Below are 140,568 nucleotides of genomic sequence, written 5' to 3'. Positions count from 1 at the left end.
AAAAAAAAAAAAAAAAAAGCATATCACAGAGGCAGAATGCCTCTGGGTTCAATCCCCAGTACCACTAAAAATAAATATATAAAAAATGTAGGCAAAGGACCTCAACAACTTAGTGAGGACCTCAGCAACTGAGCTATACCCTGTTTCAAAATAAAAAATAAAAGCTGGGCATGGTGGCCCAGTACTATGCCGGAGGCTGAGACAGGAGGATTGCAGGTTTGAGGACAGCCTCATTAAGTAGTGAGACTCTGATCAACCGAGTGAGATCCCGTTTCCAAATAAGAAATAAAATCGGGCTGGGCATATAGCTTGAAGAAGATAGAATGTCTCTAGTTCAATCCCCACTACTATAAAAAATAAAAAAATAAAAAGGTCTTTGGGTATAGCTTGGAGGTAGAATTCCCCTAGGTTCAATACCTATTACAAATAAATAAATAAATAAATAAATACATTAAATAAATGAATGCAAAAGAAAACCAGGCACCAATAATCCTGGGAGGCTGAGACAGGAGAATTGCAGGTTCAAAGCCAGCCACAGCAATTTAGAGAGGTTCTCAGAAAATTATGGAAACCTTTTTTCCAAATAAAATATAAAATAGGAAGCCAGACATGATGGCACACACCTCTAATCCTAGTACTTGGAAGGTTGAGACGGGAGGATCCCAGGTTCAAGCCAGCTCCTGCAACTTAGGCTCTTAGCAACCTAAGGAGACCTTGTTTCCACATAAGAAATTTAAAAATTGGGCTGGGGATGTAGCTTGGAGGTAGAATGCCTCTGAGTCGAATATCCTGTACAGCACGCATGCGCGCACACACACACAGCACATGTGTGTAGCTCAACTGTAGAATGCCTGGGTTTAATCTACAGCACTCACAAAGGAGCCATGGTGTATACACCTGTAATCCCAGTACTTGAGAGGCTGATTGAAGGCTACTCTCAGCAATTTATTTATTTATTTTTGTGATACTGGGGGGGAACCCAGGGGCTTTTTTTTTTTTTTACCTCCAGGCTATACTCCTAGACCTATTTTATATTTTTATTTGGAAACAGAGCCTCACTAAGTAGCTGAGGCCGGCTTTGAACCTGTGTGATCCTCCTGTCTCAGCCTCCCAAGTGCTGGGATGAGAAGCGTGCGTCAGCACACCCGGCTAGTCTTAGCAATTTAGCAAAGCCCTCAACAATTTAGAAAGACCCTGTTTCCAAATAAAATAGGGCTGAGGATGTAACTCAGAGATAGAATGCCCCTGGGTTCAATCCCCAATACCCCCCCACAAGGTAAAATAAGACATTTCTCCAATGGTATACAAGTGGCCAGCAAGCACAGGAGAAGTTACTCAACATGGTTGGCTATCAGGGAAATGCAAATTAAAACGACAATGAGGAGCCAAGGGGGCTGGAGCATGTTTGTAATCCCAGCACTCCGGAGGCTGAGACAGGAAGGAGGATCTGGGTTCCTGGACAGCCTCAGCTACTTAGTGAGGCCTCTGCAACTCGGTGAGACTCCGTTTCAAAATAAAGAATAAAGATAAGGGCTGGGGGTATAGCTTGGAGGTAGAATGCCCCTGGGTGTTCCATACACACACACACACACACACACACACACACACACACACACCTCTACAATGAAGCTGGGGTGTAAATCACTAGTAAAGCGTATTCCTAGCACTTCCAAAGCTCTGCATTCAACCCTCAACATAAAAAAATTAAAAAATAGGGGCCGGGGTGTGGTTCAGTGGTAAAGTGCTTGCTGGGGTTTAATCCCCAGCACCAAAAAAAATCCCCCAAAGGTTAAACAGGTTCCCCCAACAGTGAGATATAATAATAATAATAATAATAATAATAATAATAATAATAATAAAGATAGTAAGAAGGGTTAGTGAGAATGTGGAGAAATTGGAGCTTCACATACTGAAGATAGGAATATCAAATTGTACAGCCTCTGTGGTTAAACAGTGTTACCATATGACCTGGCAATTCCACTCTGAGGTGTGTCTAGCACCCAATGTGAAAACAAATGTCCACACCAAAGCTTGCACACAAATTCTCACCAGTCACATTTTAACTAAAACGGTGGAAACAGCAGGTGAGGTGGTGCACATACGTCGTCCCAGTACCCGAGAGGCTGAGAGAAGAGGATCCCAGGTTTGAGGCCAGATTCAGCAATTTAGTGAGACCTTGTTTCTAAATAAAAAGTAAAATAGGCCAGGGAGTGTAGTCTGAGGTGAAATGCCTCTGGGCTCAATCCCCAGTAACACACACACACACACACACACACACACACACACCCCAAACCAAAAGGTGGGAACACTCAGATATCAACTGAATGCATTAATAAAATGTGGTATTGTGGTGGTTGGCCCACGCTTGTAATCTCAGTGCTTGGGAGGCTGAGACAGGAGGATCACACAGGGTCAAAGCCAGCCTCAGCTACTTAGTGAAGCTCTCAGCAACTTAGTAAAACCCTGTTTCCAAATAAAATATAAAATGGGTCTGGGCGTGTAGCCCAGGGGTAGAAAGCCCCAGGGTTCCATCCCCATTACCACATACACACACACAAAAAAAGTGGTACACTTCTCCACAGAATACTATTTAAAAAAAGAAAAAGAAAGCCAGGCATGGTGGCTCACGCTTATAATCCCAGCATTCAGGAGGCTGAGAACGGAGGATCGCGGTTCACGGACAGCCTCAGCTACTATTTAGTGAGGCCCTCTGCAACTTAGTGTGACCCTGCTTCAAAATAAAGAATAAAAGCCAGGCGTGGTGGCGCACGCTTGTAATCCCCGCGCTTGGGAGGCGGAGACAGGATTGTGCAGGTTCGAAGTCAGCCGCGCTGGTTTAAGAGACCCTGTTTTCTAAATAAAAATATAAAAATAGATCTGGGAGTGTAGCCCGGAGGTAGAAGGGCTTCCAGGAACCCCAATACCACACACACACACACACACAAAAAAAAAAAAAAAAAATTAAAAGAATAAAAAAGAGGGCAGGAGGTGTAGCTCGGAGGTTGAATGCCCCTGGGTTCCATCCCCAGACCCGCAAAAGAAAAAAAGAAAAGAAACTAAAAAGTACTAATAAAGCCGGGCGTGGTGGCACATGCTTGTAATGCCCGCGCTTGGGAGGCTGAGACAGGAGGATCGCACAGATTCAAAGCCAGCCTCAGCTACTTAGTGAGGCTCTCAGCAACTTAGTGAAACCCTGTCTCCAAATAAATAGGTCTTGGAGTATAGCCCAGAGGTAGAAAAGCCCTCAAGTTCCACCTCCACTACCACAATAAATAAATAAATAATACTAATAGATGGAACAACAGAGATGAACCTTGAAAGCACTTTTTCTTTTCTTTGGTACGGAGCTTGAACCACCCAGGGGCACCCCAGCCCCCACTTTTTTTTTTTAAACAGGGTCTTGCTAGGTTGCCAAGAATCTTGCTGAGTTGCTGAGGGTGGCCTCAAACCTGCGATCCTCCTGTCTCAGCCTCCCAAGTGCTGAGATTACAGGCGTGCACCACCACACCTGGCAACCTTAAAGCTTCCTGAGAACCCAGTCTCAAAGTGCCATGTCTGTATCTGAGGCTTCTGTGTTGTGAATTCAACCAAACTCAGATGGGATATATTTTTTAAAAAAGTTTCCTCTGTACTGAACACACACAGTCCTTATCTCCTTGTCATTACTCTCCAAGCAATGCCATTTAACAAGAATTTATATAGCGTTTACATTGTATTAGGTTTTAGAAGTAATCTAGAAGTGGCACGCGCTTGTAATCCTAGAATTTGGGAGGCTGAGATAGGAGGATCACTGGTTCCTTGGCCAGCCTCCACAACTTAAAGAGACACTGTTTCAAAACAGACCAGTAAAACAGGGCTGGCAGCATAGCTTGGAGGTAGAATGTCCCTGGGTTCCATCCTCAGTACCACAATAAATAAATGAAGTAATCTGGCAATGATTTTAAGTATATGGGAGAATGCATGAAGGCTAAATGCAAATAGTACTTTTTTTTTTTTTTCCTGGTGCTGGGGATTGAACCCAGGGCATTCTACCTCTGAGCTATAGCCCCAGTCCTATCTTACTTTTTATTTTTAAACAGGGTCTTAACTGAATTGTGGAGACTTGATAAATTGCTAAGCCTCATCTCAAATCTGTAATCCTCCTGTCTCAGCCTCCCAAGTACTGGGATTATAAGTATGCATCACCAGTCCCAGCGCTGGATTTTCTGTCCATCCTTTTCTTTATTCATTTTTTTTTTTTTTTTTTTTGGGTGGTGGTACTGGGCATTGCATCCAGAGGCATTCTATTTCTAAGATACACCTCCGGCCCTATTTTATTTATTTTGAAGTGGGATCTCACTAGATTGCTGAGAGTTTCATTAAATTGCTGAAGCTGGCCTCGAACCTAACTCAGCCTCCCAAGTACTGGTATTAAGGGCATAAACCACTACACCCTTCTTTGGTATTTCTTTGTGTGTGTGGGTTTGGGGATGAAACCCAGGAGCATTTGACCTCTGAGCTACACCCCCTGCCCTATTTTTTATTCTTTTTATTTTGAAACAGGGTCTAAGTTGCAGAGGGCCTCACTAAGTAGCTGAGCCTGTCCGCGAACTGCGATCCTTGTCTCAGCCTCCCGAATGCTGGGATTACAAGCGTGCACCACCACGCCCGACTGGTATTTCTTTTGAGGTAATGAAAATATTTTAAAACATGTGGAGTGATATCTGTGCAGCTGTGAGTACACTAAATACCGCTGCAGTTTTTTGTTTCTGTTTGGTTGCTCAGGATTAAACCCTGGGTGTTCTACTTCCGAACTACACCCCCAATACTTTTTACTTTAAAATAGGGTTTTGCCAACTTACTGTGGCTGGCCTTGAACCTGCAATCCTCCTGTTGTTGCCTCCCCCATTACACAATTTTTTTGGTACTGGGACTGAACCCAGGGGCATCCTACCTCTAAGCTATACCCCTAGCTCTTCCAATTCTTTTTCAATCAGTCTTACTAAATTACTAAGGTTCTTCCTAAATTGCAGAGGCTTGCCTCAAACCTGTGATTCTTCTGCCTGATCCTCCTAAATTCTAGGATTATAGGTGTGTGCTACCATTGCACCCTTTGGGCTTTTGTTTTTGTGGTACTGGGGGATTGAACCCAGGAGCATTCTACTTCTGAGTTATACTCCCAGTCCTTTTTTTTTTTTTTGGTGGTACTGGGGATGGAACCCAGGGGCCTTCTACCTCTGGTTTACACTCCCAGACCTATTTTATATTTTATTTGGAGACAGGGTCTCTTAAGCCAGCTGAGGCTGGCTTCAAACTAGCATGATCCTCCTGTCTCAGCCTCCCACGGGGATTACAAGCATGCACCACCACGCCCGGCTCTCCCAGTCCTGTTTTATTTTGAAACAGGGTCTCACTAGGTTAAGAGTCTCACTACTTGCTAAGGGTGTCCTTGGACCTGTGATCCTGTTTCAGTTTCTCAAGTACTGGGATTACAGGTATGCACCACCACACCCAGATTAAGGTTGCACTCTTTGATGGGTGAATTGCTTGGTGTGTGAATTATATACTAATGAAGCTGTTACCAAGTACATAAAACAGGTTGTTTTAACCATCTGGTCTGGGGCAACTGTGTGTGTGTATGGTACTGGGGATTGACTCAGGGGTGTATTACCTCTGAACTATACCCCCAGACATTTTCTTTTATTTTGAAACAGGGTCTCATTAAGTTGCCGAGGGCCAAAGTTGCTAAGGCTGGCCTCAACCTACGTTCCTGTCTCAGCCTCCCGAGCACTGTGATTACAGGCCTGTGACACCATGCTCAGCCGGGGCAACCCTTAAGTGTGTGCAAGGGGAAACACTAGGAATTCAATGCAGGGCAATCTACCTCTGAGCTACACCTTCAACCCTTCATGTTTTTATTTTAAACAGGGTCTTGCTAATTTACCCAGTGCTGGCATTGAACCTGGGGCCCTCCTTTCAGCCTCTCAAGTCTTGTGATTACAGGTGCAAGCTATGGAGCCCAGCCTGGGGCAATTTTATTGAGCCTGTGTTGCCAATAGGGCAACTGGAACTTCATAAAATTGGGGAAGCACCTTCCTATCCTAGAGACTCATGGCCTAATTCTGGCTCAGTTGCTGACCCAAGGTTTATCCTGGGGCTCCTGGCTTTCCCAGAGCCTAAAGTTTGCTCATCTGCGGCATGGGGATAACCCACACACTTGAAAGAGGTGGGCCATGGTGGTGTGTTCATAATCCCAGTACTTGGGAGGCTGAGACAGTAGGATCACAGGTTCAAGGATAGGCTCAGAAAATAGTGAGCAAGCCAGGCATGGTGGCACACGCTTGTAATCCCAGCATTCGGGAGGCTGAGACAGGAGGATCGCAGTTCAGGGACAGCCTCAGCTACTTAATGAGGCCCTTTGCAACTCAGTGAGACTGGTTCAAACTAAAGAATAAAAGATAGGGCTGGGGGTGAGGTGTAACTCAAAGGTAGAATGCCCCTGGGTTCTATCCCCAGTGCTGCAAAAAAAAAAAAAAAAAAAAAAAAATAGTGACTTTCATTCATCAACCTAGCAAGACCCTGTTTCAAAAAAAAAATAAAAATAACTTGATAGGGCTGGGGTTTAATCCCCAGCAACACCAAAAAAAAGAAAAAAAAGACCTTGGCTTTTTCCTTTTCTTTGGCGGTGGTACTAGGAATGGAACCCAAGTGGGGTTCTACTTCTGGCCTACACCTCCTTTTTTTTTTTTTTTTTTTGAAATAGAGCCTCACTAAACTGCCAAGGGCCTTACTGAATAGCTGAGGCTTGCCTTGAACCAGTGATCCTCTGGTCTCAGCCTCCCAAGTACTGGGATCACAGGCCTGCGCACACATGCCTGGTGACCTTAGCTTCTGAATTAGCAGCTCCTGGTTGAGGCCTAGCTGGACCACTCACTAGTCGTATGACCTGCAGCAGGTCACATTCTTTCCAAAGTCTCAGTTCTGCCATCTGTGAAGTGGAAGGAATCCCTGCAGCCTGACAAGGGTGGAGGCACGGAGCAGCAGGGCCAGGCATGGGCCCCGACTGCATTGCCCCCAGCACCGGGAGGCGAGCTAACAACAGTGGGGGGGGGGGGTGCTGGGACACCACATGTCACCTCTGACTCTCATCAAGCACTTTGTACTGCACTGTGAGCCTACCGGACCAGTCTCTGGAGATCTTCACAGGCTCCAGTGGAGAGGGCTGTTGTTATCAAAGTCTGGCAACAGCAGGATCTCCCCAGGGAGCTCTGCATGGCTGCCCCTGGCCTCCTGGACAGCCCTATCATACAGTTCAGTAGGCCCACTTCACAGATGCAAAGCTGAGGCTCAGGTTAGAATGGACCACTGGGCTGTGTCTAGCACCATACCACCAACTCCCTGGACGTCAGCGACCATTCTCCTGGGACAGGCAAGGCTGGTCACACAAAGGTGTGGATTTCAGCTCAGGATGCGAGGTTTCCGTGGGAAGCATCTCCCACCCTGAATTCCTCCCTCTGCTCTAGTCCCCTAAAGAAGAGCAGGGTTGTGGCATAAGTGTGCACTGACCCTGCCCTGGCCCAGGCCAGGGCGGCACTCCTTTGCCTGGTCTACCCGCCGATGATCACAGGAAAGCAATCCGAGACTGAGCAGATTCCCATCTCAGGTCCCTCAGCTCGGGAGAGACTTTAGCAAAGCCCAAACCCCCATCCGGGCCTCTGGGGGGCCCAAGCCCAGTGCCAGGGTACAGCCGAGTCTCCTGAGCGCTGACGATGGGCCCACGTTCATGGATGGCTCATGGCCTGCCCACTGGAGCCACAGACCCCGCGGCTCACCTTGACTGCTCAGGATGCTGGAGATCAAGATCGTCACCCCATTCCAGTCTAGGAAGACTCAGAGAGCACCGAGTCTGGCGGGGCCCACGCAGGGCTGGAGTGGGAAGCTGGTTTGCCTTCCGAGTCTTTCAGACCCGAGACTCTGCCTCCTCAATCCTGGGGTGCCACCTCACCCCCCCGAGGCAGAACTGACTGTGTCTATCCCAACACAGCATTGAAGCCTTCACCTCCAGGGGACCCTGCCTGCCCCCACGTGGCCCAGCTCCAGGCTGGTGAATGTCCCTTGGGCTCAGGGCACCCCCCCCTCCCTGCAAAGACAGGTGGGAGGGAGAAGGATCCCGAGCCCGCGGCCCGCCCCTCCAGCTGACCTGCGAGAGCAGCTTAAGGTTTCCATATAAAGGAGACATAGGGCTTAAGGTGCTTCAACTTCGTGTCAAAGTCACTGCCTAATCTGGGGCCAAGAAGCCCCGCCCTCGGGCACCAGCCTCTCCCCCCACATGAACACATCTTCACTCTCTGACACCAAGGAAGGTCCCCTTACTCCTGAATGACCACTGGGGTCTGGACAGCAGGCTGGAGAACAAAGACCCGACTAGAAGGGGTGCGGGGCAGACTGCACAACAGGAAGCTCAGAACCAGGCAGGAAGACAGGCCATTGAGGAGCCCCGAGAAAGACAGAACTGCAGAGGGAACAGGGATTAAAGGGTTGGGGGGACCCAGAAAAGGAGACCCAGAGAGAGGATGAGCCCAGAGAAGGGGACAGAGACCCAGAAAGAAACAGAAACTTAGAAACGAGATCCAGAGAGGGACAGAAACCCAGAAGATGCAGAGGACCGAGGAGATAGGCAGACTAACAGCCATTTGGGAAGAGGAATGGAGATCGTGTCTCAAGAAGCAGACAGAGATGGGGACAGAGCTGCAGAGACGGGGACGGAAGGGACAGGAGAGGGCAGGAAGTCAACATGGGTAGAGCTGGAGGTCCTGGCCCCAGGGACAGGGTTCTCCTAGGGCTGCAGGAGCAGGGAAGGGGTTGGGCTCTCAGCCCCGCAAGGAGGCACATACCTGGTGGGGCAGCCCACCCCCATGCTCTGCTGCTGGGGGCTGCTCTGCTTGGGCTGGGGGCGGCCTCTGTGGTGCTAGGAGGGGCTGCGGTGTGTCCTCGGCCCCTGGGGCCTCCAGCCGGCACCCGACCTCTGAGTCCACAGCGGATCAGAGCCTGGGTGGAGGGAGCGGGGGTGGGGCCGGCTCAGAGCCGCAGAGGGGGAGCCAGGGAGGCCGGCCAGGCAGGGCGGCTGGGCAGCAGCCCAGGCAGGCTGGAGAGACTGTGGCAGAGACCAGGCCGGGGGCAGGGAGGCAGCATTTGGGCAGGAGATGTGGAAAGAGTAATGACAGTTTGAAGGACAGAGAGAAATAGTGACATTATGAGAGAGACTTGGGGGCGCCCTGCCCCCAAGACCAATCTGTAATAGGTCAGAAGGCACAAGATGAGATTCCCCTTCCCTTTAATAATCCAGAGTGAGCTCCAGACAGAGTAAAATCTAGGGACCTCCAGTGGCCTCAGTGCTACTGCTCTAACTCCCGGCCTCCCCACTGGCTTCTGGTGTCAACAGGGACGAAGCTGGAAGGACCAGTTCCACACTTCAGGCCTCATTCTGGTCCTTTACTGCCTCCCGGCCCCCCATCCCTCAGAAATCCTGGCCAAACCCAGCTGGCTGGAAGACAGGGCAGAACCGCATTCCGCTGAAGGAACCCCCATTCTAACCTTGGTCTAGCCATAGTAAAGCCCTCCAAGTCCCCCGGGAAAACCGGCAGCCAAAACTGGGTCCCAGGGCAGGCCCAAGGGAAGACAGGCGTCTGAGCTGACAAAAGTCTGAGCCGAAAGCGGCTCCTGACCAGCACCAGGTGGGGCCTTTGCAGGAATCAAGTCTTTGGTGTGTGTGGCTTTATGGAGCTGCAGGTCACCCCGAGCTCTGCAGAACAGACTCATTTCTGCTTCCCAAGGGCCAAGCTGAGCCTGTCTTTGGGGCCATTCAACAGAACTGCATGTATGAGCCCTCCAGGGGGACCGGCTCCCCCTCAGACGCTGATGGTGCGGAAGATGGTGAAGCCCGACAGGGCGGTGCTGACCAGGACCCCAGGGCACTGCGGGTGCCAGTGCAGCTCCTTCAGGTCGGTCTCGCCCTGGTGCACAAACAGCAGCTGCTGGGGCAGAGCCGCCAGCCCAGGGTCGGCCTCCACGTCGCCTGCCTCCGGGTCCCGCTCCACTGCCAGGTCCCACTGTGTGATCTGGTTGTCTGCACCTGAGGCTGCAAAGACCCCGCTGTCCTGGGGGTGCCACTCCACGGAGGTCACAGGGGCCACATGCTGCTTGAAGGTGGCCACTGGTGAGCCAGACTGTGGGAGAGGAAGTGAGTCAGGGCCAAAGGCTTCAGCCTGGATACTGGGGACTCAGCCTTGGGGTTCAAACAGGCCTTCTGCCCTCATGTCCCCGAGGATCTAAGACTAAGGTACCAAGGACAGCTGCTGTCCTGGGGCTGCTGGAATGGTGGTTTCATCTGCAAAGGCCATCCCAGCTCTTGGTCGCAGAAGCCCTACCCCTGCTCATTGCTGGGCCTGCCTTGATTTCCCTTTTTTTTTTTTTTGCGGTACTGGGGATGGAATCCAAGGGTGTTCTACCTCTGAGCTGCCCTATTTTTTATTCTTTATTTTGATTTATTTATTTATTTATTTATTTTTTGGTGGTACTAGGGGTGGAACCCAGAGGCTTTCTACCTCCGGGCTATACTCCCAGACCTTTTTATACTTTATTTGGAAACAGGGTCTCACTAAATTGCTGAGAGCCTCACTAAGTAGCTGAGGCTGGCTTCAAACCTGTGCGATCCTCCTGTCTCAGCCTCCCAAGCGCAGGGATTACAAGTGTGCGCCACGCCCGGCTTATTCTTTATTTTGAAACAGGGTTCTCACTGAGTTGCAAAGGGCCTCACTAAGTAGCTGAGGCTGTCCGCAAACTGGGATCCTTCTATCTCAGCCTCCCAAATGCTGGGAGTACAAGCATGCACCATACGTCTTGCTTGGTTTCCCTTCCTATAATGGAATGGGACGGTTCTCCCAGTGCTGTTCTGGCTGATCAAGGCTGAGAGGCCTTGGGAGTAGAAGGGCCCAGCTGGAAGCTCCAGGGAGCTGGCCCCAAAGACGGCAGCACTTTATACTAGACAAAGGTACTGCTGGGAACTGATGTCTCTCTGAATATGGCCAATCGATGGGCCTGGGACTTGCTGGTTTGGAACCCACCTCTAAAAGTTTTCCCAGGGGCTCATTTTACAGAATTACTTAAACAGGGGGGAGGAAAAAAGGTTACAATGTGGAGGTGCACGAAGGCACAGAGCTAGCTTTATCCAGAGGTTTATCAGAAGCTGCAGACTCTTCTACCTGGGGCACCTCTCAGCTCTGCAAAGTTAGCTCTTAGCCATAATGTCACCCCTGACCCAGTCCTTTCTGTGCTTCACTTTCCTTTCCTGCAAGGAGCATGCTGGGCTCAAATTCTCAGCCGATGGTATAAAATCCACTAAAACACAAGCTACAACTCACAGAAGTCCAAGCTCGTGGGGCACTCAGCCAGCAGCAGCTCTGCCCCACGAGCGGGTGGGAGTCGTAGTCTCTGCTGCTCTCGGCCTCTTCCTTCGCTTGTCAACTATTTTCAGGGTAGAGCAAGTGACCCCACACACCAGCCACCTCGCCTGTACCAGCAAACGGCTGGACTCTGATTCCAAGCACCTTCCCAGTTCTGGCTGGCTACGACTACTCAAGGAGGGAAAACCGACAGATCTCTGCATGTCCCACTGGGAAAATACCTTGAACTGCCGCAGGTCCCAGACCTTGAGGGCCCCGTCATCCCCGCCACTAAGCAGGAACGGCTCCTTGCGGCTCCAGCTGATGACATTGACGTCTCCATCGTGGGCAGTGGCTGTGGTGAGCATGCAGGCCTTGCCAGGGGCTGCCCGGGTGTCCCATATGCGAATGGAGGCATCAGCTGAGCAGGAGGCAAATACCTGGGCAAGTGGAATAAAGTGTTTCATGAACCCTGTCCCGCCCCGCAGACCACGACCTACAGTAGGCTGCTCTCTGTGACCTTTAAGTGTCCCACTGACTAGGACACAGCCTGTGAACCAAACACGTCAGGCCACTAGTTCAGCCCCTCCTCCCTCTAGACCCACGACTCCAGGTCTCTTAACAACGCTGCCCATCAGACGCAGGCGGCACCTGAACCCCCAGCCCTCCCTCACCGTATCCTCGGTTGGTGACCACTGCAGGTCTTCCACGGACCGTGTGTGGCCCACAAATGGCCGCTGGTCCACTTGCCAGGAACCGCCGTCTGTAGGTGTCCAGAGGTGGATGTTCTTTTGACAGTCGCCAGTCAGCAAGCGACCTGAGGAAGGGGGTCAGGAAACCACCTCACCCCAGCTGGCCACAGCTCACCGCCCTTCCTGGAGGACCCTGCTCCCTCCCACCTCCTTGAGCCATGTGTAAGCCCCAGGGACTCACCGGTTACCCGGGGTGACCAGTCAAGGGCAAACCCCTCGCCCATGTGGCCCCCAAAGGTGAAGATAGGTTTCACTCGGGCCTGCTCATCCCGGAGAAAGACTGCCATGGCATGGGGGTCGTCCACCACCTGCAGAAGCCGCCGCAGCGCAAACACCTCCACCTGGCCCTTTTCTGACCATACCCCAGCCACAGGCTCCTCACCCAGCCATGAGACCTGCAGGAGAGGGGTAAGTGAACTAGAGGGACAGGCAGCTCAGGATGGTGACCACAAGCTCCCAGCATCCCTGAGATCCAGAAGAGCAGTTTCTCAAATGCCTTAAGCCTGGGGCTAAAGCTCCCCAAAACTTTTATGAGAAAGGACACACAACTTGCAAAAGCAGCAACTGAGGCAACTCCCCACACTGGAGTGCAGGTAGGTAGTGGAAGAGTTAGGACAAAACTCCCAACATGCAAGCCAGGTATGGTGGCACAGATCTATAATTCCAGTACTTGGGAGGCTGAGACAGGAGGATCGCAGGTTCAAGGACAGCCTCAGCAAGTAGAGTCTCATCAACCTAGTGACAGAGTCTGTTTCAAAATAAAAATAAACTGGGTATGGTGGCACACACTTATAATCCTAGTACTTGGGAGGCTGAGACAAGAGGATCGTAGGTTTGCAGCCAGCCTCAGTACTTAGTGAGACCCTCCGCAACTTAGTGAGAATTTGTTTCAAAATAAAGAATAAAAAATGGGGCTGAGGATGTAGCTCAGAGGTAGAATGCCACTGGGTTTAATCCCCTGGTATGGGAAAAAAAAAAAAAAAAAAAAAAGCCAGGCATGGTGTCATACACTTGTGCACTTAGATGGCTAAGACAGAGGATCAAAAGTTCAAAGCCAGTCTCAGCAACTTAGCAAGGTTCTTGGCAAACTAGTGAGACGCTGTTTCAAAATAAAATCAGGCTAGGGGTGTAGCTTGGAGGTAGAATATCTCTGGGCTCAATCCCCAGCACCAAAAATAAAAATAAAATAGGGCTTGCCAGGTGTGGTGGCACAGGCTTGTAATCCCAGTACTTGGAAGGCTGAGGCAGGAGGATCGTACAGGTGCGAAGCCAGCCTCAGCTACTTAGTGAGGCTCTCAGCAACTTGGTGAGACCCTGTTTCCAAATAAAATATAAAACAGGCCCGGGAGTGTAGATCAGAGGAAGAAAGTCTCTGGATTCCATCCCCAGTACAAAAAAAAAAAAAAGGGCTTGAAAATACCATCAGGTTCAAACAAAGACTCCAAGATGCAGTCAGGCACGGTAGCACACATGCTACTGGAAATATATGTACCCGAACTCGGTTGATGCCACCGTAGTGGGGTACCATGGCCAGTTCCAGCTGAGGCTTCCGCTCTTCTTCATCCTCCTCATCCTCCTCATCCTCCTCTTCATCACTACCCTCAGAAGGTGGGGACCTTGTCCCGTGCATGTTGTGCATCCGAAGTACCATCAGCCTGGAGAAAAGTATAGGGTGAGTTAAGTGATGGATGCCGAGATGTTTAGGAAGGCTCTTGGGTCTGGGTAAGGCAGAAGCTGGAAACCGTAATTCCTGGGTCCTGGGGGAAGGAGATAGAGTCTGGTGGCTCGGGCTTTTGGTCCTGGGAAGCCTGAGTCTCACTCACCTGTTGCTCTGCGCTCTCTCCGCCTGGGTCCCCGCACACAGGTAAAGGGTAAGAGGAAGCTCTGTGCGGTTGTCTCCCAGGTGATCCCGGACTATATCGAAGCTGAGACAGGGGGCCCCTGGGGGTGGAAGGAGGGATTGAGAGTTAGGATGGGGCGGAGAGATGTCTCCGGTTCCCTCGGGGACGAAAGGTCTCCAGTGTGACATCGCCTCTCTCAGACCCTATCCTTCTCTGGCTGGGGATCTCTTTAAGTTAAGGGCTCAGGACCAGTCCCTTCCTTCCTCAGCACCCAGGAATCCCTCAGCCCTACCGGTCTGTGCACGGTGGTACAGCACATAGGCCTCCTCATCCATGACCAGCTCCTCCCCTTCACGCAGCGGTGGCCCCCGGCCGGGCAGGTAAACCTGGGCCGGGCCCTCGGAACCTGCGTCTTCGGTCTCCGCCTCCATGGGCTCTCCAGTTTCACACGTGCGCCGCCGACCCTTGCGCGCCGCCATCTTCCGCCCCTCTCATCGCCGGCGCGCCGCAAGAGCGTCACTTCCGGCCGTCGGTTCCCGACTTCTGAGACCCGCCCTTCTGCGCGGTTACCTTGGAAACCCCCTGGACCACTTATCAAAGGGGGTGAACGGAGAACAAAGATAACGTGGTCCAGGCCCAGCGAGAGGAGCCTGCGGCGACGGAGAAAGTGCAGCCTCCACGTGACCTTCGGGCGCCCTTCGGTGGGGCGGTGGCAAAGACTCCTGGGAGTTGTAGTTTTACAGGAACACCTCCCCCATCAGCTGAAGTTCGCCTCAGCCCATCTCTGTCTTCCACCTTTGATTCCCTGGGTTGTCTTTCCACTTAATTAGCTATTCATGTATGCAAACCCGAGCGCTTACTGGCAGGGTGACTGGGTTTCTGCTCCCGGGGGACCCATAAAGCCGGCTTCTTCTCCTTTCCCTGTTATGATGGCTTTAATTTATTTCAAAGTGCTTGAGTGTAGACAGGCTGGATATTATGTGCGAGTTAGTCGGTCGAATCTACCCTCTAGGGGCAGTCAATTGCCTAACCAGGCGTTCACACTGCAGCTCTGGTCAGCGAGCACTTAATCAGAGAGTCCACCCTCTGGAGGGAGCTATTACAAGTGTGTCGGCTCTCTTCATCCCCGACACTGGCACCAGCGGTTTGGCTAATTGGCATAATGAAATGTTAGAAATAGATTCTCATTGGTAAGCTTAACGGCTGAGATGTGTTCAACCCGCTAGGAATCCAGCACGCCTTATTGCCAGAAGTTGTAGGAAATGGGACCCTAGATTCAATCCTAAAATTCTTTGCACCCCGTATCTTTCTCACCACTACTTTGGGGTCTCTCGGCCCTCCGCCCCCTCTCTTGGGCCTTTCCCCACCTCCTTCTCTTTAGTCTTTTTCTTCCCGGCACCCTTCAGTCTCTATTCTCTCTTTAATTCTGTCTCCTCTTCCCCTGTGGGACTTTTCTGGCTTTTGTTTCCTTCCGGGACGTTAAAAGGGAGCCGGGGCCGGGGGTGCTGGTGGGCTTAGAGACGGACACGGAGCTCAGGCTTGGACCGAGGAGGCATAAAAACATGGTTTATTCCAAACACTGCAATGTGGAAGGGGAGAGTGGGAAGGAAGGTCGGTGGTGAGGGGTGGGCTCCCCAGACCCTCCCCTCCACGACCCAGCCCCAGACCCGGCTGGAGATCTGGGAAGAGGAGGTTTTGTGTGTGTGGGGGGTCTGCTGGGTCATCACTGAAGGGTCACAAATAGGGGTTGGATCTGGAGGGGATGCGGTCGGTGGCACCTGGGGTGGGAGCGAGGTGGGCAGGGCGGGGGGGAAGTCTGTCCCGGCTTGAGGGAGGTGGGGATTGCCGCGGGGCCAGGGGAAGGCGGGGCTTCGGTTCGGGAGCTGGTCCTGGGTCAAAGTTAGGGAAAAGCCGGAGAAAGTGGAAGAGGACGGGGCGGGGAGTCTCGGTTTGACATCGAGGGTCACAGTCTGGTCGGGGCACAGTCTGGGGTCGGATGACCATTAACAGGTGTGTCGGAAGTCACAGTCTGGGGTCAGGGGGTTTTCTGTGTGGCGGGGCCAAGGTCTGGGGTCACAGTTTGGCGAACGCGTCTCACAGTTTTGAGTCCCGATGGATGAAAGGTTTAAAAACGGGCTTCCCCGGGGGGGCGCGCGGCCGGGGCCGGGGAGCTGCACAGTGACGTGGGGGCCGCGGGCGTGGGGCGCGGGCGTAGCGTGGGCCCCCCCCCCACACCTCCCGCCCCATCTGGTGACGTTAAAAAGCCCTTATCGGGTTTTTAAAAAAAAGGGTCGGGGCGTGGGCGGCCAGACCCGCGCGCCCCCCGCCCGCCCCCGGGCCGTGGCCGGCGCTGCCCGAGGGGGCGGCGGGCGGGCTGGGGCGCGTCATACCTCGGACTCGAGGCTGGAGAAGTGCGCGGAGCCGCGGCGCGTGCCCAGGTCCCCGGCGCGGTGCCTCCGGGGCGGCGCGGCGGGCGGCGGCCAGTGAGCGGCGTGCGGGCAGCGGCGCGCGTGGCGGGAGGGCCCGGTGAGCCTGCGCGCGGGCGCGGCGCGGGGGCACGAGCTGAGGTCCTCGAGCGAGCGCGAGGTGGGCGCGGGCGGCGGGAGGTCCCAGGCCCCCGCGGCGGCGGCGGCGGCGGCGCGGCGGTGGCGGTGGCGGTGCGGCGCGGCGGGCGCGCGGTGCGGGCGCGGGGGGCGCGGCGGGTGCGGGCGCGGGCAGCCGCAGCGCGCGCGGCGGCGGGGCGGGGGTCCCGCGGCCCAGGGCGGCGGCGGCGGCGGCGGCGGCGCCCACCAGCCGCCGTCCAGGCCGTCGTGCGAGCAGCTGAGGTGGCGCGGCGGCGGCAGCAGCTCCAGGCTGGCGCAGTGGCGGCAGTGCCAGGCGGCGCCGCCGCGCGCGGGCAGGTAGTCCCAGCTGCCGGCGCGCCAGCCGCCCAGCTTGTCCACCGACCAGTAGCGGCCGGGCGGCGGCCCCAGGCGCTCGGCGTACGGGTAGGCGAGGTCGGCGAACCACCAGGGCTCCAGGCCGCCCAGCGACGCGCCGCCCAGGCTCTCCGAGTCCTCCGAGTCCGACGGCGACGGCTCGAGGTCCAGGTAGGCGCAGGGCGGCGGCGCGGCGCGGCGCGGGTTCGGGGCCGGGGCGGCCCCCTTGGCGGCGGGGCCCAGCAGCGGCTGGCTCTCGGGGTCGGCGCGCGGCCAGCGCGCGGGCGGCGGCGGGCTCTCGTCCTCGTAGGCCAGGCGGCAGAGCGGCGGCCCGACGGCGGCGGCGGCGGCGGCGGCGGGGGGGGGCGCGGGCGGCGACGGGAAGCCCGGGAAGGCGGCGGCGGCGGCGGCGGCGGGCGGCTCGGCCGGCTCCTTGTCGCGCACGATGGCGAAGTAGGAGGGCGGCGGCTTCTGCGAGGGCTGCGCGGCCGGCGGGGACAGCGGGCGCCCGGCGGCGCGGCCCAGGCCCTGCGGCTCGATGGGGCCGTAGTAGCGGTGGAAGCCGTCGGCCAGCGCCGCGGCCCCCGGCGGCCCCGCGCCCTTCGCCCGGCGCCAGCGGTCGGCGGCGGCGCGCTCGCGGGGCACGAAGGGCGCGGGCCCGGGCGGCGGCCGCGCGGCGGGGTACGCGGGGCTGGGCAGCGGCTGCGGCGGCGGCGGCGGCGGCGGCGGGGGCTTGGCGGGCGGCGGCGCGGCCTCGGCGCTGCAGCAGCTGTACATGCCCTGCGGGCGGCGGGCGGCGGGTCAGCGGCGGCCCCGACGCCGGCTCGGCCGCCTCTCCTCCCCCTCCTCCCCTCGCCCCAGCTCTGCCCCGTCCCCACCCCTCTGTTCTCCTCCCTTGCCCCATCTTCCAGTCTCATGTAGGTGCGCAGGTGTGGCTGGGGGTTGAACCCAGGGGCCTTCTACCTCTTGAGCCACACCCTCCCCCCCTAGTCCTTTCTTAGTTTTTGTCTTAAAACAGAGGCTCGCAAGGTTGCTGAGCCCGACCTCCCAAGTACTGTGATTACCAGCGTGCACTACCATGCCTGACTCTGCCGGTCTCCCCCTGTCCCCTCCCTTTTCGCCCCCTTACCCTGGAGAAGGCCAGCAGGAAGTCCATGCGGTGCGTGGGACCCAGGCAGTGCCGCAGCCGCCAGTACACCAGATGCTCCCAGGCGAAGACCAGCAAGGAGAGGCCCATGGCCACCAGGAGCATGTAGAAGACACCTGCCATGTTGTCGATGTCCAGCTTGCTGCTCATCACCTCGATTTTGTCATTGTGGCAGATCCCAGAAAGCCACAGCCTCTCCAGCATCTCGATCTCATCTGGGGGAGGGGGTCAGAGGTCACCTGCTGTGAGCACCCTCTGAGGACCCTCTCCTCTGGTAGGGGAGTCTATACGCCCCCCCCCAGCCCCTTCATCTGGCATACCCAGGGGTTACACCCTCCCCTCTCCCATGTTGAAGTCCCTGGGGGTAGCCCCACCATCCCCCAGGAACTGCAGCAGCGCCAGGTCGATGGGTCGCTTCCAGCGGGAGCCCTTGTGCAGGGCAATGCCGTAGCCCGTGGTGGCGAAGACCTTTCCGGAGCCGATGGTGACTAGCTTGCAGCCCTCATCCTTGCGGGCCATATAGTTGAGCACCGCAGCATCGTAGATGAAGGCGTCCAGCTTCCTAAGGACAGGGGGCACAGAGGCAGGGTCAGTCCCACTGAGATGTCCTCATGGCCCAGCCGGGAACCTCCCTCACCCCTGACCACCAACTGCTCCATATACTAGCTAGCTGGGAACTCAAGCAAGCCACTGCACCTCTTGTGCCTCAGTTTCAACATCTATAAAATGAGCATAACTGCAATACATCCACTCCAGAGATTTTGCCAAGATCAATGCTTGAAGTAAAGGAGGTGCTGGAGAGACGTTAAGCTTTAGCTTTTAATGAAATAATTACTTTTTTTTTTTTTTTTTTTGGTGGTACTGGGGATGGAACCCTTCTACCTCCAGGCCACACTCCCAGACCTATTTTGTATTTTTTAAATTTGGAAACAGGGTCTCTTAAGCCAGAGAGGCTGTCTTCGAACCTGCCGGATCCTCCTGTCTCCGCCTCCCAAGCGCGCCCCGGCTGAAATAATTACTTTTAATCCTCATCATGGCCCTCCCAAGAAGGTTCTGTTTTTTAAAATAGAAAGTGTTAGGTCAGGCGTGGTGGCGCACGCTTGTCCACGCTTGGGAGGCAGAGACAGGAGGATTGCGCAGGTTCAAAGCCAGGCGCGCGCTGGCTTACGAGACCCTGTTTCCAAATAAAAATGTAAAAATAGGTCTGGGAGTGTAGCCCAGAGGTAGAAGGGCTTCCAGGAACCCCAGTACCACCAAAATAAATAAATAAATAAATAAATAAATAAATAAATAAATAAATAAAATAGAAAGCGTTGCTGGGCGTGGTGGCACACACTTGTAATCCCAGTACTTGGGAGGCTGAAACAGGATGATCACAGGTTCTCAGCCAGCCTCAGGCACTTAGGCCCTTCACAGCTTAACGAGACCTTGTTTCAAAATAAAATAATAAAAATATGGCTGGGAATAGAATGCCTGTGGGTTCAACCTCCAGTAACACACACACTCACTGCACATTGAGTAAATGATGAGTATACACCAAGAAATACCGTGACTATTCTGTAATAGCAAATAAATGTCTATAGCCAGGTGTGGTGGTGCAAGCTTTAATCCCAGTACTTGGGAGGCTAAGACAGAAGACTACAGGCTCAGGCTAGCCTCAGCAAGTAGTAAGACCCTGTTTCAAACTAAAAAATAAAAATAGGGCCGGGGGTGTAGCTCAGAGGCAGAATGCCCCTGAGTTCAATCCCCATTACCACACAAACAAAATGTTTATGAAGCCGGGGTGTGGTGGCGCACGCTTGTAATCTCAGCATTCGGAAGGCTGAGACTGGAGAATTGTGAGCCACGGACAGCCTCGGCTACTTAGTGAGGCCCTCCGCAACTTAGTGAGACAGACCCTGTTTCAAAATAAAGAATAAAAAATAGGGCAGGAGGTGTAGCTTGGAGGTCGAATGCCCCTGGGTTCCATCTCCAGATCCGCAAAAAAAAAAAAAAATGTTTATGATTTGCCCAGTGAAGATGGCTAGGGAATATTAATAAAAAAGCTAGTCCTAGAGTTCTATTTTGACTAAAACTCCATATTTATTTTTTAAAATGATTTGGTAAACCTAGGGCCATGCCTGGCACATGGCTGTAATCCTTGTACTTGGGAGGCCGAGATAGGAGGATCGCAAGTTGTAGGCCAGCAATTTAGCAAAACCCTCTTTTAAGCCGGGCATGGTGGCGCACGCTTGTTATCCCAGCATTTGGGAGGCTGAGACTGGAGGATCACAGTTCTTGGACAGCCTCAGCTACTTAATGAGGCCCTCTGCAACTCAGTGAGACCCAGTTTAAAAATAAAGAATAAAAAATAGGGGAAGGGGTGTAGCTCGGAGGTCAAATGCCCTTGGGTTCCATCCCCAGAACTGAAAAAACAAAACAAAAAAACCCTCTTATAAATAACAAAAAACTGCTGGGGTTGTAGCTCTGAGGTAGTATATCCCTGGGTTAAATCCCCAGTACATACCAAAAAAGGCACAGTAGTGTGGTGAAATTTTGGTCATGTTTCCTGCAGATACCAGACTAGTTCTGAGAGGAATGTCCTGTTTTTATCTAGTTTAATGTTTTCCAAGAGAACGTGGTCTGGGGATAAAACCCAGGGGCATTCAACCTCCAAGCTACACCCCTGCCTATTTATTTATTTATTTATTTATTTATTTATTTATTGCGGGTCTGGGGATGGAACCCAGGGGCATTCGACCTCTGAGCTATACCCCCTGCCCTATTTTTCTTTTTCCTTTTTCTTTTTCTTTCTTTTTTTTTTTTTTTTTTTTTTTTGCGGGTCTGGGGATGGAACCCGGAGGCATTCAACCTCCGAGCTACACCCCTTGCCCAGTTTTTTATTCTTTATTTTGAAACCGGGTCTCACTGAGTTGCAGAGGGCCTCACTAAGTAGCTGAGGCTGTCCGCGAACAGTGATCCTCCGGTCTCAGCCTCCCAAATGCTGGGATTACAAGCGTGCGCCACCACGCCTGGCTGTACATGCAGCTCTTGAGCACTTGAAATGTGACCAATGGGACAAGGGGATGGAATTTTCAAGTTTATCTAATTTAAACGAATAGTGAGCCAGGCAAGGATTACAGGTGCATTACACCTGTAATCCCAGTACTTGGGAGGCTGAGATAGGAGGATCGCAGGTTCTCAGCCAGCCTCAGATACTTAGGCCCTCCACAATTTAGTGAAACCCTGTTTCAAAATAGGGCTGGGGGTGTAGCTCAGAGGTAGAATGCTCTTGGGTCCAATCCCCAGTACCATACACACACACAAAAAAAGATGGATGGCTGAAACATTGGGTTGCAGTGAAAGGAAAGGGTCTTCCAGGAAAGAATACTTAGACTTGACTTTGAGGTGTTAGCCTGTTCTTTGTTTTGTTTGGGGGCAGGGTGATAGAGATCTAACCTAGGGCCTCTCACCTGCCAGGCAAGTTCTCTGCCACTGAGTTATACCTCCAACCCCAAACCTGTCTATTGTAAATCCTTCAGTGTCTCAAACCTGCAGAAAAACTGACTACACACTCACATGCTCACACGGAAATATCTTGTGTGTGTGTTGGAATGAAAAAGGAAAGAACTTAGTCCTTGTATCTCGGTTGTGGAGACAGGCAGGGAGTTGATTCCCCCAATTGAAAAGATGGAGCAGAAGCAGAGTTGGGAATTGCGCAGAGGATATAAAGCTGGCGAATTAGCAGAGTCCTGGGGAGGATGATCAGGGTCCCACAGCTGAAGAGCTAGTTAGATTTGGACGAGTTTTTCTTTTGTGGTACTGGGGATGGAACCCAGGGGCATTCTTCTGAGCTATGCCCCCCAGCCCTATTTTTTATTCTTTATTTTGAGAAGGTATCACTGAATTGCAAAGGACTCACTAAGTAGCTGAGGCTGGCTGTGAACCGCGAGCATACTCTCTCAGCCTCCCAGATGCTGGGATTGAAAGCCTGCACCACCACCAGCTCAGATGAGTTCTCTATAGATCTGAACAGGCAGGAATATTGCAGCTGAAAACTGGAAATGTACGTACACAGGCAAGAAAAGCCCTGCCAGCGCCTGCGGGCACTTCTGCCTTGTAGGCAAACTGTAATTCCCCTCTAGCTTTCTCTGTTTAGGAAAATGCCCTTGGGGGTGAAAGGTAAATTGCTCTTCAGGTTTAAGTGGCAAGAATTTGGAGCTTCCAGAGTCAGGCTTGAAGAGGAGGATGGAGGGGCTGGGGACTAGGATCAGATGGAAGGAGTTCTTCAAGGGTCCTTGGAGAAATGAGAGGGAGGAGACTGAAGAAGCATTTTAGAGAACACTATGAGTTGAGGCGTCAGGTGGAAATCATTAAGGGGGCTTCTGGAAGGTGGGAACAAAGTTCATGTGTGTGTGTGTGTGTGTGTGTGTGTGTGTGTGTGTGTGTGTGTACGTACGTGTGTGCTTGGTTTACTGGAGATGGAAGGTTCTACCTCTGAGCTACGCTTCCAGCGTTTGTTTGTTTTTTTTAATTTTATTTTGAGACAGGGTCTCACTAGTTTTCTGAGGGTCTACTAAATTGCTGAGGATGTCCTCCGACCTGCAGTCTTCCTGATTCACTTCCGCAAGCACAGGGTTTGTAGGTGCGCACCACCGTGTTCAGCTTGCCCTCCCTGGTCACTTTCTTTTTTTGCAAGTCCTCCTGTCCCAGCCTCCCAAGTACTGGGATTACAGGCCTGGGCCACCACATCCAGCGTGGAGGGTCTCTTGAGCCCAATAGTTCCAGGCCAGCCTGGGCAACATAGCAAGACCCTGCAGCTGAGAGGTTAGACTTCATTATATGGAAAAGAGCAAGAGGTGTCCTCCGCAGGGGAAAGCAAGAGGGAAACAGTGGGCAATCTTAATAAGGTAAATACAAAAGTGTGTGTGTGTGTGTGTGTGTGTGTGTGTGTGTGTGTGTGTGTACTTATGTAAAAAGGGCTGGGGATGTAGCTTGGAGGTAGAATGTCCCTGGGTTTAATCTCCAGTACAAAATGTGTGTGTGTACATATATATGTGGCATATATGTATACCACACACACACACACACACACACACACACACACACACACATATATATATATATATATATATATATATACAATCGCAGAAATGAAAAGCTTAGCAACACAGTGGAAGAAGAATTAAAATTTCTCAGGAAGTAGAACACAAAGTTAAAGAGAATAAGACGGGTGTGGTGGCACACACTTGTAATCCAGCATTTGGGAGGCCGAGACAGAAGAATTGTTTGTGGACAGCCTCAGCTACTTAGGCTCTCTGCAACTTAGTGAGACCCTGTTTCAAAATAAAGAACACAATATAGGGCTGGGAGTGTAGCTTGGAGGTAGAATGCCCTGGGTTTCATCTCCAGTACTGAAAAAAAAAGAAAGAAAAATAAAATAAATGGACAGCCTAGGAGGTTTAATATCAAATTAACATGAATTCCAGCCCCCCAAAAATAGGCAGATGAAGGAAAAGAGAAATTATAGATGAATGAAATCAAGAAAATTAATATTCTCAGAAACAATTGAAAGGCCCCACAATGACGAGATCAAGGAGTGTTGCTAATAAATGTCCGTATGCTGAGGAAAAGGAAAGGAAAGAGCAGGTCATATACAAAGTTTTTGGAATCAGAATGATCTTGGATTCCTCTACAATAGCACTGGAAACTGAAAAAAAGTAAAGTGATGTCTCCAAAATTTGAAAGAAAATCCTCAATGCCAGAATTCTATATCTAGCCGGACTGTCCACCAAGTTTGAAGATATTATAAAGACTTTTCAGATTTGAAGTATCTCCAAAAATATGCTTCCTATCTGTTCTTTGATTGGAAGCTCAAAAGAACAAGGAAGTGATATCCAGAAGAAAAGTAAGAATTTGTGTTTTGACAGAATCCAAACCAGGAAGGAGGTGAAGGGCTCTCAAGATGGCGGCTGTGTACCATCCCCGGTCAGGCCAGAAGGCCAAGTGAGAAACCTTTACAGTAAGGTGACATTATCACAGCATTCGGGAGGCTGAGACTGGAGGATCACCATTCGCGGACAGCCCCAGCTACTGAGGCCCTTGGCAACTCAGGAGACCCTGTTTCAAAAATAAAAGAAGACAAAAAAACAGGACTGGGAATGTAGCTCGAAGGTAGAATGCCCCTGGGTTCCATTCCCAGTACTGGAAAAAAAAAAAAAAAAAAGACATTATTAGAGCAACTGATGCTCTCACAGAACATAAGAAGAGATTCAGGTAGTTAACAGAGAATTTGGGTTTGACTTAGTTAAGCATGAAGAAAACTCAGCTACTACAGAAGCAACTGAATAATGATTAAAAGAAAAAAAGACAATTATTAAGTCCAAGAAAAACAAAGAAGTGTGTAGGAGAGGAATGTAATCATGGTTTACTACTATGGCAGCTGCGAGAGCATTTACATAGTCATAATATGTAAACACTGAATATTCATCTAGTCAGCATCACAATGTGGGAGGCAGGAGCTGATTTAAGAGAAGAGCATGAGTGTGTGCCTTCCGTAGTGAGAAGTGGATGGAAAATGCCTAAAACTGAAAAAACCTGGAGGGAGCCGTGCAAATACAGCATTTGGAAACAAGGAGACAAAAAATGTTAGCAATAAATAAGGTGAAAGCAGATTCTATTGGGGTGGGACAAGTAGAGGCTAGGCAGATGGGGGACCATCGTCTTTTAGTAAAAAGGAAAGTCTTGGCTGGGTGCCGTGGCACATTCCTGTAATCCAGTATTTGAGAGATTGAGACTGGAGGATCTCAGGTTGGAGGCCAACCTCAGCAACCTAGCGAGACACTGTTTCAAAATAAAAATAAAAAAGGGTTGGGGGTATAGCTCTGATGTAGAATGTCCCAGTATCAATCCTCAGTACAAAAAAAAAAAAAAAAGTCTTGTATTTCACTCTCTACACTGTGTGGATGAATAACTGATAAAAATAGAACTAAAAATTAGAAAACATATAAAAAGGGATACTGGGGAAGAAAGAACTCAGCAAAAGCAGGAGATCAGAGCCAGAGGTGACAATGAGAAACACAGGGGTGGCATCTGTGAACCCGAGAAGTATCTGGGGAGGGGGACAAGGGCCGGGGTTGTGTTCTCACAGTGCACCATGGCAGTACAGCGTAGAGGCTAGGAGCCCGGGCTCCAGGGCCACTGCCAGGGTTGCAGTCCCAGCCCTGCAGCTCAGCAGCTGCAGAAATCTCACTGTGCTTCAGTTTCTAATAATACTCACCTAAAATGGTGAGATTTTATGGATTGAATTGGGTCCCCTGTCAGAACTCACATATCAGCTAGGCGTGGTGGCACACACTTAAAATACCAGTACTTGGGAGGCTGAGACAGGAGTATCACAGGTTTGTGGCCAACCTCAGCTACTTAGTGAGGCCCTCTGACACTTAGCGAGACTCTGTTTTAAATTAAAGAATAATAATAAAAAAAATAGGGCTAAGGGTGTAGCTTAGAAGTAGAAGCCCCTAGGGTTCAATCTCCAGTACCATACCAAAAAAAAAAAAAAAAAATCACATATCAAAGTTATAGCCTCCAGCACGTAAGAATGTGACCTTATTTGTAGAAAGGGCCTCTATAGAGGTAATCAAGTTAAAATAAGGTCATACAGGGAGCAGTGGTTCACACCACTGAGACAGGAAAATTAAAGGTTCAAGGCCAGCCTCAGCAACTTGGTAAGCTTTCAGAAACAGCAAGATTCTGCTTCAAGATGAAAAATAAAATAGGGCTGGGGTGTAGCTTGGAGGCAGAAAGTACCCGGAGTCAATCACTAATACACACACACACACACACACACACACACACACACACACACACACACCATAGAGCCAAGCACAGTAATGCATGCCTGTAATCTCAGTACTTGGGAGGCTGAGACAGAAGTATCACAGGTTTGAAGCCAACCGCAGCAATTTAGTGAGGCCCTCCACAATTTATGAGACCCTGTTTCAAAAGAAAAAATAAAATGGGACTGGGGGCTTAGCTTGAATGACCCCAATACAACACAAAAAGAAAGACAGAAACTGAGGCCATAAACAAAGCCCTAATCCAGTAGACTGATAGCCTTATAGAAAGGGGAAGTGGGAAGGCAGAGTCGTAAAGGGAAGATGATCCTAAGAGACAGGAGACGGCCATCTACAAGCAGGGGGACAGCGGCTCGGCGGACTCTTCCCTCCAGCCCTCACAAGGAAGCAGGAGGACTTCCAGCCTCCAGAGCTACCGGACAAAAAAATTCTGTCATGGTAGCCATAACTGTGAGCTTAAATGAGTTAAGACAGACGATACATAATAAACACTATAGCAAATTAAAAAGACAATGGGAAGGAGACCAAGCCTTGGCAAGGATGTAGAGCAAGGGGAACTCTTGCACTGTTGATGAGAGTGCAAACTGGCACTTGGAACACGCCTGGCAGTGCCTAGCCCAGCGGAGCGTGCCTCTCGCTGTGACCTAGCCGCTGGCATACATGGGAAGATGCCCAAGAAAAATGAGGGTGGACGTCCCCCAGAGACTTATCTGAGAATTTTCACTGTAGACATTCACAAGGGCCAAACTCTGGAAGTAACCCAAGTGTTCACCAATGGTAGAAGGGAAGGGTGACGGGCATGGAAAGCGCACTCAAGGGTACAGACAGAAGTAAGCCCATAACCCAGTAATAATGTGACACAAAATATACCACACACAAGTCAAGGTACACCTTGTTTGGTTCTGTGTCATGATGTTTAAAACTAGTTACAGTGATATTCTAAGGTGACTGGAGGGGCACAGGGGACCTTTCCCAGGAGCTAGGAAGCTTTCCCTGCCTTAATGTGGGCATGGTCCCATGGATTTCTGTGCATGTATAAATAACCAATGGTTGGACATGGGGTGCCAGCTGTAATCCCAGCACTTGGGAGGCTGAGACAGGAGGATCTCAACTTTGATGCTAGCCCAGAGCAATTTAAAGAGACCTTGTTCCAAAATAAAACATAACAAGGGCTGGGATATAGCTCAGAGGTGAAGAATCCCTGAGTTCAAGCTCCAGTACCACAAAGCACAATGACCAGCATCATAAGTAGCCGAGGCTGGCTTCAAACCTGTGCGATCCTCCTGTCTCAGCCTCCCAAGCACTGGGATTACAAGCGTGCGCCACCACGCCTGGCTATGACCAGCATGATAATATCCATCAGTGGAGTGTACACTTTCTATACCTCACTGTTCCTCACAGTATGGTAAGTATGTTGTATTTCCAGAAAAAAAAAGAGGAACATCTATAAAAAACACATGGGATGTGGTTGACATTTGTATGGGAGAAATTATAGATCTTGGTTTTCCAAAGTCAGGAAAGGACAGATTTGGATTCATTTTGAAGGAGTCTATAAGGCTAGCCACATTCTCACTCTTTTTTTTTAACAGTACTGGGGATAGAACCTAGGGACATTCTACCTCCACGCTACACCACCAGTCCTGTTTTTTGTTCTTTATTTTGAAACAAAGTCTCACTAAATTGTGGAAGGCCTCACTAGGTAGCTGAGGTAGTCAGAGAACTGCAATCCATCACGTCTGCTTCACTCTTTATTTTTTTGTGGTACTGGGTATTAAGCCCAGGGATATTCTACTTCTGAGCTATACCTTCAGCCCTTTTTAAATTTTGAACAGGGTCTCACTAAGTTGCTGAGGCTGGTCTTCAACCTGTCTCAGCCTCCTAAGTACTGGGATTACAGGTGTGCACCTGGCAGTATCTATCCACTGCTTGGGTAAAAATTATCTTTTTTTCTATCACTCCAGTACTGGGGCCTGAACCCAGAGTCTCCTGCATGCTAGGCAAATGCTCTACCACTGAGCCACATCACCAGCCTACATTTTTTCCCCCCAGTACTAGAGATGGAACCCAGGGGCAGTCTACCTCAATACTAGAGATGGAACCCAGGGGCAGTCTACCTCTGAACTACACCCCTAGCCCTGTTTTTTTATTCTTTTTTTTTGAAACAGGGTCTCACTAAATAGCTGAGGCTGTCCACATACTGAGATCCTCCTGTCTCAGCCTCCCAAATGCTGGGATTACAAGTATGCGCCACCACGCCCGATCCCCAGCCCACATTCTTACTCTTGCTATCTGAAACTCAGGAACCAAATGGATCTGGGAAGTGGGACTCCCCCAGTGCCAGGCGCTCTGGACTGCCATGGAAGTAGCAGTTGGAGCCAGCTCTACTTGGAGCTGGAGGTGCTCCAAGCTAGCGAGGTCGGGGTGGTGGGCTGAGCTGGGAAAGCAGCTCGGGCTTCCAGAAAGGGAAGGTTTGGAGGCAGGCGTGGTGGTGTACACTTTTAATCCCAGCATTTGGGAGGCTGAGACAAGGAAGATCGTGGTTCACGGACAGCCTCAGCTACTACTTAGTGAGGCCCTTTGCAACTAAGTGAGACTCTGTTTAAAAATAAAGAATAAAAAACAGGGCTGGAGGTGTAGAATGCCCCTGGGTTCCATCCCCAGTACCGCAAGGTGGGGGAGGGAAGGTCTGGGATTCCCAGGGCCTTTCCTAGAGGGAGGGACGGGCAGGTGGGGGGAGCATGAGGAAGAAAGGGCAGAGATGAGTCAGTGCTAGCTGGGGAGAAGGGGGTAAGGAAGTGAAAAGGTCCCTAGGGGTGTGGGGGCGGCCAGGGCTCTTTGATGCCTTGTGTTCGTGATGAGCACCGAGGAGCTTGGTGCTTGGGTGCTGCAGACCTGGGCTGGCCAAGGCTGTGCCTCCGCCCCATGTTGGCTACTGAGCACTTGACACATGGCAGTCTGCACCCAAAGGTGCTGTGGCCAGGGAAAGCACTCTGCATCACAATGACTGCGTGGGAGAGACTTAGGTAAAAGGTCTCAACTATGTTTGCACTGATTACCTATCCAAGTAAGTAAAACTATTTGGGTTAAGTAAAACTATCATGGAAATTAATTCCATTGGGCTGCTTTTTTTTTCTCCTTTCTTTGGTACTAGGGACTGAACTCAGAGGAATTGTGCCTCAGGGATGCACCCCAGCCCCCCCCCTTTTTTTTAAAACAGGGTCTCGCTAAGATGCGGAGGGCCTTGCTACCTTGCTGAGGCTGGCCTGAAATCTGCGGTCCTCCTGTCTCCGCCTCCCAAGTACTGAGCTGACAGGCATGCGCCATCTCACCCGGCTTGGGTCTCACAGTTTGGAGAATTTCCCCACAGAGAGGGCCAAAGAGCTGTGTCCACCAGGATCCACACCCTGCTTCAGGATTACACTCTGGGAACTTGAGCAAGTATCTGCTCTCTAGTACCTAGAACCCGCAAGTATGTTCTTTACACCTAAGTTAGACACTGCAGACGTGAGGTGAAAGATTGCCGAGATGCAGAGGTGAATCTGTGTCACCCAGCGACCGAGGCAATCACCACCATCCTCATCCCAGGAAGAGACAAGGGTGAGCCTGAGAAGGAGAGGTCAGAGCAATGTGGCCATGAGCCGAAAGCTGTGGGCAGCTTGAAGAAGCTAGACTAGGCAAGCATCGGACCCCTTGGACAGACGGTGAGTCAGGTGTTCTCAAGGAGACCTAAGGGGAAGGAAAGAAGCCCCAGACTTTTTTTTTTTTTTTAACTAGGGACTAAATCTAGGAGCATTATACCTCTGAGCTATATCCCCAGACCCCCATTTTTGTGGTATTGGGGACTGAGCCCAGGGGAATTCTACCTCCGAGCTATACCCCTATTTTATTTTTATTTTCATTTGTTTTTGCAGTACTGGGGATGGAACCCAGGGGCATTCTACCTCCAACCTACATCCCCAGCCCTATTTTTTATTCTTTATTTTGAAACAGGGTCTCATTGAGTTGCAAAGGGCCTTACTAAGTAGCTAAGGCTGTCCTTGAATCCCAATCCTCCTGTCTCAGCCTCCCAAATGCTGGGATGACAAGTGTGTGCTACCACGCCCGGCTTTATTTTTATTTCAAAACAGATTCTTGCTAGGTTGATGAGAGTCCCATTACTTGCTGAGGCTGTCCTCGAACCTGAAATCTTCCTATCCCAGCCCCCCAAGTACTGGGACTACAGGTGTGAGCCAACATGCCTGGCTTGATTTTTCATTTTGAGACATGGTCCTGCTAAGTTGCTGAGGCTGGCCTGGAACCTGTGATTCTCCTGTCTCAGCCTCCCAGGTACTGGGATTACAGGCATGCACCACCACCTTCAGTGGCCCAGGCTTTTTAACTTGAATTTAGTAGCCTCTCCAATGATTGAGAAGGTATGTTTGCCAAGGCAGAAGGACTCAACATATGGAAAGGTTTGCTGGCTTGATTTATGAGGTTTAGAGAGTTACATGTGATATGTGAGCCTACAATGACATCTCACACCAGGCCCTGCAAAGGTTTGTGGTGTATCTGCCCAAAGCCTGGGTCTGTGACCCAAACTGTATCCTGTTAATAGTGCCTTTTGTTTGTACTGGGGATTGAATTCAGGGACATTCTACCCCCAGCCCTTTTTATTTTTTATTTTGAAACATGATCTCACCACATTGCTAAAGTTCTCACTAAGTTCCTGAGGCAGGCCTCAAAACTGGAATCCTTTTGTCCCAGCCTCTCAAGTACTGGGATTACAGGCATGCACCACCATGTGGGGCACTTAATATGCTTTAGGGAGGAGGGTCAAGGAGAAAGAGGCAATCCCATGAAGGGCCGAAGTGGGGCACAGAGCACAGCAGTTACTGCTGGTGAGATAAAGAAAAAGGAGACAGATAAGAGAGTGAAGTTCACAGTGTCAGAAACAATAGTCTTGCATGGAGAGGGCCACAAAGTTGGAAGACAAGAGCCCGTCTCATTCTGAGACGGGCTCTTGTCTCTTTGCCCCTCTCAGAATGAGAGGGAGAGAGAGAAGTAGAGAAAGAAAAAGTACAAAAGAGAACTTGCTGGGTGGCAAAATACAAACTGCACACAGAAAGGACTCTGGCGGGTAGCTTGGCTACCGGCTCCACTGATAAGCTCCTCCTTCAGCCTCTACAGCAGAGGCTGGACAGCTAATCTAATCAACTGCCCAGCTTCCCTGCAGCCACCAACTTCCCAGCTTCCCTTGCAGCTAAGAGTGGCCATCTGAGAGGTTCTGAGAAATAGCACTCTCTGTGAGGGGCTTACTTTCCCTTTCCCCAATTAAAAGGCCAAGCCTTGCCAGGAGAAAACCATTGCCTCTCTCTTTCACCCTTCCTCCTTTTTGACTCCCAGCCACACACACACACACACACACACACACACACACACACACACACACACACACATATATATGGGGGGTTTGCAGTACTGGGACGGAACCTAGGGGCATTTTACCTCCCCAGCTACACCTCCAACCCTATTTTGTGTGTGTGTGTGTGGTACTGGGGTTCCTGGAAACCCTTCTACCTCTGGGCTACACTCCCAGACCTATTTTATATTTTTATTTGGAAACAGGGTCTCTTAAGCCAGTGTGGCTGGCTTCGAACCTGCGCGATCCTCATGTCTTCACCTCCTAAACGCAGGGATTACAAGCGTGTGCCACCACAGCCTCCAGCCCTATTTTTAATTCTTTATTTTGAAACAGGGTCTCACTGAGTTGCAAAGGGCCTCACTAAGTAGCTGAGGCTGTTCATAAACCATGATCCTCCTGTCTTAGCCTCCCAAATGTTGGGATTACAAGCGGGTGCCACCACACCTGGCCCCAGCCATATTTTTATTTTTATTTCAAAACAGGGTCTCACTAGGTTGATGAGAGTCCCACTACTTGCTATGGCTGTCCTCAAACCTGCACTTCTCCTGTCTCAGTCTCACAAGTACTGGGATTCAAGCATGAACCACACCAACTACTCTTCCTCCTCTTTGCCTGGAACTAGGATGTGCCCCATGGAGAGGCAACAGCCTTATGATCGCGAGGCAACCCAAATGAGCAAGCAGACCTGTGCTGCAAGCTTGGTAGCACAAAAAATGAGGGACGAGTTCAGATCGCTCACGGTATCTGCGCTGTAGTGCCAGCCCTAGATTTCTGATGGTAAGAGATAAAGAACCCTCTGTCTAAGCATTCTCGACCAACCAGGGAAACTTACCTGTTTTGTTGTTGACTACTGTTATACAGGGTAGGAACTGTACCTGGCACACAGCTGGTGATCTTTAAAAAGTTTAAATAAGTAAATGATTTTCATGTCTCCATAATGCCTATCTTTACTTTCTGTAACTGCTTCTGAAGGACTTGCCTGTGTCCTTATGTTGACCCTCCCATTTTACTTAAGACACAGTGACTGGTTTCTTTTCTTCCTGTCAGTGGAACCCAGGGGTATTCTACCTCCAAGCTACACCCCAGAAGTCCTTTTTTTTTTTTTTTTTTGTGTGTGTGTGTGTGTGTGTGTTACTGAGGATGAAACCCATAGGCATTCAACCTCTGAGCTATACCCCCAGCCCTATTTTTTTACTCTTCATTTTGAAATAGGGTCTCACTGAGTTCCAAAGGGCCTAAGTAGCTGAGGCTGTCCACGAACTGCGATCCTCCTGTCTCAGCCTCCCAAATGCTGGGATTACAAATGTGTGCCACCATGACTGACTCACCACAGTTCTTTTTACGTTTTTATTTTGAAAAAGGGTCTTACTAGATTGCTGAAGGTCTTGTTAAATTTCCGAGGCTGGCCTCGAACCTGCAATCCTTTTCTGTCTCAGCCTCCCAAGTACTGGGATTACAAGCGTGCGCCACCACGCTCAGCTCGGCTTTATTGTATTTTTTTTTTGAAGATTTAAAGAAGTTTATTAAAATATAGAAATACAGAAAATAGAAATACAGCCCCATGCCAAAATGGCATGAGGGTGTGACTCGAAATGAATACACCCGGCTTTATTGTATTTTGAGACAGCATCTTCCCATGTTCCTCAGGCGGACCTCAAGCTTGCCATCCTCCTTCCTTAGCCTCTCAAGTGGCTGGGATCATAGGTTTGTGCTAACATGCTTGGTCTGCACCTAGTTTTACTGTAATTTTGAGCTGCACTTCTAAAACTGAATTTAACTTTATCCCAATCTATGATTCAGGCAGCTGATGTAAAAAAAAAAAATTAAAAACAACTTAATCCAAGCCAGGTGTGGTGGTGCACACTTGTAATCCCTATGTGGGAGGCTGAGACAGGAGGATTACAGGTTTGAGTACAACTTCAGCCAAATAGTGAGACTCTCAACTTAGTGAGAGCCTGTTTCAAAATAAAAGAACAAAATAGGGCTAGGGGTGTAGCTCAGTAGCTCAGAGGTAGAATGCTCTGGGCTCAATCCCCAGCCCATGCACACACACGCACGCACGCACACACGCGCGTGCACACACACACACACACACACACACACACATTGCTTCCAAGGATTTCAGATGGAATGATGATAGTAACAGTATCAGCTAACACCTGCAGTTGGGCTGGGCACTGTTTTGCATGGATTAACTAATGTAATTCTTATAATGACCATTGTAATAGGGATGATCCTGTTATCCGCATTTTACAGAAGAGACAGAGGCTCAGAGAGGTTAAGTAACTTGCCCATGGCCACAAAGCCAGGAAGGGAAGAGCCAGGGTTTGAGCACTGGCAATCTGGTCCCAGAATCTAACTACTCCTAGAATCCTACTCCTAGAAGGGGGAGTCCACCCGAACCCTCCAGGAGCTCCGCCCTCCAGGCTGCCCGCCTCAGGCTGCCAGCCTCTGAGGCTGACGAGTGACCCCTGGCCCAGGCCCTCTGAGCATTTCAGTGCCCCCCCCCCCCCACAGCCCGCGTCTGCGCTGACCCTGCCTTGAGCTGAGTGAGCGCCTCCTCTACGCGGGGCTGGTTGTAGCGCACCATGTAGCTGTGCATGTCCGGGTAGTTGCTGCGGATGTTCTTCTCTGTGGACCCGTTGGGCACCGTCCCAAACTTCAGGGGCGGGTACTGCTCCTGGGGCCGCTGGAACTGGGGCAGAATGCAGTTATTAGGGCTCCTCCCCCAGGAGCATTCCCGACCCACATGCCCCATTCTGGGGGACACCTGCCAACTGGCAGACACCTCAGTCTCAGAAGTGTTTCTCAAATTTGTTCACCCCAGTGGGAAACATGCTTCCACTCAGACCTAGCACACAGCCCTGCAAACAGGTGATCTGAGAGATCGCCAGCCATAGAGCTGGAGCCGGCCGCTCCCAGAGGCCTCAGTGTGCCAGGCTTAACCCCTAACCTGCTGCATCATGGCAGGGTCAGGGCCAGGGCTGGGATGGCAGGGGCTGAGGACAATAGCTATTTACCAACCCATTCAGAAATAGTACACTTGTGTGTGGGGGGGTAGGGGGTAGTGGAGATGGAACCCAGGGGCATTCTACCTCTGAGCTATACCCTCAGCCCTTTCTTTCTATTTGTTTGTTTTTTTTTTTTCATATAGGGTCTTGCTAAATTGAGAACTTCACTAAGTTACTAAACCTGGCTTTGAATCTGCAATCCTGTCTCAGCCTCCTACTTACTGGGATTACAGGTGTGCACCATCACGCCTGGTTAAAAGTTCTCTATTTTATTTATTTAATTTTTTATGATACTAGGGGTGGAACCCAGGGGTTTTTCTACCTCCGGGCTATACTCCCAGACCTATTTTATATTTTGTCTGGAAACAGGATCTCACTAAGTTGCTGAGAGCCTCACTAAGTAGCTGAGGCTGGCTTTGAACCTGTGTGATCCTCCTGTCTCAGCCTCCCAAGTACTGGGATTACAAGTGTGTGCCACCATGCCTGGCTACAGTTCGCTATTTTTAAACATATGTAGCCAGAGGGATGTATTTTGGCTCAATATAAGGTGTATTTATGACTAAAAGTGTCATAAACAATACTCCCCCTCACTATATAAGATATAGTTAATATTTTTTTTATGTTAGTCTACCCATCCCATGGGGGTGGAGATGCTTATTGCAACGCAGGGAGTTGATTTATGAACCCTCTAATAGGTCAGGACACAAAGTAACCACTTCAGTCCAAAGGTGTGGCCCCACTGACCACTGAGGGAATACTGAAGTAAGTGCAGAAATTAAGAGTGAGCACTGGAGTTACTTGACGGGATAATTTTTGTATGCTGAAGCTAACAAATAAAAATTGAGGTTGACTTTTGCATGTCTTTTTTTCTTTTCTTCTTTTTCTTTTCTTTTCTTTTTTTTTTGTACTAAGGATTGAACACAGGGGCATTAAACCTCTGAGCTATACTCCCAGCACCCCCCCCCCACACACACACACTTTAAAATTTGAAACAAGGTCTGGCTAAGTTGCTGAGGCTGGCCTTGAACCTGTAATCCTCCTGTCTCAACCTCTCAAGTACTGGGATTATAGGTATGTGCCACCATGCCCAATTTAGCTTCAAACCTTATTTTACTTTTCTTGTAATTGCTATTGTATCTTATGAAAGCATTGGCCTCCAATGTATTAGAAGCTTTAAAAACCAGACCTTTATTACAGTTTGAGAGATACTCTAATCTGGAATATCCTACCGGGTGCTGTTGCTCCTAGAACATTCCTCTTCCCCCAGGAATACTTACACAGTTCACTATGAAACAGTATCCTTTCTCCTTTCAGAACATTCCACTCATTCTACCATTCTGGAACTCTTTTTGGGAAAAGACCCCTCGGAATCTCTCTCCCCCCATCATAACAAACTCTGGGACCACCATCCCAGCCACCCCCTTCCTCTTCCACATACCTTGCGGTCACTGAGTCCAGACACCGTGTCCACATATTCCTCCTGGATCATAAAGGCGGCCAGGTTGGCTGTGTAGCTGGCGAGGAAGATGACGGCGAAGAAGGCCCACACCAGCACCATGATTTTGCTGGTGGTTCCCCGGGGGTTCTCCACCGGCACCGAGTTATTGAACACCAGGGCCCAAAGCAGCCAGATGGATTTCCCAATGGTGAAGGTTGAGCCACCAGGGCCTGCAGGGGGCCAGGACCAGGACATAGACCCCAAATCTCTTCTGCTCACTGAGGGAGCAGAAAGAACTACGATTCCCAGTGGCCCCTGGGGCCCTGGGAGCCCCCTGGAGGCTGTAGCTCTGCCCAGGGTCCTGCTGGGAAATGTAGTTCTGTAGTCAGGGCACCTGGAGATTGGGTCACAGAGGGAGGGGACTTACGCTTGCCCGTGGCCAGGCTGCGGTTGTAGCCAACCGGACTGAGGTACTCGAAGATGAAAACGGTGACGGCCACCACGGTGAGGCACATGACGAACATCATCACCCACACAGCGGGGCTGTAGGGCTCTGGGGATGAGGGAGATGTGGTCATGGCTCAGCCAGGCAAAGGATGTGGGGACGGAGGGGAGCAGGGCACAGACAGGTTAACAAGCTCTGACCTGTCCTGCTCTGTTCTTTCCCTAAGTCCTCATCTCAGCCCTACACCTGCACAGACCCTGGAATACGGGGGGGGGGGGGGGCAGTCTCTCTCAAAGAGAGTCAAAGCAGCCGGGCGTGGTGGCGCACACTTGTAAACTCAGCATTTGGGAGGCTAAGACAGAAGGATCACGGTTTCCGGGACAGCCTTAGCTACTTAGTGTGGTGCTTTGCAACTCAGTAAGACCCTGTTTCAAAATAAAGAATAGCTGGGTGTGGTGGCGCATGCTTGTAATCCCAGCATTGGAGAGGTTAAGACCAGAGGATCATGGTTCGCGGACAGCCTCAGCTACTTAACAAGGCCCTTTGCAACTCAGTGAGACCCTGTTTCAAAAAATAAAAAGACAGCCGGGCGTGGTGGCGCACGCTTGTAATCCCCGCGCTTGGGAGGCGGAGACAGGAGGATCGCGCAGGTTCGAAGCCAGCCGTGCTGGCGTAAGAGACCCTGTTTCAAAAATATAAAATAGGTCTGGGAGTGTAGCCCGGAGGTAGAAGGGCTTCCAGGAACCCCAGTACCACCAAAAATAAATAAATAAATAAATACAAAAATAAAAAAAAATAAAAAAATAAAAAGACAGCCGGGCGTGGTGGCGCACACTTGTAATCCCTGTGTTTGGGAGGCAGAGACAGGAGGATCACGCAGGTTCAAAGCCAGCCGCGTGCGCTGGCTTAGGAGACCCTGTTTCCAAATAAAAATGTAAAAATAGGTCTGGGAGTGTAGCCCGGAGGTAGAAGGGCTTCCAGGAACCCCAGTACCACCAAAAAAAAAAAAAAAAAAAAAGACTAAAATTAGGGCTTGGGGTGTAGCTCGGAGGTAGAATGCCCCTGGGTTTCATCTCCAGTACTGAAGAGAGAGAGATACACCCCACTCCTTTTTATTTTTATTTTGAAACAAGGGCTTGCCTAGCCTTGAACCTGCAATCCTATTGCAGCTTCCCAAGCAGTGGGGTTACAGACGTGCACCACCACTCCCAGCTCACCTCTCCTGAGCCCCAGACCCAAGTTTCCAACTACCCTGGCCATTCCTCCAAGCCATTGATCGTGCCCCGTGTGTCCCTCCCTCTCCATCAGCAACTGCCTGCCCGTGCCCTGCTCCATGCTCCTGGTCCTCTTACTACATGAGTCTGACTTCTCTGTTTTCATGGCCAGCACTACTCAGGCCTTGTCTCCTCCCTGGGAACATCTCAGCCTACTGGCCCTCAGTCTTCCAGTCCTGTTCCCCATACAGCCCAGAAACGATGCTGTCTGTCCCCTACTCACAGCCCCCAGGGTACCTAGCATCCCACGACAACATCCCCATCACTCAGCACTCTTCTACCCTCCTCTGTGCCCTGATCACTCTCAGTCACCCATCCTTTTTTTTTTTTTTTTTTTTTTTTTTTGTACTGGGGATTGAAATCAGTGGTATTCTACCTACAAGCTACACCCACCCCGGGGGGCCTATTTTATTTTTTATTTTGAAATAGGGTCTTGTTAATTTGCTAGGAGTCTTGCTAAGTTGCTGAGGCTGGCTTTGAACCTCTGATCCTCTTGTCTCGGACGCCCAAACACTGGGATTACAAGTGTGGGCCACCATGCCCAGCTGAGTGTTCATCCTTTACTCACCTCGTATGCACAGTCCCCCATTGAGCCACACCCTCCACCTTATCCCCTAGCTCCCTGCCAGAGGTGCCATCTCTCCATCAGAAAGCCTCTCATTCATGTGTCCCGTGTGTCGCCTCCAGGAGCTCACTGACAATAAGCCAGTGGGTACCAAGTGATTCCACCACCCCAGGCCAAGTGAGAAGGAGCTGCCAGGACTGTCCCTGTCACAGCAAGGTCACCACCCTGGACTGTCACTGCAGCATCTGGGGACATGCGTGTCGCTTCTGCTGGGTCTCTTGGAGGGGCCATAAATAGCACCTTGCAACTCCTTTGCTATGTGCTTCTTTAATGGCAGGACCCACACAGTGCTTGTCCTGTGCCCTTCAGAGGTCTTGGCGAAGGAAGGCTGCGGGGACACTGGTGTGGGTAAAAAATGGAAAACCAAGCACGGGGCAAGGGAGGTGACTTCTCCTGGCTCCTCCCTCTCCCAGGAGCTCTGCTCAGACTCCAGAGCCACTGTGAACTGATGTCAGCTGTTGCCTTCAGCCCCACGTATTCTCCTTCTGCTTTCCAGCCCAGGAACTGGGATTTCCATCCAATCTATCACAAAGCCCCCAGCTCACCAGGGTGGCAGCTTCCTAACCACACTGAGTCTGTCTATTCATCTCACCCTGCCATGATTTAGATATGAATTGTCCCCAAGGGCTCATGTGTTAAGGGCTTGGTCCCCAGTGGTGCAAGGTACAGAGGTGAGCTTTGGGAAGTGACTGGGTCATGAGGGCTCTCACCTCATCAGTGGGTGAATCCTTGGGTGGATTAATAATTTGACGATGCTATTAGGAAGTGGCGGGCACTTTAGGAAGTAAGGCCTGATTGGAGGAAGTAGGTCATGGGGTGAGCTTCAGAAGGGTGTTCTTCCTCTTGCTCCTCCTTCTCTTCCTCCTTCTCCTCCTCCTCCTACTTCTTTTTTTCAGAGTAGGAATTGAACCTAGGGGCATTCTTTTTTTTTTTTTTGGTGGTACTGGGGTCCCTGGAAGCCCTTCTACCTCCGGGCTACACTCCCAGACCTATTTTTACATTTTTATTTGGAAACAGGGTCTCCTAAGCCAGCGCGCACGGCTGGCTTCGAACCTGCGCGATCCTCCTGTCTCTGCCTCCCAAGCGCGGGGATTACAAGCGTGCACCACCACGCCCGGCGTGAACCTAGGGGCATTCTACCTCTAAATTATACTCTCATCCCTTTTCTAATTTTTTATTTTTTTGCGGTACTAGGGATGGAACCCAGGGGCATTCTACCTCTGATCTACACCCCTAGCCCTATTTTTTTATTCTTAATTTTAAAACAGCGTCTCACTGAGTTGCAAAGGGCCTCGTTAAGTAGCTGAGGCTGTCTGCTAACCGCGATCCTCCTGTCTCAGCCTCCCAAGTACTGGGATTACAAGCGTGCGCCACCATGCCTGGTTCCTTTCTGTTTTTTATTTGGGAACAGAGTCTCTCTAGGTTGCTGAAAGTCTCGCTAAGTTTCTGAGGCTGGCCTCGAACCTGCAATCCTATTGTCTCAGCCTCCTATACAAGTACAGGGATTAGAGGCATGTGCTCCTGCACCCAGTCCCTTCTACTTTTTTCTTCTCTGCTTCCCGGCTGCCCTAAGCTGAGCGGCTTCCCTCTGCCACGTCCTCCCACCAAGAGACTGCCACATTGGGCCAAAGAGTGGAGCCGCCGTCGGCCCAGATCAGCCTTCCCTCTGCTATGCTGCTCACGCCAGGTATTTTGGTCACAGTGGTGAGAAGCTGAACAATGCACAACCCCCTGCTACCTTCCTATGGCGTGCCTGTCTTTTCTTTGGCACATACCTTTCCAGTAGCTTCTTTTCTTTGGCATGGATGTTTCCAGCAACTTTACTGCAGCCCAGAGCAACAGCTGGCTCCCTTCCAGAGGTTAAACCTCGCCACTGCTCTAAAACTGTAACCCACATCTCCTACCACGGGCCCAGCCCCTGCGAGAGCTGCCCAGGCCCTCCACGCTCGTCTCCTCCCTCTTAGTGTCTCCCCGTCCAGTCACATAGGCCCCAGCAGATCCATGGTCACTGCACACCTGTTCCTGCTTTGCGACCTTTGCCCTCACTGTTCCCTCTGCCTGGCATGCTTTTCCAGCCAGATCTAGGCAGAGCTGGGTCAGGTCCTCCAAGGGGCCTCCCCTGTCCACCCACAAACCCCATTCCTCTCCAGCTCTTTGCCCTGGCTCAGCTTCTCATGGTATCTATCACTATGAGGTGCTCCTGTCTATGTACCCCTTTACTTTTTTTTGAGGGTCTGGGGATGGAACCCAGGGGCATTCGACCTCTGAGCTACACCCCCTGCCCTATTTTTTATCCTTTATTTGGAAACAGAGTTTCACTAAGTTGCGGAGGGCCTCACTAAGTAGCTGAGGCTGTCCGAACCTCCATCCTCTGGTCTCAGCCTTCTGAATGCTGGGATTACAAGCATAAGCCACCACGCCTGGCTCCCTTTACTTTTTTTTTTTTTTTTTTTGCTATCTCCCTCACAAGGCTACAAGCTCCCAGAGAGTCAAGATTTGTCTTAGTCACTGTGTTCCCAGCAAGCAGCCCAGAGCCTGACTTGGGAGTTTATCATGTGCCGAAACTGCTAATCTCTCCTCTTCATCTCATACCGAGATACAGGGGAAGACTGGCCTTTTTGCTTTTTTTTTCCCCCCTGAGTTCTGTCACCTAGGTTGGCCTTAAACTCCTGAGCTCCTGAGCTTGAGTGATCCTCCTCCCTCAGCCTCCCAAGTAGCTGGGGCTACAGGTACAGGTGCCACCATACCTGGAGAATCAGGTTTTGTGGAGCCTGAAGTATATACAATTTGGAGGTCTTTCTTTCCTTTTATTTCTTAATTAATTAATTAATTAATTTTATTTTTTGCGGTACTGGGGAATGAAACCCTGGGGGTTCTACCTCTGAGCAACATCCCCAGCCCTACTTTTTATTCTTTTTAAAATTATTATTATTATTATTATTATTATTATTATTATTAGTGGTGGTGGTACTGGGGTTCCTGGAAACCCTTCTACATCCAGGCTACCCTCTCAGACCTATTTTTTTTAAATATTTTTTTAAAATTGGAAACAGGGTCTCGCCCGGATTTATTCTTTATTTTGAAACAGGGTCTCACTGAGTTGCAAAGGACCCTTGCTAAGTAGCTGAGGCTGGCGGCAAACAGCCATCCTCCTGTTTCAGGCTCCCAAATGCTGGGATTACAAATGTGCACTATCACACCCACTTGGAGGTCTTTCTCCTCTCTTTCTTTCTTTCTTTCTTTCTTTTTTCAGTACTAGGGATGGAACCCAGGGGCTTTCCTACCTCTGGGCTATACTCCCAGACCTATTTTATATTTTTATTTGGAAACAGGGTCTCACTAAATTGCTGAGAGCCTCACTAAGTAGCTGGGGCTGGCTTCGAACCTGTGCTCAGCTTCCCAAGATCGGGGATTACAAGCTGCGCCAGCAAGCCCAGCTCTCGGGACCCAAGTTTTCTGACCCCAAGGCCCACATGTCTGGGGACAGTTGCTGCCGCCTTGCCTAAGTCTGGCTTCCAGTCCCGGGGCCTGGCTCACCGAGGAAGGCCGAAGGGGACACGGTGCCATTGCTACGCGCCACCATGACGCTGATGCCCGTCTCCACGAAGGGGACCGAGAAGTCCACGATCTCGGAGCGCTCCTCGTTGATGGTGAGGGAGCCGATGGCCATGTCCGCACGTTGGTAGAACACCTGAGGCGGTGGGGCGTGGAGTGGGGAAAGGCACCCAGCTCAGGAGGAAGGACTGACAGCAAAGACCTGCCCCTTGAGGACACAGAGGCTAGGTGGGAGGACGGAGTAGGTGAGAAGGGGACGCAGAGTGTGGCAGGGAGAGAGAACGGGAGCGCGAGGAGGGTAGACCCTCAGCCCAACCTGTGGTCCCCACCAAGTCCTTTGGAGTCTGTCCTCCTGGCCCCGCCCCTCCAACCCAAAGGCCCCGCCCCAACGGCCCTGGCCCCGCCCTTGCGGGTCTGGCTACAGGCTTTCGGCCACGCCCCTCCCAGGTCTTGGCCCCGCCCTCCCCAGCCCCACCCTGGCCGGCCGCCTCACCTCCCCGATCATGCCGTTCCAGACACCATCGATCTTCTTCCCGTGCTTGCCATTGGTGACCAGGTAGAGGTCATAGCTGAAGCCGATGGTGTGCGCCAGCCTCTTCAGAATGTCGATGCAAAAGCCCTTGCAGCACCGCTTTTCCGGGCGGGGAGCGTCCAGTGGAGGGCTATGAGGAGCAACCGGGCTCAGGTTGAGGACCCCCAGGCTGGGGACCTCGATTTAGGGTCCCATAAGGTGCAGGAGGAAGGGACAGGTGGCCTCTAAAATTATATAGTTAGTCCTTTCGCGGAAAACTGAGGCTCAAAGGAGCTGCCCAGCTGTTCCAGCGTCCTGAGGCTGGAGGGCTCCTTGGGCTGGGTGGGGGCTACTGGGCTTCCGTCCCGGGCTGTCACCTGTGGGTTCGGTTGAGCTGGCTTCTGCAGGGGACCGAGTCTCGGATGCAGGTGCCACTGATGGGGTCTGCAGGCTCCACAATGACAAAGGGTCTCTCCTCCAGTGTGGCCACAGTGAGGTGCTGCGTGTCATCCACTGGCTGCAAGAAGCGGCCATAGCGCGACCACAGCGGGTACTTGAGGCGGAGAGTCTGCTGCTCCCAGCTGCCCACCTGGGCCAAAGACATGGACAGTCAGGCTACTTGGGCTTTCCCAGGGTGTCCTGGCCTCCCTGCTCCTCAGACTTGGGGTGAGGACCCTATCTCCCTCCAGCCTAGCAGCCCCTTCCTCCGCCAGACCCAGGGTCCAGGCCCAGTCTCCTTTCTCAGACCCAGGGTCCAGGCCCAGCCCTCCTCCCTCAGACCCAGGGGTCCAGGCCCAGCCATCCTCCCTCAGTTCCAGGGGTCCAGGCCCCAGCCCTCCTCACTCAGACCCAGGGGTCCAGGCCCAGCCCTCCTCCCTCAGACCCAGGTGTTCAGGCCCTCTCCCACACCTGAGGTCTGGGCCACAACTCACCACCTCCCAAGTCCTGTCTCTGGTGAGGGAGATGACCACCAGGGAGGGGTTGACCAAGAAGCCGTCCTCATTGAAGGAGTAATCCCGGTTATCCCAGGTAATGTTCATGAAGTACCTGCCCAAGGGGAAGTGGGGTCCATGTGGGGAGCTGGTTCAGCCGAGTCTACTTCTGTTGACCAACTCCAGCTGGCTGGAATCCTTCCTCCTTTTCCCCCAGATCTTGAAAACACACCCTCCCCTTGGCTACTGGTGCACCCAGAACAAGGTCCCAGACCCTCATATTGGTGTTGGGGACTGAGAGTCCCTGTGTATCCTGGCCGTGCTTGTCTCTGAAGCCCCATCTCTGATTTCTTGCATCTGAAAGGCTCTCCTTTTTTTTTTTTTTTTTTTGGTGGTACTGGGGATTGAATCCAGGGGTATTCTACCTATCAGATATATACTCAATCCTATTTTATTTTCTATTTTGAAAGAGTCTCACTAAATTGCTGAGGTCCTCGCTAATTCAAGGCTGGTCTCAAATGCTTGGGTCTTAGACTCCCAGGTACTGAGATTACAGATGTGTGCCACCATGGCCGGCTGAAAGCTCTCTTTTAAATTTATCAACACTGAGTGCAAAGTATCAGGTGGTTTCCTGTCTCTGGGCCTTTGCAGGCCCTGTTCTCTGCCAGTGCCCCCCGCCCAACTCTCTTCACCTCCAACTAACTCTGACATGTAGTAAAAGACTCAGTTCAAATATCCATGGGAATATTTGCTGGGAAGAAGTCCCTCGTTCCCAGAGAGAGAGAGTTTCACTACTCTCTGAGGGCCTCTGGCATGGCCCATGTAGTCACTGGGCTAGCCTCCCAGCTGCGCCTCCTGCTCCTTCAGTCAGCCTTCCAACCCCATGGCTCTCCTGGACCCTCTGAGACTTCAGCCTCCTGCTGGCCTCCAGACTCCAATCTGCACCCCACTCGGCCCCAGGGGGGATTCTTCCGCATCACAAACTGACTTTACCCTCTTGTGCTCACTCACAGCATGCTCATGGTTTCCAAAACCCTGGAACAGAGTCCAAGACTCCCAACAGGGCACTCAAAGCTAGGACTAGGCCCTGTCTACCTCCCAGCTTCATCACCCCAACCCGATTCCTGTGTGTGTGTGTGTGTGTGTGTGTGTGTGTGTGTGTGTGTGTGTGTGGTGCTGGGGATTAAACCCGGGGGTATTCTACCTCTGAACTACACCTTCAGCCCTATGTATGTATGTATGTATATATGTATGATGCAAATACATTGATTTGTGGTGCTGGGAATTAAACCCAGGGGCATTCTACCTCCAAACTTCACCCTCAGCCTGATTTTTTATTTTGAAACAGGGTCTGCCTAGATTGCTGAGGCTGACCTCAAACCTGTAGTCCTCCTGTCTCAGCTTCCCAAGTACTGGGAATCTAGGTGTGTGCCACCACACCCAGCTCAAACTATTTTTTTGTGTGTTTATCTAAAACAGTGCTTGGGACAGAGTCCATTCTCAGTAAGGAGCTCTTCAGTAGATGGATAGATGGATAGATGGATAAATGATCCATCCTCTGGGTGTCATTTCAGGTGTCCCCTCCTCTTGGAGACCTCAGGCTGAACCCTGACGTACGTGTGTGTTGTGTGTGTGTGTGTGTGTGTGTGTGTGTGTGTGTGTGTGTGTGTGTTAAGCCCAGGGACATCAGGGAAATTCTACCTCTAAGCTATGCCTCTAGCCCTACTTTTTTTTTTTTTTTTAGGTCTGGGGATGGAACCCAGGGGCATTTGACCTTTGAGCTACATCCCCTACCCTTTTTTTAATTCTTTTTGTGATTTTTTTTTTTTTTTTTTTGCAGTACTGAGGATGGAACCCAGGCACATTCTACCTCCGAGCTACACTCTCAGCTCTATTTTTTAGTCTTATTTATTTATTTATTTATTTTTTGTGGTGCTAGGGGGGTGGAACCCAGGGGCTTTCTACCTCCAGGCTACACCCCCAGGCCTCTTTTATACTATATTTGGAAACAGGGTCTCACTAAGTTGCTGAGACCCTCACTAAGTGGCAGAGGCTGGCTTCGAACCTGTGCGATCCTCCTGTCTCAGCCTCCCAAGTGCTGGGATTACAAGCATGCGCCACCATGCCCAGCTCTATTTTGTATTCTTTATTTTGAAACAGGGTCTCACTAAGTTGCAGAGGGCCTCACTAAGTAGCTGAGGCTGGCCGCAAACCACAATACTCTGGTCTCAGCCTCCCAAATGTTGGGATTACAAGCGTGTGCCACTACACCCAACCCTACTTTTATTTATTTATTTATTTATTTATTTATTTATTTATTTATTTATTTATTTATTGGTACTGAGGTACCTGGAAACCCGTCTTCCTCTGGGCTACACTCCCAGACACCTATTTTTTATATTTTTTTAATTTGGAAACAGGGTATCTTAAGCCAGCAAGGCTGGCTTCAAACCTTCCCAGTCCTCCTTGTCTCTGCCTCCCAAGCGCAGGGATTACAAGCGTGTGCCGCCACGCCCGGCCCTACTTTTTATTTTTATTTTGGAACGGGGTCTCACTAGGTTGACAAGAGTCTCACTGTTTGCTGAGGCTGTCCTAGAACCTGTGGTTCTCCTGAATTATCCTACCCATTACTCAGATTACGAGTGGGCACCATCACGCTTGGTGACTCCTGGCTTGCATAGCCTTGATTAGAAGGCTGGTTGGGGTCAATCTAAGATTTCCTCAATCATGACATTTTACCATGAGATGTGGAGGCTCAGATGGTGTCCAGGAAGAGCTGAAATTATGAAGGAGTAAATATTCTGGGTAAAGAACTGAATAGCCCGTTAGGTATGGTGGTGCATGCCTATAATCTCAGTACTTGGAAGTCTGAGACAAGAGGATTGTTGGTTCAAGGCCAGCCTCGGTAATTTAGTTAGACCCTCAGCAACTTAGCAAGGTCCTTCTCGAAATAAAAAAACAACAAAAAAAATTTTTTTAAAGGCTGGGGGTTGAGCCGTGTGTGGTGGCACCCACTTCTAATCCCAGCATTCGGGAGGCTGAACAGGAGGACTGCGGTTCGATGACAGCCTCAGCTGCTACTAAGTGAGGCCCTTTGCAACTCAGTAAGACCCTGTTTCAAAATAAAGAATAAAAAAACAGGACTGGAGGTATAGCTCGGAGGTAGAATGCCCCTGGGTTCCATCCCCAGTAACCCCCCCAAAAAAAGTTGGGATGTGGCTTGGAGGTAGAATGCTTCTGGATTCAATTCCCAGTACCAAAAAATAAAAAAAATAAAATGAAAAGAACTGCACAGCTTCAGGGAGAGGTGACAGAGAAAGAAAGAAGCAGAGAGTAAGAAAGACAGAATCAGAAAGAGATGAAAGGGCAGCTGGCCCCAGGCTTGGCCTCGATTCCTGATGTCTGTGTTTCTGTGAATGTTTATCTTTTCAACGAACACCCCCCCCCCTTTCCCTGAGGAAACTTAAAATGAGACTCTGCTTCTTGCAACCAAAAATGCCCTGGCTCAGACAGGCTCCCCCACGCTCCCTCCCGCCAGGCCAGTGCTGTCTCCATTAGTGCAAGCATCACGCTGCGCCTCTTTGTCCCGTCCCTGTCTGTCACCCCTCAGGACCCTGCGTTCTTTGAAGAAGTCCATGGTCTTATTCACCTCTGTGTTTCCAGCGCCCAGCGTGAGCCCTGGTTCCTAGCAGGTGCTCAGTATTCATGAACAAGGGACGCTTGTCTTGCCCTCTTGTTCTGGGATCCTGATGCCCAACTCACCAGCTCCCAATTCTCCATTCGGTCTTCTTCCCCACCCACCACTTCCTCCCCACCTCAGCTCGCTTCAGGATTAATGGTCTCTCTTAATACTTCTGACCTCTAATACCTCAGCGTCCCGACTCCCCCAAGCTCCCCGTGGTGGAGGTGCTGTTTTCCACCCAACTCGGTCCTCCTCCCCTGAAATAATAATGTGTAAAATGGGGACATAGCACTGGGTGTGGTGGTGTGTACCTGTAATCCCAGTACTTGGGAGGCCAAGACAGGAGGGATACAGGTTCAAGCACAGCCTCAGCAATTTAGTGAGGCTCTCGGCAACTCAGGGGGAACTGGTTTCCAAATTAAAAAAAAATAAAATCAGTCTGGGGGTGTAGCTAGGAGGGAGAATGCCCTTGGGTTGAAACTCCAGTAACACCCCCACCCCCCGCCCCGCGCACACACACACATGATGGGCACGTAGCCTTCCAGCGAGGGTCGACATTTCTCAACTTTTCTTGTGTGGAACCCGGTCCACATGCTGAGATGCCTATCAATCAGTACAGCACCAGCCAATCAGAATGCACATCTAGTCAATCAGAATGGACGACACTGTAAACTAGCTCATTGCTTACCACATGACTGCCTTCTCATCAACAGGATGTGAGACCTGTCTCCTCCCTACTTCAAAGGAAATTATTTGCTTTCTGCTTCCTGTATCCTCCTTCCCAGGAGCCAGACCATTTGTCCATGCCGGTCACTCAGCTTCCACCGTGCGGATATGCCAGCGTGCCCTGGAGGGTGGGTCCTGGGCCCCGGGATGATCCCCAAGATTGGCTGCATCCTGACAACCTGGACTGCATGTCCCTGGGTGGTTGTGTGACAGGGGAGGGACTCTACCTCCTACGGGTCACCAAGTCATTGGGTTTTTTTGTTTTTAAGCTCAGTTCTTAGTCTGACCAGAGCACTTCAACTAATCTAAGATACTATCAGTTGTGAAGGTACACCGCTATTTTCTTTTGCCTACCACAAAGACAGAAGAAAGCACTGCCAATTAAGCCACAGTAAGCCATAAATTATAAGACAGGTCTTGATTTCAAAGATATTAAAATGTGAAAAATTAAGCTGGGCCTGGTGGCGTGTGCTTGTCATCCCAGCATTTGGGAGGCTGAGACAGGAGGATTGCGCAGGTTCGAAGCCAGCCTCAGCTACTGAGTGAGGCCCTTTGCAACTCAGTGAGACCCTGTTTCAAAATAAAGAATAAAAAATAGGGCTGAGTGTGTTGCTCAGAGGTAGAATGCCCCTGGGTTCCATCCCCAGCAACACACACACACACACACACACACACACACACACACACACGAAAAATTAGCTTGGTGAGGTGGCCCATATCTATAATCCCAGTACTTGAGAGGCTGAGATAGAAGGATCGGAGGTTTGCAGTTAGTCTCAGCAACTTAAGACTCTGTTTCAAAATAAAAAATAAACCAGGCATGGTGGTGCACACTTGTAATCCCAGTATTTGGGAGGATAGGACAGGAAGATTGTAGGTTCAAGGACAACCTCAACAAGTAGAGAGATACTCATCAACCTAGCAAGACTCTGTTTCAAAATAAAAAAATAAAATTGAGCTGGGGTGCAGCTCAAAGGTTGAATACCTCTGGGTTCAATCTCCACTACCACACACATATACACAAGGTTAATGTTAAAAATTATACATCTCGGAGTCATGAAGTACAGTAATATATTATCAGGTACTTTCCAGTTTCTTAGACCCATTTATACCCATTCTACAGAAAAGGAAACCGAGGCCGGGAGAGGGGATGAGATTTATCTGAGGCCCCAGGAAGACACCATGAGCTGCCTGAGCTCTTCCACCCCTGCCCCACTCACCGGTGCAGGCTCTCGCCGCGGTGCGTGCGGTTCTGGGCGCGACAGTCGTGGCCGAGCTCGGGCAGGAAGCCGTAGTCCCGCAGCAGGGCCTGGGCTCCTCTGGCCACTACTGCCACACCAGCTGCCACACGCCGGGCCAGGTCGTCCCGCCAGCCAGCTGAGCGCACTGCAAACAGCCCCGCAGGCAAGGGGGCGCCGCCCGGTAGAAGAAGGGGCTCCCCGGGGGCCCCCGAGCCTCCGCCTCCGGCCAGCTGGGGTCCCACCATGAACCAGACATAGCCAGGCCCGGTGAGGCCGGCCTCCTCCGCTGCCCGGAACACGGGCTCTGCCTCCTCCCGGGCGCAGAAGAGCAGGCGGATCTGCGCGCTGACACTGCGGAGCTGGGCACCCAGCACGGCCTCGCCCGCCCCGGGGTCCAGCGTCAGCGCCCCGCGGTGCTCCCAGCCCACCAGGCTGCCGTCGGTCAGCACCTCGATGTAGGACAGGAAGGCCCGGTGGCCCGGGGCACGCGTGGTCACCGCGACAAACGAAGTCCAGTCGTACTCCTCCAGCACCTCAAAGATGACCTGGAGCTGCTGCTCTGTGGAGGAGCCCAGCTGCAGGAAGGTAGAGCCCTTCTCCTGCAGGGGATGGGGAGGATGTCAGGCCCCCCCAGGTGGGGGCCTTATCTCCCAGCAATTGACAAGGAGATAGGCTCCAGGGCAGAACACAGCTCTCAATATGGCAGAACGAATAAGCTCTTCAGCAAACCCCTCTCGATCCCTCCAGGGAGATATACCATAACTATCGGGCTTACCCACCCTTGGACCCACCCCGGAAACTCTCCCTTTCAGCTGAGCAGGAGGTGGCACATCTGTAATCTCAGGACTTGGGAGGCCGAAACAGGAGGATCACAGGTACGAAGTCAGTCAGCCTCAGCAACTTAGACCCTTGGCAATTTAACGAGACCTGTTTCAAAGATTCAAAGACAAAAAACAAAAAAAAAAAAAAACTGGCTGGGCACAGTGCCACTTGGGAGATCCAATACCTTCAGCATCTAATCTCAGTGCTTGGGAAGCTTTGGCAGGAAGATCACATAATTGGAGGCCACTCCCAGCAATTTAGTGAGACCCTCAGCAAATTTGCAAGACCCTGTTGTAAAATAAAAAATAAAAACAGGGCCGGGGTGTAGCTGGGAGTTAGAACACCCGTAGGGTCAACCCCTGGTTCCCTCTGAAAACAACAAAACCCTCTCCCCTGTGAACCCTACTCTCCTGCCTGTTTTAGGGCAGATGAGGAGATCCCAGAAGAGAGCGCTAAAGTGCTAAGGTTAAGTTCTAAAGTTAAATTCACAGAGCCATGGGAGGGAGAGAGCCCGCGAGTCTGAGTCATCACAGGGAGGAAAGCCACCTCCAGTCAGGACCACCTGTTGGGCTTTCATATGAATGAGAAATAGCTGGGCATGGTGGCATACACTTGCAATCCCAGTACTTGGGAAGCTGAGACAGGAGGATTGCGTTCACAGCCAGCCTCAGCTACTTAGTGAGGTCCTCTGAGGCTTAGTGAGACCCTGTTTCAAAATAAAAAACAAAGCCATGTGTGATGGTGCAGGCTTGTAATCCCATTTGGGAGGCTGAGACAGGAGGATCATGGTTCAAGGACTGCCTCAGCTATTACTAAGTGAGGCCCTTTGCAACTCAGTGAGACCCTATTTCAAAATAAAGAATAAAAAAATAAGTCTGGGGATGTAACTCGGAGGTAGAATGCCCCTGAGTTCAAAACCCAGCAACACACACAAACACACACACACCACCACCACTACCACCACCACCATCAACAACAACAACAACAACAACAACAACAACACCCCCCTTTTGGGTTGAGCTGCTGAGATTTGAGGGGTTTTCTGTTGCAGCAGCTAACATCACTGCCATTAACGCACTTACCATCCAGTGAAGGAACTACAACTCCCAGCATGCACTGAGAGTGTTTTCCTGACAGCAGGGAGACTGCATCTTCCAGCCAGCAGCTGGGATGCTGAAGGTATTGGATCTCCCAAGTGCGGTGGACTTGCCTTTCATTGGTTTTCCTTCTACCTCCTTGCCCTTTCCTTTCTTGTTTTCTTTGCTAGACCCCTTTCCCAGCCAGAATTCTAAATGTAGGAGTGCCCTTTAGTGTTCCCCAGCTCCTTTTTTTTTTTTTTTTTCTTTCCAATTGTACTGGAGATGGAACCCAGGGGCATTTTACCTCCAAGCTACACCCCTAGTCCTATTTTTTAGTCTTTTTATTTTTTGAAACAGGTGTCACTAGTTACAAAGGGCCTCGCTAAGTAGCTTAGGCTGTCTGCAAACTGCGATCCGGTCTCTGCCTCCTGAATGCTGGGATTATAAGCTTGCACCACCACGCCCAGCTCTCCCCAGCCTTTTTTTTTTTTTTTTTTTTTTTTTTGGTGGTACTGGGGTTCCTGGAAACCTTTCTACCTCCGGGCTACACTCCCAGACCTATTTTATATTTTTATTTGGAAACAGGGTCTCATAAACCATCTAAGCTGGCTTTGAACCTGCGTAATCCTCCAGTCTTCGCCTCCCAAGCGCAGGGATTACAAGTGTGTGCCACCACGCCCGGCTCTCCCCAGCCCTTTTAATTAAAAAAATTTTTTTTTTTTTTTTTTGGTGGTACTGGGGTTCCTGGAAGCCCTTCTACCTCTGGGATACACTCCCACGGGCTACACTCCCAGACCTATTTTTTATATTTTTTTTTATTTGGAAACAGGGTCTCTTAAGCCAGCGCGGCTGGCTCCGAACCAGCGCGATCCTCCTGTCTCCGCCTCCCAAGCGCGGGGATTACAAGCGTGCGCCACCACGCCCGGCAAAAAAAAAATTTTTTTAAAACAGGGTCTCACTTAATTGCTGAGACCAACGTGGAACTTGCAATCCTCCTGTCTCAGCCTTCCCAGTGTGTGTCACGGAGTGCAGGCTCAAAATCAGAATTCTAATTTTCTTTTTGTCACAATGGGGATTGACCCAGGGGCATTCTACCACTGAGCTACACCCTCAGCCCTATTTTGTTTAATTTAATTTAATTTAATTTATTTTTGTGTGTGTGTGGGTCTGGGAATGGTACCCAGAGGCATTTGACCTCCGAGCTACATCTCCTGCCCTATTTTTTATTCTTTATTTTGAAACAGGGTCTCACCAAGTTGCAGAGGGCCTCACTAAGTAGCTGAGGCTGTCTGTGAACTATGTTCTTCCAGTCTCAGCCTCCCAAATGCTGGGATTACAAGCATGCACCACCACGCCCGGCTCCTATTTTATTTTGAAACAGGATCTGGCTAAGTTGTTGAGGCTGGCCTGGAACCTGCCATCCTCCTGTCTCAGCCTCCCAGAGTCCTGGGATTATTGGTGTGCACCACCACACCTATCTTCAAAAACAGCGTTCTTGACTCCTATTCTCCTAAACTGGCTTCCTGTCTCCCGTCCCCTTTCACCCTAATGCTCAGGCCCCAAACTGGCATCATTCTCCCCACCCCCCTCCTCTTTCCCTTATGTTCATCTCCAGGTCTTCTGAGCTCTGTTTCCAAACATGACGCCCGATACCTGCCCCTCACCACTGATGCTACCGTCAGCTTTATTACTGACGTCACTTTCTCACTTGCCTGGACAACTCTAGCTTTCAACCCATCTCTGCTTCCATTCTCCAATCTTCCAGTCCATTCTACAAACAGCAGCCAGTGTGATCATCTCAAAATATTAGCTGGATCACAGCCCTTCTCTTTTGAAAGTCTTCCAATGAATCTCCTTTATTATTTTTTATTTACCTATTTACTTATGGTGCTGGAGATTGAACCTAGGGGAACTCTATTTCTGAGCTACACCCAGCCCTTTTTGTTTCTTTGGTTTTGAAACAGGGTCTCGTGAGGTTGTTGAGGGTCTCCTTAAATTGTTGAGGCTGGCCTCGAACCGGTGATCCTCCTGTCTCAGTCTCCCAAGTGCTACGTTTACAGACCAGCGTGCCCACTTGAATCTTCTCTCTTTCTTTCTTTCTTTCTTTCTTTCTTTCTTTCTTTCTTTCTTTCTTTCTTTTGCGGTACTAAGGATGGAACCCAGGGGCATTCGACCTCTGAGCTACATGCACCCCCTGCCCCATTTTTTATTCTTTATATTAAAACAGAGTCTCACTAAGTTGTGGAGGGCCACACTAAGTAGCTGAGGCTGTCCATGAGCTGCGATCCTCGGGTCTCAGCCTCCCGGATGCTGGGCTTACAAGTGTGCGCCACCACGCCCGGCTCTTGAACCTACTTTAGAATCAACACCAAAGTCCTCTCTGAAGCCCACAGGGCCCTGCCTGAACTGACCCTTGCTCCCTCTCCGACCTGAGCTTTGGCCACTCCCATCCCCCAATGGCTGCAGCCACACTCTGTCTTGCTCTTCCTCAGTCAGATACAGAGCTTTGCTCTCTGCTGCGGCCCTCCAGCACCTGGGCCTACCTCTCCTCATTCCTCAGGTCCAGCCGCTGTCACCTCCACAGGGAGTCCTTTCCCCGCTGTCATCTACTGAAGCCCCAGCCTTAGTCACTACCGCATCCTGTCAGATTCCTCCAGGAGAGATTTTACTATCGGCAGCTTGTTTTGTCTGTTTCCGTCATTAGAATGCAAACTCTATAAGCAGGAATTTGTTTTTTTTTTTTTTCTTTCTTCTTCTTCCCTCCCACAGTTTTATTCCCCAGAACCTAAAACGGCCCTGGCACAGAGTCAGCTCTCAATAAACCTTCCTATAATGCGATGGGAACAGCAAGTGGACTTTCTCCCTGGTGCGTGCCTGTGCTTATGAGTGTAGAGGAATAAGACAGTTGTCCTGAGGAGAGGCGGTCTCCCCGCGGGCGGCGAGCATCCTAAAAGGACCTCACCCTTCAGCAGGCGGAGGTGAGCTGAGGGCACCACGTTCCAGTTAGTGGGGTCGAGATGGAGCTGTGAGGACCACTCTGTCTTTCAGGGACAGCGAAGGGATTACATGTCCCTGAAGGTAATGAGGCTGTACGCTGTATAGACCACAGTACCCAGAAGACAGGGCAACAGACTGGATCACACTTAGCAACGGAGTTAAGAGAAACCCCATCTCTGGGCATCCCATTGTGGCAGCCAAGAAAGAAGTTCTCCAACCAGGTCTACAAATCTGGCTACAAATATCTGGACAGCATCATGCCAAGGAAAACAAGAACGTTGGACAGAGGTCCTTCCCAAATGCTCTAGACTGGAGAACTACCAGTCCCATCATGCAACAGTGTCCAATCACAAAGCTGCAGGCCCTACCTGCAGGGCATTGGCCAATTTAGGCTCCACCCACTCAGGTGGTTTCATTCTCCAGCGAATCCCACCTCTCTGTTGCACTGGCTCCACCCCCAGGAGGTCCCGCCCCTCACCAGGATCTATCCTCTTGGCCTACCCTGAAGTCCGCAGATCCTGGCTTGACCCATTTCTCGTCTTCACTACCAAAAGCCCACTATACTGGCCCCTCCTGTGCCTCTGGGAGGCAGACCTCTCTTTAGGCCTTGGCCAGGTCCAGCCTCTCCTCTCTCCACCACTGTAGGCTCCTGGCTCTTGTCTTTCATTAGCTGGGCCCACCTCTATCACCGGCCTTCTTCCTCCCAGGCCCACTCTCTGGATTCCGTTTTCCACGCCTCAGAGCTCATATGCACCTTCTCAAAGCCCTTTCCCAGGCCCTTTCAGTCCAGACCCAGCCTTTTTATTTTAGAGTTTAAGCTCCGCCTCCCCCTCACTGGTCCTGTCCCTTCTCTGCTAGCCTCGCCCTGAAACACTCCTAGAGGCCCAGTTGTACCTTTTCCCAACTAAGGGCTCCTCTCCTCCTCAGCCTCCTCCTTCGCTGAGCGGCTCCGTTCTCCTCGGCCAACTCCTAGACTCTGCTTAGCAGGCAGATCCCCTCCCCGACCCCATCACGTCTCCGGCACCTTCTTTCTTCATCGGCCCGCTTTCCTAGCTCCCACCTTCTCTCAGGCCTTACCCCCTTCCGAATCCCATTCCTTTCCAGCTGATTCCAACCTTGGCTCCTCCCAGGCCCCTCCGCTCCCCTCGGGTCCCCAGTCTTGGCTCTCCGCTAGCTTGCCCCCTCCATTTCTCCAGACCCCACACCTTCCCTTCCAGTCTGCTTTTCCGCAGCTCCTTTCCTGCAGCGACCGGACTTCCAGAACCCTGATCTCAGATGACTGGCCGCTTTGCGACCCTTGTAGGCGACTCCCCGGGAGGGCCCTGCTCACCCCGTGGACCACGCCCCCCAGGTCAGCCCCTACCTGCCGGCCCCAGAGGCTGACCTCCAGGAAGCCCCGCCCCGCCCGCAGGCCCCGCCCCCGCAGGCCCCGCCCCGCGCACCTTGGGCGTGAGCACGAGCGCGGCGCCGCCGTGCACGGCCACGATGGGCAGCGAGGTCTGGGCCGACAGGAAGTCGAGGATGGGCGCCACGGCGGGCGCGCGGGAGTCGTCCTCGAAGACGACGCCGTGCACGCGCAGCCCCGACAGCAGGTCGCAGAGCTGCAGCACGAGGCTGCGCGGGTCCGAGCCGTTGAGCACCAGCGCCACGGGCCGCACGTCCAGGCCCGGGCTGCGCACGGCCGCCGCCACGGCCGGGCCCAGGCGCGCCGCCTCGGCCGCGTACGCCGGGCCCGAGAACACGAGCGCCACGTTGAGCGGCCGCGCCCCGCCGAGGCCCCCGCCCGGCCCCGGCGCCTCCTCCGGGAACGGGCTGGCGCAGGCCAGCGCCAGCAGCAGCAGCATCCTAGCGGGGCCCCGAGGGCCGCCGGGGCCACCGGCGCCGCGCATCGCCTGCGGGCCCCGCCGGGCGGCCTCTGAGCGCGGCCGGACGGACGGGGAGGGAAGGGTTGGGGTGGGCAGGACACAGGGACGGACAGACAGACAGCGTTGGAGGGGAAGAGATCACCGACGGAGAGGCAGAGATGGAAGGAGAGACACGGATAGGGAGAGAGACACGGATAGGGAGAGGTGCAGAGGTGGAGAGAGTGGGCCATGGGGAGAGGGACGGGCAGACAGGACAGACAGACGGAGACCAAGGGAGAGACACAGGCAGAGGGAATGGCAGTGGAGAGGGAGATGGGGACGTGAAATGGGGAGAGATGGAGATGGCGGAGAGTGTGGGCAGGGGGCAGACACAAGGCCAGGGGGGCGAGTAATGGGGTCAGGGGAAGACACAGAAGTAAGGAGAGAGAAAAGAGAGAAGGCAGAGGGTGGTGAGGCCGATGAGACCCATGGGGAAGGGAGACCCACAGAGACGGGACCAAAATAGGAGCATGGAAGAGAGATGGAACAGTCGGGAGAAAGCGGCAAGGCAGCAATAAGGGGAGAGAGGTGGCAGGAGAAACAGGGTGGAGAGGCTCGGAGTGACAGAGACAGGGAGAAGAGAGGACGGCAGGCCCCAGGAGGAGGATGTTGAGAGAGGCAAGGAGACGCAGAGGTAGAAGCAGGAAGATGGGAGAGATCAGAGACCAGAGAAAGTTGGACGGGGAGAAAGACAGGAAGCCGGATTCAGACCCCACAGCACACACGAGCCGAGGGGAGGCAGGCAGAGCAGAGAGAATACACAGGAAGACAGAAATAGCGAGGCAAGACCGAGACCCCCGCCAGGGAGGCGCCCAGCACAGACATGAAAGGAAGGCCAGTGGCGGGAGGGAGCCAAAATGAAAGGACGAAAAAGTGAGGGACGGAATGAGAGAGGGAAAGGGGGTCAGGTGCATGGGGGGGAGAGAAAGAGACGAGAAATTAGTGGAGCCCCACAACATTTCCCCTCACCCCGTCACAACCCCCAGCCCCACTGTGCCCCCTGCTCCTGTCCCTTTCCCTCAGTTCTCAGAGGATGTCACCGGCCAGGCTGGGACTCGGGCTTGGGGGGCACAGCTGTGAAGAGTTGGGGAGGGAGGGGTCCCTGGCTCCCAGCCTGGAACAGTTCAGTAAATGAGAGGAAATTCAGCGTTGCCTCCGATTGCTCCCTGTTGATACTGGCTGCCTGGGGCCGGTAGGCTGGGAGCCCAGAGTCCTGGGTCCTGGGTGTGAGGGAGGAGGGCTCAGGGCTCTGGACTCCAGGCACCTGGCCTGCACTGGGGCTTCCTGGAGGGGTGAGGGTCTGCTCAGGGGAAGGGTTCTGACTTGGCTGTCAATCAGTCTCCTGTCCGGTTGCCATGGTAGCATAGGCCTCATCCACCCTACAGCCAGCCAGGTTGGGGGAAAGGCCCGAACCCCCTCCCCTGCCTGGAGGCCTCTGCTCCTCCCCCTCTGCCTACTCCCCTACCTTCCCAGAGATCCTGGGGCCCCTGTCTCCCCAGGGAGGGGGCGGGGGGCCCTAGCAGGCATCCCTCCCAAATCCTGGCTCCTCGCCCCTCCTCTCCATTGCCCTTCCCCAAGCAGCTGGCTCAATCAGCGCTCAGAATAGCCCCCCCCCCATCCACCCCAAAATAACCCACAGCTGTGGCCTGGCCCCCGCGGGGTTAACACTGGCTCTCTCCTCCCTTCCTGGTGGCTGCTTATCCCCCAGCCCCTCCTCTGCTTCTCAGACCCACCCCACCTCTGCCCCCTCCGCCTTTGGAGCCTTTGGAGACCCAGGGTCCTGCTCCCATCTGAGGCCTTGGAGGGCAGCCCCCAGCTCCACCCTTCTCAGGAGGCTGGAGACCCAGTCCTTTCTCATAAGGGGTGTGGGAGGCAGTCTCTCATCCCACAGGGACTGAGGGGTGGCATCCCCCGCTGTCCTGTTCTCCGGAGGCCCAATCCCCAGAGCCCACATCCCCAGGGATGACAGTCCTGGCCCCCAATATCCACCTCCTCGTAAGCCTTGGTACCCACTTTCATTCACACTGGCTAAAGAGGCGGGACCCCATGCCCTGCTTTGTCTGGGGCCTGAGCCCCAGCCCTCCTCCTTTAACTTCTCCATTGAGACTCCTGGGCCTGGCTGCAAGCCCCGCCACCCCCAGGACTCAGGTCTACTACTCTGCTCTTTCCCAGGATCCAGAAGTCCCGCCTCCCTTTCCCCCAGACCCAGAAGCTTGGGCTTCCAGCCCTGCCCTCCCTTAGAGACCTCCTTTCATTCCAAACCCCATCAGTCCCAACATCTTGGGTGTCCCCCAGCTCCGGCCTTCCCAGTCACCCCACTCTACATTGCACTGTCTGTCCCCGAGCTGAGGAGGAGGAGGGTGCCAGAGATTCCTGGGGTGTCCCTGTCTCCGTTGCTCCCCCATCCATCACAGAAGAGAGGCCACTTTGATTAATTGCTCCCCCCCCCAGTCGTGCTGCAGACGGCGTCCTGTCCCCCCGCCGCACACACACAGCCCCGAGTCTCCCACCCCAACCCCTGTGCTTGCAAGAGGCTGGAAGGGCACTCCAGAACCTGGAGGAAGGGGTGGTAGCGTGGGGCAAGGGGGGCCGGGGCCCTGGATGCCCTCAAGGTCCTTGGCAGTAGTATTAATAGCAGACTCATAGCTCCAAGATGGGAGGGAGAGTGAGAGGAGAGGGAGAGGGACACGGCCGGCAATGAGGGAGACTGGTGCGGGGAGGGGGTGCAGAGGTGAGATGGGGGGACACAGATTCGGGGTGTCAGGTATATGCAGCCAGGGAGAGGAGCGATGTGTCAGATAAATGGGGGTCTTAGGAGGTCTGAGGTGTAGAGACTCAGGAGAAAGGGGGTGGAGGAGCTGGGGTGGGGGAGACTTCTGCTTGCCATTCAAGCCCCTTCCCTCCACAAGGCCCTGGGGCAACTTTCCCTGTCCTAGATTTGGGGGTCCCCATCCCCACCCTACCCTGAGTCCCCTGCCCCACAGCTTACCTTTTCATGACCCTGTTCTGTGGGGGAAATTGCGGGGGGGCCAGGACCGGAACCAGAGTCCAGAGACCCGAAGATTCCGCGGAGGGCTCAGGGAACCAGTGGGGGGGGGGTCAGGCCCGGGGCGGCGGCGGTAGTGGCGGCGGCGGCGGCAGCAGCTGCGGCGGCGGCGGCGGCGGTGAGGACCTCTTGCCTGTGCTGGGCTCCTTTTCCTTGGTCCCGACCTGCCCTGCCTGTCCCCCAAGGTTGCAGCCACCCGGATTAGGCGAGGATGAGGCTACACATGTTGCACTGGAAGTTGGGCCCCGGACATTGCGGAGGCTGTCGGGGTGTCCTCCTGCGGCCCCGACCCCGTGGGGATCCCCGCCACCCACCCGGGGTGCCCCCCTCTGCTGCCTCAGTCTCGGCTCCTCCCCCCATCTGTGTGTCCCATCCGCCTCTCCCCAGCTCATTCGCACCCCCCTTTGTGCCCTCAGCAATCCCCCCCTCTAGCGTCTGTGTCTGTTTGTCTGTCCGTCTGGGTCACCTCTGAAGCCGGTGGCTGGTGTGTGTGTCTGCCTGAGGGGCGGGAGATCGCTTGCCTGGGGACTGCTGGCCCCTTCCTCGCCTGACCACCTCCAGACCCCCCCCCCTCCGGCGCCCCCACTCTCAAACACAGGCAGAAACACACACATACACACGCGCACACACGCACAACCTCACTTCCCTGGGATTCCCCAACACCCCCGGAGCTGGAGGAGGGACACACGCACCGGGGTCTGATGAGGGCCGGCTGCGGCTGCCGTCAGGGGCTGTTCGGACAGACAGGAGGACCCAGGCAGCCGGGGACACCCAGACACCCGGTCGGACTGCAGGCGGGCGGCACAGAACCCAGGTACACAGCATCCATCCAGGTTGGGAGGCTCAGGGGAAGGACTGGGGGGGCCCGCGACATGCAGGCAGGCGGCTCAGGGTCGGTACAGACGGACCCCTCCTCCCTCGGCCGCAGCCCTCACACAGACACACCCCCCCACAGCCAGCCCTGACACCCCGACACGCATCCTCACCGGGCAGATGGCAGTCGCACGAGAGACCCCTGGGGGCCGGGCGGACCCACCCAGGCCGACACCCCCCAGCTGGGCGCCGGTGGCCAAGCGAGGCTGAGGGCCGAGGGTGGCGGCGGCGGCGGCCGCGGCTTGGAGGAACTGGAGCGGGAGGGACTCGCACACTCGCTCTGTTCTCGCACACACACACTCACTCGGGATGCGATTAACATTCAGTCCCCGTCCGTCCCTGCCGGGAGACCCACAGCCCCCCCTCCTGGCCTCCCTGGGGACCCCTCCTCCTGCCAGGGCTGGGGGAGGGGGCTGCCCCTGCCCCAGCTCCCAGTCTCTGCCTTCCTCCTGGGGCAGGGAGTGAGGGGCTGCACATAGAAAGGGAGGGAGAGGAGGGGCTGCCAAGATTCAGAGCCCAGGATGGAGACATTAGCTTTGGACCTTGCTTCCAGGGCAAGGGGCTGCGCTTTGCCCCTCCCCACTTGAGGCTTGAGAAGCAGGAGTTCTTCCTCCGACTTCAACACCAGCCCTGTAAAGACTGGCATTTGGCTTTTAATGCCCCAGAAGGCCAGGATCCCAAACTAGGTCTCCATCATGGAGCAAGGACTCCAGACTCCAGCCCTTCTCCCTCAAACCCAGGAATCTGGACCCAGCCCTCCTCCCTCAGACCCAGGGGTCCAGGTCCAGCCCTCCTCTTCTGATCCCTGACTCCAGGACCCAGCCCTCCTCCTTCAGACCCAGGGGTCCAGGCCCAGCCCTCCTTCCTCAAACCTGGGGATCCAGGACCCAACCCTCCTCCCTCAGACCCAGGGTGTCCAGTTCCAGTCCTCCTCTTTAGATCCCTGACTCCAGGCCCTAGCCCTCCTCCTTCAGACTCAGGGGTCCAGGCCCAGCCCTCGCTCCCTCAGACCCAGGGGTCCAGGCCTAGCCCTCCTCCTTCAGAGGTAGGGGTCCAGACCCCAGGTCTTCTCCCTCAGATCTGTGGGCCAGATCCCAACCCTCCTCCCTCAGACTCAGGGGTCCAGGCCCCTGCCTCTTCCCACAGACTGGGGGGTCGAGACCCATCCCTCTTCCCTCAGAGATAGGGGTCCAGACCCCAGGCCTCCCTCAGATCTGCGGAGCTAGACCCCAGCCCTCCTCCTTCATACACAGAGTCCAGGCCCCAGCCCTCCTCCTTCAGAGGTAGGGGTCCAGACCCCAGGCCTTCTCCCTCAGATCTGTGGGGCCAGATCCCAGCCCTTCTCCATCATACACTGGGGTCCAGGCCCCAGCCCTCCTCCCTCAGACTCAGGGTCCAGGCCCCTGCCTCTTCCCACAGACTGGGGGATCGAGACCCAGCCCTCCTCCCTCAGATTTGGGGGGCCAGCTCTCCCTCATACACAGGTTCAGACCCCAGCCCTCCTCCCTTAGATGGGGGAGGGGGGCAGGCCCAATCCTCCTCCCTCTGACCAGGGGTCCAGGCCCATCCCTCCTCCCTCTGACCAGGGGTCCAGGTCCAGCCCTCCTCCCTCTGACCCAGAGGTCCAGGCCCAGCCCTCCTCTCTCTGACCCAGAGGTCCAGGCCCAGCCCTCCTCCCTCTGACCAGGGGTCCAGGCCCAGCCCTCCTCCCTCTGACCAGGGGTCCAGGCCCAGCCCTCCTCCCTCAGTCCCAGGGTTGCAGAACTTTCTTCCTGCTGGGACCCAGGCATCTGGGCCTTTCCTCTAAGCCTGTTTTGTGCTCAGGCTTTCTGACTCTCTGTGGCATAAACCACCCTTATGGACCTGCCTGGCACACAGTCCTCTCAAGGCTCTGAGGAAATACCTCTGTATCCCTTCTTTTAGACCACACTCTTCAACAGCCATGGGTGTTCCAGTATCCTGAAGAAAAGTAGTGCCTGCTTATCATAGTCACAGCAGTCCAGACCCCAGCTTGGCCCCTGAGGGCCCACAAGGCCACCGGACCCTCCTGCTAGAGGGTCCCAGGCTAGGAGCTGGTGTGGTGCAGGATAGCTGGGCCCCAGGGCAGCCTGGGAAAGTGTGTGCCTGTGTGTTTGTGTGTGTGTGTGTGCGTGTGTGTGTGTGTGAATGTGTGTGTGTGTGTGTGTGTGTGTGTGTGTGTGTATGTGTAGGACAACTCTGGAGCAGGGGCTGGAGCCAGGCTCGTAGCTCCTGAGGTAGTTTTGCCCTGAAACCCAGTAGGTGAGACTCCTGTTTCCTTCATAGCCAAGGCCTGGGAGCACAGGGCCGAAGGTGCTTACTCCTGAAAAAGAAGAGACTTGGGCCCTGAGCGGAGGTCTCGGAAAAAGGAAGGGACTGTAGTTCTAGACTCCCGGGGTGAGGATGCTTAATTAAAAAAAAGTTGGGAGCTAGGCTAGATGGTGCACGCTTGTAATCCCAGCATTCAGGAGGCTGAGACTGGAGGATCGCGGTTCACGAACAGCCTCAGCTACCACTTAGTGAGGTCCTTTGCAACTCAGTGAGACCCTGTTTCAAAATAAAGAATAAAAAATAGGACTGGGGGTGTCGCTCAGAGGTAGAATGCCCCTGGGTTCCATTCCCAGTACCAAAAATACCACCGCCGCCACCACCAACAATAACAAAACAGTTGGGATGAGACCCTAAGTCAAAGGAGGGGGGTTGTAAAGGGGTGGGAGTATGGGATTTGGACCCTGGGCCTGGACCCCTGGGTCTGAGGGAGTTGGGCTGGGCCTGGACCCCTGGGTCTGAGGGAGGAGGGCTGGGCCTGGACCCCTGGGTCTGACGGAGGAGGGCTGGGCCTGGACCCCTGGGTCTGACGGAGGAGGGCTGGGCCTGGACCCCTGGGTCTGAGGGAGGAGGACTGGGCCTGGACCCCTGGGTCTGACGGAGGAGGGCTGGGGCTGGACCCCTGGGTCTGACGGAGGAGGGCTGGGCCTGGACCCCTGGGTCTGAGAGAGAAGGGCTGGGCCTGGACCCCTGGGTCTGAGGGAGGAGGGCTGGGGCTGGACCCTTGGGTCTGAGGGAGGAGGGCTGGGCCTGAACCCCTGGGTCTGAGGGAGGAGGGCTGGGGCTGGACCCCTGGGTCTGAGGGAGGAGGGCTGGGCCTGGACCCCTGGGTCTGAGAGAGAAGGGCTGGGCCTGGACCCCTGGGTCTGAGGGAGGAGGACTGGGGCCTGGACCTCTGGGTCTGAGAGAGAAGGGCTGGGCCTGGACCCCTGGGTCTGAGGGAGGAGGGCTGGGGCTGGACCCTTGGGTCTGAGGGAGGAGGGCTGGGGCTGGACCCCCAGATCTGAGAGAAGAGAGCTGAGGCTTAGATGAAGGACTGGGCCTGGGCCCCTGGGTCTGAGGGAGGAGGGCTGGGTCTGTCTGTACACCTGGATTTGAGAGAGGAAAGCTGGGGTCTAGACCCGCGGGTCTGAGGGAGGAGGGCTGGCTGGGCCTGGGCTCCTGGGTCTGAGGGAGGAACTTGGGTCTGGACCCTTGGTTCTGAAGAAGGAGGGGATGGGGCCACGCTTTTTTATTGGATGGAATGGAGCCCACTGAGAGGGGAGGGCAGGCGGCAGCGCAGAGGCAGAATCCCTGTCAAGGGCAGAGCCTTGGCTGCTGTTTGCTGTCATTAGCGCAGACACCGACTGCTTAGTGTATTAGGAGTATCCTTTTCCAGAGACCCTGCAAGTTTACAGGGCTGCAGCCTTGGGGGCGCGTTCGGGGCCGGCTCTGCAGGGCGGGAGGCGGGCGACAGGGGGAGCCAGAGAGGCGGGACCCCTCCCTCAGGGGCGGAGCCTCCAGCCAGGACTCCTCCCGCTCCCGCTCGCCTCGCTCCTCCCAGCTCTAGCTCCGCCACCAGCTCCGGCCTCGGCTCCCGCTCTTAGAGCCCCCTCCTCGGAGCGGAGCTCACCGGAGGATCCCTTTCCCGCCCCTCGAGCCAGCAGCCCACCAGGACAGCAGCCCCGGGGGGCAGCCCCCGCCAGCCCGCTTCCCTCCAGCTCAACCCTGCCAGAGCCCCCCAGCCATGAATCTCTTCCGATTCCTGGGAGACCTCTCCCACCTCCTAGCCATCATCTTGCTACTGCTTAAAATCTGGAAGTCCCGCTCATGCGCTGGTGAGAGGCCCACTCGGGCAGGAGGAGGGGGCAGACCGCGGGGGTGCCCCAGGACTGGGGGAAGGCTTTGGGTGCACTACGGGGACAAGTTCCTCGCCCAACTGCTTGCTGGGGATCCCCCTTCCAGGTCCGCTGGGGTCAGCAGGAGGTCAATTTCCTTCCCCAGACCGGGGGGTGCATACAGTTTTTAGCGGGGGTGGCACAGGGCCCCAAGTTCAGCCTTCTGCAACCCCAATCTGGGTAGTCTTGGGTTCCCAGCCCGGGACCGGGGAACTACAGCAGGCGGGGAGAGATGGCTGGGAGTTGGTGACGTGGACAGTGGCCATCAGGAAGGGAGCAGGAGGGAAGTGACTGGTTCCGGGGGGCTGAGGTCAGCCTGGGTTCTCCCTAGGCCCCAGCTCGGGTCTAGACCCTGGGAGGACCCTGAGGGGACTGGGAGTGGCAGTGCGGCCTAGCCTGGGACTGGAGCCTCGGGCTAGAGTAGCTTTGGGACCGGCTGCCCCCTGGCTGTGGGCTGTGGGAAAGAGCTGTGCTCCGGAGGCCGGCTGCCGAGGCCTCCGGAGACCTCTGCACTCCGGAGCTGCTGTGTCCAGGCTGGCCGAGGCCCTGCACCTTAGTTTATTGTCCATGCAGCCCACTGTCAGCCTCCTCCTCTCTCTCTGCCTGGACCACAGGGATTTCAGGGAAGAGCCAGGTCCTGTTTGCTGTGGTGTTCACTGCGCGTTACCTGGACCTGTTCACCAACTACATCTCACTCTACAACACGTGCATGAAGGTGAGGTTCCACGCCACCTCCCTGGCGCCCCTGAGCGAGGGCAGCCAGGTGAGGTCCAAAGGAGCAGTAGGCAAGTGGGTGTGGGGCTGAGCCCTGGACTCCTGGTCTGAGGGAGGAGGGCTGGGCCTGGACTCCAGTGTCTGAGGGAGGAGGGTTGAGCTGGACCCCTGAGTCTGAGGGAGGAGGGCTGGAGTCTAGACTCCTGGGTCTGAGGGAGGAGGGCTGGGCTTGGACTCCTGGTCTGAGGGAGGAGGGCTGGGCTTGGACTCCTGGTCTGAGGGAGGAGGGTTGAGCTGGACCCTGGGTCTGAGAGAGGGCTGGGGACCTGAAGGAAGAGAGCTGGGGCTCTGAGGGAGGAGCACTGGGGTCTGGATCCGGGGTTTAGGGAGGAGGGCTTGCATTCCTGCCTGAGCATGGAGGAGCCCAGGCCTGTGGGGTGCGGCCCTGTGCTGGGAGCTGAAGAGCCTGTCCTCCCCCTCCTCAGGTGGTCTACATAGCCTGCTCCTTCACAACTGTCTGGATGATATACAGCAAATTTAAAGCCACTTATGATGGGAATCATGACACATTCCGGGTGGAGTTCCTGGTGGTTCCCACGGCCGTCCTGGCGTTCTTGGTCAACCATGACTTCACCCCACTGGAGGTAGGCCACCGACGGGGGCTGTGGTCATCAGACGGTTGTGGCAGAATGGCTCCTGGTAGCCGGGCTCTCACCGTGGTTGTGCAGATGATAATGTGACAGCATCTGCTCTCGCTACTTGCTGCTGCTCTGTGTAGTTCACGCACATGGACTCAGAAGTGTTCACAGCCACCCATTATGCAGATGGGGAAACTGACACTTGGGGAATCTTAAGTGCCCAAGGTCATGACCTGGGGACTACCAGATTCAATAGCTCAGAGACTGGAAACAGGGGTCAAAGATAAAGATGCTTGAACTTAAATCCTAGATGGGCTTTTTTTTTTTTTGAGGTGTTGAGGATTGAACCCAGAGGCATTCTACTGCTGAGTTATACTCCCCAGCCCATTTTTTTGTTCTGTTTTGTTTTGTTTTGAAACAGGGTCTCGCTATGTTGCTGATAGCCTTACTAGTTAACTTAGCCTCTCTTCTAATCTGCGACCTCCTGTCTCAGTCTCCCAAGTACTGGGATTACAGGTATATGCTACCACACCCGGCTTCTTTTTTCTTTATTTTTGGTGGTAGTGGGGTTCCTGGAAACCCTTCTACCTCCGGGCTACACTCTCAGACCTATTTTATGCTTTTTATTTGGAAACAGGGTCTCTTAAGCCAGCGCGGCTGGCTTCGAACCTGCGCGATCCTCCTGTCTCCGCCTCCCAAGCGCAGGGATTACAAGCGTGCGCCACCACGCCCGGCTTTTTTTTTTTTTTTTTTTTTTTTTTTTGGTGGTACCTGGGGTGGAACCCAGAGGCTTTCTACTTCCGGGCTATACTCCCAGACCCATTTTTTTTTTTATATTTTATTTGGAAACAGGGTCTAAGTTGCTGAAAGCCTCTCTAAGTAGCTGAGGCTGGCTTCGAACCTGCGCAATCCTTCTGTCTCAGCTTCCCAAGCACGGGGATTACAAGTGTGTGCCACCACGCCCAGCTCTTATTTTGGTTTTGAAACTTGCTAGCTTGTGGAGAGTTTTGCTAAGATGCTGAGGCTGGTCTTGAACCTGTGTGTGTCTCAGTCTCCCAAGTTCTAGGATTATAGGCATGCTCCACCATACCTGGCTGCTGTTTTCTTTTCGCAGACATGTGATCCTATGAACTTGACCTCTCTGTACCCGTTACCCCATTTGTGAAGTCATGATTGGGTGGTTAGACACAAAGACTGGTAGAATCAAAGTGCAGGGTTTCGAAGCCTGCCTGTTCCACTTAGCAGCAGTGAGACTTTGGACAAGTCATGTAACTTCAGGCATGTAACTCAATTTGCTAATCTGTAAAATGGGGGGTGTTCAGTTCCTACCTCCATAGAGTTCTGGTACTGGGAATTGAACCCAAGGCCCCTGTGGATGCTAATCACTCTACCACTGCACTCCATCTCTATCCCCTCTCAGAGTTCTAGTGGCGGTTGCTGTTTTTAAAAGCACTGAGCCAGCTGGGTGTGTTGGTGCACGCTTGTAATCCCAGCATTCGGGAGGCTGAGACCAGAGGATCGTGGTTCGCGGACAGCCTCAGCTACTTAGTGAGGCCCTCCACAACTTAGTGAGACCCTGTTTCAAAATAAAGAATAAAAAATAGGGCAGAGGGTATAGCTTGGAGGTCAAATGCCCCTGGGTTCCATCTCTGGACCCGCAAAAAAAAAAAAAAAAAAAGCACCAAGCCAGGCATAAGGCATGCCTGATACCTTTACATTGGAATGTTAGCTGTTAGCCAGGCCTGGTAATATAGGCCTTAATCCCAGTACTTGGTAGGCTGAGACAAGAGGATTGCAGGTTCAAAACTCAGCAAGTAGAGAGACTCTCATCAACCTTGCAAGACGTTGTTTCAAAATAAAATAGGGCTGGGACTGTGGCATAAAGGTTGAATGCCACCAGGTACAATCCCCAGTAGGTAACACACACATACACACACACACACACACACACACACACACACACAAATGTTAGCTGCCATGACTTTTATTCCACCGTGTTTTTTTGTTTTTATTTTTTTCCTCGTGTTGAGGATTGAACCCAGGAGTATTCTACCTCCGAGCTACACCCTCAGCCCCTTTTTTTATTTTGAAATGGTCTTGATAAATTGATGAAGCTGTTCTCAAACCTGAGATCCTGAGCTGGGCATAGTGGCGCACGCTTATAATCCCAGCATTTGGGAAGCCGAGACAGGAGGATCGTGGTGGACAGCCTCAGCTACTTAGTGAGGCCCTTTGAAACTCAGTGAGACCCTGTTTTAAAATAAAGAATAAAAAAAATAGGGCAGGGGGTGTGGCTTAGAGATAGAATGCCCCTGGGTTCCATCCCCATTACCACACACACACAAAAAACAAAACCTGAGATCCTCCCGTCTCAGTTTCCTAAGCACTTGGATTACAGACACCCCACCCCTCAGCTTTTCTCATGGTGTTTTGGTGGTGCCTGTACAGACTTCTGGGAGGGATTTTGGAAAGACCAGTGCTAACTCGGAGATCTCATGTCTCCTGGTGCCAGACAAGAATCCTAAATATGGGGCAACCTCTCCTTCCCCAGAGTTCTCTCCTATAGGAAGCTAGCCAGATGTGCTAATGTTTTCAACAGAAGCCATAATTCAGAAATTTTCAGACAAGATTTCTTGGTAAAATTTTGGTCTTAGATTCAAAATATCTTTCTTTTCTTTTTTTTTTCCCACTTCCCTCCCTCCCTTCCTCTCTCCTCTCCTTCCTTCCTCCCTTCCTTCCTCTTTCTTTTCTTTCTTTCTTTCTTTCTTTCTTTCTTTCTTTCTTTCTTTCTTTCTTTCTTTCTTTCTTTCTTTCTTTCTTTCTTTCTTTCATACTGGGGATGAGACCCAAGGACATTCTACCTCTAAGCTACACTACCAGCCCTATTTTTTTATTTTGTTTGTTTATTTATTTATTATTTTTTGAGGTACTGGGGATGGAACCCAGGGACATTCTACTTCTGAGTGACACCCCCAGCCCTATTTTTTTTTTTAATTCTTTATTTTGAAATAGGGTCTCACTGAGTTGCAGAGGGCCTCACTAAGTAGTAGCTGATGCTGTCCGCAAACTGTGATCCTCCTGTCTCAGCCTCCCAAATGCTGGGATAACAAGCATGCGCCACCACGCGCAGCTATTGTATCTTCCTTTTATTAAAAAATTTATGGGCCAGGCGTGGTGTCGCACGCTTGTAACCCCCGCGCTTGGGAGGCAGAGACAGGAGGATTGCGCAGGTTTGAAGCCAGCCGCGCGCGCTGGTTTAGGAGACCCTGTTTCCAAATAAAAATGTAAAAATAGGTCTGGGAGTGTAGCCCGGAGGTAGAAGGGCTTCCAGGAACCCCAGTACCACCAAAAAAAAAAAAATTTTTTTTTATGTGGTACCAGGGATTGAATCTAGAGGCATTTTATCTCTGATTAGACCTTTTATATTTTTTGTTTTGTTTGTTTGCTTGTTTGTTTATTTATTTTTATGATACTGGAAATTGAAACCTGAGACGTTCTACCACTGATCTACACTCCCAGGCCAATTTTATTTCTTAGTTTGAAATAGGATCTCACTAAGTTGCTGAGGCTGTCTTTGAACCTGTAGTCCTTTTGTCTTGGCCTCCCAAGTATTAGATTACAAGTGTGTGCCACCACACTTGGCTTATATTTTGTTTTGAAACCAGGTCTTCCTAGGTTGCTGAGTGTCTCAGTAAACCAGGGCTGGTCTTGAACCTGCAATCCTCCTGCTTCATTACAGGCATATGCCACCACACCAAGCTCAAAATATATATTTTTCTTTTTTCGTTTCTTTTTTCTTTTTTCTTTTTTTTTTTTTTTTCTTTTTGTGGTACTGGAGGTGGAACCCAGGGGCTTTTTACCTCTGGGCTATACTCCCAGACCTATTTTATACTTTATTTGGAAACAGGGTCTCACTAAGTTGCTGAGAGCCTCACTCAGTAGCTGAGGGTGGCTTCGAACCTGTGCGATCCTCCTGTTTCAGCCTCCCAAGTGCTGGGATTACAAGTGTGCGCCACCACGCCTGGCTATATATTTATTTTTTAAATTTTTATTTTTTGTGATATTGGAGACTGAACCCAGGGTCATTCTACCTCCAAGCTACATTCCCAGCCCTATTTTTATTCTTTATTTTGAAACAAGGTCTCACTGAGTTGCAAAGGGCCTCACTAATTGGCTGAGGCTGTCTGCGAACCATGATCCTCCTGTCTCAGCCTCCCCAATGCTGGGATTACAAGTGTGCACCACCACACACAGCTTTATTCATTATTTTGAAACTGGGTCTCACTAAGCCACAAAGGGCCTCACTAAGTAGCTGAGGTCAGTCACAAACTACTATTCTGTCTCAGCTTCCCAAATGCTAGGATTACAAGTGTGAGCCACTACGCCTGGCCCCAGCCTTATTTTTTATTTTTTATTTGGAAACGGTCTCACTAAGTTGTGGAGCCCCTCACTAAGTAGCTGAGGTTGTCTGCGGACTTGCGGTCCTCCAGGCTCAGCCTCCCAAGTACTGGGATTACAAGTGTGCGCCACCACACCCAACTGTAATTTTAATTGGTAAGTTGTTGAAGCTGTCTGTGATCTTCCTGTATTGGCCTAAATATTTATTTTTAAAGGAAAATATTTTTTCTTTTAAAAATTGATATTTCAGAGCTGGGCGTGGTGGCGCACGCTTGTAATCCCATCATTCGGGAGGCTGAGACCTGAGGATCGCAGTTCATGGAAAGCTTCAGCTACTTAGTGAGGCTCTTTGCAACTCAGTGAGACCCTGTTTCAAAATAAAGAATAAAAAATGGGGCAGGAGATGTAGCTTGGAGCCATCCCCAGACCCACACACACACAAAAAAATTCAGATGTCAGCCAGGTATAGTTGGTGACACATACCTTTCCAGGAGCCCAACTAACTCAGGATGCTGAGACAGGAGGTTCACAAATTCAAGGCCAGCTGGGACAACTTAGTGAGACCTTGTGTCAAAATAATATATAAAAAGGTGCCAGGCATGGTAGCACATGCCTGTAATCCTAGTACTTGAGAGGCTGAGACAGGAGGATCGCAGGTTGGAGTGAGGCCCTCCAAAACTTAGTGAGACTCTGTTTCAAAATAAAAAAATAAAATGGGGCTGGGGGTATAGCTTAGAGGTAGAATTCCTCTGGGTTCAATCCTCAGTACCACAAAAAAGAAAAGAAAAGAAGAGAAAAATTCAAACTGGGTATGGTGATACATGCTATAATCCCAGTACTTGGGAGGCTGAGACAGGAGATCGCAGGTTTGCGGCCAGCCTTAGATACTTAGCGAGCCCCTCTGCAACTTAGAGAGACCCTGTTTCCAAGTTAAGAACTAAAATAGGGCTGGGGGTGTAGCTTAGATGTAGAATACGCCGGGCGTGGTGGCGCACGCTTGTAATCCCCACGCTTGGGAGGCTGAGACAGGAGGATTGCGCAGGTTCGAAGCCAGCCTCAGCTACTTAGTGAGGCTCTCAGCAACTTAGCGAGACCCTGTTTCCAAATAAAATATAAAATAGGTCTGGGAGTATAGCCCGGAGGTAGAAAGCCTCTGGGTTCCACCCCCAGTACCACCAAAAAAAAAAAAAAAAATGTAGAATACCCCTGAGTTCAATCCCTAGTGCCCCCCCCCCACAAATAAATACTCTGTGGTACAGAGGAGATGCCCATGGGTTCTATCCTCAGTACAAAAAGAAGAAAAAAGAAAGATGCCATGAAACAGATAAAGTGCAACAGACCTTCCTTTTCCTTCTATGCCTTGATATGTTTCCCAGGAGTAATCCTCAAGGCACAGTTGGGTGTGCATCAATTATTATTATTATGGTTTTTTTTTGTGTGTGTGTGGTACTGGGGATTGAACCCAGGGCCATTCTACCTCCGAGTTACATTCCCAGCCTGATTTTTTATATTCTTTATTTGGAAACAGGGTATCACTGAGTTGCAGAGGGCCTCACTAAGTAGCCAAGGCTGTCCATGAACTGCCATCCTCCTGTCTCAGCCTCCCAAATGCTGGAATTACAAGCGTGCGCCACCACGCCCAGCCAGGTGCACGTTAATTTAATGGGTCCATTTCTCCAGAACCTCCACTATCATGGTTGCTAAGAACCCTTTGGATGGTTAAAGGAGCAGTTGGAGGAGTCCCTGCCTGGGAGGGGAGCTAGCATGACCTTGGACAAGGTGCTTCGCCCTTGGGCCTCAGTTTCCTCACATGTACAATGGAGTAATAACAGGACTCACCTCGTAGGGCTGAGTCTTTGGCCAGTTACCACCCTGAGGTGCGCGGCACAGGGCCTCAGGTGTGAAGATGCCTAGGTCCCTGTTTCTCACTTCCTTCCCACAAACCAAAACAGCTGGGGGGCAGCCACACCTGCCACCTGGCTTCGCTTTCGGAAGGGAGGGCTCCATGTGCAGAGACCACGACTGGCCCAGTTGGGACTTTCCGAGAGCGGGACGCTGGGCGGGCCGGCACAGTCCACAGCCTCTCCCTCCGTCCTGTGGTGACCTGTCATTGCTCACAGAGATATCACTGCTCCCTCAGTGGTGGCCGTGCCAAGGGCTTGGGAGCCCCGTATGGACCATCTCTCCTGTCGCCGGTCGCTCGTTCATATAGCAACTGTGTTGGGTGCTGGGGCCTCGGGACAGGCAGGGTGCAGGGCTCCGGGCTTTCTGGAACACACACGCTGGTGAGAGACCCCGGAAGGAGATATGACGGGGAGATGTGACAGTCCTGGGGGAGGGGTGGCCGGGGAAGGCCTCTCTCAGGAGGTGACTGATGCTGCGAGGCCTGGAGGATGAAGTAGACATATGACCACCTGGTGAAAAGCCTCCCACAGCAACAGCAAGTACAAGGGTCCTGAGGCAGGACGTAGCGAGGCATGGTGGAGGACCAGATGGACAGCCTGGTGTCTGCAACAGGAGAGCAGAGGAGGGAGTAGAAGATGAGCTTGGTTTGGGAGGGCCTTGTAGGTCAAGGTAGACTTATTATGATTATTTTTGGTACTGGAGATTGAACTCAGGGGCATTCTACCTCTGAGCTATACCCTCAGCCCCGTTTATTTATTTATTTATTTATTTGTTTGTTTTGGTGGTATTGGGATTCCTCGAAACCCTCCAGGCTACACTCCCAGACTTATTTTTATATTTTTATTTGGGAACACGGTCTCTTAACCAAGCAAGGCTGGCTTCGAACCTGCGCGATCCTCCTGTCTCTGCCTCCCAAGCACGGGGATTACAAGCGTGCGCCATCACGCCCGGCTTTTTTTTTTGTTTTTTGTTTGCGGTACCTGGGATAGAACCCAGGGGCATTGTACCTCTGGCTATACCCCTAGCCCTATTTTTTAGTCTTTTTCTTTTTATTTATTATTATTATTATTATTATTATTTTTATTTTTATTTTTATTTATTTATTTATTTTTTTTGTGGTACTGGGGATGGAATCCTTCTACCTCCGGGCTACACTCCGACACCTATTTTATATTTTATTTGGAAACAGGGTCTCTTAAGCCAGTAAGGCTGACTTTGAACCTGCGCAATCCTCCTGTTTTCGCCTCCCAAGTGCAGGGATTACTAGCGAGCGTGCGCTGCCACCAAACCCGGCTTTATTCTTTTTTTTTAAATAGTCTCACTGAGTTGCAAAAATGCCTTGCTAAGTAGCTGAGGCTGTTCGCAAACCATGATCCTCCTGTCTCAGCCTCCCAAATGCTGGAATTACAAGTGTGTACCACCATGCCTGGCTAATTTTTATTTTAAGTTTAAAATTTTTTGTTTTAGGCCGGGCATGGTAGTGCACGCTTGTAATCCCAGCACTTGGGAGGCTGAGACAGGAGGATCGCACAGGTTCGAAGTCAGCCTCAGCTACTTAGTGAGGCTCTCAGCAACTTAGTGAGACCCTGTTTCCTAATAAAGTATAAAATAGGTCTGGGAGTATAGCCCAGAGGTAGAAAAGTCCCTGGGTTTCACCCCCAGTACCACAAAAAAAAAAGAAAGGTTTTTTTTTTTTTTTTGAAACAGGGTCTTGCTAAGTTTGTAAGGCTGGCCTGGAAGCTGTGATCCTCTTGTCTTAGCCTCCTAAATACTGGGATTACACTCATGTGCCACCATGCCTAGCTTGTGTGTGTGTGTGTGTGTGTGTGTGACTGAGGATGGAACCCAGGGGGTTTCTACCTCCAGGCTACACTCCTAGACCTATTTTGTATTTTATTTAGAGACAGGGTCTCATTAAGTTGCTGAGAACCTCTCTAAGTAGCTGGCTCCCAGCTTATTTTTTTATTTTGAAACAAGGTCTTGCAAAGTTACCATATGTGGGCCTCAAACCTGCGATGCTCCTGTCTCAGCCTCCCAAGTTTTACAGATGTGGCTAGGAGTTAGAACTTGATTCTGGAACCAGGCGTGGTGGCACACGCTTGTAATCCAGGTACTTGGGAGACTGAGACAGGAGGATTGTAGGTTCGCGGCCAGCCTCAGCAATTTAGTGAGGCCATTTGCAACTTAGTGAGACCCTGCTTCAAAATAAAAGAATAAAAGAGGGCTTGGAGGTAGAATGTCTCTGGGTTCCATCCCCCGTACCACAAACTAACTAACTAACTAACTTGATTCTTGCTACAATAGGAAGAAGCTATTGGAGGTTTTTTTTTTTTTTTTTTTCTTTTTGGTACTGGAAATGGAACCACCCAGGGGCATTCTACCTCCAAGCTACACCCCCAGCCCAGCCCTATTTTTTATTTTTTTATTTTTTTGGTGGTACTGGGGGTGGAACCCAGGGGCCTTCTACCTCTGGGCTATACTCCCAGACCTATTTTATACTTTATTTGGAAACAGGGTCTCACTAAGTTGCTGAGAGCCTCACTAAGTAGCTGAGGCTGGCTCCGAACCTGCGCGATCCTCCTGTCTCAGCCTCCCAAGCGTGGGGATTACAAGCGTGCGCCACCACGCCCGGCTTTTTTATTCTTTATTTTGAAACAGGGTTCTTACTGAGTTGTGGAGGGCCTCACTAAGTAGTAACTGAGGCTGTTCTCAAACCGAGATCCTCCTGTCTCAGCCTCCCAAATGCTGGGATTACAAGTGTGGGCCACCATGACTGGTTTACTGGAGGGTTTTAAGTCGGGGGGCAAAATAAACTGATTCACACCTCCAAAGGTTCCCCATTAAACGACTGCCACTAGGAGAGCAGGAATGCTGCCCCATTGTTGCGGTGCAGAGGCCTGGAGAATCCAGTGTCTTGGCCAAGGTCTCCTAGAAGGGAAATTTCCAGGCTGAGACCTAACCAGTCTCCCTTGAGAGAGGCATAGTTGCAAAGCGCTTTTGCATGCAGACTCCAGTTCAGTCCCTTGCTCTGCTGTTTCTTGCTTCATGGTCTTGGGTAAGTGTCTCGCCTTCTCTGAGCCTCGGTCTCCTTCATTGGGCATGTCAGTTATTAGAACTCCCTCATGGGGCAGGGTCAAGGATTCACTGAGATGCACCTGTAACACAGGCCCGTGCTAAGTGCCCAGATTGAGGTCCCTGTCTGTGCCTGTCACTCTGTCCTCCTCCGTCTGCAGATCCTCTGGACTTTCTCCATCTACTTGGAGTCGGTGGCCATCTTGCCGCAGCTGTTTATGGTGAGCAAGACCGGTGAGGCGGAGACCATCACCAGCCACTACCTGTTTGCGCTGGGCGTCTACCGCACGCTTTATCTCTTCAACTGGATCTGGCGTTACCACTTCGAGGGCTTTTTCGACCTCATCGCCATCGTGGCCGGCCTGGTCCAGACCGTCCTCTACTGCGATTTCTTCTACCTCTATATCACCAAAGGTAGCCGGGCGTGGTGCCTGCGGGGAGGGAGCCCGTCTGTCCCCAGCCCCTGCCCATCCCTGCCTGGGCCCCGTCTCCTCAGCCCTGCATCACTTGAGGGGGGGAGGGTTTCCTCTGGCTTCCGGAGCCCATGCCCACTGCCCCCAGGAATTCACACCTGTGGCCCCCAGCTCCCCAAGGACCAAGGACTTTCTGTCCTCAGGCTGGATGGGCCAGTGGAGAGTAGGCCAGGCCCACTCAGTTTCATTCATTCAGGCCCACTTTGTTTCATTCATTTATTCATTCAACAAATTTGTTACTATTTTTTTTATTTTTAGTACTGGGGATTGAATACAGGTCTGCTTCTGAGGTATATACCCCTAGTTCTTTTTTTTTTTCTCTTTGCAGTACTGGGGATGGAACCCAGGGGCATTCTACCTTTCAGTTACACCCCCAGCCCTATTTTTTTATTCTTTGTTTTGAAACAGTCTCACTGTGTTGCAAAGGGCCTCACTGTGTAGCTTAGCTGAGGATGCCGTGAATCTGTGATCCTCCTGTCTCAGCCTCCCAAGTACTGGGATTACAAGCCTGTGCCACCACACCTGGCTCCCAGCCCTTTTATTTATTTATTTATTTATTTATTTATTTATTTATTTATTTTCAGTACTGGAGATAGAACTCAGGAGCATTCTACCCCTGAGCTACACCCCTGGTCCTATATTTTATTTATTTATTTATTTATTTATTTATTTATTTATTGTGGGTCTGGGATGGAACCCAGAGGCATTTGACCTTCAAGCTACACCCCCTGCCCTATTTGTTTTTATTCTTTATTTTGAAACTGGGTCTCACTTAGTTGCGGACGGCCTTACTAAGTAGCTGAGGCTGTCCGTGAACCGCGATCCTCTGGTCTCAGCCTCCCGAATGCTGGGATTACAAGCGTGCGCCACCACGCCCGGCTCCCAGCCCTTTTTTTAAAAAAAAAACAAAAAGAAGGCTGGGAGCCGGGCGTGGTGGCGCACGCTTGTAATCCCGCGCTTGGGAGGCAGAGACAGGAGGATCGCGCAGGGTCGAAGCCAGCCGCGCGCTGGCTTAGGAGACCCTGTTTCCAAATTAAAATGTAAAAATAGGTCTGGGAGCGTAGCCCGGAGGTAGAAGGGCTTCCAGGAACCCCAGTACCACCAAAAAAATAAATAAAAAAACAAAAACAAAACCCCTTTTTTTTAGTACTAAGGATTGAACCCAGGGACATCTTATCTCTGAGCTATACTCTCAGCTCTATTTTTTATTTTATTTTATTTATTTATTTTTTGTGGTATTGGAGATGGAACCCAGGGGCATTTTACCTCCCAGCTACACCCCAAGCCCTAATTTTTCTTTATTTTGAAACAGGGTCTCTATGAGTTGCCAAGGGCCTCACAATGTAGCTGAGGCTGTCTGCGAACCACGATTTTCCTGTCACAGCCTCCCAAATGCTGGGATTACAAGCGTGTGCCTCTATGCCCAGCTTGTTTTTTATTTTGAAATAGGGTCTCATTAATCGAAGACAATCTCAGCTACTTAGGCCCTCCACAACTTAGTGAGACCCTGTTTCAAAATAAAGAAAAAAAAATAGGGCATGGGTGTAGCTTGGAGGTCAAATGTCCTTGGGTTCCATCCTCAGACACACACACACACACACACACACACACACACACACACACGGGTCTAATTAAGTTGCAGAGGGCCACACTCATTTGCTGAGGTTCGCTGTAAACTGTGATCCTCCTGTCTCAGCCTCCCAAGTACGGAATTAATAAGCATGCACCACCACACCTGTTTATAAATTGCCCCTGGGATTGAACCCAGGGACATTCTACCTCTGAGCTACACCCCCAGCTTTTTTTTTTTTTTTTTTTTTGGTGGCACTGGGGATGGAACCCAGGGGAATTCTACTTTCAAGCTACACTCCCAGCCCAGCCCTACTTTTAGTCTTTATTTTGAAACAGGGTCTCACTAGGTTGTGGAGGGCCTCACAAGTTGCTGAGGCTGGCTGTGAACCTGCTGTCCTCCTATCTCAGCCTCCCAAGTATTGGGATTTTTTTGTTAATCTTTTACTTTTAAACAGGATCTCATTAACTTGCTGAGGGGCTTACTGTTGACTGGGGCTGGCCTCAAACCTGTGATCCTCCTCCCACATCTAGAATTCCCAAGTCTCAGCCTCCCAGGTACTAGAATTGCAGGCATGCGCCACTGTGCTGGCTTTATTTATTTATTTATTTATTTTTGTAGTACTGGGGATTGAACCCAGGGACATTCTACCTCTGATAGCTACAAACCTTTGATCCTCTTGTCTCAGCCTCCTAAGTACTGGGATTACAAGTGTGCACCACCATCCCTGGCTTTTATATATATATATATATATATATTTTTTTTTTTTTTTTTTTTTTTTGGTGGTACTGGGGTTCCTGGAAGCCCTTCTACCTCCGGGCTACACTCCCAGACCTATTTTTACATTTTTATTTGGAAACAGGGTCTCCTAAACCAGCGCGCGGCTGGCTTTGAACCTGCGCGATCCTCCTGTCTCTGCCTCCTAAACGCAGGGATTACAAGCATGCGCCACCACGCCCGGTTTTTTTCTATAATTTTTAAACAGGGTTTCATTAAGTTGCTGAGACTGACCTTGAACCTGCAATCCTCCTGTCTCACTCTCCCAAGTAGCTGGGATTACAGGCACATGCCACAGCACCCTGCTCGTTCAACAAATGTCTTGAGCTGGGCATAGTGGCACATCCTTGTAATCCTAGTAATTGGGAGGCTGAGACAAGGAGTGCTGGTTGGAGGACATCCCCAGCAAGTAGTGAAACTTATCAACCTAGCGAGACCCTGTTTCAAAATAAAAATAGAATAGGGCTAGGGGTATAGCTTAGAGGTAGAATGCCTCTGAGTTCAATCCCTAGCACCAAAAAAAAAAAAAAAGAAAGAAAGAAAAAAAAATTCTGTGCTGTATGGATACAACTATGGGAAGAGGGTGCGTGAACAAAAGAATCACCAGAGGTGAAATGAGCTAATGAAAGAAAGGAGCTGGGTTTGCTGCTATATTTCTAGTACTTGGGAGGCTGAGAAACGTCTGAGACAAGGAGGATTGCAGGTTTGAGGCCAGTCTCAGCAATTTAGCAAGGCCCTCTGCAGCCTAGTGAGACCCTGTTGCAGAATAAAAAATAAAAGCTGGGCACGGTGGTGCATGCTTGTAATCCTAGTACCTGAAAGGCTAAGACAAGAGAGATGGTGGGTTCATGGCCAGCTGCAGCTTCTTGGTGAGGCCCTCCACAACATAGCGAGATCCTTTTTAAAAATAAGAACCGCGATCCTCCGGTCTCAGCCTCCCGAATGCTGGGATTACAAGCGTGAGCCACCACGCCCGGCTGAGACCCTGTTTCAAAGTAAAAGATAAAAAATAGGGCTGGGGTATAGCTCAGAGGTAGAATGCCCCTGGGTTCAATCCCGTTTCACAAAAATAAAAAAATAAAAAGGACTAGGGGTGTGGGTCAGAGGTAGAATGCCCCAAATCCAATCCCCAACCGCCCCCCTCCGTGTGCATGCATGCACATGCGCGCACACAGACTAGGGCTAGGGTTATAGCACAGAGGTAGAACTTGGTACAGCGGCCCACACCTGTAATCATAGTACTTGGAGGCTAAGACAGTAGTACCACAGGTTGGAGGCCAGCTCAGCAATTTAGCAAGGCCTTTAAGGCCAGCCTCAGCAGCTTAGATTCTTCTCAAACTTAGTGAGACCCTATTTAAAACAAAAACAAAACAAAACAAAAACAAAACAGGGCTAGGGTTGTGGCTTGCAGGTATAATGTCCCTGAGTTCAATCCCCAGCACCCAAATAAAATAAAATTAAGCTGGGCGTGGTGTCACACACTTGAAATTCCAGTACTCGCTGATGAGATAGGAGGATCGCAAGTTCAAAACCAGCCTCAGCAATTTAGTGAGACCCTGTTTCAAAATAAATAAAAAATAAGGCTGGGAGTGGTGGCGCATGCTTGTAATCCCTGCGCTTGGGAGGCGGAGACAGGAGGATCACGCAAGTTCGAGGCCAGCCTCGCTGGCTTAAGAGACCCTGTTTCCAAATAAAAATATAAAAAATAGGTGTCTGGGAGTGTAGCCCAGAGGTAGAAGGGTTTCCAGGAACCCCAGTACCACCAAAAAAATAAAAATAAATAAATAAATAAAACTGGGCTGGGGGTGGAGCTTAGAGGTAGAATGTCCCTGAGTTCAATCCCTAATACCACAAAATAAGTAATAAATAAATCAAATTTAAAAAGGGAAGAATTAGGTCTTCTTCCAGACCGCTGTTGCTCAGCTCCTAGGTGGAGACCGGGGTTCCAGGGCCCACATCCTTGGTGATCTGCACTGATCTCCTCAGTTCAGGAGCTAGTGTCCTGGGGCAGCCTCTCCCTGCATGTTTACCAGCCCAGCACTCACGGCAGGAAGCTCTCCCCTTGCTGCAGGCCTCCAAGGGCAATGACCACCCCATCTCTCTCCACAGTCCTAAAGGGTAAGAAGCTGAGCCTGCCGGCATAGCCTGGTCCTCACCAGCCCTCTCCTCGGCACCAGCGGGAGGCAGAGGAAGGCGACAGAGGATGAAGAGCCTTCCTGTCCAGGGGTGACTTTTTAAAGAACCCACCTCTCCCCGCTCTCCATACCCCCTCCTGCCGGGTTTCGGGGGGACGGTGGAGGACTCAAGTCTTGGGGAGCTCAGGACCTGGGCCGTTTGTAGTTTTTTGCCTTTTAGAGAAGAAAAAAAAAATCTTTCCACTATTTAGTTTTTGATTCTGACAACTCCTTTCTCTTGTCCTCTCTGGCCCCACTTTTTATAAACTGTGTTCGATTGTCCTAGGGGCCGAAGCAGGGCCAGAGAGCTTTTCCCTTCTCAAGCCCTTCAGCTCCCTCTGGATCTCACCCCAGCCCCACTGGTTGCCAAACACTAAACTGGCCGGCACCCACTGCCCCGCCTCCTGGCATCACCTCACCCGTGTTCCGGGATGGGGATAGGGAGGCAAGGAGGCCCAGGAAGGTCTCCCCTGATTTTTCATAACAATTTTTTTTCCAAATTAGGGATTTTTGGTCTTGTCCTGGTTTTTGACAAATTGGGGGGGAGGGGCTCTGGGCTCAGGCATGGGAAAAGGCTGGCCCGAGGGCCACTGTAATGCCGACACCATGTTTTTTGTACAGCATTTGATGGTTGATTCTTTGTTCTCTTGAAATAAACAGAGGAAAATGCTACCTCTCTTTTGCTACTCCTTGCTCTCTCTCTCTGGCATATGTGGGGGTCCCTCTCTCTGCTTTTGCCTGATGGACTGTCTCTGAATGACCAGAGGCCTGGGAGCCACTGGAAAATGAAAAATGGGGTTTCTCCCAAGTCTTAGCTGCACCTGATCCCTTGTGGCTCCACAGGGGGGTCTTGGAGAAAATATCAAAGATTTTTCTTACCTTGACGTAGGGCCTGCCTGACGTTCTCCAGACCCTCAGGGCTGCAGAGGGCCTGCAGGAGCCTGTGTGTCAGAGGCCACAAAGGGGGCAGTCCCCTCCCACCCTTAACTGTCATGTTGTTGGATTTTGTTGGGCCCTCTTTGTGTTTTCTAAAAAGAGGGGGGGGGAATTGAAAAAAAAAAAAAAAAAGGAATGGGTTTCCAGCCTTTCCAAACCAGATTTTCACATTGAAGTCTGAATTTTTGGCTTCTTTTGAAAAGAAATCCGTCAATCTGACAGTACTGGGTCCTCGTTTCTGGGTGGCAACAGATGGCTGGGGCTGAATGGATGGGATGTGAAGATTTCACCACAGTCCCCAGGACTTGGCCAGGGGGTTATTATCATTTATTATTAGGCTGACACCATGTGCTTTGTTTGTTTTGTTTGTTTATGTGCAGTTAAAAGGCAAGTGAAGCCAGGTGCAGTGGCACATGCCTGTAATCCTGGTATTTGGGAGGCTGAGACAGGAGGATCTCAGGTTCTAGGATAGCCTCTACAAGTTAGTGATGTTTCAAAATATAATAGGGCTGGGGTTGTAACTCAGAGGTAGAACCCCCCAGGTTCAATTCTCAATCCCTGGCACCAAAAGAAAAAAAAAAAAAAAAAAAAAAAAAACAGAATCAGCAATCCAGGTGTGGTGGTGCACACTTTTAATCCTAGAATTTGGAGGCTGAGACAGGAGGATTGCAGGTTCACAGCCAGCCTCAGCTACTTAGGTTCTCCGCAACTTAGCAAGACCCTGTTTCAAAATAAATAAAGAATAAAAAATAGAGGTGGGCATGGTGGCGCATGCTTGTAATCCCAGTACTTGAGAGACTGAGATGGGAGGATCTGGGTTCATGGCCAGCCTCAGCTACTTAGGCTCTCTGCAACTTAGTGAGACCCTGTTTCAAAATAAAGAATAAAAAATAGGGCTGGGTGTAGCTTGGAGGTAGAATGCCCTTGATTTACATCCTCAGTACTACAAAGGGGGGCAGCCACTGGATTCAGTGGAACATACCTATAATCCCAGTACTTGGGAGGCTGAGACAGGAGGATCACAGGTTTGAGGCTAGTCTCAGTAACTTAATGAAATCCTCAGAAATTTAGTGAGAACTTGTTTCAAAATAAAAATGGCTGAGCCAGGTGTGGTGGCAGACCCTCGTAATCTCAGCATCTGGGAAGCTGAGACAGGAGGATTGCTGTTTGCGGACAGCCTCAGCTACTTAGTGAGGCACTTTGCAACTCAGTAAGACCCTGTTTCAAAAAGTAGCTGGGTGTGGTGGTGCACGCTTGTAATCCCAGGATTCGGGAGGCTGAAACTGGTGTATCATGGTTCACGGACAGCCTCAGATACTTGGTGGGGCCCTCCGTAACTTAGTGAGACCCTGTTTCCAAATAAAAATAAAAAATAGGGCAGTGGGTGTAACTTGGAGGTCAAATGCCCCTGGGTTCCATTCCCAGACCCAAAAAAGAAAAAAGAAAAACAAAGAATAAAAAAATAGGGCTGGGGGTGTAGCTCCGAGGTAGAATGCTCCAATGCCCCTGGGTTCCATCTCTACTACCAAAAAACAAAGCAAAAAACAAAACAAACAAACAAACAAAACGAGCATGGTGGTGTATGCTTGTAACCCAGATTTGGGAGGCTGCAAGAGGAGGATCACAGTTCACAGACAGTCTCAGCTACTTAGTGAGGCCCTTTGCAATCCACTGAGACCCTGTTTCAAAATTAAGAATAAAAAATAGGGCTGGGCGTGTAGCTCGGAGGTAGAATGTCCCTGTGTTCCATCCCCAGGATAGCAAAAATAATAAAAATAAAAAGGACTGGAGGTATAGTTTAGAGGTAAAATGCCCCTGGGTTCAATTCCAATACCCTCCCCAAAGGAATAATGGAACCCATATTTGATTCCCCATAACTCATCTGTGTCCAGTTTGTAGGCAAATGTTCTGCAAGCCAGGGGGTCCCCCCTCCCCTGTAGACATGTTTTATTAGGCCTGCCTGCACACAAGTTTATTTTTTTAAATTTGTTACCTGCTCATTTTACCTTACACACACACACACACACACACACACACACACACACACACACACACACGTCCAATTGTTTTAGAATAACTAGGAAGTTCTAGAGCTATACTGTCCAGTATGCTAGGCATCAGTTACACATGACCACTGAACACTTGAAAAGAGGGGAATCCCAAGTGAGGTGTGCTGTCAGTGTAAGATACACAATGGATTTAAAAACTCAGTATAAACTGAGTGTGGTATCACATACCTGTAATTCTAGCTACTTAGGAGACTGAGACAGGAGGATTGCAAGTTTGAGGCCAGCCTGGGCAACTCAGTGAGATCCTGCTCAAGGTAAAAATAAGCCAGGCGTGGTGGCACACGCTTGTAATCCCAGCATTTGGGAGGCTGACACAGGATCACAGTTCTCGGACAACCTCAGCTACTTAGTGAGACCCTTTGCAACTCAGTGAGACCCTGTTTCAAAATAAAGAATAAAAAATAGGGTTGGGGGTATAGCTCAGAGTTAGAATGTCTCTGGGTTCCATCCCCAGTATCACACACACACACACACACAAAAAAAAGATAATAAAAAAAATAGGAGTGGGGGTGTAGCTCAGAGGTAGAATTCCCCTGGGTTTGATCCTCCTTACCACAACAAACAAACATTCAGTATAAAAGAATATAAGCAGGACATGGTGACCCATGCCTATAACCCCAGTACTAGGGATGCTGAGACAGAAGTATCACAGATTTGAGGGCAGCACACACTAATTTAGCAAAAGCCTGTTTCAAAATAAAGAATAAAAGAGGCTTGGGTGTAGCTTGGTGGTAGAACTCCTCCCTAGGTTTGATCCCCATTTTCGGTACCTCTGAACTACACCCCCAAGCCTATTTTTCATTCTTTACTTTGAAACAGGGTCTCACTGAGTTGCAAAGGGCCTAAGTAGTAGCTGAAGCTGGCCGGGAACCATGATCCTCCAGTCTCAGCCTCCCAAATACTAGGATTACAAGCGTGCACCACCACGCCCAGCTTCTGTTGATTACATGTTGAAATGATAATATTTTGGACATATTGGGATAAATAAATTAAAACTAACTTGTTTTACTTGCTGCGGCCTGCTGCTGGCTGATTTCAACTGGACAGCACTGCTTTGGCATCCCAGATCCTAGGCCGCTCCTCCCAGACAAGGCGTCTGTTTCCACCTCTACCTTAACAGGTGCTTCACCTTAATAGGTGTAGGGTTACCTGCCTGGCTCATATAGGCAGGAGTGTTTGTGGCCTGTGCCTTATGGTCACTGGGGTTTTACTAGAGCAAAAATCCTTCCCTTTTCCTCAAGACGGATATTGAAATACTTGAACACAAGGATCTCCCCTTAGCCTGGTGGCACACAGTTGTAATCCCAGTATTCGGGAGGCTAAGAAAGGAGGATCACAGGTTTGCAGCCAGCCTCAGCAATGTAGACAAACTCTGTTTCAAAATAAAAAGAAAGTTGGCATGGTGGCACATGCTTATAATCCCAGCATTTGGGAGACTGAGACAGGAGGATATGGGTTCACAGAAAGCCTCAGCTACTTAGTGAGGCCCTTTGCAACTCAGTGAGACCCTGTTTCAAAATAAAGAGTATAAAAATAGGCCTGGGGGTATCACTCGGAGGTAGAATGTTCCTGTGTTTTATCCCCAGTACCGCAATAAATAAATAAATAAGTAAATAAATAAATAAAAGGAAAAAGGGGTGGAGGTATAGCTCAGAGGTAGAAAACGGAGTTCAATCTCCAGCACCAAAAAAAAAAAAAAGTCTCCCCTGAATCTCACTCACGGGCTCACTGTCCCAGGTCCTTCACCCACTCCACACAGTGTGCTGTTGCATGGAGCCCTGATAATGTGGTGGGACCAACGGGGTACCAGGTCAGCCATGGGCTGGGTCTTGTCCCACTATTGGCCTGGCTTTGTCCTTGGCAGCCTTTCCATGGTGGAAGCACTTTTTCTGTCTGACCTCACCTCTGCTGTGTGGTGGGAGGCTTGTGTATCTCTCTCATGGCTCCTGTGGAGGCTCAAGGAGCCGTTGACTCGACAGGGCTCGGTGTCTAATAGACCTGAAGAAGTGCCTCCTGCCTGTCGCTGCCTCTGACCTGCTGTGGTACCTGGAGCTGCCACAGAGGACCCACTACAGAGGTCATTGAGGTGACCTGATGGGGTTGAATCCAAAGGCTTTCTACCTCTGAGCTACGTCCCCAGCCCAGTTTTATTTTTATTTATTTAGTTTTTTTTTTTGTTTTGTTTTGTTTTTGCGATACCAGGGATGGAACCCAGGGGGCATTCTACCTCCAAGCCACACTATCAGCCCTATTTTTTATTCTTTATTTTGAAGGGTCTCACTGAGTAGCAAAGGGCCTCATTAAGTAGCTGAGGCTGTCCGTCAACTGTGATCCTTCTGTCTCAGCCTCCCAAATCCTGGGATTACAAACATGTGCCACCACACTTGGCTTATTTTTATTTTGAAACAGGGTCTCACTAGATTGCTGAGAGTCTCACTACTTTCTGAGGTTATCCTTGAACCTGTGATCCTCTTGTCCCAGCCTCCCAAGTACTGGGATTACAGGCGTGCGCCACCACACCCAGGGACCTGGTGGAATTTCTCCCCTGACCCCCTAGGCCACTCAAGGGACAAGAAGAACAGACCAGACGGTAGGACTGTTTTCAGAAATGTTTCTGGAGGGAAGAGTAACTTTTTACTGATGTTGATAAAGATGTTTAATCATCAGGCATCATGGCGAGGCGGGGGGCTTTTGGAGTGGTCAGATAGGGGGACAGGGCAGAGCTTGAATAAGTCAGGTTGTTGGGCCCAGTGGGCACACTGACGGGGCTGGCAGCAGAGGGTGGGGAGAGGGTGGTCAGCACCACACCACCCTCATCCAGGGAGCGCTTGTAGGGGACCGGAGCATCATTTCGGAGATCCTTCAATGCCAGGTAGGCCTGGTATATCTGTGGGCAGAAAAGGGCGGCTGAAGGCTGGGCTGGAGAGGAGAGGGTCAGTCTGGGGACCGCCTCGGAGGGAGATGCAGGAATCTGTCCTGCCTACCTCTCACTGACCAAGGGCACCAGGGGAAGGCACTAAGAGGAAGGTGGGCCTGAAAGAGGCCTGCAGAGACCCTGGGAGCACTAAGCCATAGCTGGAACAACCTCGCCCTCCCATGCCCGCCCTGCAGAGGTACCGGGGTGTGGTGGGGGCCAGGACGCATCCTCACCCAGATGAAGATGGAGAAGAAAGCAAAGGTGATAGCCGCCTTGGCACTGCTGCTCCCCAGGAGGAACTGTTGGGCTGGTGAATGCTGCCACTGGTTGGCCATGAAGCAAAAGCCTATGAACCAGATGCCTGCCCAGAGGACTGCGGCGTCATAAGGAGAGAAGAGGGGCAGGGAGCATGCGCTCAGGGAGGGGCTAGGGTGTGCAAAGGTCGGTGACCTTCCACCAGCTCTACCCCAACCTCTCCCAGCCCTCCTGAGAGTGAAGCCCCAGAGCAGAGCTTCACTGGCCAACATGTTCCAACTGGGAGCCACTGGCCACACGTGGCTGCTTTACTTCAATTCATTAAAGTAGAATTTAATAGTATTGGGAGACTGACACAGGAGGTTTGCAGATTTCAGGCCAGCCTCAGCAACCTAGCGAGACTCTGTTTCACATTAAAAATAAATAAATCAAAAGGAGAACCAGTAGCCAGGCGTGGTGGCGCACGCTTGTAATCAGCATTTGGGAGGCTGAGACAGGAGGATCACAGTTTGCAGACAGCCTCAGCTACTTAGTGAGGCCCTTTGCAACTCAGTGAGACCCTGTTCAAATTAAAGAATAAAAAATAGGGCTGGGGGTATAGCTTGGAGGTAGAATGCTCCTGGGTTCCATCCCCAACACCACAAAAATAAATAAATAAATAAATAAATAAATAAATAGGCTGGGAATGGAGTTAGTGGTAGAGCACTCCTGGATTCAATTCCCAGTACCACTAAGGAAAAGAATAATCTAGTTCCTTCATTAATTCATTAATTGTACTGGTCATATTTCAAGTTCTTAGTGGACACATGTAGCCAGTGGCTCCTAGGTTGGAGAGAACAGGTGTAGAATATCTCCACCCTCATAGAAAGTTCTCCACAGTTCAATGACCTGTGAGGACCCTTGGCTCTGGGACTGCCTGTAGGGAGGAGAGGAGGGACAGAGTAGAGTCTGACCAGGAGGAAGCAGGCCAGGGTCTGGGGATAAAGAGTATATATTTAAGCTGAGCATGGTGGCACACACCTGTCACCCAGTATTTGGGAGGCTGAGACAGGAGGATGGCAGGTTTGAGGATAACCTCAGCAAGTAGTGAGACTCTAAGCAACTTAGCGAGAGAGACACTGTTTCAAAATAAAGATAAAATAGGGCTGGGGCATAGCTCAGAGGTAGAAGGCCCATGTTTATTTAGTGCTCACTGTGTGCCAGAGCTTTGGACAGTGGTAAGGCAGTAAGTGCCTTGCTGTGCTTGACCTGCCGCTCGCTTGGCAGCAGTGGCCCAGTTACAGAAACCCCTGGAGCCTCATTTTCCTCCTCTGTAAAATGGACTATGAGCAGACCTTGCCTCCTAGGGTGGTTCTGAGGACCAAAGGAGAGGACGCATGCACCCTGATGGTGTGCCTGGCAAGGGAAGTGCTCAGAGAATGTCCCTGTTACCACAGGTCTCCCTTGTTTCATGTCATCCTCAAAAAGCCCTGCAAGCCGAGGACTTCATCTTACGATTTTTTTTTTTTTGTATTGGGGATTCTACCTCTGAGTTATACCCCCATCCCTTTTTACTATTTATTTATTTATTTTTGCAATACTGGGGATGGAACCCAGAGGCATTCTACCTCCAAGTGACACCCCCAGGCCTATTTTTTATTCTTTATTTCGAAACAGGGTCTCACTGAGTTGCAGAGGGCCTCACTAAGTAGCTGTCCCTCCTCTCCTCCCTACAGGCAGTCCCAGAGCCAAGGGTCCTCACAGGTCATTGAACTGTGGATAACTTTCTATGAGGGTGGAGATATTCTACACCTGTTCTCTCCAACCTAGGAGCCACTGGCTACATGTGTCCACTAAGAACTTGAAATATGACCAGTACAATGAAGGAACTAAGATTATTCTTTTCCTTAGTGGTACTGGGAATTGAATCCAGGAGTGCTCTACCACAAACTGCGATCCTCCAGTCTCAGCCTCCCAAATGCTGGGATTACAAGCACGAGCCACCATGCCCAGCTCTACTTTCTATTTATTTATTTATTTATTTATTTATTTATTTATTTATATTTTTGGTGGTACTGGGGTTCCTGGAAGCCTGTCTATCTCCGGGCTACACTCCCAGACCTATTTTTACATTTTTATTTGGAAACAGGGTCTCCAAAGCCAGCGCGCGCGGCTGGCTTCGAACCTGCGCGATCCTCCTGTCTCTGCCTCCCAAGCGTGGAGATTACAAGCGTGCACCACCAGCCCGGCTACTTTTTATTTTGAAACAGGGTCTTGCTACGTGGTGGAGGTTGGCCTTGAGCCTGCAATTTTCTCAGCCTCCCAAGTACTGGGATTATAAGCATGGGCCAGTAGGCCTGGCTCACCCCAGATTTTACTGAGGGTCTCAGAAGGGAAGAGACCTGTACAAGCCCATAGAGCAAGGAAGCTCTGCTGTCTGTCTGGCTCCATGATCTGAACCCTCCTTCCTGCCTTAGGGGTGGTGTTTCCAGCAATGTTTAGTAATCAGCAGAGATGAGTACTCGGAAACTGAGAAGGAAATTCGCCTGGAGGTCAGAAGGGGCAGCCTGTGCACTGGGTCTGAAGGATGCTTAATTTTTCCCCAGGAAGAAACAACAGGAGCTGTGGAGTATGGGGTCAGGTATGGTCAGGTTGAAGGCGGGCTGGGTGGCACCAGGGAGCCAGGAGGGCTGTGAGGAGGGTGGTGCCTGGAGACTCACAGGCCAGGATGAAGTCTAAGAGCTGGAAGGCCGTCTTGAAGCGGGTGTTGGCGATGCGGTTCTCATGGGCATCCAGGGCGAGGAAGACCAGGCAGCTGAGGAAGGCCAGAATACCAGCGCCCACTGCAAAGCTGCAGGCCATGTTGTTGCTATTGAGGACACAGAAGAGCTGGGGAGACGCTGTCTCATTCTGGTAGCCGTCGGTGAGCAGAGAGGAGAAGATGACCAGGGAGAAGACCTGTGGACCCCGTCACCAGGGTGAGCTCGGAGCCTCTGGAGGCTGCTCTTCCTCAACCTGGTGGGACAGTCGTGCTGCACACGGTCACTAGGCCATTCTTGCCTTCTCCCTCTCTCAGGGCCCTTAGCCCTGCCTTTTGTTGGCTCTCTTCCATTCTGAATCAGATCTCACCCCCTGCCCGTGCTCCAGCCTCCCAGATTCTAGTCTTGTCTCCTCAGCCCATCCCCCTCACAGTTCCTGGGGGTCTGCCATACCACATCCCTCCCTGCTCAAGGCCTTCCATGGCTCCCTAGCAATCCAGAACTAGGTCCTGGCCCCTCAGCTTGCTCTTGGAGGCCTCTATCCTCCTCCTCCTAATTTCATCTGTCCCAGCTCACTCCTGCCTTGGGTCATACTCTCCTGCCACCAAACGTACGTCCCCAGATGCAATGCCCAGCATAATGTCCAGAAAAGCTGTGTGTGAGGGTGAAAGCACGCATGCACGCAAGTGTACTCTTTCTTTCCCAGCAATTCCCTCTGCCTTTAACTCCTTTCTTTCACTCCTTCCCTGCCAATTTCTGTCGACTCTCTCTCTTTTTTTTATGGTACTGGGGATGGAACCCAGGGGCATTCTACCTCCAGGCTATACCTCCAGCCCTATTTTTTATTCTTTATTTTGAAACAGGGTCTCACTAAATTGTGGAGGGCCTCACTGAGTAGCTGAGGCTGGCTGAGAACTCATGATCCTCCTGTCTTAACCTCACATGTCCTGGGATTACAAGCGTGCGCCACCATACCTGGCTGAAACTTCTTTTTTCCTTTCTCCTGCTCTTTTTTCCTTTTGAGTAATTAGGTATTGAACTCAGGGACATTCTACCTCTAAGCTTCCCCAGGTCCTTTCTATTTTTTGTTTTCAAACAGGATCTCACTAAGTTGCCAAGGGTCTCGCTACATTGCTGAGGCTGCCCTTGAATTTGCTATTCTTCTGTCTCAGCCTCCCAAGTACTGGAATTACAGGTGCATGCCACCACACCTTGCTAAATTTCTTACTGAATTTACTTGTATAGAAGGGTTCTAAGCCAGGGTCAGAGCTGGGGATTAGTGAAGTCTTCTGGGGTCATGTGGCTGATGGGCTGGAGGAGGGCAAAGCCAGGGAACCACAGACCTAAGAGTAGGTGTCAGGGAGGCCCAGGCAGGAAACGCTGAGGCAGGGGCCTGGGGAAGCCAGGACTGTTTAGGATGCAAAACTGGGCTTTGTGATTGGCTGGATGTGTCAGTGTTGGCAATGGTAGTTGGGAAGCAGACTAAGGGAAAGGGCATGTTGAAAATGACCCTGTTAGTCAGGCCTGGTGGCGCACGCTTGTAATCCCAGCATTCAGGAGGCTGAGACAGGAGGATTGTGGTTCACAGACAGCCTCAGTTACTTAGTGAGGCCCTTTGCAACTCAGTGAGACCCTATTTAAAAATAAAGAATAAAAAATAGGGCTGGGGGTATAGCTCAGAGGTAGAATGCTCTTGGGTTCCATACCCAGTACCACAGAAAAATAAAATAAAATGACCCTGTCATTAGATTGTTTTTATTTTGGTACTAAGGATTGAATCTGTATTTTGTTTTTTATTTTGAAATAGGCTCTCACTAAGTTGCGGAGGGACTCACCAAATAGCTGAGGCTAGCTGTGAACTTGCGATCCTCCTGTCTCAGCCTCCTAAGTACTGGTATTACAGGGATGTGTCAGCATGCTTGGCTTCATTAGAATTTGAACTCCTGCAGAACAGGCTCCATAGGGGACCCTGCTCCTGTCCCAGCACCCAGCACCCAGCACCCAGCACCCAGCACCAGACTGGACGTCAGCAAATGTGTGTAAAAGAGTGAATGACCGGTTTCTCCTTGCTCTTGCTGTATCCTTCAGAGCAGGAACAGAGGAGGCAAAGGCTAACCCCTAAACTTCTCAGCTTTCATCCTGTCCCTCCTCCTCTCCCTTCACCTTAATAGCTTTGGAACAAGCCAGGCGTGGTGTCACACACTTGTAATCTCAGTACTTGGGAGGCTGAGATAGGAGGATGGCAGGTTCAGGGCCAGCCTTAGCCACTTAGTGAGGCCCTCTGCAACTTAGTGAGACCCTGTTTCAAAATAAAGGATAAAAAGTTGGGCTGGGGGAGTAGTTTGAAGGTAGAATGCTCCTGGGTTCAGTCCCCAGAGCTGCTCCCCTCACAAAAAGAAGGCATTGTAATGACAGCAATGACAATGAGAGGATGACTCCTTCCTTTGCTAAGCACCTTGCTGTTCACATCCAATTGTCTCATTTGACCTCATAGCGACCCTTAGGGGGAAGCCATGGGGCCCCTTCTTGGAGGTCAGGCACTCAGTCCATGGGGAAGCGCCCTATGCTGGCTGCTGGTCTGAGGCAGAGCCAAGCCTGGGACAGAAGCACATCAATCACTTTTGAACTCACATCCATTTTACCTGCTCTACCTCCCTGGAACCTCGCACCAGCCCCGCGTGGGAGGTGTTATTAATTCACTTCTATTTCTCAGGTGATAAATAGAAGCCATTACAGTAGAGTGGAAAGAGCCAGACATGTCTGACTCCGCCAGCAGGGTGGCCTTGGCCAAATCACTCAGCGCGTGGTGCCTCAGTTTCCCGCTCTGTCTCTCTGCTCTGAAGAAGGGGAGTGTGGGAATGGGGGCTCAGCCTTGGAGAATGCTCTGGAAAACGGTGGTCCTCATGCTTCCCCTGGGGAAGGGGAGTGTCCTTTCAAGGTCAGTGGACAATGGTGAGTTTGGAGGCCAGGCCTTCTTGCCCTCCAAGGCCCCTCCCTGGCTGTTTGCCCACCGGCCCAGAAGATCTTGGCTGCGGTGGAGACTCAGACTCGGAGCTCAGCTGGGCCACGGGACCCCAGGCCTCTGCAGCCTGAGTCCAACCTCCTTCCACGCCCTCCCTGGCCTGTCCCCAGGGAAGGAGCAAAGATTCATCAGTTAAGGCACCAGCTGGCAGGCGCAGTGAGAAGGACAAGAGCACCAGCTGCCCAGAGGCTCCCTACTGCGGGGCCAGGCCAGGGGGGAAGGAGGAGAGGGCGGCGGGAGGGAGCATGGAGGCAGCGGGCAAAGTCCGTGACCAGAACGTCTGGCACAGCCGCAGCCCTTCCTCCACAGCCCATACCTCCACGCCAGCTGGGCCTCCTCCCTGGCCACCCGCCCTTCCCTCCTTCCCAGGCTGTGAAGACAGGCGGATCCCAGTCTGACTTGCTCACCAGCTGGGTGATGTCCTTGGGCAAGTCACTCAACCTCTGGGAGCCTCAGTTTCCCTTGGGGATACTGGGGTGGGGGGGGGCAAAAATGTCCATGTCACAGAGTCTGCTGAGGAGTAGAGGAGCCCCCGCCAGCGAGGGGCCTGACATGGGATGTGGTGTTTTCAATTCTCTTTCCCTGGGGGAGAAGGCCAGCACTAAAACCCATCCCTCTCCTCACTCACAGGTCATGATTTGCTCTAATAATAATCGCTATTTAAGGAAAGCTTCACCACTTGCCAGGCCCGTGCAAACCAGCGCATAGGCATGAACTTGTCTCTTTTCACAGCAGTCCTTCCTATGTGCCGGGTATTGGAACACTTTCCAGATGAGGGGAAAGAAGTTCAGAGAGGTTAAGTAACTTGCTTCTGATCACACAGATATAGGGTGGCCATATAAACTATGGAACAAAACGGGACTTGTGAGAATAAGAGGAGGTGCTGCCGACTGGGGAGTGACCCCCAGCAGACAGTGTGTGGCTGGGCCAGGGTCCAGAACCAGGCCTGTTTGGTCCCTTTGTTCCAGAAGGGATACGGATCAGGATCTGGGGGAGACCCTAGGTTGAATATAGGGAACCCTATCTTTTCCCAAGACTCCTATCAAATCTCAACATCTCCCTGGGCCTCAGTTTCTAATTCTGTTAAATGGAGGTATGCAGGTTAAAGCCTGTACAGTGTGCCCTGGCTCTGACCACTCAAGTGCTGACATCCAGAGAGGAGCAGTGACTGGTCCAAGGTCACACAGTAGAGTTTGGGCTGAATGAGATTTGACTCCAGTGTTCGGAATCTTGGGGATGTGGGAACGATGAAAGGATAGGGCCTTGTCAGGCACGCAGTGACCATCGGCATCTGGGACTTTAGCACTTTGTTACATATTCTCTTTCCATATGTGTGAACCTATTTCTCTTTCTCTCTCTCTCTCTCCTTTTCTTTTTATGGTGCTGGGGATGGAACCCAAGGGCATTCTACTTCGAAGCTACACCCCAACACTATTTTATTCTTTTGTTTTGTGGCCCTGGGGATTGAATCTAGAGGCATTCTACCTTTGAACTACACCCCCAGCCTGATTTTCTTATTTGGAAACAGGGTCTCACTAGGCTGATGAGTCTCACTACTTGCTGAAGCTGTCCTCAAACCTGTGATCCTCATGTCTCAGCCTTCCAAGTACTGAGATTACAGGCATGTGCCACCATGCCCGGCTTATTATTCTTTTATTTTGAAATAGGGTCTCACTAAGTTGCTGAGGGCCTGGAGTGAAGGGTTATTTCTTGCAATGAAACAATCAGTACTGGGGACTGTGCTGGGCACAGCTGGGCTTTCAGTAAAAGATGGCTTCAAACAGAGTGTGGTAGTGCAGGTCTGTAATCCCAGAACTTGGGAGGCTTAAACAGGAGGATCGCAAATTCAAGGTCAGCCTCAGCGACTTAGTGAGATACTATTTCAAAATTAAAAAATAAAGCCAGGCATGGTGGCACCTACGCTGGGAGGCTGAGGGTCCTTAGGAGGCTGAGACAGGAGGATCACAGGTTCAAGGACAGCCTCAGCAAGTAGTGAGATTCTCAGCAACTGAGTGAGACCCTATTTCAAAATAAAAATAATATATGGCTAGGATGTAGCTCAGAGGTAGAATGCCCCTGGGCTCAATCTCTAATACCAAAACAAAACAAAAAGGTGGCTTCAGTTCAGTTATTAGCTCCTTTTGGTTTTGTTTCCCCATCTGACCCCTTCTTGCCCCCTCCTCCTTCTGGGCCCTGGGTCTGAGAGTTGACCGCTCCTGTCTCCCAGGGCCACAGGCGGACCAGAGGGCCCTCACCCCTGCCAAGATCCGTGCGATGCTCTTTGGTCTTTTCAGAAAGCGTACTGTTTCACTGTCGGCCAGGTCCTGCAGGCTTTCTGGGAGGTGCATGGTGACTGCTCTCCTTTCGGGGACCTGGGAGGCAGGGGCAGTTGGTGCTGCCTGCTGGGTGCTGCCACCTGGGTGTTCCAGGCCCACTGTGGGTCTTGGCTACTGCAAGGCAACACAGATGGAGAATGTCAGTCAGAGTGGGGAAAAGGTTCTGGGGTCCCAGGAGTGGGGTTGTGTGGGTGAAGGGCTGCTATGGCTCTTAGGAGTTAGAGCCTGGGCAAAGGGGCTTCTGGAGGTCCCAGGGTTGGGGTACAGGGTGAGAGAGGTTCCTGAGGGTCCCCTGAGTTGGGGTACAAGGTAAGGGGCCTGTGGGCACTGTGAGGCCTGACTGTCAAGTCTGGCCATGAGGTCATGGGAGGAGGACCAAGAACCAAGAAAGAGATATGCTCCCTGACCATTGCCTGCCCCGAGATGACCTGCCCACTAGCACACCAACCAGTGGCTTACACAACTGCTCTTGTACCCTCCTTCCTTTCTTGTCCCATAAAAAGGCCCTAGCCTATAAGAAGGTGGGCTTTTGACTCCCATGTGCTCTCTCCCCTGTCAGATGCCTTCTTCCAGGTTTTATTCCTAAATAAAGCCTGTTTGCTGCTGTCAGGCCATATTTTCTTTGCCCTCATGTGCCCCAATAGGGGCTACTGAAGATTCCAGAGGTGGAGATGGGGTGAGGGGCTGCTGGATGTCCTAGGAATGGGAGCGTGGAGTGAAAGGGCAGCTTTGGTTCTCAGTAGTCAGGAATATGGGGTAATGGGGACGCGGTGTGTCCTAGGAGCTGCGGATAAGGGGGTAGGAATTTCCAGGGGTCTTCAGAATGGGTTTCTTCAGGTTCCAGTGTTGGGAATGTGGACAAGGGTATTTCTGGGGGCATAGGAGTCAGGAATGTGGGATAAGGGGACTTTGGGGAAATAGGGTTGCTTGGAATCCTAGAAAAGGGGGCACGAGCCTGGTGTGATGGCACAATCCCAGCATTTAGGCGGTAGAGAAGGGGGATCGCAGGTTTGTGGCCAAACTTAATGAGGCCTTCTGCAAATTAGTGTAACCCTGTTTCTAAATAAAAATATAAAAATAGGTCTGGGAGTGTAGCCCAGAGGTAGAAGGGCTTCCAGGAACCCCAGTACCACCAAAAAAAAAAAAAAAAAAAAAAAAGAATAAAAGCCGGGTGTGGTGGCTCACGCTTGTAATCCCAGCACTTGGGAGGCTGAGACAGGAGGATCGCACAGGTTCGAAGCCAGCCTCAGCTACTTAGCGAGACTCTCAGCAACTTAGTGAGACCCTGTTTCCAAATAAAGTATAAAATAAGTCTGGGAGTATAGCCTGGAGGTAGAAAAGCCCCTGGGTTCCACCCTCAGTGCCACAAAAAAAAAAAAAAAAAAAAAAGGGTTGGGGATGCAACTTGGAGGTAGAATGCCCCTGGGTTCAATGCCTGGTACTGAAAGGAAAAAAAAAAAAAAAAAAAGGAGGGGGGAGCACAGGGTTTAGGTTCCAGGAGCTGGGGACAGGAGTGAGGACATTTCTGGAGGTCCTGAGAATGAGATACAGGGTCACAAGGCTGCTGGGGGCCCCAGCAGAGGGCACACAAATGAAGCAGCTGCTTTAGGTCCCAGAAAACAGGAATTCAGGTTTAGGGGATTGTGGGCCAGGGGTCCCCAGGGTGGAATGCAGGATGAAGGGCTCCCAGGACAAGGGGCATGGAGACAGCTGGAGTATTTTGGGGCTATCTCCTATGACACAGAAACTTGAGGGTGCAGTCTGAGGATGGCCAGCTATGAGAGAACACAGGCAGAATCTTCTGGAAACCCGGGGGTGCTGCAGGGGAGGCAGAGCCCCTGGAAGGTCTGAATCAGAGGTATCCCATTCAGGTTTGGGGGTGACAGCACCCATAAGGGAGAACCCATGCACAGGTAGATTTTAGGATTTGGGTTATTTCCTCTTAAAATTCAGCGGCATCCTCATAAAAGAGCATTTCTTCGAGTTGGGGTCAGGACCTTAGATGTGTGGAGAACCTCAGAATTGAACTGTCTTCTCAGAATGGGCAGGCCATGCCCGCGGGACTAGGTTACCTTCTAAGAACTGGGGTCTTCCCTTCAAGGACATGGAATGGGAGTGCTGGAGCTTGGGGGTGACGCTGCTTGACAAAGGGCCACCCCTACTCTGGAGGCCCGAAAAGCATCACCTGAAGGAAGCCTCTTCCTTCCGCCCGCCCTTCCCTCCGGGTCTCAGGCGCCGCCTCAGCCTTCTTTTGGTTCCGCTTTTTCCCGCTTTTTCGCTCCTCCGCGCTGATTGGCTGCACCCAAGTCCCGCCCCCTTATCTCCCGCCTACTCAGGAGCTGACTCGAGCAGGGGTGTGGCTTCAGCGGACGTTGGGCGGCCCGCCGTTGGCGGGCTGCGCGCGCGGGAACCCCGCCCCGCCCCAGGCCTCGGAAGAGTCTCGCGCCGACCCCGCCCTTTCTCTTTGAAGTAGCCGACAAGGAGACAGTTCTTTGGCGCATGCGCTTCACCTAAACGAGGCTAAGATGGAGCGAGGCCAGCGAACTGCGCAGGCGCAGTTGGGACGGGGAAAAAACCCGAGCCTGAGACCAAGCTTTGCGCATGCGCCTTCTGCTTGCTGAAGCCGAAGCTCGGAGCTTACGGCGCCTTCTTGCACATGCGCAGGAGGCTCAATGACAGTCCTGCGTTGACTAAGGTGAGGGAAAGGCGGGGGATTGCATGGCCAGGGGAGGGCAGCCCTGCACCCCCTATGTAGCCTCTCAAGAGCATTCCCCAGTTTTCTAAGATCCACCTCGCCCTCTACGTCCCGCGGAAACCAACTGTACTGCTAAGGGGTCTCTAGGCCTGCACAACTCCCCAGGCCCTTGAGACCTCTGACCAAGTCTAGGACCCAGGCCAACTGTGCAGCGTGGGAGGGGTCGGGCAAGAGGGGAAGCGGGAGGTGGACGGGCTCTGGGTCCCACCTGGGGTCCAGGCGGCCCCTGGAGGGCGGGGCACGGAGGAGGAAGCGTGACATTTTGACCCCCGCTCATTTCCCTCTGTTTAGGCGCCGGGGAAAGGGTCTGGCCATGTTGCACGTGACCCGAGGGGTCTGGGGGTTCAGGGTTCGAGTATGGCCCCTGTTGCCCGCGCTCCTCGGGACCCCCCGGGCCCTGTCGTCCCTGGCGGACAAGATGGGGGTGTACCGCAAGATGTGGAACCCCACGGAGCCCCGCGACTGGGCCCAGCAGTACCGGGAGCGCTTCATTCCGTTCTCCAAGGAGCAGCTGCTCCGCCTCCTGATACAGGTACCGCCGGCCCCGGGTCCAAGGGCCAGGGAACATCGACTCCCGGCCTGCCTCGCGGCGGAGGACTGCCCCGGCGCCTCCTGGGAGTTGTAGTTCCGGGTCCCCCTTTCCCCCCCAAATGGGGGCCTGGGTGGATTGGAATGCAGATGCAGCATCAGTTCAGTCGCTTTCTGGTGCATGGTTTTTCCCTCAGTAAAATGGATATAATAAACCATCCTCATAGATACTATTTCTACTACCTAATAAAAATTATACTTACAAAAGACACAGATCATAATCATAATTATTATCAGCACATTATTTGAGCTTTTATTCAGTTACATTATGCCAGGAATTTGTCAGGTATTGAATCATCAGAACACCTGTAAGAGAGATACCACCCTCCTCCCATGTTTTTGTTTGTTTGTTTTTTGTGGTACTGGGGGTGGAACCCAGGGACTTTTCTACCTCCGGGCTATACTCCCTGACCTATTTTATACTTTATTTGGAAACAGGGCCTCACTAAGTTGCTGAGAGCCTCACTAAGTAGCTGAGGCTGGCTTTGAACCTGTGATCCTCCTGTCTCAGCCTCCCAAGTGCTGGGATTACAAGTATGTGCCACCGTGCCTGTCCCCCTCCTCCCATTTTACAGATGAAGTTCAGAAGCGTGCAGAAGGAAAGTCACTCACCTGATGCCACAAGTTGGTGGCCCAGATTTGAACTAAAGTGGTTTAACCTCAGAGATGGGTTTCGACTAGGGTGGGACATTTTCTTGACCTGAAAGTGAGTGTCCTTTTGCTTTTTTTTGGTGGTACTGGGGTTCCTGGAAGCCCTTCTACCTCCAGGCTACACTCCCAGACCTATTTTAAACTTTTTTTTTTGAAACAGGGTCTCAAGCCAGTATGGCTGGCTTCGAACCTGCGTGATCCTCCGGCTCCCAAGCGGGGGGGGGGGGGGGGATTACAAGCGTAGCCTTTTTTTGCTTTTTTAGCCCTTGTGTACCTTTTCACCCCAGTCCTAATCCAGCTCTAGAGCTTGAGCCCCAACCCCACCATTATGGTGGTTGTTATTATTATTATTATTAGGTACTGGGGTTTGAACCCTGGGTCATTCTACTTTTGAGCTACACCTCCAGCCCTATTTTATTTTTTATTTAATTTGTTTTATTTATTTATTTATTTGATTTATTTTACAGTACTAGGGATTGAACCCAGCTGCATTCTGTCTCCAAGCTATAGCTCCAGCCTTATTTTTATTCTTTATTTTGAAACAAGGTCTCACTAAGTTGCAGAGAGCCTTTGTTAAGTAGCTGAGACTGGCCATGAACCTGTGATCCTCCTGTCTCAGCTTCTCAAGTACTGGGATTACAAGTGTGTGTTACTATGCTGGCTTTTTTTTTTCTCTTTTTTTAAATTTATTTTTATTGGTGCATTGTAATCATACATCACATTGGAATACAAGACTTGAGAGGATATACAAGCACACATCATCCAGTTAACCCTCATCCAGTCCCCATCCCATTCCCTCCCCCTCCCTTGATCCCATGCTTGTTTGGTGATTAACTTTGATACATATGTTTATGTACCTTCTGCTTTTTAAAGAGGCTCCATCCTCCCCTATTCCATACCCTCTGATTGGTCACCTTATGCTTCACTATAGGGCCCTTTCTATAGCTCGACCACTTCCTGTTGCCCCTTTCCTCCTAGTTATTGCTGATTAGGGGAAGCATCTGGTTTTAATTTTCTGCAATATTTCTCTGTTATGCTGGCTTTTTTAAAATTTTGAAATAGGGTCTCAGTAAGTTGTAGAGGACTTCACTAAGTTGAGGCTGGCTGCCAACGTGTGATCCTCATATCTAGACTTTTAAGAACTAGGATTGCAGCTGGATGTGGTGGCGCATGCTTGTAATCCCAGCATTTGGGAGGCTGAGACAGGAGGATCCCAGTTGGTGGACAGCCTCAGTTACTTAGTGAGACCCTCCGCAACTTAGTGAGACCCTGTTTCAAAATAAATAATAAAAAACTGGGCAGGGGGATTACAAGCATAGCCTTTTTGCTTTTTTAGCCCTTGTGTACCTTTTCACCCCAGTCCTGGTCCAGCTCCAGAGCTTGAGCCCCAACCCCACCATTATGGTTGTTGTTGTTATTATTATTATTATTATTATTATTATTAATATTGGGTACTGGGGTTTGAACCCTGAGGCATTCTACTTCTGAGCTACACCTCCAGCCCTATAGTAGATAGTAGGTAGAATGTCCCTGGGTTTCATCCCCAGACCCGCAAACAAAACAAAACAAAACAAAAAAAACATGTGTCACCACACCCGGTTTATACCTGTCATTATTGAGGGTCATCATTCATTTAACATTGACGAAACATCTGCTGTGTACACTAAGTCCTGTGTGCTAGACTTTTTTGTTTTATTGCTTTTTTTTTTTTTTTTTTTTTTTGGTGCTGGGGATTGAACCCAGGGACATTCTACCTACTATCTCACCCTAGCCCTTTTGTTTATTTTGGTTCTGAGGATTGAACCCCGAGGGCATTCTCCTTCTGTGCTATACCCACTTGCACAGAAGACTTTCTGTTTTTTGAATTTTTTGAAACAGGGTCTTGCTAAATTACTGAGAGTCCTACTTAAGCTTTTTAAGAGCCTACGGATCCTCCTATCTCAGCCTCCCAAAGTTCTGGGATTACAGGTGTGCACCACTACACCCGGCCTGTGCTAGACTTTATATGCATACACGCAAGTATATACACAAATACATAAGTACACATGTATGTACACGAACACATAATCTCATCAAATTCTCCCTGTAACTCTCTGAGAAAGAAGATGTAATCCTTTGCTGCCTGTGAATAAACAGAGGCTCAGAGAAGTGGAGCCAGGGACCCAGAGTGGACCCATGACAAGGAAGTCGAGTATGCGTGCTCTGGAGTCGCAGAGGTCGCCTCACACAGGCACGGTGGCTCTCAGCGGATGACTTCCCTGAGCCTCAGTTTCCACCAACTCCCTTGGATCCGAAGGAGAATGGTACCACACCAGCGAATAGCAACCTGGCACACCATAAGCATGTGAATGTTGGCAAGTCTCAGAGTAGGAACTCGAGCCTCCAGCTCTTTCCACCATATTCGTTTGCCTCAGTTTCTTGGTCAGTAAAATTGGTTATCCCCCCCCAATCCCAAATAAAAAAGTTTTGAAAAGCCCAGTCAGAATTCTAATACTTGGGAGGCTGAGGCAGAAGAATCTGGAGTTTGAGGCCAGCTTTAACAATTCAGTGAATTCCTGTTTCAAAGTAAAAAATAAAATAGGGCTGGGGGCCGGGCATGGTGGTGCACGCTTGTCCTCCCAGCACTTGGGAGGCTGAGACAGGAGGATTGTGCGGGTTTGAAGCCAGCCTCAGCTACTTAGGCCCTTTATAATTCAGCGAGACCCTGTTTCAAAATAAAGAATTAAAAAAAAAAATAGCGTTGGGGGTGTAGCTTGGATGTAGAATGCCCCTGGGTTCCAACCCCAGTATGGGGGGGAAAAGGCTTGGGGATGTGGCTCATAGGTAGAATGCCCCTGGGTTTGGTTCAATCCCCAGTACCACAGGGGGAAAAAAAAGAAATATAGATATGGGTTTGTGTGTGTGCATGCACAACCAGAGTTCTAATTGTGCATATGGGCTCCCAGAGAAAGAATTTCTCCTATAGGGAAGAGGAAAGAGGCCTAAAGAGATTTTACTTCCCGAGGTGATAGGAATTCCACTCCAGCCCAGCAGAGAAGGCAGCTCTGGAAGAGTTCTCGGCCCACGTGAACTTCTGCACCCTGTTCCACTACCACAACATCCTGGCCCGGCTGCAGGTGAGGACGGCTCCTCCACCCCGCCACGCTTGCTTGCTCATGCCTTCATTCATAGTCTCTGACACCTGCTTGGAGCCTGGCTGTCCTCTACACCCTGGAGATTCAGCAGCAAATAGGACAGATGTAGCTATTCCCTCGCGGAGCCAACATTCCAGATGGGAGACAAAAATTCAAATGAGTATGAAAGAGCTGGGCGTGATGGCACACGCTTGTAATCTCAGCATTTGGGAAGCTGAGACAAGAGGATCGTGGTTCAAAGACAGCTTCAGCTATTTAGTGAGGCCCTTTGGAACTCAGCGAGACCCTGTTTCAAAATAAAAACTTTTTAAAAATGGGGCTGGGGGTGTCGCTCAGAGGTAGAATGCCCTTGGGTTCCATCCCAAGTACCGCAAACAAACAAACAAACAAACAAACAAACAGACAAACAAAAAAAACCAAATGAGTATGAAATATGATGCCCTGCTGGGTGTGGTGGTGCAGGCCTATAATCTCAGTACTTGGGTGGCTGAGACTGGAGGATCACAGCTTTGTGGCCAGCCTCAGCTACTTAGAGTGACTCTCAGCAACCTAGTGAGACCTTGTTTCAAAAAAACTAGAAAGGGCTGGGGTTGTAGCTCAGAGGTGGAATGCCTCTAGGTTCAATCCCTAGTACCACAGACACACAAAAAAGTGGGAAATAAGATGCCTAAAGCAATATCAGGATAAAGAAGGCCAGGATAGAGCCAGGCGTGGTGGTGCATGCTTGTAATCCCAGCATTTGGGAGGCTGAAACCAGAGGATCGTGGTTCTTGACAGCCTCAGCTACTTAGTGAGGCCCTTTGCAACTCAATGAGACCTTGTTTCATTGAGAAAAAAATAGGGCTGAGGGTGCAGCTCAGCTCAGAGGTAGGGTTGGGGTAGAGCTCAGAGAAAGAACACCCCTGAGTTCTATCTCCCCACTCCACCCAACAAAGGTTGGGGGCCTGTTTTATGTAATTTGACTTTTTTTTTTTTTTTTTTGGGGTGGTACTAGGGGTGGAACCCAGAGGCTTTTTACCTCTGGGCTATACTCCCAGACCTTTTTTTAAAATATTTTATTTGGAAACAGGGTCTTGCTAAGTTGCCGAAAGCCTCACTAAGTAGCTGAGGCTGGCTTTGAACCCATGCGATCCTCCTGTCTCATCCTTCCAAGCAGGGGGATTATAAGCGTGTGCTACCACGCCCGGCTGTAATTTGACTTTGATGGCACTGAGGATTGAGCTCAGGGATGCTCTAACCATTGAGCTAGATATACCTCAACCATGTTTTTTTATTTTTTTATTTTCTTGCAGTACTGGGGATTGAACCCAGGGACAGTCTACCTCCAAGCTATCACTTCCAGCCCTATTTTTATTCTTTATTTGGAAACAGGGTCTCACTAATTTCTGAGAGCCTCACTAAGTAGCTGAGGCTGGCTGCAAACCTGTGATCCTCCTGCCTCAGCCTCCCAAGCACTGGGATTACAGGTGTTTTCCACTCTTCCAGGCTTGCGGACCCATTTTATTTATTTATTTATTTATCTATTTATTTATTTTTTTGGGGGGGCCTGTTTTAGATAGCGTGGTTATTCAGGGAAAGGGCCCCTTAAGAAGTGACGGGTAGGCATGGACCTGAGATAGGACAGGGAAGGGGTCTGATGGAGGTCTAGGGAAGGGAGTACCGGGGAGAAAAAAGCAAATGCTAAACGTGAAGGCCGGGGAAGAGTGGCCTGGCATGCTGAGGAGGCCAGCGCAGCTGGTGGAGAGCTAAGGAGCAAGGGTGGAGTGCTGGGGGCAGAGGGGCTGGGGACGCAGCATCCTTGGCCCTGTGGGCCCTAGTGAGGAGTGTGCTTTCACCCTGATTGATCCGGGAGTCACAGGAGGGCTCTGAGCCCAGGAGGGAGAGCTGAGTGGAGTTAGGTGTTAACAGGATCCCTCTGGCTGCTGCGCAGGGAGGAGAGCTATTACAGTGTCTATTATATTTGTCCGGTGAGAGGTAATGGAAGCTCTGGCAAGAGTAATAGCAGTGGATGTGGTGGAAAGCAGCCGGACGCTGGTGATGATGGGGCACATCGGCCCTTGCTGTGGGGGTGGGTGACGAGGGACAGAGGTAGGCAGGGGTGCACCCAGCGGCTTGGCCCGGTCTCTGGGAGGAGTGGATGGGTGGATGGAGCTGCCCTTTGCTGAGATGCAGAGGACTGTGGTGGGTTGGGGGACATATCTGCGGGGAGAGGCCAGAGCTCTGTTTCGGACTTAGGAACTGGAGCTGCCTGTTGGACAGCCAGGTGGAAAAATAACTGGAATATGTGGATGTGGGCTGAGAACTCTCTGAAAGACTCAAGATGGTACTGAATGGGACTACCGAGGGAAGAGTGTTGTCTTAGAGTAGGCTGCTCTAACAAAAATATTATAGGTGTGTGTGGTACTGGGGATTGAACCTAGGAACTTTCTGCCTCTGAGTTACACCTCAAGCCCTATTTTTGAAGTTTTTATTTTTATTTTATTTTATTATTTTTTTGCAGTACTGGGAATGGAACCCACAGGCATTCTACCTCCGAGCTATACTTCCAGCCCTATTTTTTATTCTTAATTTTGAAACGGGTTCTCACTGAGTTGAACTAAGTGGCTGAGGCTGTCTGAGAACCATGATCCTCCTGTTTCAGCCTCCCAAATGCTGGGATTACAAGGGTATGCCACTGCACCAAGCTTGAATTTTTTTATTTTATTTATTTATTTACTTAGGTGGTACTGGGGTTCCTGGAAACCCTTCTACCTCTGGGCTACACTCCCAGACCTATTTTACATTTTTATTTGGAAACAGGGTTTCTTAAGCCAATGAGGCTGGCTTCGAACCTACGCAGTCCTCCTGTCTCCACCTCCCAAGTGTGAAGATTACAAGCGTGCGCCACCACGCCCAGTGAATTTTTTATTTTTGAAACAGGGTCTCACTAATTTTTAAAGGGTCTTGTTAAGTTGCTGAAGATGGCTGTGATACTCCTGTCTCAGCCTCCCAAATACTAGGATTACAGGCCTGTGCCACCATGCCTGACCTACTTTTTTTTCTCATTTTTATTTATTTATTTTGGGGACTGGGGTTGAATTCAGGAGCATTCTTCCTCTAAGCTACACCCTCAGCCCTATTTTATTTTTTAGTTTGAAACAGAGTCTTGCTAAATTGCCAAGGCTGGCCTTTTATTCTTTTTTAATTTTTTTTCTATTACTAAAGGTCAAACCGAGGGATGTTCTACCTTCAAACCATACCCCCATCCTTATTTTATTTTTGAAACAGAGTCTCACTAAGTTGCAGAGGGCCTCACTAAGTTGCTGAGGCTGGCAGTGAACCTGTGATCCTCCTGTTTTAGTCTCCTAAGTACTGGCATTACAGTCATGCATCACCACCTTGGCTGGCCTCGAACTTCTGATCCTCCTGTCTCAGCCTCCCAAGTACTAGGGTCACAGGCATGTGCCACTGAGCCTGGCAGAGGCAGGAGATTTTACTTTATTTATTTACACACACACACACACACACACACACACACACACACGCGCGCGCAACATGCATGGGATTGAGACCAGGGGCATTCTACCTCTGAGCTACAACCCCAGCCCTTTTTACTTTTTGTTTTGAGATGGGGTCTTGCTATGTTGCTGGGTTTTGCTACATTGCTGAGGCTATCCTCAAACTTCCAATATTCCTGTGTAGGTACTAGGGTATGAGTGTGTGCCACTGTGCCTGGCTTAGCAGGAAAATTTTTTTCTCTCTGTGTGTATGTGTGTGTGTGTGTGTGTGTGTGTAGTACTGAGGAATGAGAGTAAAATAGGGCCAGCTACATCCCTGGCCCTATTTTACTTGGAAACAGAGTCTCACTAAGTTGTAGAGGGTCTAAGTTGCTGAAGCTGGCTGCAAAATTGCAATCCTGTCTTAGCCTCCCAAGTACTGGGATTACAAGTGTACACCGCCACGCCTGGCTTGGCAAAATTTTTTTTTTTTTGGAATTTGGGATTGAACCCAGGGGCATTCTACCTTGGAGCTACACCTCCAGCCCTATTTTTTCTTTCTTTCTTTCTTTCTTTCCTTCTTTCTTTCCTTCTTTCTTTCTTTCTTTCTTTCTTTCTTTCTTTCTTTCTTTCTTTCTTTCTTTCTTTCTTTCTTTCTTATTTATTTATTTTTCTGCTATTGGGAATTGAACCCAGAGACATTTTACCTCTGAGCTACACTCCCAGCTCTATTTTTACTTGTTATTATTATTATTATTATTATTATTATTATTATTTTGTGTGTGTGTGTGTGTGTGTGTGTGTGTGTGTGTGTGGTGCTGGGGATTGAACCAGGAACATTCTACCTACAAGCAGCATCCTCAGCCCTACTTTTTACTCTTTATTTTGAAACAGTGTCTCTCTAAGTTGCAGAGGGCCTCACTAAGTAGCTGAGGCTGGCTGGGAACCTACGATCCTCCTGTCTCAGCCTCCCAAGTACTGGGATTACAAGGGTGTGCTGCCACACCTGGCTGTCAGGCGGTTTTGAACCCTGGGGACAGGGTAGAAATGGCAGAGGCAGCGAGGCCCCTGGTGGGGCTGTGGCCGACTGGCTGACTGGCTGAAGGACCTCTCTAGCATGCAGCCCCACTAGACACCAGCTTCCCTGCTCATTGGCTCAGGTGGTGACCTTGGCAAGTGACCTCCCTCTGAACTTTCTTTCCCTTATTCATTCATTCATGAAATTCACTCCATAAATATTTATTGAGTGCCTACTGTGTCCTCTGAATGGTTCCAGCCCCAGGCACAGCGGTGTGTCCACCTCATGGGGACTCTATTGTAAAGAGGAAGAGGGAGCTCTCACACTCAATAGTGCTGAGGACTAAGGGCAGGGTCATAACATAAAGCACAGGGCACATAGCTTACTCACTTCCGTGACAGGACAAATTTTCATAAATAAGGTGGCTGAAACCAACAGATATTTATTCTCAGTGTGGGAGGCCACAAGTCTGCAGTCCAGGTGTGAGGCGAGTTGGGTTTTCTGCTGGCTCCCAGGGAGGCAGCCTCGCCCCTCTTCAGGCCAATGACAGTGAGGCCCTGGCGCCCCTGGGCTCCTGGGCACCTCAGCTAGAGTTTGGACTCCTCGCACCAGCCCATCGCCAGCTTCACGTGCCCTTCATCTCTCTGAGCCCCTTTCTGTTCATCTATTTTGTGGTACTGGAGATTGAACCCATGAGTATTCTGCCTCTGAAACACACCCTAAGCCCTTTATATTATTATTATTATTATTATTATTATTATTATTATTATTATTATTATTATTATTTTGGTGGTACTGGGGTTCCTGGAAACCCTTCTACCTCCGGGCTACACTCCCAGACACCTATTTTTTATATTTTTATTTGGAAACAGGGTCTCTTAAGCCAGTGAGACTGGCTTCGAACCTGCAGGATCCTCCTATCTCCGTCTCCCAAGCCTGCGCCACTACGCCTAGCTTATCTTATGTTTTGAAACAGGGTCTCACTATAGTTTCGGAGGGCCTGGCTAAGTAGCTGAGGCTGCTCTTGAACCTGCGACCCTCTTGTCTCAGCCTCCCAGGCACTGGGATTGCAGGTGTATGCCATTTGCCAGGCTTCTTTTCTAAGGACACTCTCATTGGTTTTAGAACCCACTCCAATCCAGTATGAATTGATCTCAGTCTTTACCTTAATACTCTGCAAAGGCTCTATTTCCAAAACTCGGCAATATTCTGAGATTCTGATAGGAGGCAAACTTAAAAATCAAGTTAAGCTGTGCATAGTAGCACAGGCCTGTAATCTCAGTACTTGGGAGGCTGAGACAGGAGGATTGCAGGTTTGAGGACAGCCTCAGCAAGTAGTGAGACCCTAATCAACCTAGTGAGACCATGTTTCAAAATAAAAATAAAATAGGGCTGTGGGTGTAGCTCAGTGATAGAATGACCCTGGGTTCAATTCCCCCCCAAAAAAGTTAAGCTATGCAAGGTGGCACACACCTGTATTTCCAGTACAAGAGAGGCTGAGATGGGAGGAGTGCAGGTTTGAGGTCTGCCTCAGCAACTTAGTGAGACCCTGTTTAAAACGAAAAATAAAAAGGTTTGGGAGTGTAGATCAAAGGAAGAATGCCCTGGGCATCAGTCCCCAGCAACACACACACACACACGCACGCGTGCGCGAAAAACAAACCCAAAACAAATTAAAATTTGGTCACTTGAGGGGGCTTGACTTTTTAGGGGGGCTACTCTTCAACCCATTATACTCAGTTAAATTTGAATTTCAACCTAGTACAATGGTGTGAATCTAATTCCAGTGACTAGGAAGGCTGAGGCAGGAAGATTACATGATTTATTTATTTATTTATTTATTTATTTATTTATTTATTGCAGTACTGGGGATGGAATCCATGGGATTCTATCTCCGAGCTACAGCCCCGGCCCTATTTTTTATTCTTTATTTTGAAACAGGGTCTCACTGAGTTGCAAAGGGCCTCACTAAGTGGTAGCTGAGGCTGTCCTCAAACTGCAGTCCTCCTGTCTCAGCCTCCCAAATGCTGGGATTACAAGCGTGCGCCATCACACCTGGCTCCCAAGATTGCACGTTTTAGATCAGCCTGGCAAGATCCTGTTAGACAGTGAGATCCTGTCTCAAAAAATAAAAAGGGCAGGGGAATGTAGCTATACCTGTTAGGTTCAATCCCCAGTACCAAAAAAACAAAACAAAAGACTCCCCCCAAAAATAGAATTTTAGATGAACTATAAAAAACGTGTGTCTCATGCAATACAGCTCTCAAATACTGCCTAAGGCTGGGTGTGGTGGTGCACGCCTGTAAGCCTACTACTTGGGAGGCAGAGACAGGAGGATTGTAGGTTTGAGGTCAGCCTTAGCAAGCTAGTAAGACTCTCAGCAACTTTGCGAGACCTTATTTCAAAATCGAAAAGGGCTGGGGGGGTGTATCTCAGAGGTAGAATGTCCTTGGATTCAACCCTCAGTATCCCTCTCCCCCAATTCACAGGATATATTTCAACCAAAAATTCTATCAAACCCTTGATTGAAATCCATAGTTATCCTCCCCCCCAACTCCCAAATCTGGCAAACCTAGTTAAGAAAAATAGGTAAGGAGGGGATGTTTTGCAACTTTAGGTCAGGTAGACAGGGAGCCCCTCCAGGAGGAAGTGACATTTGAGTACAGAGCAGGAGGAGGCAGGAATGCCTACACGGTGTGTGGGAAGAACAGGAGGCCGGGGGCTCGAGCCCAGCCAGCTAAGGGGCAAGGGCTGGGGATGAGGGCAGACAAAGAGCCACGGCAGACACTGCCGGGCCTGCGCGAGCGACCCAGTGGAGTTGGCTTTGGCCGCGGGCGAGCACAGGGCACGCTCCAAGCAGAGCTGGGCCGTGTGCGGGCCGCGCCCTCTGGCGGCCGACGGGGGAACAGACGGGTGAGGACCAGCGCTCGCAGCTAGGGGCAGGGCTGCCATCGCCTGTAATCGCAGTGCTAGGGAGGTTGAAGCCGGAGGATTGCAGGTTTGAGACCAGTCCCAGCAATTTAGTGAGACCCTGTTTCTTTTTTATAATTTTTTGGGGGGATGGAACCCAGGGACATTCTACCTCTGAGCCACACCCCTAGCCCTATTTTTTTAATTCTTTATTTTGAAACAGAGTCTCACCGAGTTGTAAAGGGTCTCACCAAGTAGCTGAGGCTGTCTGTGAACCGTGATCTTCCTGTCTCAGCTTCCCAAATGCTAGGATTACAAGTGTGCGCCACCATGCCTGGCATCTCTGGCATCTCTCTCACTCTCGCTCTCTCTCTAGTTGTAACCTAGGGACATTCTACCTCTGAGCTATACTCCTTTATTTTGAAACAGGGTCTTAATTAAGTTGCAGAGAGTCCCACAAATTACTGAGGCTGGCCGCAAACCCGTTATCTTCCTTGGTCAGCCTTCCAAGTACTAGGATTACAAGTATGTGCCATCATGCTCAGCTGTGAGACCCTGTTTTAGAAAAAAAAATAATAAAGAGGGCTGGGGTTGTGGCTGGGAGGTTAGAATGGCTCTAGGTTCCTTCTCCAGTAAAAAACAAAACAAAGCAACAACAGCCAACAACCCAGGGAGAGTTCTGTGCAGATACAGAACAAAGCTGACGGTGTGTAGGAAGGGGGTGAGAAATTTGGGGATTCAGGATCTATTTGTGTGTGTGTGTGTGTGTGTGTTAGTTACCAGGGATTGAACCCAGAGGCATTTTACCTCCGAGCTACATCTCCAGCCTTTTTGTATTTTTTGTTTTGAAATAGGGTCTCACTAGGTTGCTGAGCACCTCACTAAGGTACTGAGACAGTCTTTGAACCTGTGACCCTCCTGTCTCAGTTTCCCAAGTCCTGGGATTCCCAGTGTGCACCACCACGCTCGGCTTCCCCGATCCATTTTGATGGGTGAATGTGTTGGAAATGTGTGAAAGCTAGGAGTTGGGGGTGACCTGTAAGCTCTGGCCCAAGCCCCTGGAAGGGTGGGGTCTGCATCTCCTGAGATGGGGAGTTGGTGGAAGGCGCATGTTTGGGGGGAGCAGGCCTTCGGGTGGGGGCAGTGAGAGCATGACCTGGGGAGCCTTTGGGAGACTGAACGGAGAGCCTCAGGGGAGTGATGTGGGCTCTGTGCTGTGTGGGCCCGAGACAGGAAGCTGGGAGTTCTCAGTAGACAGATGGCCTCTGGGGCTCCCCAAGGGATGGTTTCAGGGTAGCAAATGGCAGCAGTTTTTTCAGCAGATGTGTGAGGCCCAGTGCCAGGCGCTGGGGCTTCATTGAGGAGTAAAGTCGGGGCTGAGCTGCCCTCCCCAGTGGATGGGTGAGAGCAGTCCTGGCAGGGGGCCAGGAGCCACCGAGCCACCGGGAGGCTGCGGTACTGCCCGGTGCGGCCTTGCAGGAGTTCAGTGGGGGATCGGCATGATCCAGTGTGTGAGTCCAGGTCTGCTTCCTGGCTGCACGATCTTGAGCACGCACCCACTCAGCACCTCAGTTTGCATATTGGTAAGTGAGGATAATAATAGTAGTAGTTTCAGAGCATGGAGATGTGTCTGCAGTGTGTGGCAAACTGTGCCTGGCATGTTGCGAGCGTGACATCAAAATGTGCACAATTTTTACTTTTTTTCCCCCTTTTGTTTTGATACTGGGGATCAAACCCAGAGGTATTCTACATCTGAGCTATACCCCCAACACTTTTTATTTTTTACTTTGAAACAGAGTCTTGCTAAGTTGTTGAGGCTGGCCTTGAACCTGTGATTCTCCTGTCTCAAATTCCTAAGTATTGGGATTACAGGGGTGTGCCACTGCGCCTGGCTGATTTTCACTTATTATTGTTATTGTTTGCCAAGCTCTCCCTGGCAGCCGGGCAGAGAATGGGTTGGCAGCAGGGCTGGTGGGATTTGAGGACACCATTGAAGGGCTGTTGGCCTCGGGAAGATGGGAGGTGATGGCAGCTTGGACAGGGTGGGCTGGGAGGAGGCAGCATGGGGTGAAGTGCCAACCTGGTGTGAAGGTGGCTTGGCAGGACCTGTGGGTGAGGGAGGCACAGCAGCAGTGCGTGCGATGCCCAGGTCTCTGGCGGGAGCCATGGAGGATGCGCAGCCTGAGGAGGAGAGCCCAGCCCCGTGGCTCGTGGTGGGCACGGGCGGGCGGGACTTGGAGTGTTTTCTCCTCCAGGTCTGAAATGCTCTTATTCTCATTCTGTGCTTCAAGGCCAGAAGTAGAATTTATCAAGGTCACCTCTCGCCTCCAGGAATCTGGGCTGGAGGCCTTGTGGGACTTGCTCTGACAGCCAGGCTGAAGTGTCCAGGTGCTGGGCTGCACCCTTGACTCCTGTGCTCAGCCACCCGGCTGCCTCCTGGCGCGGGGACTTGCTTTGTGTGACCTTTCTGTGTCATTGTCTCCTTGCTCAGGGGCTTTTGAGATTCTGGGCTTTCCCACTGCCAAACCTTTACTCCTTTTTTTTTTTCTTTTTTTTTGTGGTCCTGGGGGATTGACTCTAGGCATATTCTACCTCCAAGCTACACACCTACAGCCCTATTTTATTTTTGAAACAGGGTCTTTCTAGGTTGCAGAGTCTCTCTAAGTTACTGAGACTGTCTTCAAACCTGCAATCCTCCCGTCCCAGCCTCCCGAGAACTGGGGTTATAGGCATGTACCCCCCTCCCAGCTACCAGCTCTGCTCAGGCAGCTTCCTACCCCTCCCCCCCACAGAGTTACCTCCCTTCTTTCCTTGCTGTATTCAGAATTACACTGGCCCAACCAGGTAGCTTCCTTTCCAGGGCTGCCCCAAGGGCTGGGATTTGGGGCTTGATTTGTAGAGGGGTGATTTCCTTCAGAGGCTTGTCCCACTGCCTAGGAAAAGTTGTCTGTCGTCCTGAGACTCTACTTCTCCTTCTCCATGACCTAGACAGGCAAGGCAACTGGAAATTCACTGTGTGTGTGTGTGTTTTACTGGGAATTGAACCCAGGGGCATTCTACCTCTGAGCGATACCCCCATCCCTATTTTATTTTTTAATAATTATTATTATTATTATTTTTGGTGGTACTGGGGATGGAACCCATGGGTTTCTCTACCTCCAGGCTATACTCCCAGATCTATTTTATACTTTATTTGGAAACAGGGTCTCACTAAGTTGCTGAGAGCCTCATTAAGTAGCTGAGGCTGGCTTCAAACCTGTGCGATCCTCATGTCTCAGCCTCCCAAGTGCTGGGATTACAAGCATATGCCACCACGCCCGGCTGTTATTTTTTAATTTTTAAAACAGGGTCTCACTAAGTTGCACAGGGCCTCACTAAATTGCTGAGGCTATCCTTGAACCTGCTATATTTCTATCTCAGCCTCTCAAGTACTGGGCATGTACCACTATGCCCAGTGAGACCCTGTTTGAAAATAAAAAGTACAAAGGCCGGGTATAGTGGCACATGCTTGTAATCCTGGTTTGTGGCCAGGCTCAGCTAGTGAGGCCCTCTACAACTTGTTCGGACCTATTTCAAAATAAAGAATAAAAAATAGGGCTGGGAGTATAGCTTAGAGGTGGAATGCCCCTGGGTTCAATCTCCAGTACCTAAAAAAAAAAAAAAAAAAAAAGAGTTCTGGAGTATAGTTTAGAAATAGAATGTCCCTGGGTTCAATTCCAGTAAGACACACACACACACACACACACACACACACACACACACACACACACACACACACGGTTAGGCCTGGGAATGTAAAAACATTTGTTTGAACCCAGGGGCATTTTATCTCCAAGCTACACCCCCAGCTCTAGTTTTTATTCTTTATTTTATTTTATTATATTTTCAGGTCTGGGGATGGAACCCAGGGGCATTTGACTTCCTAGCTATACCCCCTGCCCTGTTTTTTATTCTTTCTTTCTTTCTTTCTTTCTTTCTTTTTTTGTGGTACTGGGGATGGAACCCAGGGCATTCTACCTACGAGTGACACCCTCAGCCCTATTTTTTATTCTTTATTTTGAAACAGGGTCTCACTGAGTTGCAAAGGGCCTTACTAAGTAGCTGAGGCTGTCCGCGAACCGCAATCCTCTGGTCTCAGCCTCCCGAATGCTTATTCTTTATTTTGAAACAGGATCTAAGTTGTGGAGGTCCTCACAAGTAGCTGAGGCTGTCCCCGAACCGCAATCCTCCAGACTCTCAGCCTCCCAAATGCTGGGATTACAAGGCTGCGCCACCATGCCCAGCTTTATTCTTTATTTTATTTTTTTATATTTTATTTTCTTGGTGGTACTGGGGGCAGAACCCAGAGGCTTTCTACCTCCGGGCTATACTCCCAGACCTATTTTTTTAAATATTTTATTTTGAAACAGGATCTCACTAAGTTGCTGAGAGCCTCACTAAGTAGCTGAGGCTGGCTTTGAACCTGTGCAATCCTCCTGTCTCAGCCTCCCATGTGCGGGGATTACAAGCGTGCGCCACCACTCCCGGCTTTTATTCTTTATTTTGAAACAGGGTCTCACTGAGTTGCAAAGGGCCTAAGTAGCTGAAGCTGTTCTCAAACTGAGATCCTCCTGTCTCAGCCTCCCAAATGCTGGGATTACAAGCATGCGCCACCATGCCTGGCATGTGAAAACATTTCTAATACAGTGGGCTAGACAGTGTTCTAAGCTGGCAGAACAACCAAGAGTAGGGGTCCCGGGGAGTGCATGTCACTTTCACTCAGTGGATGAAACCCTGTTCTCCCTCCCACCCTAGCCTTAAGGGCAGCTGGGAAGTGTTGCCTGCAGCTGGGCAGTCCCATGCCACCTGCATCTCTGCAGCTGCAGGAGAAGAGGGAAGTGCACAGAATCCAATGTCAGGTCCAGTCCGTGAAGGAGAGGGCTGAGCTGGAGCTGTGACCTGGGCACAGTTGTGTGCACACAGATGGCATTTAACAACATACATATGGAACAAGCTGAAGAGACCCAGGCTCAAGCCCTGGACGTCCCTTTTGTTCAAAGGATGAAGACAAGCTAGACATGGGAGGCTGAGACAGGAGGATCCCAGGTTCACAGGTTCGCGGCCAGCCTCAGATACATAAATTCGGCCCTCCCAATTTGGTGAAATCATGTTTCAAAAATAAGAAATAAACTGGGCGTGGTGCTGCACACTTATAATCCTAGCATTTGGGAGGCTGAGACAGGAGGATTGCGCTTTGCGGACAGCCTCAGCTATTATTTAGTGAGGCCCTCTGCAACTCAGTGAGGCCCTATTTCAAAGTAAAGAATAAAAAAATGCCGGGTGTGGTGGCGCACGCTTGTAATCCCCGTGCTTGGGATGCGGAGACAGGAGGATTGGCGCAGGTTTGAAGCCAGCCTGCGCTGGCTTAAGAGACCCTGTTTCCAAATAAAAATATAAAAATTAGGTCTGGGAGTGTAGCCCAGAGGTAGAAGGGCTTCTAGGAACCCCAGCACCACAAAAGAAAAAAAAAAGAATAAAAAATAGAGCTGGGGGTGTAGCTCAGCAGTAGAATGTCCCTGGGTTCCATCTCCAGTACTGCCCCCCCCAAAAAAGAAAGAAATAAAAAGAAATAAAAAAAATAGGACTGGGGGGTGTAGCTTGGAGGTAGAATGCCCCTGCCCCTGGGTTCCTTTCCTAGTACCACCAAAAAAAAAAAAAAAAAAAAAAAAGTCATCATCATCCCTCAAGCTCTGGCCCAGCCCATTCTTTTTCTTTTCTTCTTCTTCTTTTTTTTTTTTTTGGTGGTACTGGGGTTCCTGGAAGCCCAGTACCTGGAAGTATACCTCCAGGCTACACTCCCAGACCTATTTTATATTTTTTTTATTTGGAAACAGGGTCTCTTAAGCCAGAGAGGCTGGCTTTGAACCAGCGCGATCCTCCTCCTCCTGTCTCCGCCTCCCAAGCACAGGGATTACAAGCGTGCGCCACCACGTCCGGCTGGCCCAGCCCATTCTTGCCTCCCTGCCTCTCTCTCCTCAGGCCTTGTATCATCCTATCAACCCCGACAGAGAGACCCTGGATCAGCCATCACTCACGGACCCTCAGCGTCTGTCCAACGAGCAGGAGGTGCTCCGGGCTCTGGAGCCCCTACTGGCCCAGGCCAACTTCTCCCCGCTGTCCGAGGATGCCCTGGCCTATGCGCTGGTGGTCCACCATCCTCAGGACGAGGTCCAGGTATGGTGTCCCAGGGGAGAAGCAAAGGCTCTGGGGCAGGTGTAGGCTCTGGGGTAGGGGTTCTGGGGGGTGTGGTCCTGAGTAGAGGGCACTAGCTGGTGTGGCACACTTGGCAAATTAGACTAAGGTCCCCTTGGTGCCATCTATTAAAGGAATACAGTCAGCATAAACAATTTACAGTATGCTAGGTATGGTGACACATGCCTGTAATCAGGAGACAGGAGGATCCCAGGTTCCAGACCAGCCTCAGCAATTCAGCGAGAACCCTGTTTCAAATAAAAAATAAAAAGGGTTGGGGTGTAGCTCAGAGGTAGAATGCCGCTGGGTACAATCCTCAGTACAAAAAGAGAGAAGAAAAAGAGGAAAGAAAAGTAGCATGAGATTTAGATCTTCTTAGGACTTGAAATTATTGCTACCTAGCTGGGCGTGGTGGTGCAAGCTTGTAATCCCAGTATTTGGAAGGCTGAGACTGGAGGATCATAGGTTTGTGGCCAGCCTCCGCTACCTAGTGAGGCACTCTGCTCAGTGAGACCCTGCTGCAAAACAAAGAATAAAAAAATAGGGCTGAGGGTGTCACTTGGAGGTAGAATGCCCCTGAGTTCAATCTGTTAAAAAAAGAAACTAGCCGGGCGTGATGGCGCACGCTTGTAATCCCCGCGCTTGGGAGGCTGAGACAGGAGGATCGCACGAGTTCAAAGCCAGCCTCAGCTACTTAGTGAGGCTCTCAGCAACTTAGTGAGACCCTGTTTCCAAATAAAATACAAAAAAGGTCTGGGAGTATAGCCCGGAGGTAGAAAGCCTCTGGATTCCACCCTCAGTACCACCTAAAAAAAAGAAGAAGAAAAAGAAAAAGAAAAAGAAACTATTGCCATCTGCCAGCAAATTTTAACAATAAGTAATACAAAACACTCATTCTTATAGTCAAGGAAATCATAACTGAACTCTTCCAAAGTTCTGCTTTTTCATGATTTTTTTTGTGGCACTGGGGGTTGTAATCAGGAGTTTCTATCTCTGGGATATACCCCTAGCCCTTTTTATTTTTTGTTTTGAAACAGGTCTCACTAAATTTCTGAGAGGCTTGCTAGATTTCTGAGGCTGGCCTTGAACCTGTAATCCTCCTGTCTCAGCCTCTCAAGTACTGAGATTATAGGCATGTGCCACCATGCCTAGATTCATGGTTCTTAAAATAGACTTTTTTTTTTGGTGGTACTGGGTGTGGAACCCAGGAGCTTTTCTACCTCTGGGCTATACTCCCAGACCTATTTTATACTTTATTTGGAAACAGGGTCTCACTAAATTGCTGAGAGCCTCACTTAGTAGCTGAGGCTGGCTTCGAACCTGTGCGATCCTCCTATCTCAGCCTTCCAAGTGCTGGGATTACAAGCGTGCGCCACCACGCCCGGCCTAAAATAGACTTTTTTTAAAATCTTTTTTTGTGTGTGGTACTGGGATGGAACCCAGGAGCATTCTCTCTCTGAGCTACACCCCCAGCCCTATTTTTTGTGCTTTTATTGGTGCATGATAGTTTCACATCATAATGTAAATCATGTTGACAGTGATATACATGCACATATTCTTGGTGTCCTCTTTCCCATTTCCCTCCCTCCCAATACAGAGTACCCAGGTTGACGTTGGTATGTATTCATAGTCTATGGTGGCATTTCTGTTAACAAACCTGCCTCCCTCTGCCCACCCTTACATCTCCTCCTGGCTCCCCTGAGGTTTCTCCTCATCATGTGGAGTCTCTCTTGTATTCCAGTGACTCCCTGTCCTGCACAGATTAAAGAAAACATATAACCCTTCCCTCTCTCCCAGACCCATTTTTTATTCTTTATATATTATTATTTTTTCGGTACTGGGGCTGGAACCCAGGGGCATTCTACCTCCAAGCTATACCCTCAGCCCTATTTTTTATTCTTTATTTTGAAACATGGTCTCACTGAGTTGCAAAGGGCCTCACTAAGTAGCTGAGGCTGCCCACGAACCGCGATCCTCCGGTCTCAGCCTCCCGAATCCTGGGATTTACAAGTGTGCGCCACCATGCCCGGCTATTCTTTATTTTCGAAACAGGGTCTCACTAAGTAGCTGAGGCTGGCTGTGAGCCTGTGATCCGCCTGTCTCAGCCTCCCAGGTACTGGGATTACAAGAGTGCGCCACCATGCCTGGCTAAGATAGACTTTTTCTAAAATTATTTTTTGTAGTCTCTGAAAATGGGATGTGACTTATAATTAATGCGGTTTAATTGGCAATGTGTTTTATTTTGTAGTTGATTTTTAAAGTAATGGGGTATCTTAAATTTAGTGGCATCTTCAGGCGAGTGTGGTGGCATATACCTATAATCCCAGCAGCTCTGGAGACCAAGGCAGGGGGATTGCATGTTTGAGGCCAGCCTGGGCAATTTAGTGAGACTCTGTCTCACAATAAAAAGCAAAATGGGCTGGGGACATAACTCAGTGGTAAAGTGGCCTTGGAATCAATCCTTAGGACCACAGAAAACAAACAACCCAAAATAAAAATCAGTGACATCTTAGATCCTAGGAGAGATGCTAATAAAAATGCCTACTGTGTGCACTATGCCATCTTAGATGGCATGCCTTTGTGCAGTATAAAACATGAACAACCATCGGCGGCTGCCCTGCCCAGACACTGGATGATGGACGAGTGGCAAAAGGCGGGGTGGGAATCATTTCTGGGAAGGGTATCCTTTCCTTAACATCTCAGCCAGTACTCACCTGTCCCTACTTCCTTCCCCACCCCCTGGCAGGTGACAATAAATTTAGATCAGTATATCTACATGCAGTTCTGGGCACTGGGGCAGCGAGTTGGGCAGATGCCCCGAATGTCCAGTGTGGGCTCCAGGCGCGGCTTCTTCACCAAGGTGCTTCCTGTAGAGAGGTGAGGCGGCCCTTGTTCCCCATCCGCAGCCAGAGGGAACCGGGTTGGAGTGGAGCGGGGAATGACTGGCCAGGGTCTGGGTGGGAGTTAAGGAAGGGTGAGGAGTGTGTCACCCAAAATCTGCCTTTCCTCCCAAGGGCAAGGCAGTAATGGGAGAGGAATAGAAGGGGTAGGGACAGCTCCTCTTATTTTCCAGATGAGGAAAATGAAGTCCAGGGCCGGAAGGCCACATTCTGAAGGATGATGTGCAAGCCGGGTGTGGTGGTGCTCGCCTTCAATCCTAGGACGTAGGAGGGTGACACAGGGGCATCCCAGGCTTGAGGACAGCCTCAGCAACTTAGGGAGACCCTGCTTCAAAAAATAAATAAATAAATAAAATAATGTAAAAAGGGCTCAGAGGTAGAATGCCCTGGGTTCAATCCCTCCCCCCCTTAAAAAAAAAAAAAGTATAGCCGGGATTCTGATGAACAACCCACAAACCTACATGTTCAACAGGGACGGCAAAATTTAACTGGTCCCCTACTGTTGGACACACAAGTTACTGCTGATTTCTGCCCATTCATTAAGTAGCTTTTAAATAAAGCCATGTGATAGCTGGGCACGACAATGTGTGCTTGTAACCCCTGTACTTGGGAGGCTGAGGCTGGAGGATCATAGGTTCATGGCCCACCTCAGCAACTTAGTAGGGTCCTCTGCAACTTAGTGAGACCCTGTGTCAAAATAAAAAATAAAATTAGGGCTGAGAGTGTAGCTCAGAATCCCCTGAGTTTAATCCCCAGTACTACCATAACAAAACAAAACAAACTGTGTGACTCTAGAGCCAGAGTGTCCTAGGCTGTGGAGGCTCCTGGGTAGTCCTGGTCCTGCCTGTCCCCCTGTCTCTGTCCCTCAGGAGATACTTCAAGCGGGTGGTACTGGCAGCCCGGACGAAAAAGGGACACCTGGTGCTGAAAAGCTTCAAGGACACGCCGCTGGAGGGCCTGGAGCAGCTGCTGCCTGAGCTGAAGGTGCGCACGCCGGCGCTGCAGCGCGCCCTGCTCAACCTCACGCTAGTGGTCTCAGGCGTGGTCTTCTTCGTCAACGTGGGCATGGTGGTGCTCTCGGACCTCAAGATGGCCACCTCCCTGCTGCTGCTGCTCTTTGCCATCTTCATGGGCCTGCGGGCCTCCCAGGTAAGTGGGCTCCCCCATGCCTCCCGAGGTCCTGCTTGGCATTCGACGGGCTAGGGCACCCTGTTTTTATTTCATGTGTTATTTCTACTTCTGGTGCCCTGCTTCCCTGTTTCATTTACCCAGCATCTCTCAGCAGTTTTTTGTTTTTGGCAGGTTTGGGGATGGAACCCAAGGGCATTCTACCTCCAAGCTACATCTCCAGCCCTGTTTTTTATTCTTTAGTTGAAACAGGGTCTCTCTGGGTTGCAAATGGCCTCACTAAGTAGCTGAGGCTGTCCTCGAACCATGATCCTCCAGTCTCAGCCTTTCAAATGCTGGGATTACAAGTGTGCACCACCACGCCCGGCTCAGGTTTCTTAATAGTGAGACCTGCCTGGTAGGCTAGGTTGTCGGGAGGATTAAATTAGTGGGTCCATGAAAAGTCCCAGGTGGCTGGGCATGGAGGTGCACCCAGCATTTGGGAGGCTGAGATAGAAGGATCATGGTTTGAGGACAGCCTCAGCTACTTAGTGAGGCCCTTTGCAACTCAGTGAGACTCTGTTTCAAAATAAAGAATAAAAAAGAGGGCTGGGAGTGTAGCTTGGAGGTTGAATGCCCCTGGGTTTCATCCCCAGCACTGGAAAGAAAGAAAGAAAGAAAAAAAAAAGCCCTAGGCTTAGCATCTGCACCTGCTAGGCGCCTGGTGGGAGCTCATAGCCCCTCCTCAAGCACCTGCCTTGAGAGGCACTTTAGGGACATGGTGGAGGGTATGTGTTCTGGACCCAGGTTGCATGGATTTGAATGACTCTGCCTGTGTGATCTGTGACTCAGCTCTCACATCTGCCAAGTAGGGATGACGATAGGACCTAACTGACAGGGTTGTTGTGGGGACGAAATTCATGTGCTTATAGGGCTGAGAACAGAGCCTGGCACATCGTACAGGAAGTACCATGTGAGAGTTAGCTATTAAGATGATTATTATTATTACTGATTGGACTGTTTGTTCCATGAGTTCCCATCCCGCCTGGGTACCATTATCACTGGGGGAGCTGGTTTCTAATGCAGCCTTCTGGGCTCTAGCCCAAATGAACTCAATTGGAAACTCTGGGACTGGGGCCCAGGAAATCGTACTTTCAACAAGCTCCCTTCCTGGTACATGTGAACGCAGGACCATCGTGTACAGTTGCTCAGGTTGTTCACCATCTAAAGTCTGTGGCTGGCACCCAGGCAGCTGCTGCGCTTGCTGGGCTGTGCATCCTGAGGCTCTGACCAATTCTCCCCAGGGTTGGCACCGGCCCCGGGAGCGTAGACTGGTGTGAGGCGTCCATTGTACCCAATCATTCACTTGCTGGCTCATTGGTTTTCAAGCTGTTTTCAGCCATCCTGACAGGCTCACAGGAAGACTGGCCATAAATCCCATGGATAATAGGCAGGCTGTGCAGCAGAGAGGCTGCTGGCCTGCCCAGCTGAGAGGTTGGGCAGGGAGCCCTTCCTGCTCAGGAACAGGGCTCAGGTGGATCTGAGCAAACCTTTTTTTTTTTTTTTTTCCCCGTTACTGGGGATTGAACCTAGGAGCGTTCTACCTACAAACTACATTGCCAGCGCTCCCTTTTTCTTATTCTTTATTTTGAAACAGGGTCTTGCTAGTTGTTGAGAATTTTGCTAGGTTGCTGAGGCTGGCTTCAAACCTGCGATCTTCCTGTCTCTGACTCCCAAGTATTGGGGTTACAGGCATGTTGCCACCATGCCTGATGTGAGCTAAGCTTTGAAGAGGAGAAGGGTGGAGGGGAAGGAACTGGAGGAACACCACTTGGTGAGCCTCTGGGACAGGAGTCAGGCACAGTGGGGAGAGCTAAGGCCCTGGAGGATGGCAAGGGCCTTTAAGGCCCAGAGATGGCGCAGGCTTTATCCTCAGGCAGTGAAGAACCATTGAGGGTTGTTAACAAGGAGGAACTGCAGTGACCAAGGACAGAGGGGCGGGCGAGATGGCAGGCAGGGAGGCCACTGAGGGGTGTATAACCCTTCAGGGCAGGGATGCCAAGTTCTAGTCCTCCGTGGCCCTGCAGGTCTGCAGAGCTCCAAAGGGCCCCATTTAAAACCTAGTTCAAGCCGGGTGTAGTGGCGCATGCTTGTAATCCCTGTGCTTGGGAGGCAGAGGCAGGAGGATTGTGCTGGTTCAAAGCCAGCCGCGCTGGCTTAAGAGACCCTGTTTCCAAATAAAAATATAAAAAATAGGTTTGGGAGTGTAGCCCAGAGGTAGAAGGGCTTCCAGGAACCCCAGTACCACACACACACACACAAAACAAAACAAAACAAAACAAACAAAAAAAACCTAGTTCAAGCCAGGCCCAGTACTTGGGAGGCTGAGACAGGAGAATTGCAGGTTCACAGTCAGCTTCAGCTACTTAGTGAGACCCTCTGCAGCTTAGTGAGACCCTGTTTCAAAATAAAGAATAAAAAATAGGACTGAAGGTGTAGCTTGGAGGTAGAATGCCCCTAGATTACACACACACACACACACACACACACACACACACACACACACACACAGACACACTCACACAAACAGTTCAACCAGGCATGGTGGCACACACTTATAATCCCAGTTACCTGTAAGGCTGAGACAGGACAGGAGGATCACACATTCAAAACCAACCTTAACAACTTAGTGAAACTGTCAGCAATCTAGTGATTCAAACTAGATTCAAACTAGATTCAAAATCTGTTTCAAACCAAAACTAAAAAATAGGGCTGGAGGTGTAGCTCTTGGGTAGAACACTCCTGGGTTCAATTCTAAGTACTACACATACACATATACACATACCAGTTCAGCCGGGCCTGGTGCATGCCTGTAATCCCAGTATTTAGGAAGCTGAGATAGGAAGATCACAGGTTTGAGGCCAGCCTCATCAACTTAGTGATATTCTGTTTTAAAATTAAAAAAAAAAAAAAGCGCAGAGGTTGAATGGCCCTGAGTTCAGTACCACAAAACAGCAAACAGTTCACTGGATAATTTGGTACCTTCGTTAAGCGTTTTCCCAAACCCCTGCTGCGGCCTCACCCTCTCCTGGCTCCCTCCAAGCCGTCACCCTCCCAATCTCTGTCCCCACCACAGGTGCCTTCCCTGGCTCCTCCTTGCCTTCCCCAGCACACCATGTACCACAGAGCCCAGCATCTCCCCCAAGCCCCTGCTCCTGCCTTGTCTTGGAACCACACTCAGATCAGATGCTATGACAAGACACAGGCCCTCTTCCTCCCCCCCGGAGGTCCCCCACCTCCGAGGCTCTCACAACCACTTCTGCACCTTGACCCCAGCTGCCTCTGCACAGCCACCCAGCCAGCATGGGCAGCAGCATCTCCCCACTCATGCTCACTCCTTCAGAGTTGGGGCTCCCCATCTCTCTATTATTTTTTTTTTTATTTTTGTACAGAGGATCAAACCTAGAGGCATTCTGTCTCCAAGCTATACCCCCAGCTCTATTTTTAAAGTCTGAAACAGGGTTTCACAACAAATTGCTGAGGGTCTTGCTAAGTGAATAGGGCTGGCCTTGAACCTGTGGTCTTCCTGTCTCAACCTCCCAAGTACTGGGCTTTGGGTTCCCATCTCTTTTTTTTTTTTTTTTTTTTTTTTTTTTTTTTTTTTGTGGTACCAGGGATGAAACCCAGGGGCATTCTACCTTTGAGCGACACCCCCAGCCCTATTATTCTTTCTTTCTTTCATTCTTTCCTTCCATCCTCCCTCCTTCCCTCCCTCCTTTCTTTCCCTCCCTCCTTTCTCTTCTTTCTTTCTTTCTTTCTTTCTTTCTTTCTTTCTTTCTTTCCTTCCTTCCTTCCTTCCTTCCTTCCTTCCTTTCTTTCGTGGTACTGGGGATGGAACCCAGAAGCTTTCTACCTTCAGGCTACACTCCCAGACCTATTTTATACTTTATTTTGAAACAGGGTCTCACAGAGTTGCAAAGGGCTTCACTAAGTAGCCGAAGCTGTCTGAACCTGCGATCCTCCTGTCTCAGCCTCCCAAATGCTAGGATTACAAGCGTGCGCCACCACGCCTGGCTGGGTTCCCCATCTCTGATGGTCTCTTGTGCCCTTGTTGCAGCCTCTAGTCAACCCTCCAGCTCATTCCTTCCGCCACCTAGAGCTGGCCCTGCCCTGCCCCTCCTTACCACTCTTCCAGGGGACCCTGTCTGGCATCTGGCAGCCTCTCTGATGCTTCTGCTTCTGGGCTCCCCTCGCAGGCTGGTGGTACCCTGCCCATGCCCTGCTCCCTCCACTGGCCACCGCTGGCTCTACTGTTCCCTTGCACCAAAATGTCCTTGCCCTCATTGGGCTGGTGGAGCCCTGCTCACCTCTCCCCCTCCCCAGGGCCTCTGGCCACAGGGAAGCCTTTCTGGACCACACTGACTGGGCTGGCGCATCTGTGGGTCCTGCCACACCCCAGCTTCCCTACAAGTCCTCCTGGCCCAGCACAGAGCAGGGCAGGGCCAGCCTGGCAGACTGTTGAGCGGGTGCTCCAGTGATGTGCAATACCAGCCCTGCCCTGGGAGGGCTCTGGGACACAGCTGTGTGCTGTGCCTGGGGGCCCTGCAGGAGCTCCTCTGTGGGAAGCGATGTCTGTCCTCACCCTAGAGGATGATGCTGGGAGTTCTTCCCAGGAACTGAGCAGAGATGACTTGGCTTCTTCCAAGGCCCTGGGGGCCTGAGAGGGCAGGGCCTGCTCAGGACAATTGGTTTGTTCCATGTGGATTGCATTTGAAGGGGGCCAGAGCCAGGCATGGTGGTGAATGCCTATAATCCCAGTACTTGGGAGGTTGAGGAAGGAGGATCACAGGTTTGAGCTCAGCCTCAGCAACTTGGTGAGACTCTCATCAACTCAGCGAAACCCTGTCTCAAACACAAAATATAAAAAGGGCTGGGGTTGTAGCTTGGAAGTAGAGTGGTTCTGGGTCAATGCCCAGTACTGAAGGGAAAAAAAAAAAAAAAGGAGAGGGGCAGGAAGAGGTTAGTAGGGAGGGCTGCAGGCACCAGGCCGAGGAGCTAAAGTCTCTGAGGGCCCTGGGGAGCCATGGGAAGGCTGTGAGCTGGGGAAGGCAGGGACAGCTCTGGAACTGTGAAGGGACAGACTAGAGGTGGGCGAGGGAGGCCAGGGGGAGGCTGGGGTGAGGTGCCTAGCAGGAGAGGACAGAGCCTGAGCTGGATTGCAGGGGAGGGGACAGAGTTGGGGGACAGCAGGATGTGCCTGAGAACTGAGGCTGGCTAGGATGGGGTCTGGCCGTGGCTGACAGAGAAAGAGGGCAGGTTCCCCAGAGGTGGGGGAGATGCTGTTGGTGTGGGTGTGTGTGTTGAAGGGACCATTCATGCGGCCATTGGTGATGGTTCTCCAAGGAGACCTCCCGCTCCAACTGTGTGCCAGTGGGGTGTGACTGCTCCTCTGACATAGGAGAATGCAGCTCCGCGAGCAAGGCCGAGGCAGACACTGGACCTAGTATGTTTGTTTCCCATACCGGCCGGCCCTCAGGCCCCGTGCCTGCCTCTTGCCCTCCACTGTCTCCTTGTGGGGATGTAAGCCGCGGGTGCAGGGCTCATAAGAAGGCACAACTGCACACAGCCGCGTCCTTGGTACCGTGCCAGGCCTCACTGCCATTTCCTTTGCTGTGTTCACTTCAGAGGCAGGTCGCCCCAGGCCTCCCTGGAGGACAGCACTCCACCAGCACCTGCCCAGGGTGGACTGCAGAGTTTTGTTCCTTTCTGTGTGTATGCATGCACGTTCTGGGGATTGAACCCAGCGACATTCTACCTCTGAGCTATACCCCCAGCCCTATTTTATTTTTTAATTTTGAAACAGGGTCTCATTAAGTTGTGAAGGGCCTCACTAAATTGTGGACATTGACTGCAAACCTGTCATCCTCCCGTCTTCACCTCCCAAGTACTGCCATTAAAAATGTAGGCTACCGGCCGGGCGTGGTGGCGCACGCTTGTAATCCCTGCGCTTGGGAGGCGGAGACAGGAGGATCGCGCAGGTTCGAGCCAGCCGTGCGCACTGGCTTAGGAGACCCTGTTTCCAAATAAAAATGTAAAAATAGGTCTGGGAGTGTAGCCCGGAGGTAGAAGGGCTTCCAGGAACCCCAGTACCACCAAAAATATATAAATATAAAAATAAAAATAAAGCCGGGCGTGGTGGCGCACGCTTGTAATCCCTGCGCTTGGGAGGCTGAGACAGGAGGATTGTGCAGGTTCAAAGCCAGCCGTGCTGGCTTAAGAGACCCTGTTTCCAAATAAAAAAGTATAAAAATTAGGCCTGGGAGTGTAGCCCGGAGGTAGAAGGGTTTCCTGGAACCACAATACCACACACACACACACACACACACACACACACACACATACACACACAAATTTAGGCTACCATGCCTAGCTCTTCCTTCCTTTCTTTTTTCTCTTTCCTTCTTTTCCTTTTTTTGGTACTGAGGATTGAACCCAGGGGCATTTTATCTCTGAGTTACACTCCCAGTCCTTTTTCTTTTCTTTTTGTGGTACTAGGGACTGAACCCAGAGGCATTCTATCTTTCAGCTACACCCACAGCCCAATTTTATTTCTTATTTGGAAACAGGGTCTTGCTAGGTTGATGAGAGTCTGTTGCGACTGTTCTTGAATCTGTGATCCTGCTGTCTCAGCCTCCAAGTACATGGATTATAGGTGTGTGCCACCACTCCTGGCTTAACTGTTGTCTTCCTGCCCAGATGGGGCAGACAGCCTGAGAGCCACTGGGGCAGACACAGGACTTCCTGCTGGGTACGGCTGGCACATGCTTGTAATTCCAGCAATTTGGGAGGCTCAGGCAGGAGGACTGTAAGTTTGAGGTCAGCCTGGCAATTTAGCAAGATCCTGTCTTAGCGCCGGGCGTGGTGGCGCAAGCTTGTAATCCGCGCTTGGGAGGCGGAGAAAGGAGGATCTCACAGCTTCCAAGCCAGCCGTGCTGGCTTAAGAGACCCGGTTTCCAAAAATAAAATAGGTCTGGGAGTGTAGCCTGGAGGTAGAAGGGCTTTCAGGAACCCCAGTACCACAAAAAAAAAAAAAAAAAAAAAAAAAAAAAAAAAAAAAAAGGGATAGGGTGGTCAGGCATGGTGGTTCATGCTTGTAATCCCAGTACTTGGGAGGCTGAGACAGGAGGATTCAGGTTTGAGGACAGCCTAGACTACTTAGTGAGGCCCTCTGTAACTTAGTAAGATTCTGTTTCAAAAATAAAGAATAAAAATTGGGCTGGGAATGTACCTTGGAGATAGAATGCCCAGTACAAAAAAGAAAAAAGAAAAAGAAAAAGGGCTGGGAATGTAGCGTAGTGGTAGAACACCACAGGGTCTGATCCCCAGTACTTCATAAAACAAAAACAAAAAACAACCAACTCCCCCGCCCCATTCTATCCAGACATGGAGGCACACAGGGAGGCTGAGACAGGAAGATCACTTGGATTGGAAGACAGCCTCAGCAGCTTATTGGAACTCTCAGTAACCTAGTGAGACCCCGTTTCAAAATCAACAATTAAAAATGGGCTGGAGGCTGGGTGTGGTGGTGCACATTTGTAATCCCAGTGCTTGGGAGGTTGAGACTGGAGGATCATAGGTTCAGCAATTTAGTGAGGCCATCTACAACTTAGACCCTGTTTCAAAAGCAGAAACAAAAATAAAGCCCCCCCTCGCCCCCGCCATCAATAACACAAACTGAGGCTGGAGGTGTAGCTTGGAGGTGGAATGCTCCTGGGTTCAATCCCCAGTACCACCAACAAAACAAAACGCCCCAAAAGACAAAAAACCCGGCTCCCCAGGGGCCAGCTCAGCCCTGGGGACCCACGCTGAAGCCTGGGCATGGTGGGCAGTCAGCTCGGGTCGCAGGTGTGCAGGGGCTGCGCAGGCTGAGCCGGTTGCCGCTGAGCACGCCGCGCTGTCGCCCGCAGATGTTCGGGCAGCGGCGCAGCGTGCAGGCGCTGGAGCTGGCGCACATGCTGTACTACCGCAGCACGTCCAACAACTCGGAACTGCTCAGCGCCCTGGCCCTGCGCGCCCAGGACGAGCACACCAAGGAGGCCCTGTTGGCGCACAGCTTCTTGGCCCGTCGGCCGGAAGGCGCGAACGGCCCGCCTGAAGGTAGGCCCTGTCCTGCTCAGCCCCCCAGCCCTGCCTCTGCGCCCCTGGTCCAGGAGACCCGGGCTCCATGCTGACCCCAGCCTGGCTCGAGGAGACCCCGTCTTAAGCAGATGGGATCCCAGTCTCCATTGTGACTGACCGCCCTCTCCTGACCTGACCTGGATGAGGGTTCAGGGTCAGCGGCCCTCTCCCACAGCCATGCTGTGTGAGCCCACACTCTCCCCGCAGACCTTGTCCGCTCCCTACTGAGCCCCGGTAGGATAGAGCAGGAGCCCCTATTTTTCCTGAACGAGTCCCAGGTGTGTGTCCAGGTGAGGGCCACAGAGCTGTTCCGCACCCCTAGCTTAAAGTGAGCCCTTTAGGTTTCTTCCAAAGCGGCTCTTCTCCCGGGCCCGTCCCTGCCTGACCTCATAACACCTGCCTCCCCTGCAGAGACCTCCAGGTGGCTCCAGGCCCAGGTGGAGAGCTGGCTGCTGGCCCAGTCTGGCTGTGAAGTGGCCTTCAACGGATCTCGGGCCCTGGCCCACCTGCAAGCCCTGAGCCTCAGTGTCGGGCTGTACCCTCCCCCGGGTTTCCCCACACTCGACCCGTCGGCCCCAGTCACCCTGCAGGCCCGGCCCAGCAGTAGCAACAACTGACTTCCACTCCCAGCCGGGTCGCACGGCTCCGGAGGAGAGCCAGCCCCGCCTCTGCGACAAGCTGTCAATCATGGCTACTCTGCAATCTTCCATTTACCGACAGGCAATCATTTTTGCTACGCTGTATACGCTGTATACGTAAAGCAGCTAACCAAGGCAGTCGGCAGTTGCTAGGCACCGCCTCCTTCTGACGACAAGCCAATCGGAGCAGTTTAGCTTGCCTTCTAGTCCCACCCCCGCCACAAACATTCAAACATGGTTTTGCCAAGGAGGTGAGGGCGTCAGCCAATCACGGCTCTGCAGTTCTGGCTTTGAGCTACCAGGCCAAGCTGGGAAGGCTGTACCCTCCTGAGGCTGTATATCACTGTCTTTTTAGCCTGCAGGGGCAAAATGCCCATGGTGTGCGGGGCCCGGGTGACAGCCAATGGGAGCCGTCCGGCCCCGCCCTCTGGCAAGCCGCCTGTAGCAGCTGCTGGGCACCATCAGCCCTGGGCGCCCGATTGTCTCTGCAGAAAACCAACCAATCAGAATTTCTAAAGGAACCTGATCTTTGTATTCGTCGCTGCTGTGTGCGTGGTGGCCACCTGGTCAGCTGCTGACCAGGGCGTCCGGGCTGAAGGGCTGGGAATCCAGTGCCAGGCAGAAAGCTGTGGGCCTGCAGGAACAAGAGACCACCCTCAGCCCAACTCAGGTTCCCGACAGCCTCCGGCGCCTCCACTGCCTGGGCCCCTCTCCCTTTTCTACAGAAACTACCTCGGTCTGGATCTCCCCACCACCAGTGCCCTGCTCAATATTTATTGGTCTATCACTTTCTGCCCTGTCTCCTTTCCCAAAGGAATAAATCATGTGTAATAAATCTCGATGAGTAGGGAGGCTGATGGAATTGCAGGGAGGGGAGGCTGCAAGATCGTGGAAAGGGACTCTGGGCCTTGGGTACTAATGCATGTAGGTGGGTTCTAGATGAGAGAGCAGAAGGGTTTGTGGTTGTTGAAACAGACTAGATTACAGAAGAGGATCTTGAAAAAACCCAGATTCTTGAGACGAGGCCCTGGTTCTCAGAGTTTGGGTCTCCCGTAAAGGAGAGGGTGGCCCTGTGCAGTTGTACAGATTGTGCAGTGCACAAAAGCACATATCCAGGGGGTGGGTGACTGTGAAATCCAGCCTGTGCTCCGTGTCCTAGTGAGGAGGGCTGTACCTTCTAACTTTTATTGAGGTGTCAGCCTTTCAGAGGGCGAAAAGAGGAAGGGTTGGTTTTTAGAGAGGAAAGGAAACTTGCTAGAGGGTGGGTCGGAAGAGAAGGTAAAAAGATCAGTAATTTAGAAACAGCATACCTGCACCCTTGAGAGTGAGCGACGGGTGGCAGAGCCTTGAGCAAACATAGAAAGGACTGGCTGCCAGGCTTCTGATCCCTATCAGGGTTGCTGGGACCCAGGCAGACCCCTGGGTCCTCCAGAAGTGTCTGAAGGTCTAGACTCAGGCTCCCCCCAGGCCCCTGGGTCCCAAGAGAGAAAGCTCTTGGATCTGTGGGAAGGAGCGGGTGCTTGGAGTACGGGCTGGTATGTCCCTGGTTGGAAAAGGCTGGGGGCTTGGAGATGGGCGCTCTGAGGGTGGGGTTGGAGTCCCCCTTCGACATCCCCCCACCCCCGTTCCGGAGTGTGCAGCCTGGGTCCCTGGAGGAACAGAAAGGAAGAGAGTGAGGGAGGAGACACAGTCAGAAGCCCGAGGTTAAACAGTTGGCTTTATTCCGTGGAGGACGCCCCGGGTGGGCGGGTGGCGCTCACTCCCGCTTCCGCAGGTGGATGTAGACGATGCCGCTGACCAGGGCCAGGGGAAAGGCCACCCAAGCCAGGGCGAAGCAGTACCCGAAGCTGCCCCCACGCGGGTGCTTCGCCAAGATCTCCTCCGCGTGGATGGCGTAGATGAGGGCCCCTGTGAACACTGCCAGGCCTGCGGTGGGGTGAAAAACGAGACCCGGGGATCAGCAGGGGCCTCAGGACTGCACCTCCCAACCGCCGCGAGCGCCTGCAAAGTCCCGCTTCTCCCCCCAGTGCCCAGCAACCAAACTGCTGCAGAGTGGCCCTCAGGCCATTTATGTAACCTCTGGGCCCTATTTGCTCATCCATAAAATGGAATGATAGGAGCCGGGTGTGGTGGCGCACACTTGAAATCCCAGTACTTGGGAGGCTGAGACAGGAGGATCACAGGTTGGAGGTCAGCCTCATGAATATAGAAAGACTTTGCTTCAAAATAATAATAATAAAAAAGTTGAGGGTGTAGCTTGCAGGTAGAATGCCCCTGCATTCAATCCACAAGACCCCCTCCAAAAAAAGTAAAAAAAAAATAAAAAATCCCTAAGTATCTGATATGTGGTACTGGGGATTGAACCCAGGGGCAGTCTATCATCAAGCTACATCCCCAGCCTCATTTATTTTTTATTTTTTATTTTAAAACAGGGTCTCATTAAGTTGCGGAGGGCCTCACTAAGTAGCTGAGGCTGGCTGGGAACCTGCGAGCCTCCTGTCTCAGCCTCCCAAGTACTGGGATTTCAAGTGTGCATTACCACGCCCAGCTCAAGAGTCTGATACATAATAAATACACAATAGATAACAAGAAAAGGCAGTTGGAGAACATACCATTGCTGCTGTGATTCCCAGCTCCCTTCTTTGGTATTCATTAGTCTCACCTTATCCCTGAGACCCAACTTACTGCCCACATCCTTTACCCAGCTCTGGCTCTTTGAAGCCCCGAGTTCCCTCATGCCAGTTCCCTGTGACTCAGAGACACATATAAAAAAAGCACTGAGTTAAGCCGGGTGTGGTGGCTCACACTTGTAATCCCAGCATTCGGGAGGCTGAGACTGGAGGATCACAGTTCGCGGACAGCCTCAGTACTTAGTGAGGCCCTCCGCAACTCAGTGAGACCCGGTTTCAAAATAAAGAATAAAAAATAAGGCAGGGGGTGTAGCTCAGAGGTCGAATGTCCGTGGGTTCCATCCCAGATCCACAACAAAACAAAACAAAAACAACAACAACAACCCACTGAGTTAAGGAGTTAACGCTGGGTGCACACCTGAGATCCCATTACTTGGGAGACTGAAACAGGAAGATGACAGGTTCCAGGATAGCCTGGGCAACTTAGTGGGAGCCTCAGCAATTTAGTGAGACTATGTTTCAAAACAAAAAATAAAATAGGGCTGGGGCTGTAGCTTGGAGGTAGAGTGCTGCTAGGCTCAATTCTCAGTATCACACACACCCCAAGTTGCTGGGTGTGGTGGTGTATACCTCTAATCCCAGTACTTGGAAGGCTGAGATATGAGGATTGCAGGTTGGAAGACAGCCTCAGCAAGTAGCAAGACTCTAAGCAACCTAGTGAAACTCTTGTTTCAGAAGAAAACAAAATAGGGCTGCAGGTGTAGACCAGAGAATGCCCTTAGGTTTAGTCCCAGGACACACACACACACACACACACACACACACACACACACCCTAAACCAAACCAAAATAAAACAAAAACACTGAGTTGTTGGGTGCTTGGTGCATGCTAGTCATTCCAGGACTTGGGAGGCTGAAACAGGAAGATCATGGGTTTGAGGTCAGCCTTAGCAATTTAGAGGTCCTTAGCAACTTTGCAAGACCCTGTTTCAAAAAAATGGGGCTGGAGAGCTGGGCGTGGTGGTGCACGCTTGTAATCCCCGCGCTTGGGAGGCTGAGACAGGAGGATCGTACGGGTTCGAAGCCAGCCTCCACTACTTAGTGAGGCTTTCAGCAACTTAGTGAGACCCTGTTTCAAAAAAAAAAATATATATATATGGTCTGGGAGTATAGCCTGGAGGTAGAAAGCCTCTGGGTTCCACCCCCAATACCACCAAAAAACAAAACAAAACAAAACAAACAAACAAACAAAAAAAGAAATGGGGCTGGAGAGTAGATTAGAGGTAGAAGCCCCTGGGTTGACTCCCCAGCACCACACTAAAAATAAGTGAATGAATGAATAAAGAATAAAGCCGGGCGTGGTGGCCAGGCTTGTAATCCCAGCATTTGGAAGGCTGAGACAGAGGATCACGGTTCACAGCCAGCCTCAGTTAATTAGTGAGATCCTTTGCAACTCGGTGAGACCCTGTTTCAAAATAAAGAATAAAAAATAGAGCTGGGGATGTAGCTCAGAGGTAGGACGCCCCTGGGTCCCATCCCCAGTACTGAAAAAAAAAAAAAAAAACAGGGTTGGGGTGTAACTTGAGTGTAAAATGCCCTTGGATTCAATCTCCAGGACCACAATAAATATGTAACAATTAAATAAAATAGGACTGGTGGCCCAGAGGTAGAACGGCTCTGGCTCCAATCCCCAATCCCAAAACAACAACAAAAACACTGAGTCACTGAGAACTCCCGGTAGTCCCTGGTACATGGAGACACCTCGGCTGAAAATCGTTTTTGTTTTTTTCCACCAAATATCCAAATGGGGCATCTTGGTGCACACGCCCAGCCCTTCCTGTCAGTTCCCCGAGTGCGGTGCTCACTGGTGCAAAGCTGGCAGAGGCCGGTGGCGTAGAAGAGGCCCCCGCGCCGCATCGTGTAGAGCTGGAACATGAACAGGATGAAGGAGAGGCAGCAGAGGATGAGGGAGAGCACCATGAGGACCTGCACCGCCTTCAGCCAGCCTGCGGGGAGGAGGGGGAGAGGGGAGGACGTCACCAGGTGGGCGGGGCGTCTCCTGAGAGCCACACAGCCTAGATACTTATGCTATCGTGGGCCTCAGACCTTGATAAATTCCCTTATCAATTCTAGTGGAATAGGGAGACTTTTTTTTTTCTCCTTACCTTGGCTATCTCCAGTACCACATTGAATAGAAATCCGAGCAAAGCACGTGGTTTAAACTTAGGAGTAAAGGACTCAGCCTTTTTGCTTTTTCCCCATGCCTCTTATATGCTAGGTCGGTGCACTACTCCCAAGCCACACCCCCACCCCACCTTCTTTCACTTAGAACCTGATTCTTTTAATTAATTCTTTTCTTTTTTCTTTTTCTTCTTTCTTCTTTTTTTTGCAGTACTGGGGATGGAACCCAGGGGTATCCTACCTCTGAGCTACACCCCCAGTCTTATTTTTTATTCTTTATTTTGAAACAGGGTCTCAACTGTGTTGCAGAGGGCCTCACTAAGTAGCTGAGGTGGGCTTAGAACCTGCGATCCTTCTGTCTCAGCCTCCCAAATACTGGTGTGCACCACCACGCCTGGCTGATTAATTTTTTTAAGTTAAAAAAAACTGAGCCGGGTGTGATGGCGCAGGCTTGTAATCCCAGCATTCAGGAGGCTGAGACCTGGAGGATCGCGGTTCGCGGCCAGCCTCAGCTACTTAGTGAGGCCGTCTGCAACTCAGTGAGACCCGGTTTCAAAAAATAAAGAATAAAAATTAGGGCAGGGGCTGTAGCTCGGAGGTCAAATGCCTGGGTTCCATTCCCAGACCTGAAAAAAAATTTTTTGGTGGTCCTGGGGATTTAACCCAGGGGCATTCTACCTCTGATTTACATCTCCAGCCCTTTTACTTTTATCTCATGAAATTTTGAAGGTCTTGCTAAGTTGCTGAGGCTGGCCTTCAACTGCTGTCTTCTTGTCTCAGCCTCCCAAGTACTGGGATTACAGGCCTGTAACTGTCAGGTTCCATATTGAAGCGTGGAACCCAAATGTTCCTAGCATTCCACACATCTGAAACGTAATCATCTTTTTAATATTTATTTATTTTTGTGTGTGTGATACTAGGGATTGAACCCAGAGTCCTTTTACCTCCAAGCTACACTCCAGCTCCAGCCTCTTCCTCCACCTTTTTTTTTTTGTTGTTGTTTTGAAACAGAGTCTCCCTATGTTACTGAGATGGTCCTTAAACCTGTGATCCTTCAGTCTCAGCCTCCCAAATGCTGGGATTATAGGCATGTCATGTTCTTTTTTTTTTTTTTTTTTTTTTTGGTGGTACTGGGGGTGGAACCCAGAGGCTTTCTTCCTCTGGGCTATACTCCCAGACCTATTTTATACTTTATTTGGAAACAGGGTCTCACTAAGTTGCTGAGAGCCTCACTAAGTAGCTGAGGCTGGCTTCGAACCCGTGCGATCCTCCTGTCTCAGCCTCCCAAGCGCGGGGATTACAAGCGTGCGCCACCACGCCCGGCTTGTCATGTTCTTATTTTGATACAGGGCCTTGCTTAATCACAAGGTTGGAAACGGTATCTTCTCAGAATTCGGGGGACTTTCTCCCTACTCCTTAAACCTACTGTATGTGTTCCTCACCCTTACTGAATCATAGATGTGGGGTGGGGGGCTTGCAGCCCATTCGCCCTAGAGACCTCGCCCCAGATCTGGCCTGTTCAGTTTTTAGGGGTCAATGGCCGGTCCAGTGGGAGACCTGGGGTGTCCCCGGCCGCCAGCGCTCACCGTTCTCGCTGATGTTATTGCAGGCCCACGTTTTGGTGCCATTGTTCCACGTGCAGTCGGACCAGAGATTCAGGGACTCCTTCCCGGGGAGAGTCCACCAGGACTGGGGCGCAGAGAGACAGGGCGCAGTTAGGAAGGGAAGGTGGGCAGGGCCGGGGCGGTGAGGAGAGGGGTGAGGTACTGAGGGGACTCCACGAACTGGGGAGGGCCTGGATGGAAGGAGGATGGGAGCAGGGAAAAGGCCCGGGCATCCCAGATTTGGGGGGGGGGGGGCGGAGGCTCCGGAAAGGGGCGGGGCACAGCGATTTTTCGAGGGGCGTGGCTAAGTTACAGGAGCCTGATGCCTCCCTTCCAAGGCTTACCTTGTCCAAAGTGGCCACGAAAAGGAGGATGAGAATGAGGATGTGAAGGGCAGAGACCACCAGCAGGAGGAGCGACATGGCTGCGATGAAAGCCTGGGGCTGGTCTGGAGATGGAAACTCTAGGGGCGGGCGCACAGGCCCGTGGGATGCTCAGACATTGACAAAGCAGGGGATAGAGAGGATCTGAGAGGGAAGGGCGGCCCTGGACAGGCCTGGACCCCTGGGTGTGAGGGAGGAGGGCTGGGCCTGGACTCCTGGGTCTGAGGGAGGAGGGCTGGGGCCTGGACCCTTGGGTCTGAGGGAGGAGGGCTGGGCCTGGACCCCTGGGTCTGAGGGAGGAGGGCTGGACCTGGACCCCTGGGTCTGAGGGAGGAGGGCTGGGCCTGGACCTCTGGGTCTGAGGGAGGAAGGCTGGGCCTGGACCCTTGGGTCTGAGGGAAGAGGGCTGGGGTTGGACCCCAGGGTCTGAGGAGGGCTGGGCCTGGACCCCTGGGTCTGAGGAGGAGGGCTGGGCCTGGCCTCCTGGGTCTGAGGGAAGAGGGCTGGACCTAGACTCTGGGCTGAGGGAAGAGGGCTGGGTCTGAACCCCTGGGTCTCAGGAGGAGGGCTGGGGCCTGGACCCTTGGGTCTGAGGGAGGAGGGCTGGGCCTGGACCCCTGGGTCTGAGGGAGGAGGGCTGGGGCCTGGACCCCTGGGTCTGAGGGTGGAGGGCTGGGCCTGGCCTCCTGGGTGTGAGGGAGGAAGGGATGAGGCCCTGGCTCTTGGGTCTCTCAGGTAGCAGGAGGTAGAGTCCTGTGTTCTTCAGGGGCTGGAGAATGCTCCTAGGGGCTGGAATGAACAGGGCCAGCATTGTGGCCCCTGTCTCCCCAGAGTCCTGTCCCTGGGGACATATGAGCCATTATATGAAAATTCTGGTTGATCACTCCCAATTTTTCAGGAGCTGGGAGCTGCCCCAGTGACAGGCATCCTTGACTCACAGGCTCCCCTCCTTGGGGGTGGGGGGCTGGTGAGTCATCTGGTGACTCATTCACCCTGTCCTCTCCAAGCACCAGGGAAACCCCAGCCCCTGGCTATGCCCACGAGTCACCCGCCCTGCTGCCAGACCCATGCTTGCCAGACATCTTCTGGAGACAGTGAGGAGACTAGGGATGGGGGAGAAGCCAGTCTCCCAGGGCTCTTGGGTGGTATCTAGACTAGGGGCCTGGAGGCTCCCCAGACTAGAGGATTTCACAGGCAATTCCTGACCTCGGGTGGGGCTCTTAGGAGAGAGTACACATCCCTGGCCAGAACCTACAGAAAGTTCTCATTGTGGGGAGGCCTCTTCTGGGACCCCCAAATCCATGCCGGCCCACCCCTTCCTAGATCCCCACCCCGAGGGCTAAGAGATCACTTCTTAAGTCACAAAAATATCTAAGGGGGCTGATGAGGCGGCAGTTCTCCAGCCTGGACGTGCCCTTTGTACAATGCCACAGTCCCAAGTAAATCAAGAAATCCCAGCCCGAATAACGGACCGTAAACTTACCGAGTGCTGCGGAAAAAGTCAGAGTTGGAGTCTCGTCCCTGCTCGGGCCTCCGTGCCCCGCCTTTCTCCTCCCTCCTTCCACCCTCTGGAGGCCCCCCCTCGCCGGCTGGCCTCCCTCAGTCCCTCCCTCTCGCTCTACCCTCTGCTTGCTTGCTCTTTCCTTCTCCCCTTCTCTCTCCCCTCCCCTTAATGTCCCGGCCTCTTGGCCTCTTTCTCTTCTGTCTCCGTTCCACTCAATATATACTGACCCTTTTATACCCACCCTCACCGCGCCCAGCTGAGGTCTGAAGATGGTGGGAGGGTCCAGGCACTCTGGTTCCTCATTCTCTGGGCCCCCACCCATGGCAAGGCATCTTCTAGAACTCCCTCCTGGGGCTGGAATGAGAATTTAGAAGAAATCTGGATTAGGCATCAAGTGTGTGTGTGTGTGTGTGTGTGTGTGTGTGTGTGTGTGCGCGCGCGCGCGCGTGTGCGTGTGTGTGTTGAGGGGTCTAATCTTTTTATTTTTTTTTGTGGTACTGGGGATTGAACCCAGGGTCATTCTACCTCTGAGCTATACTCCCAGACCTATTTTTTATTCTTTAATTTGAAACAGGGTCCCACTAAGTTGCAGAGTACCTCACTAAGTAGCTGAGGCTGGCTGAGAATCTGTTGTCCTCCTGTCTCAGCCTCCCAAGTACTGGGATTACAAGGGTGCGCCACCACGCCTGGCCTGGGGTCCTGTCTCTTGTCTTGGTTCTGCTCTCTTTGGTGGGCTTTGGGACTGGGTTAGTGGGAGGGAGGAGTCTCTGGGAAGAGGCCAGATTCTTACCACAGGGATTGGGCTTGGGTGGGGAGTCATGGAACCTCTGTGAAACTCTGGAGTAGGCTGGAGGTAGTAGGTAAGAATCTCAGGAGTAGAGCATGACACACTTCTGTAATCTCAGTACTTGGGAGGATGAGACAGGAGGATCCCAGCTTCGAGGCCAGCTTCAGCAATTTAGACCCTGTTTCAAAAATAAATAAATAAATAAATAAATAAACAAACAAACAAACAAACAAACAGCCGGGGAGGTGGTACACACTTGTAATCCCAGTACTTGGAAGGCTGAGATGAGAAGATTGAAGATTTGAGGCCAGCCTCAACAATCTCATGAGGTCCTCTGCAATTTAGTGAGACCTTGTTTCAAAATAAAATAGGGCTAGGGGTGTATCTCAGAGGTAGAATGCTCCTGGGTTGAATCTTCAGTACCACCAAAAACTGAACCAAAACCAAAACCAAACCAAACCAAACAACCGGGTTGGGGTTGTAGTTCAGAGGCAGAACACTCATGGGTTCAATCCTTGGGATAAATGAATGAATGAATAAATAAACATAGGGCTGATAGTGTTGGGGGTGTAGATCAGAGCCACAATGTTCTGGGTTCAATCCCCGGGGGGGGGGGGCGGAGAGGAGAGAGAGAGAGAGAGCGCGAAAGAGCGAAAGAAAGAGTACGTCTTGGCTGAGCCTTAGTTTGCTACTCTGTATAGTGGGAATCATAACACTGGCAATAAACTAATATTGATAACAACAACTCTGCTAGTTATTCGGCAAGGCAGTACCAGTACCTGACACACCTGAGACATTTCTTCCTTCATCAAACATTTATTGAGCATGTACTTTGAGGCAAAAATTAATAATGAAGAAAGCAGACCTGAGCTGTTATGGAGTCTGTCTTCTAGCAGAGGGAGATGGGCAATAAACAGAAGCATGTAAGCCGGGCATGATGGCGCACCCCTGTAACCCAGTACCTGGGAGGCTGAGACAGGAGGATCACAGGTTCGCGGCCAGCCTCGGCAACTTAGCGAGAGCCTGTTTCAAAATAAAAGTCAAGTAGGGCTGGGGGGTGTAGCTCAAAGGTAGTATGCCCTTGAGTTTCATTTCAATAACACACACCCACCAGAAAAAATAGAAGCATATTGTCACTGAGGAAGATACATTTCAGACCACGATAAGCACTTTGAAGGAAATACTGCAAGCAATGGAGATAAGGGGGGAAGGGCTCTTTGAAACAGAGTAAGCTGGGGAGGCCTCTGGGAGGAGGTGCCCTGTGATTTGAGACCTGCAGACAGGAACGCTTTGAATGTTGAAGAGGAGGTTCTAGAGAGCCAGCTCCGGGTGTTTGGGGAACAGACAGAAAGGCCAGTGTGATGGAAGCCTAAGGAGCCAGAGGGAATTGTGGGAAAGGAAATCAAAGGGTGCCCTTTAAGTCTGAGGGAGTTGTCTGGGTTTTATTCGTAGTGCAGAAGCCAGTACAAAATGAGGGTCCCTGGAGGAGGGCTAAGTAGTCCCAAACTTAAATTCCTGCGGATAGAGTTTGGGGTCTGAATTTGGATTCTCAAGGAAGTTTTGACGTCAAGGTCACTGGGAGAAGAATTAGGGGTTGGGGGAAGGTGTCACGTGTTTTTCTGGGAGTGTACCCCAGGGGGGCTGCACCATAGTCCTGGGGGAAAAAGAAGACCAAGGACCATGGACACATGAGCTGGGGATGTGAGGAAAAGCAATGAGGGTCCCTGAGTTGAATCAGCTCAGGACCTGGGCTCCCCAGGATGGCTGGAGGGGTCCCCAGGATGGGGCCTGAAGAAGGGGCAGAGTCAGGAGACTCGAGGGCGGTGGCGGGATCCCCCCCTTTCGGGCCTCTGAGGATACGCGCTGAGCTAGCGTCCGCGGGCCGCTTCCTCCCACAGGAAACCGCAGGCGGAGGGCACACCCAGCCGGCGGGAGCGGCGCCCACCGCCCGCCGCCGGAGGCCCGCGTGGGCAGCAGCTGGCCGCGGAGGGACTTGCCCCGCGGAGCGAGGGGGCGTGTCCAGAGGCGGGGCGGCACCGGGCCCCGCCCACCCCTCCCACTGCGCGGGCGCGGGAGGCGGCCCGGGCTTGGGGCGGCTTCCCCGGCCGTTAGCCGCGCATGCGCAGTGCGCTCCCGAGAGCCCGCGACGAGAGCCCCTCCCTCGCAGCTCCCGGCCTGGGCGCCGCCTCCTGGCTAAAGAGTCTCAGAGTAACGTGGCCTTAATCAGCCTAAGGCACGCACTTCTCGGACCGGTCCCGTAGGACCCTCGGCCTAGCGCCGGGGCCTTCTAGCCGTTTCCTTCCAGGCACTCTTAGCTGCAGCCTTTCCCTCCCGGATCCTCGGGCTCGCGCCCGCCATACAGCCCATCCCGACCTCCCACGGCCCCGGCGGGTCCTAGCGATCCTCGGCAGCCCGCCCCTCCCGCGTCTCTGCAGCCAGCGCTTCCCCACGCTCAGGTAGCCCTTGAGACCCGATGCGCAAGTTCCTACAGCAGGGCCCGCACGACCCCGCCTCTAGGCAGCGAGGCCCCGCCCACCGCCCCGCCCCTAAAGGCCCTGGCTCCTCCCTTACCCCCCACCGCGCCCCACAGTCCTGGCCACGCCCCTCTCCGCCCCGCCCCACCAATAAGCTCCTGGCCCCTCCCTCGCCCCGCCCTGTACTGGTGCCTGGCTCCTCCCCTCTTCCCGCCCTTTACAGGTCCCCCGCTACTCTCTTGTCCCCCCCCCCGTCCCCCATACACCCTTTACAGGCCTGTGGGTACTCCTGTCGCCTCGCCCTTTATATAGACCCTTGGCTTCTCCCCTGCCAGGCCCAGGCATCCCCACCTTTTAAAGGTGCCCATGCCCCTCTCCTCGGAAACTCCGAAGCCCCGCCCCGGGGGCCCTCCCACTCTACCTGAGGGTCTAATCAGCCCCACCCCTCCCTGACTGGCCCAGCTCCGCCCTGGCAGTGCGGGTCAGCCCGTCAGGCTAAGCCTTCAAGCCCCCTGCCTCCGCCCCTCCTTGCATCCTTTCCCCTCGGTCCCTCCCCGGCCGCTGTCCTGGGGTGTCATTGGCTCCTTATCTCCTCAGTAACCAGACCACAACAGTGAGATCGGAGCATCGAAGACAGGGCAGGCACTAGAGCAGGTAGGGCTGGGGCCTCGCACCCCGACCCCACAGCTGGGGTTCCCTTTCCTCGGAGATACCGAGCCTAGGGGGCCTGTCCCCTCGCCAGAATCAGAGCCGAGAGGCAGGTCGGAGAGTGTGAGAGGTGGCAGATCGGGAGAGAATGATACCCCTCTAGTCTCTTGGAGGAATTGAGAGGGGCCAGAAAGGTTTCAGTGTCCTCTCTTCCAATGCCCAGTACCTCGCAACTCGCCACCCGCCATCCCCTTTCCTGCCCTCGCCCGCGGATTCTCCGAAGGCCCTCGTATCGACCCCTACAGGATCCCCGCCCTCCGGCCAGGATGCCTCTGGGACTTTCTGCAAAGAGCACCCGCTCCGAGGAGGGAAGCGAGTCCTTCCTGGAGGGCCTGGGTAATCCTCACATTCTTTTCCTCGGGTTCTTTCCTGGTCCCAAGCTCGAGGCTCCGCGCCGTGCCCCAGGAGCGCCCTCTAGTGGGGAATATAGATCTAAGTCTAGGCAGATGGGGTGCCAGGCCTGGGAATGGGGTCAGGAACACTTCTGGCAGCAGTGGAAGTTTGCGTGGGGCTCGTAACTCCTCCAGGGGAGAAGGCAGGAAGGATGCAGCTACAGCAGGATTTTTCACTTTTGGTGCTGTTGACACTTGGGTGGGATGCTTAGCGGCAGCCCTAGCTTCTACTCTTGAGATGTTGGTACGTACCCCTTCCAAGCCTTGGGGCTGAAATGCCCCTTGGTTAGGATCCGCTGGACTTTGGGAGACTGGAGAGATGGGCAGGGTCAGGTCATATGGGGCTTTGAACGCCAGACTGAGGAGCTTGGACTTCATCCGAGGGCACTGGGGCCCTTGGGAGGTCCCTGAGTTTGAGAGGAGCAGGGTCCACTCCAAATGTGCCAGGGAGGTTGGGGAGGAGGCTGCATGATGACTCAGGTGGGAAGGGATGAAGCCTGAGTCTTGGGATTGGCAAAGAGAGCAAGGAGGTAGGAGGATGGAGTGGAGGGCTGCTGCAGTCCCCACCTAAAGGACACAGGGAACCAGAGCTTTCCCAAACCCCAGGTCCAGGTGCCCCGCCCCGGA

General features: G+C 51.5%; 7 protein-coding genes across 7 annotated transcripts in view; 3 read left to right on the top strand and 4 right to left on the bottom strand.

Annotated features, from left to right (window-relative positions):
* Nucleotides 1–9,887: 9,887 nt before the first annotated feature.
* GRWD1 (glutamate rich WD repeat containing 1) lies at nucleotides 9,888–14,492 on the bottom strand (the record flags this gene model as incomplete). Its single annotated transcript, XM_080702962.1, has 7 exons — nucleotides 9,888–10,205; nucleotides 11,663–11,860; nucleotides 12,095–12,237; nucleotides 12,354–12,567; nucleotides 13,665–13,827; nucleotides 13,996–14,113; nucleotides 14,306–14,492. The coding sequence occupies 7 exons, from the start codon at nucleotides 14,490–14,492 to the stop codon at nucleotides 9,888–9,890; spliced, it is 1,341 nt and encodes a 446-aa protein (XP_080559088.1).
* A 1,905-nt stretch (nucleotides 14,493–16,397) lies between these two features.
* On the bottom strand, nucleotides 16,398–55,541 carry GRIN2D (glutamate ionotropic receptor NMDA type subunit 2D; the record flags this gene model as incomplete). The annotated part of the gene is made up of 12 exons (XM_080702768.1): nucleotides 16,398–17,711; nucleotides 18,061–18,293; nucleotides 18,453–18,640; nucleotides 33,849–34,009; nucleotides 35,764–35,993; nucleotides 36,191–36,316; nucleotides 41,645–41,798; nucleotides 42,156–42,324; nucleotides 42,551–42,762; nucleotides 43,106–43,220; nucleotides 48,734–49,353; nucleotides 55,095–55,541. The coding sequence occupies 12 exons, from the start codon at nucleotides 55,539–55,541 to the stop codon at nucleotides 16,398–16,400; spliced, it is 3,969 nt and encodes a 1,322-aa protein (XP_080558894.1).
* An 8,006-nt stretch (nucleotides 55,542–63,547) lies between these two features.
* Nucleotides 63,548–79,389, top strand: KDELR1 (KDEL endoplasmic reticulum protein retention receptor 1; the record flags this gene model as incomplete). Its single annotated transcript, XM_080704423.1, has 5 exons — nucleotides 63,548–63,638; nucleotides 64,313–64,413; nucleotides 64,898–65,056; nucleotides 74,587–74,839; nucleotides 79,355–79,389. The coding sequence occupies 5 exons, from the start codon at nucleotides 63,548–63,550 to the stop codon at nucleotides 79,387–79,389; spliced, it is 639 nt and encodes a 212-aa protein (XP_080560549.1).
* Nucleotides 79,390–85,080: 5,691 nt separating this feature from the next.
* Nucleotides 85,081–93,704, bottom strand: SYNGR4 (synaptogyrin 4; the record flags this gene model as incomplete). Its single annotated transcript, XM_080703331.1, has 4 exons — nucleotides 85,081–85,311; nucleotides 85,575–85,714; nucleotides 88,296–88,533; nucleotides 93,612–93,704. 4 exons carry the CDS (start codon nucleotides 93,702–93,704, stop codon nucleotides 85,081–85,083), a joined length of 702 nt encoding a protein of 233 aa, XP_080559457.1.
* Nucleotides 93,705–96,760: 3,056 nt separating this feature from the next.
* TMEM143 (transmembrane protein 143) lies at nucleotides 96,761–127,257 on the top strand (the record flags this gene model as incomplete). Its single annotated transcript, XM_080702630.1, has 7 exons — nucleotides 96,761–96,979; nucleotides 100,698–100,802; nucleotides 114,243–114,437; nucleotides 117,202–117,332; nucleotides 118,225–118,504; nucleotides 126,430–126,619; nucleotides 127,052–127,257. 7 exons carry the CDS (start codon nucleotides 96,761–96,763, stop codon nucleotides 127,255–127,257), a joined length of 1,326 nt encoding a protein of 441 aa, XP_080558756.1.
* A 1,777-nt stretch (nucleotides 127,258–129,034) lies between these two features.
* EMP3 (epithelial membrane protein 3 (MAM blood group)) lies at nucleotides 129,035–135,598 on the bottom strand (the record flags this gene model as incomplete). Its single annotated transcript, XM_080703330.1, has 5 exons — nucleotides 135,560–135,598; nucleotides 134,038–134,156; nucleotides 133,676–133,778; nucleotides 131,774–131,914; nucleotides 129,035–129,204 (listed from the first exon to the last, which is right to left on the bottom strand). The coding sequence occupies exons 2-5, from the start codon at nucleotides 134,113–134,115 to the stop codon at nucleotides 129,035–129,037; spliced, it is 492 nt and encodes a 163-aa protein (XP_080559456.1). The 5' UTR covers nucleotides 134,116–134,156; nucleotides 135,560–135,598.
* Nucleotides 135,599–139,815: 4,217 nt separating this feature from the next.
* The window catches only part of ODAD1 (outer dynein arm docking complex subunit 1), a gene marked incomplete at both ends in the record, with an annotated part of 24,222 nt that continues 23,469 nt past the window's right edge, over nucleotides 139,816–140,568 (top strand). The window contains one exon of the mRNA XM_080703658.1: nucleotides 139,816–139,885. Within this exon, the coding sequence (XP_080559784.1) occupies nucleotides 139,816–139,885 (70 nt within the window). The remainder of the gene's footprint in view (nucleotides 139,886–140,568) is intronic.

The sequence above is a fragment of the Muscardinus avellanarius genome (assembly GCF_963383645.1).
Source record: "Muscardinus avellanarius genome assembly, chromosome: 10".
Taxonomy (NCBI): Eukaryota; Metazoa; Chordata; class Mammalia; order Rodentia; family Gliridae; genus Muscardinus; species Muscardinus avellanarius.
This window is presented reverse-complemented; position numbering and strand designations above follow the sequence as displayed.